This window comes from Ovis canadensis, chromosome 12, assembly GCF_042477335.2.
Source record: "Ovis canadensis isolate MfBH-ARS-UI-01 breed Bighorn chromosome 12, ARS-UI_OviCan_v2, whole genome shotgun sequence".
Classification (NCBI taxonomy): domain Eukaryota; kingdom Metazoa; phylum Chordata; class Mammalia; order Artiodactyla; family Bovidae; genus Ovis; species Ovis canadensis.
In genome coordinates, this window is record NC_091256.1 from 36001839 (window position 1) to 36146017 (window position 144179).

Here is a 144179-nt window from a genome sequence, read left to right on the forward strand (position 1 = left end):
GGGGACGACCGAGGATGAGATGGCTGGATGGCATCACAACAGCAAACTGCTTCCCCAGCAGTGGAAGCACAGAGCAACCACTGGACCACCAGGGAAGTCCTGATGATTCAATATTTTAATTAGAATTTCTCTGAATTTAGTTTCTAAATGTTTTTCATATGTTTATAGAACTCTCAACTTATAATCTTTGCCCATTTTGCTGTTGCGTTATTCTTATTTATTCTATGAGCTATTTGTATCAGCTTTATATGAGCTATATATTTATGTATGCATGCATGCTCAGTCGCTTCCTTGGTGTCCAACTCTTTGCAACCCCATGGACTGTAGCTCACCAGGCTCCTCTGTGCAAGGGATTCTCTAGGCAAGAATGCTGGCGTGACTTGCCATGCCCTCCACCAGGGGATATCCCCGACCCAGAAATCGAACTGGTGTCTCCAGCGTCTCCTGCATTGCAGGCAGATTTTTTGCCTTTGAGCCACTGGGGAAGCCCTATGTTTATGATAAGTACATACATATGTGTATTAAGTTTTACTACCTACGCTGCAAATATTTTTCCTCATTTAATTTTTTTTTTAATTTTGTTCATGATTTTAATATTAATTTTTTAATTTAATTATAATCAAATTTCTGCTTTTACTTTATTATTTCCTCCACATTTTACAATTTCATCTTCACTGTAAAAAGACTAGAGAACATTTATCCTTGTTTTCTATTTTTAATTATTTGGTTTTTAGTAATTATTTTGTTTTTTATATTTAACTTTATAATCCATCTTGCGTTTATTTTGCATATAGTATGAGGTGAAAATTTTACTGGAGATCATTCTCCAAACTATTTGCTGACTAATCCATCTGTTTGTGAGGTTTCCATTATCACATGTTAAATTCTCATGCATGCAGTAATGCTGATGAATCACTCAGACTCCCCTATGGGAATAAAGGATTGGTTCTTCAGTTTCAGAAAGACAGCCCTCAGTTGCCAGACTTCTTTTGGGGATTGTCTCAACAGTAAAAAATGAAACAAAACTGTCTTGCCCTGGGTCATATCTTCCAGAGGCAACCCTCATCCAGCAATGGACTGTTACCAGAGTATAAAGGTCCAGGCTTCTCCCCCAAGTCCAGGACAACTCTAAGGGCTGTCCCAGCCCCACAGCTCCCTGTAATGCCAAAGCCCTTCTTGGGACTGATTCACACGTAAGCTCTTCCCTTTGCCCAATTTCGCTTCCATCTTCTTCCATTCTGGCAGATCTGAATAGCACTCCCTAACCAGTAGGCTGCAACCGAATCTCCATTTCAGAATCAGCTCCAGGCATACATACATACAGCCTTTGACATACATACAGTCCCACAGTCTGTAACCCACAATTCCAAAAGTTCAGGAAACAGAGGTTTTTGTTTATAATATTTATTTCGACTGCACTGGATCTTAGTTGCAGCTCCCAGGATCTTTTTAGTTGCAGCATGTGCGTTTCATAGTTGGGGTATATGGGAATCTAGCTCCCCGACCAGGGATGAAACCCAGCCCCCTGCATTTGGGAGCAGAGTTTTACCCACTGGACCTCCAGGGAAGTTCCCCCGATCCCACCAAATTTTTTAATCATGAGTTTGATGCAAACATTCATTCGGGAGCAAAGCATGAGCTGAATCAGTAAGAGACTATTTACCACTTCCATTGCAGAAGATTCTTGTCTAGACCGACTGGAAGAATTAAGTATTTTTTAGGATATAACCAAATTGCCTTACTAAAATTCAATTTTTATTTGTTTTTATTTAAGTATAGTTGATATACAATAGTATATGTTTCAAGTATGTAACAGTGATTCACAATTTTTGAAGGTTTAAACTCCAGATTTTAAATTCCAAAACACACCTAGCCCAAAGAGTCTCAGATGAGTCACCAAGGACCTATGCTTGAGTATGTTTTGAAACTTACCTTGAGGCATATGTTGTTTTAATGGCAATATCATCCTGAAGCATATTGAAACCTAATAGATTAAAGTCTCTCCTTCAGCACTCCTGGGCTTTGTTGGTGGCTCAGACAGTAAAGAATCTGCCTGCAATGCCAGGGACCCAGGTTTGATCCCTGGGTGGGGAAGACCCCTGGGAGAAGGGGATGGCTATCCACTCCAGTATTCTTACCTGGGAAATCCCATGGACAGAGGAGCCTGGCAGGTTACAGTCCATGGGGTCACAAATAGTCAGACACAACTTAGCAACTAACACTTCAGCACTACTATTCCTTTACAATATAAATTTTGCTATTCCTATCGGTTTATTCTTGGCGATAAACTCCAGAACTCTTTTATTAAATTACAGCCCAAATTGAGATTTTCACTGAAATAATATTGATAAAAATTAATCTGAGAAGAGTTAACGTCTTTAAAGTATTTAACCCTCCCATCTAAGAACATGACAAGCCTATTCTTATGTTCATATTTACTTTTATATAATTAACTGAGCTTTGACGTTTCTTTGGAAAAGCTCCACGTATATTGCAATAACTTTGCTTTGGATTATTATTCTGAGAGAAGCTAAGAAACTCTTTTTCCCCATTAATTAAGCTTTACTTTTAGCTGCTTCTCTCTATAGACTGAATGTTTGTGCCCTCACCCCTCAATTCATATGTTGAAACCTGGCCCCCAGTGTAATGGTATTTGGAGGTAAGGCCTTTGGGAAGTATTTAGGTCTTGAGGGTGGAGCCCTCTTGAATAGAATTAGTGTTCTTGTAAAAGAAAGCCCAGAGAGCTCTCTGGCCCCTTTTGACCATGTGAGGTCACAGAGAGAAAACAGCTATCTATAACCAGAAAATGGGACTCAACAGACATTGTATCTGCCGACACCTTGACCTTGAACTTCCCAGCCTTCAGAACTGGGAGAAATAAATGTTTATTAAGTCTCTTGGTCTATGACATTTTGTTACAGCAACCGCAACAGACTGAGACATTATTACAAATTTTTTTGTAAAAATTTTTCCAAATTTACACTGTCTAATAGTTTTTCAGTTGGATTTCCTTGAATTTCCCTTGTATTTATTTACGTCTTCTGCAATTAACAATTTTGTTCTCTCATAAAATATTCATGCATTTTTCTTTTCATTTTCTACCACGTTGTGCTGGACAATACATTTATAACAATACGAAGTAATGATGGCAGCAGCAGGAACCCTGGCCAGCTTTCTGAATTTAATTGTAATTGTCCCCAGTGCTTCACTATGCTGGCTAGCATTTTATTACACTTATACTTAATCTTCTACAGAGGTATTATGTTCTTAGTTTTCTAAGAGTTTCCTTTTTATCTGCAAAGAAATGTTTTGTAGCATATATATGTACATATATATATATATAATATCTGTTGAAATTATCATATTTTGTGTCTTGAAATACTGATGTGTTGTAATGTACTAGGGTTTCCCTTGTGGCTCAGACTGTAAAGAATCTGTTTTCGATACAGGAGACCTAAGTCCGATCCCTGGGTTGGGAAGATCCCCTGGAGAAGGGAATACCCACTCCAGTATTCTTGCCTGAAGAATTCCATGAAGGAGCCTGGCAGCTGCAGTCTATGGGTATCAAAGAATTGGACTTGACTGTGTGACTAACACTGCATTAATGGATTCCCTTTTAATAAATCATTCTCAAAGTTTAGGATAGACTATTTCATTGTAGTGGGTAAGTTGAAAAAATATCCCAATAGTGGGATTGTTTACAAAAATATAGATTTTCACACACGTTTGTAATTGAGATCAGTCTATAGTAAAAAATCTCACATGTGAGAAAGCAGAAGTATCACTTCAGGAACAATTTTTTAAAATGAAGATTACATAATCCAGAAGCTGTGGCAGAAGAGAAAGATACATTTGAGTATCAAACAATTTTAATTCCCTAATAGAAAAAAAATGCTTCATGGCCAAAAGACAAATGGAAATTTGTTATAAAAAATATGAATTGACAGATCAATTCCATATTTTACAAAGTGCTCAAGCAATCAATTACCAAAAGAAGAAATCCAGTGGTAAAGTAAGCAACATTTACAAGTAAGTAGTTTATGAGAGGAAAAAAAATCTATAAATGAACAACATAATTTGAAGTCATGCCCAACCTCTATGATAATTCGGTTCAGTTCAGTCACTCAGTCATGTCCGACTCTTTGCGACCCCATGAATTGCAGCACGCCAGGCCTCCCTGTCCATCACCAACTCCCGGAGTTCACTCAAACTCACGTCCATTGAGTCGGTGATGCCATCCAGCCATCTCATCCTCTGTCGTCCCCTTCTCCTCCTGCCCCCAATCCCTCCCAGCATCAGAGTCTTTTCCAATGAGTCAGCTCTCCGCATGAGGTAGCCAAAGTACTGGAGTTTCAGCTTCAGCATCAGTCCTTCCAAAGAACACCCAGGACTAATCTCCTTTAGAATAGACTGGTTGGATCTCCTTGCAGTCCAAGGGACTCTCAAGAGTCTTCTCCAACACCACAGTTCAAAAGCATCAATTCTTCAGGGCTTAGCTTTCTTTACAGTCCAACTCTCACATCCATATATGACTACTGGAAAAACCATAGCCTTGACTAGACGGATCTTTGTTGGCAAAGAAATGTCTCTGCTTTTCAATATGCCATCTAGGTTGGTCATAAGTTTCCCTCCAAGGAGTAAGCATCTTTTAATTTCATGGCTGCAGTCACCATCTGCAGTGATTTTGGAGCCCCCCAAAATAAAGTCTGACATTGTTTCCACTGTTTCCCCATCTATTTCCCATGAAGTGATGGGACCAGATGACATGATCTTTGATAATTAAAGAAATACAATTCAGATTTATGATTTAAGCCTATTAACACCCTGTCCTGGCAAAGATATGGCAAAATAAGCACTTAATATCCCTTATTGTTTCTAGAGAAGGACTTGGCAATGGTTATGAAATTAAAAGTCCATGCATATTAGATCCAGCAATTCTGCTGCTAAGGATTTACCATATGGCTCTATTCACAAAATATATGTAGAAAACGCAAAACTAAACCAAAGCAGCCAATGTATTAGCCAACAGAAGACTAGCTAAACAAATTATATTCATTGTTAAATTGAAAAATAGTTGATTTACAATGTTGTATTAGTTTCAGATGTATAACAAAGTGATATATGTATAGAAAATATTCCCTTTAAGATTCTTTCTCTTTATAGGTTATTACAGAATATAAGTACAGTGCCCTGTGCTATACCATAGGTCCTAGTTGGTTATCTATTTTATGTCTAGTACTGGGTATATGTGCTTTCGATAGAATAATATATTGCCATTTAAAAAAATAGATTGATCTGTATGTGCTGATACAGAAAATTTTCAATATAAATTATTAAATGAAAGAAAGCAAGTTCCAAAGAAGTGAACATAGTCGGGACACTCTTATGGATATGTTGAAAGATAGATAAAGATAGATACTGGTGTGTACATAATTTTCATTTTTCATACTAGAATGTTACCTTTGGGGACTGAATTTAAACAAGATGGTACAGAGGGATAGTGTCAAGGACACTTTTCGTTATACTCTCTGTACTGTTTGAATCTGTTTGAATGCCACTTCTATTAAAATGTAATATATGCAAAGATTTTCTAAGAGTTTCAAAATTTATTTTCTGCTATATACTATACTTTTCTATATTAAATTAATAATCAAAAATATTTTTAAAAAACTATATTCCTGGACCCCATACTTAATGAATCTGATCTGCGAATAGTGGGGCCTCGGAATCTGAAATTTTTACAAACATTCCCAATAATTTATGAAGGTAGCCAAGAAACACATTAAAAAAATCTCAGTTCTATACTTGTGCTGCTTTGTTTTACCTTATTTGGATATTACAGCAAGGTTAAGCTAGCCCAATAAATTATTTGCATACTATGGTTTTCTATTTCTGAAAGAAATCTATGATCTGTGATTTCTATAATTTTCTATGTAGTGTCAGAATTATCAATATCTTGACAATTTGTGGAAAAAAATACAAGTAAAACAAGTCTTTGTGGAAATAATTCTTTATACTGCATTTACTTTCTTCCAAAGCTATTTTTCTATTTAGTCTTCCATCCTTTTTTGAAATCATATTGAGTCAATTACATTTTTAATCTAGATAATCCAGATTTTCAAACTTATTGCCATAGAGTTGTACAAAGAAAATTCTAACAAATTTCTTCTCTATCTTATACAGAAGGTCTATTTTATAGCCTATTTCTTATTTCTCAGTTTTATTTTTGAGTACCCTCTCATTTTCGCTTTATTATTCTTGATCTGTTTTATAAGTATTTTTGAATAGATTGACCCTCAAACTTTTTAACCAATACCAGTTATTATGCTTCTGTTCATCAACTTTTTAGTATCTGCTTTTATTTTTATTATTCCTCCCTACTTTACTTAAATTTGTATTTTTGTTTTGAAATGCAAAAATCACTGTCTTCCTTTTCTGCTTAATCATAAAAGCACATAACATACTGAATTTGACCATAAGTATAACCTAGCCTCATATCACAATTTAATATTTTCTCAGTATTATTTCATGACCTATAGAAATAATTTAATTTTTTTCTTTAGTTCAGTAGTTAAGAAATTATCATGCAATTGAATATTTTTGTTTGTTTTAATTATTTGATCAAAAGTCAAAGGTGTCAGAAAATGTAATTATTCTATATCTGTATTTTGAAATCCACTGAGGTTTTCATTATATTCTTCAATTGTATATGCTTTGTGAATGTTTTAAATGTGTATTCTACTGTTAATATTCATTAATTCATTCTTGTTAAATAATCTTATTATTTAACTCTGTTAAACTATATTATCTGTCTCTGTCCTTAATATTAGGTTCTCTAATCTTTCAAAATATGAGAAGGGTGTGGAAAATTTTCCTATAACAATTTTACTTCTATTTATGTCTTTGTCCTTTTATTTTAGATGTACTTTTATTTTTCAGCTCATTTTAACAGTCTTTAACTTATTAAAATATATGCTTGTCCTAACCTCAGATACTACGTTTTATTCATTTAGACATTTAGCAAATATTTATTTAACACTTGCTGTGCATGAGTAAAAGTTCAGCAAGCCATTCGAGTTCTGGCCAATGAGATATAGGCAGAAGCCTATTAGAGTGACTGACTTTCCCTTTCTCCTTCCTCCTACATGGATGCGGTCAGCAGGCCGCTGTCGCAGCAGTCATCTTGTGAGCATGAGGGAAGGCCCAAGACTTGTAGATATATCTCCCAACATTATTTACTTACTGAAAGAACACGAAAACTACCTCTGTAAGTCTTGATATTAGAAAAAATTTTTTAATAACAGTAATTGAAGCTACTATTAGTTGGCTAGTGTGTACTTGCAACTGAATATATTCCTAATTAATATGGCTTTCCATATACTTCAAATTTTTCAAAGGTGTATTCGAAATTGTAATTTTTAGTTATAAATTAAGTACCCTGCAATGACTTTCTATATGATAAAAGAAATTAAAATACTTTTAATTCTCATTTTCCAATCCTTGTAAGTATAATTTGTAAAATCAAAATTTTATTTTTATTGAATTTTTATATCATGTTACATTTGTGTTTAATTTTATAATTATAACAATTATTTATAGTTAACATTTTGTGCTCTATTTTGAACTCTGTAGTTCTTTAATGAGTAAATGTGTTCATTCTCAGGTAAAACTGATTCATCTTTTGGGCAGCTGTCATATGTCTTCAGGCACAGTTTCTAGAAGTTACAAAAGTGCTCTTTTTCTTTTAAATCTTTCCATAATTAAAAATGCCTATCTTTTTGCCTTTAAGCATAAACAACATGTTAGAAAGCAATCTCTTGTCTACTGCAGAATTCTTGGATTAAAATTTTTCATTAAAACTCTACATTTTTAAAACCGTCATGAATTTTTTAATAAGGTACTATGAAGAATAATCTAAGGGCACAATGAGTTTTTTTCCCTTGTTGAACTACATTTTTTAATTCTCTAAAATAAAATGTTGCAACAATGTAATACTTTATGAATCATTCACCCTGAAAAATGTGAAGTTCCTTGGATCACAGCTCACGTGATTGTCATGATGATGCTGGTAGGTAGTGATGATGATGAGGCTGAGGTTGAAGATGAGGATGATGGGGACGATTTTAGCTCAGGAAAGGGTTTTACTTTGTATATTCTTTTATCCCTTCCTTTGTTTGGGTCTCTTCTGAAAGTTGTGTATGTAAAATTAGTTTCTGTTCTCCATATCAACTTCCTCTCCCTCATTAAAAAAAAATATATTACTTCAGCATTCATAAAGAGATATAGTCCATCTTCTATATCATTGACTTGAATTTCTGCAGTGTCAATTCTATTTATCTTCAAAGCATATTTTACTTCTGCTATTGCATTTTTACGCTCCCAGAATTCTCTTCTCACTTCTGTCAGATCTTTTCTCATGTCTGCTGGCACTCCATAAGAACACTTTTATCTCGTTTCTCAACCCTGTTTCACAAGCCCATGCTTTCTCGTATTTATCGAGACTATAAAGAGAACATCTAGCTAATTTTTCTTCTTTTTTTCTACCTATGTTTTTTCTCACACAGCCTTTTTCTCATGTAGTATAGACTTTTGAACTATTAGACTGTTTCTCATTAATTTCATTGTATCTTTCTGTTTGTTCATCCTTGAATATTAGAAGCTGAGGATTTATTCTGTCACTGAATATTTCTTTTTTAAAAACAAGTTTTGGCCACACTGGGAAGTATGCAGGATCTTAGTTCCCTATCAGAAATCAAACCCATGCCCTCTGCAGTAGAAGCACGGAGTCTTAAACACTGTATCACCAGGGAAGCCCCCTGTCACTGAGTATTTCTTAACAGGTTATTCTTTCCAGAGATTAGCACATATTTGGCAAATAGCCTTAGTTTCTGAGTGTTGAACTTGACATCTGAATTATCATAGCTGGTTCAATGGGAAGTAGACTGAGTGAGTCAGGTATCTTCCCATCCTACCAAAAATCTTTCCTTTTATGAGAAAGGGAAAGCCCATGTTACATGTTTTATGAATGACAGACCATAAATTTTTTTTCACTTGAAAAAATAAGCTAATAAAGTTTGATTACTAACACCCAATACTCTATAGAAAAGTGATACTGGAGAGTGGTTAAAAGTACAGATTTGGGGACAACTTGTGTTTCTGCCTCTTATAACTCCTTAAATAGTGACATCAGGAGATTCATCTGATAAAAATAAAATCAAATAATGGATATATTTTAGTCTTTCTTAGTCTGCAGGTTTTCTCATATGTAAAATGGTGCTCAATGATATCTATCTCACAGAGCTACTGGGAGAATTAAATAGTGTATTTAGGATAAATGCATCCTATTATTAAAGTATGCCAGGCACTGTTAATACAGAAATTAATACATGGCATGCATTTAATATATAGTAACAACTATAGATATTTTGTTAGTTGCACAGTATTTTGTAAGACCTGATAGCTCTCCCTTTTTTGTTTTTATTAAACCATCTGTATTCATTTATTTGGAGTACCTAGTAATCAAATTCCTAAATAAATAAAATGACACTTGAAAAAAATTTATTATTTTATTCACATAAAATTTCACATAAAAATACATGATTACTGGGCCATAACTAGCCACTGATCAAGTTAGCCCAACTACAAATCATTCCAAGAACTGTAGGAGGTATTCAATCAGAATATAATTCAATTTTCACCCAGTTTTCTGTACTGATGTTAAGTAGACCAAGAATTTCATGATTAAGTCTTTTCACGGACTAAGAAAGACTAAAATATATCCACTATTTGATTTCATTTTTATCAGGTGAAAATACTTTCACTGATGACATTTTTTGCCAACTTGAGTTCACAGAAAGTACACTGTCGGTTGTTTGGTCGCTAAGTCTTGTCCGACTTTTTGCGACCCCATGGAATACAGCCAGCAGGCTTCTCTGTTCATGAGATTTGCCAGGTAAGAATACTGGAGTGGGTTGCCATTTCCTTCTCCAGGGAATCTTCCTGATCCAGGGATTGAACCCATATCTCCTGCTTGGTAGGCAGATTCTTTGGGACTGAGCCACCTGGGAAGCCCTCTCAGTTGTTCACAAATATCAAAATAGATTGGTCATACTGAGAGAAGTAAGTCAGATGGAGAAAGACAAATATATGTGATATTTCTTATATGTGGAATCTTATTTTAAAAAATGATAAAATTAAAATTATTTACAAAACAGAAACAGACTTACAGACTTAGAGATTGAATTTATTGCTGCCAGAGGGGAAGTGTGGGAGGAGAGATAGTCAGGGAGTCTGGGACTGACATGTACACACTGCTATATTTTAAATGGATAACCCACAAGGACCAGCTGGGGACTCTGCTCCATATTACATAACATGGAAAAGACTCTGCTCCATATTACATAAATGGAAAAAGAATTTGAGAAAGAGCAGATAGGTGTATATGTATAACTGAATCACTTTGCTGTACTCCTGAAACTGACACGACATTGCTAATCAACTATACCCCAATGTAAAACTAAAAGTTTAAAAAAATGGATTGAGAGGGAGGACACTGGAAAACTTGAGGGGCTAACAAGTTGAGAAAACACCGCCTCTTTTTATCTGGCTAGCCCGCAAACATAACCTTGATCCAAGATACAACCAAAGTTGAACATGCTTCTTCACATAGAAAAATTAGGAGCAACTTTAATAACTGCCTGCTATATACTTGAATTGATTCCTTTGAAACTTTATGGAAGGTTTCAAACTGAAGTTCCACATACGAGGGCTTTCCATAGTCACTGAGTTCTGAATCACTGCTAGACAGGACTGGAGGGGATGGAATGCTTTACACTATTCCCTTTGGTTAATCAGCCTCTAGGGACAGTCAGAGGTCCCCATGAGAAAACCACAGGTGTCATCTCGAACTCAGGAGCTACCGCAGCACAGTGGACTGAAGTTGTTTCACTCCTGCTCACGGGAGCCACCTACTGTGCTCCTCTTACTCTGTCCATGTGCAGCCTAGGTAAAACAGGACTTTGGCGGGGGAGAAATTACATTTTTAATCATTCAAAATTATTTTAGTGGCCTTTTTCAATTATAGAATATAAAATCTAATCTGTAACTTTGAGAATCTATCCATGACTTTCATTTATAGATTATAAAATCCATCTGTGACTTTCTATCTAAAGCGCAATAGTTCTTAAAAGTATTCATTTGACTAGATATGTAAAATGCTAGAGAGCACTAGTAATGAAAAATCTAGCCAAGATAAAAGTATCTTTCCAACAATGAAGTAAGTCAGTGGCTGGGGAGATGGGAGAGATGAAGGATATTTAAAATAGGCCACGCCCTTCTAGTTCACATTCAGAATCAGCTCTACCTAAAGATCCCTGTGTGCACATTTACTCTGATGTTTAGAAGATGGCATGGGATTGGAGACTCATTTCTAATCAACCAATCAAACTATATGATTTTGCACAAATCCATTTATCTCTCTGAACCTCAGTTTAAGCATCTTAAATGCAAGGACAATAGACTGGATCAGAGGCTTACAACTACATGTTTAAATAAATGTTGCCAGAACACAAGTAAGTGGAAAAAGATAAAATCAGAGTGACTTCAAAGCACTCCTAAGGAGCCTTAAGGCTGTGTGGAACTCAGTTTGCCAATGACTAGACCAAGTGATTTCTTAGACATTCTCGGAACTAACATTCTATTACTCTAAATGAAAACATGTTAAACAATGAAACCCAGAGTTCTATGTCTCCACCTATATAATATGTCCATGAGGTTCAGCACTGTGAAAACTGGTCCAAGTTGTGTCATTCCAAATGTGAGAAAGAGAAAATAACAAGGAGGAAAAATTGGTTGGCTCTGACAGAAGCAAACAGAAGGTGATTAGTATTTTTGGATTGTTGCCAGAGCTCTAGCCTCCCCTCGGAAGAATTGCACATGCAGGGCACCAAGCCCCTTCTAATGAAAAGAGATGGAATGCACAGAAGGACGTGCTGATACAAATGTTCTTGAACTTGAACTCAGCAGGACCAACTTGTACGGTGAGACATTTCTGACACTGGAGAGGAACAAAAAGTGCTTAGTATAAAACCTTTGTCCTCACAGCAGGCTTGTCCCTGTTTATTGCTTTGTGAGCTAATGTAAATTGAATAGAGCAACACACTCAAACCACACTGGACTTGATAGTATAATTGAGGAAAAGATGGGGAGTGAGAGTGCAGCTTCATTCATATTCCATGAAGTCAACACATTATAAAAGTGCTGTAATTCACATGACAAGTGTCCAGAGCTCTCCTCACACTTTCTCCTCTAACCTCAGCCTCCTAGCTTCTTACCGTTTTCATCACACATCCAGTCCTGGGTGATGCCAGAAATTGTAACATAGTTAATGGCTTATGATTATTAAGGGAAATGGACTTTTTACTGAAGTCTTATCTTCAACAATTCTGGTTCCACTCCTTTGCTTTCTTTAATCTTGACATACAGCTCTTTGCATATTCATCCTTGACATGCCCAGTTTCCTTAAATATTTTGGGGTATTGTCAATCCTCAGTGGATATGCCTTTGATAAAACAGATATATTTCCTGTGTTAGTTGTCTACTCTTGCATAACAAATCACTCCAAAATTTAGTGGCTTAAACAGTACATATATATTATTTCGCAGAGTATCTTTGGGTCAAGAATTCAGGAGCTGGATGATTTTCACTTGACGTCCCTCATGAGGCTGCAGTCAAGATGTTGGCCAAGGTTACAGTCATCTGAAGGCGTGTCTGGGGCTGGAGGATCCACTTACAAAATGGCTCACACAGTTGTTGGCAGGACATTCCTCATTGCTCTTGATAGGTGGTCTTAGTTCCTCACCATATGAATCTTTCAATAGGGCTGCTTGAGTGTCTTTACAACATGGTAGCTGCTTTGCCCTAGAGTGAATTACCAAAAGACAGACAGCAAGGAGACCACAATGCTTCTTATAATCTAGTCCCAGGGGCATACTCCATTGCTTCTAGAATATTCTGTTCATTATAAATGAATCACTAAAGCTGAACCCATGGGGGTGAAGGGGAAAGATCAGGCTCCATCTGTTTAAGGCAGGATTATCAAGCTATGTGTGGACATATTTTGAAACCTCCAGCCTCCCTTCAGGCTAACCTAGAATATGAAAATGGAAACTTTGAAAACAAATTACTGCAAGAACGGCAATACAAATGACCAAAGACTTTTATGCAGGATTTTGTTAGTCCACAGTGACACACTCCACATTAAGTATTGGTTTCAGTTCAGTTCAATTCAGTTCAGTTGCTCAATCATGCCTGATTCTTTGCAACCCCATGAACCACAGCATGCCAGGCCTCCCTGTCCATCACCAACTCCCAGAGTCCACCCAAACCCATGTCCATCGAGTAGGTGATGCCATCCAACCATCTCATCCTCTGTCATCCCCTCCTCCTCCTGCCTTCAGTCTTTCCCAGCATCAGGGTCTTTTATAATGAATCAGCTCTTCGCATCAGGTGGCCAAAGTATCAGAGTTTCAGCCTCAACATCAGCCCTTCCAATGAACACCCAGGACTGATCTCCTTTAGGATGGACTGGCTGGATCTCCTTGCAGTCCAGGGGACTCCCAAGAGTCTTCTCCAACACCACAGTTCAAAAGCATTGGTTTATAGGTCATTAATTATTAATACTTGACAACAAGATTGAGTTTGGGAAACAGAAGATCTGTAACATAAACATTAAGAAGTAGAAATAATTGCAGGTTTCTCTGTAATGATGCTGTAAAAGAATAGGGAAATTATTTAATTCATAGAACACACCTGAAGTCTACAGGAATATGCCTTAGAACTTCTCTGCTAGCACAATGCAGGGAAGTCAAAACAGAGACATTAATAATCATCTAAGATGGCTGGAGGGCATCATTGACTCGATGGATGTGAATCTGAGTGAACTCCGGGAGTTGGTGATGGACAGGGAGGCCTGGCGTGCTGCAATTCATGGGGTCACAAAGAATCAGACATGACTGAGCGACTGAACTGAACTGAACTGAAGATGCTAACAATAATGTTAAGCTGGTAATGAAGAAGAAGAAGAAATTGACGTGAGTGCTTAGTGAGTGCAGTCATTTCTTCTTTGAAACTGCTTTCATGATTTTCCCAAATTTTATGATAGCTGATGGAAGAAAAGAAGTAGCAAAAACTGTGCCATTGTAATTGCATGTTGGGTTGGGAGGAAGAGACCAAAGCTTAACATTAGCATTAAAAGCCAAAATTAGGTTTTGCCAAAAGTAAGTAAATAAAAAGCAGTCAAATTAGGTTTTCTCTCATAGAGACAATCAACTTGTTTGTGTTATTTTATTTATTCATTTTCCAACTGGTTGTTTCAGCAACACACAAATATAGCATCTCCTCTCCCTTCCCAGGGCTTCCCAGGTGGGTGCTAGTGATTAAGAACCTGCCTGTCAATGCAGGAGATATAAGAGATGTGCGTTTGATCCCTGGGTCAGGAAGATATCCTGGAGGGGGCCATAGGAACCCACTCCAGCATTCTCACCTGGAGAATCCCTTGGATAGAGGATCCTGGAGACACATGCACTCCCTTTTCCAGCAATAAATAAATAAATAAAACTATTTTCTTGGTAGAGCCAAAGACATTTATACTCATGAAAAAAACTCTTTTTAAGTTTCACTGATAAAGAAAGATGTCTACATATTTCTTAAATAAATACTGCTCCTTCTTAGCAAGTAACTAGCTGTGGTGGATTAAATAAATAATAGACAAGAAATGGTAAGGAGTTTCCATGCTTCCTGACATTTATCTCTTGATATGCTCAGTCACTAAGTTGTGCCTGAGTCTTCTGTGACCCCATGAACAGTAGCCCAGCAAACTCCTCCATCCCTGGGACTTCCCAGGCAAGAATACTGGAGTGGATTCCATTTCCTCCATATGTCTTGATGGGGACCATTCATTTACCCCCTCCTGAGCTGTCCAGCTAAGAACCCTGTATTTCCTCAATGAATAACACTTCTCCCATCTGTACCTATTTGCCTCCTATTCAAATGTCTCCCAGACACCAATGTATCTTTTGCTTCAGACAGATTTTAGTTTATTCAGAACCTACCATCCAAGAGAAAGTCTGCAGCGTCTCAAGTTGAATGATTGTATGATTGCAGAGAATGTTGTGAATGGAAGATGCTCTTTCAAAAAACCAATTCTCTCTTGTTGTCTAAATAGCCTTGCTTTTCCAAGAGAGGCCCAAGAACTAGAGACTGTTAGTCATGTAGAAATCTCAGGCACCACTGCAGACCTACAGGATCAGAATCAAGGTTTGTTATAAATCAAGTCCTCACTTGACTCCCATGTGTGTTGAAGTTGGGGAAGCTGTGGAATTTGAACCAAAAACATTTACATACTGGATAAACAACACACTGTTCACAGGGGTTAAACCACTGGCTGTTTCCCCCTTATCAGGTTGTACAAAGAATCTCAGCCTAGACTCAACCTAGAGTGCGGAACAAAGATTGCTGGATGCCAAAGAAATGTTCACATCCTTGTGACTTACCTCCTTGTGTGGTGGGGACTTGGGCTATCTGACCAGGCCATCAAGACCAGACAGACCAGTGTTTCAGCTAAGAGCTCCTAGTAGAGGTTTACAAATAAAATCCTTCCAACAGAATAATCCTGGCTGGAGGGAAAGGCACAAAGCCATAGCATTTATCCGGGTTATGGGAAAGGGAGAATCAATTCAGATCTTTTTAGTTCTGTTAGCTTTCCTGGGCTCACTCAGCTTCCTGTCTCTCTGTTGAATTGTACAGAAAAAGGCTGGCAACTTGTAAGTGTGTATACAAAGGACCAGTGCTGCACTATTAAAGGCAAAAAGGCATAGATACTCCATCTATAAACCAAAATGCTCTATTTGGGACTGACACAGAGTTACTTTATAGGTTCACATTTGAAAGTAACACTCATAAAATAAATGATTGAAAGTGATCATAATTTAAAAGTTAGTAAGAGGGTACCAGGCCCAGGCAGGGGAGGAGATTTTATGATCTGTGCCAGGACTGACAAACACAGAAAACCGGACAGCATTCCCATTCCTTTGGCCAGTGCAGATTTTATTGTTATACATTACCACAGCCCTCTCTCCTCCCCTCACAGTCCTCAACCAAGACGTAATCTAGAATCCTTATCAGTAGTGTTTCTTTGAGCACTCCCAGGCCACCCAGAATGATACACAAGGTCATTGCCATCTGGCCTTGATACAGAACATTTTTGTGCATCTGTGCTAAGTCGCTTCAGTTGTGTCTGACTTTTTGCAATCCTATGGACTGTGGCGCACCAGGCTTCTTTCTCCATGGGATTCTCCAGGCAAGAATACTGGAATAGGTTGCCATGCCCTCCTTCAGGATGATCTTCCCAACCCAGAGATTGAATCTCTGTTTCCTGCATTGCAGGTGGATTCTTTACTGCTAGACTAGTGGGAAAATCACAAAAAAGCATCTTCACATATCCTTATTTTGAGCAAACCTATCAAATTGATTTCTTTCAATAATATTCCAAGACAGCTTGAATGTGCCAAAGTTCAGAGAAAAACTTCTCCATTTTTTTATTGTTTCCTTCCAAGTGGAGGGAGCTCCACTCCTGTGAAACTTTTAGTCAGTTTTATTTATTCCACCCCAGTAATGGAGGACTAAATTATGTGATTGTCACATTTGCAAAGAAAAACTAGATGACATCCATAGCTCATTTCTTCCCATTTTACTTTTGGGAGGAGGAGTTCTCAGCATCTCTATTCCATGTGTTTTTCTCTGTGCAAATTTTTTTTCTTGGTAAAGCCTGTCCCACTCAAGTTGAACATCAATCAATGGGACTCCTTGGTCTTTACCTTAAATTTTCCTTCAGGAAAATGAACAAAGGAAATGAAGTTGCATATTAGATTATATGTAATACTGGAAAAGATCAGTTTTCATTCCAATCACAAAGAAAGGCAATGCCAAAGAATGCTCAAACTACCGCACAATTGTACGCATCTCACATGCTAGTAATCTTCAAAATTCTCCAAGCCAGACTTCAGCAATACATGAACCGTGAACTTCCAGATGTTCATGCTGGTTTTAGAAAAGGCAGAGGAACCAGAGATCAAATTGCCAACATCCGCTGGATCATGGAAAAAGCAAGAGAGTTCCAGAAAAACATATATTTCTGCTTTATTGACTATGCCAAAGCCTTTGACTGTGTGGATCACAATAAACTGTGGAAAATTCTGAGAGAGATGGGAATACCAGACCACCTGACCTGCCTCTTGAGAAATCTGTATGCAGGTCAGGAAGCAACAGTTAGAACTGGACATGGAACAACAGACTGGTTCCAAATAGGAAAAGGAGTATGTCAAGGCTGTGTATTGTCACCCTGCTTATTTAACTTCTATGCAGAGTACATCATGAGAAACGCTGGGCTGGAAGAAACACAAGCTGGAATCAAGATTGCCGGGAGAAATATCAATAACCTCAGATATGCAGATGACACCACCCTTATGGCAGAAAGGGAAGAGGAACTAAAATGCCTCTTGATGAAAGTGAAAGAGGAGAGTGAAAAAGTTGGCTTAAAGCTCAACATTCAGAAAATGAAGATCATGGCATCCGGTCCCATCACTTTTGGGAAATAGATGGGGAAACAGTGGAAACAGTGTCAGACTTTATTTGGGGGGGGCTCCAAAATCACTGCAGATGGTGATTGCATCCATGAAATTAAAAGATGCTTACTCCTTGGAAGAAAAGATATGACCAACCTAGATAGCATATTGAAAAGCAGAGACATTACAAAGCAGAACAAAGTTCTGTCTAGTCAAGGCTATGGTTTTTCCAGTGGTCATGTATGGATGTGAGAATTGGACTGTGAAGAAAGCTGAGTGCCAAAGAACTGATGCTTTTGAACTGTGGTGTTGGAGAAGACTCTTGAGAGTCCCTTGGACTGCAAGGAGATTCAACCAGTCCATCCTAAAGGAGATCAGTCCTGGGTGTTCTTTGGAAGGACTGATGCTAAAGCTGAAACTCCAATACTTGGCCACCTCACGTGAAGAGTTGACTCCTTGGAAAAGCCTCTGATGCTGGGAGGGATTGGGGGCAGAAGGAGAAGGGGACAACAGAGGATGGGATGGCTGGATGGCATCACCAGCTTGATGGACATGACTTTGACTGAACTCTGGGAGTTGGTGATGGACAGGGAGGCAGGGCGTGCTGCAATTTATGGGGTCACAAAGAGTCGGACATGATTGAGAAACTGAACTGAACTAAACTGAATATAGAAATAAAAGAAAAGTTACTGGGAAAATAAGAAAGAGCTCCTTTATACATTTCAGTGTCATGTACCTTCACACCAAAAAGCGGTATGAAACTGGTTTGTTTTTTTAACTCCAAGAACGATGAGTGGGACTCAGCATAAACCTGAAAGAATCACAAATCTTTAAGGAAAAATCCATCCATCACTCAATTCAGAGCAACAGTGTTTGGCAGAAAGAATAGAGATAACACACCTTGAAGGTTAGCTACTGCTTAAGGCTGAATCCAACCTTCTTGGCTGGGGTCACTCGGCTGACATTTTCTACTGTGAGAATGTCATAATAGGCACAGAAATTTTCCCAGCTTCATGAAGTGAAAATAGTGAAGTCGCTCAGTCGTGTCCGACCCTTTGCGACCCCTTGGACTGTAGCCTACCAGGCTTCTCCGCCCATGGGATTCTCCAGGCAAGAATCCCGGAGTGGGTTGCCATTTCTTTCTCCATACCTGGGGGTAAAATGTGTGGATTGTTGTAATAATGGTTCCAAATACGTCCTGTCTCCCCATGTCCATTATGAGTCTGTCACTCCTTCCATCAAGAGACAGAGTCATTTTCTTACCCTTTGCACCTGACCTCACGACTTGCTTTGACCAATAAAATGCTCCAGAAGTGAAACTGCATGACTTTGTCCAATAAGACTTAAGGGGACTTGCACCTTCCATTTTACCCTCTTGGATTTCTCATGGCTATGTAAGGAAGCCCAAGATAAACTATTGCATGGTGAGGATCATCAAGAAAAGGAATGAGCCTGACAACTAGCATCAAGGTTATCATAAATGCTTCAGACCCAGTTAAGTTGCTAGGTGATTGCAGCCACATGAGTGACCACAGATAAGACCAGCAGAATAACAACCAAGCTGAGTTCAACAACCCCCAAAATCATGAGAAATAATAAATCTGTTATTACTAACTATTTTATTTAATTTTAAAATTTATTATTTTTTATGGGCTTTCCCCGGTGGCACTAGTGGTCAAGGACTTGCCTGCCAATGCAAGAGACACAAGAGATGCAGATTCTATCCCTAGGTTGGGAAGTCCCTTGGAAGAGGGCACGACAACTCACTCCAGTATTTTTGCCTGGAGACTCCTGTGAACAGAGGAGCCTGGTGGGCTACAGTCCACAGGGTCACAAAGAGTCAGACATGAATGAACTGACTGAGCATTACTTTTATATAATCTTTAAAGGCTACTTTCCATTTACAGTTATTTTAAAAATTGGCTATATTTCCCACATTGTACAATATATTCTTGAGTCTTATATAAATCATTGTTTAAGTCTTTATTGGGGGTGTTTTGTAATACTACAAAGGCTAACTGGTGTAAGGGGTGTGTTTCTCTGTGGACATGAAGGTTTTCTCCAGAATCTGTCTCACTACTAACCATGAAAGTCCTGTATCTTTGCCTTTAAACCTGTACAAGCACCAAAGACTTCCTCTTTCATCAGACACTGCATTTTCCTTCCCCCTCTCCCTTAGGCTCCTTTACCGGGAACCTACTTAATTTTGCATCAAGAATTTTTAGGAGAAGCTACAGTTGACTAAGTTCATTTCCCATTTTTATTGTCTTCTTAATTAAAAACATACCCCCTTTCTCGGATTCATAGTTCCACCATCTAAAATATCTTCTTTTCCTCCCATATTCTCCAAAGTAATTGAACAGCAAAGTGAGGGAAAGTGGGGACACACATTTCTTGTGAGAGCAAATGAATTTTTTTTTTTTCTGGACAAGTCCTTATCTTGTCAATGGCACAAGCCACTCTGGCTGTTTCTAACTATGCACAGGGGTGAAACACAGCTAATTAGAGACAGGCCAGCCTCAAAGGGATTTCACTTGGGTTCCAACTTGAAAATGGGGTTTGTGTGTTTGGATTTAGATTTAGAGTGAATCAAAGCTTTCCTCTGCACATTGACTTGAAGTTCCTTTCTTAAATCCAGCCAAAATGGAGTACTCTCTCTTATGTGTCAGAACACACACATAGCAAAGATGACAAACTCTTTTAAAGTCTAGATAAAGGGTTTGAGTTGATATCTTCCAGCTGAAGGAGAATTGGAGGCTCATATTTGCCATTTCTCTGCCTTCCTCGAGCCTATTAGCACCAAATCTGTGTACTTTTTTGAGGGAGTGAAAAACAACTGGGTGAAAAGTCAAAGAAGTATTCAAAGCAATGTGTTCTTTGATCTATGTAATGGCTAACAGTCCATGCATATTTTCATAGATTCATAGGATCATTTTAGAAATCTTATACACTGATATCTGTTGACTATTTACTGTGTAAATTTGCTCTTAATTCTTAAAGCAATCATAAGATGTGAAGTGAAGTGAAAGTCATAAGAGGTGAAATGAAGTGAAAATTGCACAGTCATGTCCCACTCTTTGTGACACCCATGGACTATATAGCCCATGGAATTCTCCAGGCCAGAATACTGGAGTGGGTAGCCTTTCCCTTCTCCAGTGGATTTTCCCAATTCAGGGATCAAACCCAGGTTTCCCGCATTGCAGGCTGATTCTTTACCAGCTAAGCCACCAGGGAAGCCCAAGAATACTGGAGTGGGTAGTCTATCCCTTCTCCAGTGGATCTTCCAGACTCAGGAATTGAATCATGGCCTCCTGCTTTGCAGGTGGATTCTTTAGTAGAACTATTATCTCTATTTTGCAGATCAGATATATGAGAAGGAGGTTAAGAAACTAACCATGTCATGCTGCCGTGTATGCTTGATCTCTGTCCCATAAAGAGCAGATCATGGAAGGACAGTTTTTCATGAAAAGTTCTTCTACCATAAATACTTACATATTAACTGTGGCATTCTGAAAGAAACTGCAAAGAATTAGACCTACATTATATAAATCACAGTTGAGGCATAAACCCTAGAATCTTAGAACATTACTTTGCCAACAAAGGTTCATATAGTCAAAGTTATGGTCATTCCAGTAGTCTTGTATAGGTGTGAGAGTTGGACTGTAAAGAAGGCTGAGCATCGAAGAACTGATGCTTTCAAACTGTGGTGTTGGAGAAGACTCTTGAGAATTCCTTGGGCTGCAAGGAAATCAAACCAGTGAATCCTAAAGGAAATCAACCCTGAATATTCATTGGAAGGACTAATGCTGAAGTTGAAGCTCCAACACTTTGGCCCCCTGATGTGAAGAGCTGACTCATTAGAAAAGACCCTGCTGCTGGGAAAGATTGAAGGCAGGAAGAGAAGGGGACAACAGGGGACAAGATGGTTAGTTAGATCACTAACCCCATGGACATGAGTTTGAGCAAGCTCTGGGAGATGGTAAAGGACAAGGAAACCTGGCATGCTGCAGTCCATGGGGTCACAAAGAGTCAGACATGACTGAGCGACTGAACAACAAGAGATCATTTGGTCCAGTTCCTTTATTTTGCTCATAATGAGATGAAAGCTTAAGAGGAAAATAGTGATTATGTAAAGGTCACACCAGGGTCACTGGTAAACTGGTTTAGAACCAGTTGCAATTTATATATTAAAGCACATGGTACACAGTCATAAAGGAGGTTTGCTTGGAGAGTGTTGGCTTGATCCCCAACAAGTTTCACACTCAGGATGGCACCCATTTTGCTGAATTTATCATCATCAGGGACATGGACATCAGCCTTACACTTTCTGAAATTTGCATTTATTTTTACCATATGCTAGGAGATATATGTCTAAGAGGTCAAATCAAACTAATGAAACTCACAGATTGAAGTACCATAAACCAGGTACTCGAGTGAAGATTCTTTCACTCTGAAGAATATGTTATCCTTCCTCTGCCAAACACACAGTATAGTAGTTAAAATATTGAAATGTCTATTATAAACAGTGCTGCGATGAACATTGGGGTACATGTGTCTCTTTCAATTCTGGTTTCCTCGGTGTGTATGCCCAGAAGTGGGATTGCTGGGTCATAAGGTAGTTCTATTTGCAATTTTTTAAGGAATCTCCACACTGTTCTCCATAGTGGCTGTACTAGTTTGCATTCCCACCAACAGTGTAGAAGGGTTCCCTTTGCTCCACACCTCTCCAGCATTTATTGCTTGCAGATTTTTGGATCGCAGCCATTCTGACTGGTGTGAAGTGTATAGCCAGGACATGGAAACAACCTAGATGTCCATCAGCAGATGAATGGATAAGAAAGCTGTGGTACATATACACAATGGAGTATTACTCAGCTGTTAAAAAGAATTCATTTGAATCAGTTCTGATGAGATGGATGAAACTGGAGCCGATTATACAGAGTGAAGTAAGCCAGAAAGAAAAACACCAATACAGTATACTAACACATATATATGGAATTTAGGAAGATGTCAATGACGACCCTGTATGCAAGACAGGGAAAGAGACACAGATGTGTATAACGGACTTTTGGACTCAGAGGGAGAGGGAGAGGGTGGGATGATTTGGGAGAATGACATTCTAACATGTATACTATCATGTGAATTGAATCACCAGTCTATGTCTGACGCAGGATGCAGCATGCTTGGGGCTGGTGCATGGGGATGACCCAGAAAGATGTTATGGGGAGGGAGGTGGGAGGGGGATTCATGTTTGGGAATGCATGTAAGAATTAAAGATTTTAAAATTTAAAAAATAAAAAACTAAAAATAAAAAAAATAAAATAAAATAAAATTTAAAAAAATAAATAAATAAAATAAAATAAAAATATATAAAAAAAGTTTGCAAATAAAAAAAAAAATATTGAAATGTCTTCCTGAAAAACATAGTTGTGCTTTAAAATAAGACAAGCATATCCACAGACCAAAAGCAGAAGAGAAAACCCAGGAATAATTAGAAGTAGAATCCACCTACAGATCTCCAGAACCAGAGACAAGAAGAGGCAGCTGGGAGTTCACCACTTCCAGTGTAAAATAGAGTTTCTCAACCTCAGCATCAGGGATATTTGGGGCTTAATAATTCTCAGTAGGAGTCATTCTGTACATTGGTGGATATTTAGAAGCACCCCTGCTCTCTACCCCTCTCTCTCTCTGTCCTCTACCAATCACCATAACCAAAAATATCTCCAGAAATCACCAAAATCACCCCCAGGTGAGAACCATGAAGGTCATCTTAAACATACATTACAAATGGTGGGGCTCTAGAGCAGACTCAGTTTGTAAAACCAAGGGTTCAGGTAGCATATATTAACTTACAAACAGAAGCATCCAAACCACCATCACTATCTAGGTAAGGCCAGCTGTTGTCACACCATGCTTGGGGGATAGTCAGAACAAAGAGAGCCACCCTGCCAAAGTCCTGGCCAAGTCTTCAAGTGGCACAAAGGACTAGATCAGTGATTTCCTGGTATCCCCATGAGTGGCCATGTCTCCAGTTTTTGTGAGGTCATTTCAATCTCTCATGAACCAACATCAATAACCTTCTGTCAAACCCCCAATCCAATCTTCTCTGCATCATAGCATACTACCTGAAACCCACTTAGACTGTTATTTTAACATATAAACTATGCTTTAGTCATTATTATATTATTAGTTCATATGAGAGTCTAGCACAAACTAGGATAAAATGGGTGTGAAATGAATACATGAACAACAGGGTGAATGAACTGGTCTGAAGTGAACACCTATTACGTACTAGGTTCTGAGCAGGGTTTGTTACAACATGAACTTCGACATCACACAGACCTGGGCTTTGATCCTCAATATGCTTCTCACTAACTATGGGACCTTGGGACTGTTACTTTACTTCTCTGGGCTTCATTTTCATTCATAGGAAACAGAGATAACAATGAAACTTTTAGCATATTGCCTTACATACAGTATGGTTTTCATTTTGTTCCTATTTTCCAGTAGAACACTTAGTGATCATTTAATTCTGACAACCCATAAAATGAAGGGCTTCCCTGGTAGGTCAGTGGTAAAGAATCTGCCTGCAATGCCAGTGACATGAGTTCGATCCCTGGGTTGGGAAGATCCTCTGAAGAAGGAAATGGCAATTCACTCCAGTATTCGTGCCTTGGGAAATCCCATGTACAGAGGAGCCTGAAGGACTACAGTCCAAAGGTCTGCAAAGAGTCAGACATGACATAGGGACTGAGCACGCAGGAGAACAACTTACCCTAACCCCTAGTGTGATGGTATTTGGAGGTGGGGTCTCTGGGAGACAATAGGTTTAGATGATGTCATGAGGATGGGACTCCCATGTTGGGATTAGCGCCCTCATAAGAAGAGGAAGAGATGCCAGAGCACCCTGCCCCTGTTGCCCTCACTATATGAGGACGAAATGAGAGAATAGCTGCCTACAAGTCAGGAAGGCACCTCACCAGAACCCTGCCAGGCTGGTTCCTTGATTTTGGATGTCTAGTCTCCAGAACTGTGAGAAATAGATTTCTGTTGAAACTATCCAGTCTATGGCATTTTGTTACAACAGCCCAAGCAGACTAAGGGAGATCAAATAGAAATCACTGTTTCATGGAAGTGTAGCCTCAATTTTCTAATCATAAAGTTTCTTCAAAAAATCAGGGGGTAGATGGCAGAAGATAAAAGGAAGGCTGAGTACACTGACTTCTTTTGGGCCACCTATTAGGCTCCAACACATTGGGCACCCAGGAAACCCTGCCCATCTGGAGAACTGTACTCAGACAGGGTTCAGGGAAACTGATTTGGAAGGTAGCATTTCAATTCCTTGTCTAGGCTCTGGAGAAAGTTAACCTTTTAAATGTAAAGAAAAGCAAACATAATAAGAAAGCTAACATATTAAAGGCTTATCTATCAGTAGAAAGTACTTGTGTTTGTTTCCAGGAATAATTTTCCTACCGTGGAGTGTTTGCTCCCTCCAGCACCAAAACTGGTTTTATCTGTAGGCATTCATGGGTCTCTTTTGTTGCCAGAAATAAAGAGCTGCATAGGCCACCTTGGGTCATGGAATTGACCATACGGCACAAAGGAAATTAATGAAGGCAAGGAACAGACTGAAAAAGGAGAATGGACCCCACCCCCTTGACCATAGTTCTTGTTCCTAGTATAGTCAGCTTGTTTGTTTGTTTGTTTGTTTTGTCTGATCTCTTGGCGGAGGAGAAGGCAAGATCTTGTGCTTCAGAACTTGTCTACATTACACTATCCCCTACTAAGGTGTCAAAATCTAGCAAATAAAAATGCAGGATGCAATATTTGGGACTTCAGTTCAGTTCAGTCGCTCAGTCGCGTCCGACTCTTTGCGACCACATGAATCGCAGCACGCCAGGCCTCCCTGTCCATCACCAACTCCTGGAGTTCACTCAGACTCACGTCCATCCAGTCAGTGATGCCATCCAGCCATCTCATCCTCTGTCGTCCCCTTCTCCTCCTGTCCCCAAACCCTCCCAGCATCAGAGTCTTTTCCAATGAGTCAACTCTTCGCATGAGGTGGCCAAAGTACTGGAGTTTCAGCTTTAGCATCATTCCTTCCAAAGAAACCCCAGGGCTGATCTCCTTCAGAATGGACTGGTTGGATCTCCTTGCAGTCCAAGGGACTCGCAAGAGTCTTCTCCAACACCACAGTTCAAAAGCATCAATTCTTCGGCACTCAGCTTTCTTCACAGTCCATACATGACTACTGGAAAAACCATAGCCTTGACTTACTTATACTAAAAATACTTATCATATATCTGAAATACAAATATATCCAGGTGTCCTATATTTTGGGTTTCCCAGGTGGTGCTAGTGGTAAAGAACCTGCCTGTCAATGCAGGAGACCTAAGAGACCTGGGTTTGATCTCTCAGTTGGGAAGATCCCCTGGAAGAGGGTATGGCAACCCATTCCAGTATTCTTGCCTGGAGAATCCCGTTGACAGAGGAGCCTGGCAGGCTACAATCCATTGGGTCACGAAGAGTCAAACACATCTGAAGCAATTTGGCATGCATGCATGTCCTATATTTTATCTGGCAACAGTTCTCCCCACTCAAGCAGACTGAGTGAAGCAGCTTCACAAAGATGAGATGACCAGGTACCCTCAGTGATGGGCCCAGCCCAGTCTCTAATGGACATCTGTCTGAAATACACATGTGATCACTGTTTTAACAGACAAAGACATGAAGCACAATTAACCATGTCTTGATCATACAGTGTCACCATTGTCAATTTCAGTTCTGTGTTCAAAGCTTATCACTACAAGCAGCTCCTAGCCCCTGCACTGGAATTTCCATTTCTTGGCTGCTTTTTCCAGCTAACTCCCCATCACATCTTGCTGCTGGCCATATGCTTGCCTCTTCCTTTCAAATGTATAGTTATATTGGTAACAACCATCAGCTAGAACAAGAGTAAATAGAGACTCCAAGGAAGGGCATTAAGGAATTTCATGAGACTCCACTTGAACATAGCATCTCACAGTTTCAAAACTTGGATTTTTATGGCATTGGCTGTTCAGAGATATTGTTGTGTTTAGAGAGGGGAGACAATGCAGTTATTTATTATCACTGAGTAGTGTTCCAGATTCTCTGCTGTATGTGACATGTAAACTACCAGTGTGCTTCAGACACAGGACATTGAAAAATGGCTAAATTCCTTTAGAAAAATTATTTTTGAAGTATAGTTGATTGACAATATTATGTTAGTTTCAGGTATACAGAAAAGTGATTCAAATTTGCCTGCCAATGCAGAATACGCAGGAGATGTGTGTTTGATCCCTGGGTATAGAAGATCCCCTGGAGGAGGAAATGGCAACCCACTCCAGTATTCTTGCCTGAAAAATTTCATGGACAGAGGAGCCTGGCAGGCTACAGTCCAAAGGAGCTGGACGTGACTGAGCACACGTGTGTGTGTGTGTGTGTGTGTGTGTGTGTGTGTGTGTGTATTCCTCTTGAGATTTTTTTTACCTTGTAGGTTATTACAAAATAACCAGTAGAATGTGCTGGGCTATACAGTAGGACCTTGTTAGTTATCCATTTTATATATGATGGGATGGCTAAATTCCTAATAGGAGAGCTCTATTACTCTATTTTTTAAAATCTTATAACATTATGTAATCCTTAATTTCCCTGGCTCTTCTGGAGTGGGAAAAGATGACCAGGGTTAAAGGTACCAATTAAAACCATAATTCAAAAAAAAAAATTCTGAGCTTCCACCAGTGTAATTGGTGACACCTTAAAGCTGCACCTTAGCAAGCTTACTGCAGCTCATTTCTCCTCCTGTAACCACTCCCGGTTTGATCAGTGACACTACCATCATGGAGCTGTCCAACCCAGTAACCTGTGCGTCCCACTTAACCTCTTCTTCTCCCTTAAAATGAATAATTATGAGTCTGGTCAATTTTGCCTACTGATTACACTATCTTTTCCTTCTTTCTATCAATTACCCTTTTCCTGATTGGGTCTTTTTAAATCTGCTGGGACTATGCAAATAGCTTTCTATTTATCTCCTACCTTCAATCCTATGTCCTCTGCCCCCACAAATCAATAGCATGTGCCATCATCAGAATATCCTATATGAAATACAAATCCATCCATGTCACTGACCCCAGGATAGCCAGATTCTCCTAATCTTGTGAGCCTACTTTCCCATGGGTCTTCTTCAACTGACCTTGAACTTTACACTCTGCAGAAGCAGTTTTTATTTCATCTCCCGTGCAGCACTATTTCACACCTCAATAGCTTTGCTAATACTGTGTCCTCTGCGAGAAACACTCTTAGCAACTCTATGCTTCTCCAGCTTCTGCAAATGTCTTTCAAAACTCTGTTCAGTCATTCTCAGCTCTATCCCCTCTTGACCTAAACCTCAAACCGGATTAAGTGCTTCTTTTTTGTGTCCCTCTGGGTTCTCTCCTTCTTACAACACTTACTGCATAACATCAAAATGATCTGGGTGAACTTTCCTTGAACTAGACTCCCAGCCTCTTGAGGGTAAGGATTGTGTTGCTCATTCTATGTCTTAAGTATTTAGGACAGTGCCTTTTACATGAGAGATGCTGAGTGTCACTGGATCTGCCTGAGGAAACTGGGGCATGCTCTTGAAAGTCCTTGAGTTCCTCTCCTCCATTCTCCACGTGGACCTTTGCTCAACTTCAGGCAGCCCTATTCTGTAGAAGCTGCTGTCATGGCTGATATAGATAATGATGAATCATGGCAATTTAAGCTAAAGGTGATGCTGTAAGGGTGCTTCTGCTCAGATAGATGAAAGCTTCATTCCTCCCTGGTATCCCATCTTTTACAAGACACCCTACCTACCACACAAGCTTTACATTTCTGTTCCTCCTCAGTTCAGTTCAGTTCAGTCGCTCAGTCGTGTCTGACTTTTTGCGACCCCATGAATCGCAGCACGCCAGGCCTCCCTGTCCATCACTGTCTCCCAGAGTTCACTCAGACTCATGTCCATCGTGTCAGTGATGCCATCCAGCCATCTCATCCTCTGTTGTCCCCTTCTCTTCCTGCCCTCAATCCCTCCCAGCATCAGTCTTTTCCAATGAGTCAACTCTTCGCTTGAGGTGGCCAAAGTACTGGAGTTTCTGTTGCTCCTAGTACCTACTTATCATATAATCAAATTTATTTTGTTATACTTATCATCCCAGCTCCCTATCGTACAAACTTGGGAGTGCTCCCTGAAGAGTACTTGAAGAACCATGTAAATGGCATCCTCTAGTGCCTACAGAAAGCCCTGCTCACCACAGACCAATCTTGTCTCTCACAGAGTCCAGGAATCACTCCTTCATTGTCCAGGTTGGTGCCTGTCCTGCCCATCAGGAGCAGTATTAAGATGATAGAGTTTGTTTTTATCATCTTAACTTCTGGCAAAACTTATATACTGTGCATAAAGTTTAAACCTCATTGTTCTGGGTCCTTCAATACGAGGATCCTTAAAAAGCCAGTCCAAGTTTTTGTCTCAGAGCTCCACTAATTTTTATGCAGATGAGATTCATCTAGACTTCTCTCTTGGAGAAGGCAGTGGCACCCCACTCCAGTACTCTTGCCTGGAAACTCCCATGGACGGAGGAGCCTGGTAGGCTGCAGTCCATGGGGTCGCTAAGAGTCGGACATGACTGAGCGACTTCACTTTCACTTTTCACTTTTATGCATTGGAGAAGGAAATGACAACCCACTCCAGTGTTCTTGCCTGGAGAATCCCAGGGACGGAGGAGCCTGGTAGACTGCCATTTTGGGGGTCACACAGAGTCGGATATGACTGAAGCGACTTAGCAGCAGCAGCAGCAGCAGACTTCTCTCTTGGGCATCCCATGCTTTATAGGAAATGTGTTGCACTCCAAACCTCTCATACTTTTTCCTGGAAATGAAGCAGCTGCCCCTCTCAGAGGAGATCAGAATCTCTCCTGCACTGTGAGGCTTTTAAAGCATTATTCCAGCTCTGCTGCCATCAGTATTCTTGATTGATGACAGCTAGGTTATAGAATGGCTTTAGCCCTATTGTACAAAATCTGCACTTTCGTCACTTACTGATCATGTATGTATCTGAATCCCTTATATTTCCTCGCAAAGTGTAGCTGTTAACCATGTTCCCTGATTACCCTAGAGAGCAGAATTTTAAAATTCACTAAGTAACCCACTGCAGAGAAGGCAATGGCAACCCACTCCAGTACTCTTGCCTGGAAAATCCCATGGATGGGGGAGCCTGGTGGGCAGCTGTCTATGGTGTCACACAGAGTCGGACATGACTGAAGTGACTTAGCAGCAGTAGCAGCAGCAAGTAACCCACAGAGGAGCCTGGCAGGCTATAGTCAGTGGGGCTGCAAAGAATCAAACATGACTGAGGGACTGAGCACACACATACAAACAACCCACAAACCCTTAAATATATTCTTCATGGTCAGTACAGCAATGATTAGTACAGCAATCCTATATACGATTTGGGCTTTGGTTTCTCAACCTAGTCTCAAAGATACTATTCTTTGGTGATTGTTCCCTTCTTACACATTTGTCCAGGCCTCTTTTCCCTGGAGATAATATATATATTTATAAGAAATCTTCTAATCCACAAGGACCTACCCTATAGCACAGGGAACTCTACTCAATATTCTGTGATAATATATATGAGAAAAGAATTGGAAAAAGAATGAATATATGTATATACATAGCAGAATCACTTTGCTGTATACCTAAAACTAACACAACATGGTTAATCAACTATAATCCAATAAAAATTTTAAAAAGATATCATCTGTCTCCTCCTTGAAAGCAACCACAAGGAAGCCCACAGCAGGTAAGGATTTACGGTTGGATTAATTAGAAACTAAATTAAGAAGTTTAGAGTTTTTAACTATTTATTAATGCATAACACATACCTCAACACTTAGTGGCTTAATACAGCAATCATTTTATTATATCTCACAATTTTGAGGGTCAGGAATTCACACAGGCTCAGTTGCATAAACCCTGTATTCCTTGTAGTATAAAGTACACAGTCTTAAAGGAAATCAGACCTGATATTCATTGTGAGAGAGTCAATTCCTAGGAAGGTTGGTAAGAAGTCCAGGGTCACTGAGGAGGAGAAAGGGATCCAGGGCTCTTGAGAAGAAGAAAGGGGTCTGAGGCTCTCAAGGAGGAGAAAAAGATAAAAAAAATTTTTCTACATTGCTTTGTTTTAGTCAGTATAACAATGTATCTTGCTCATGCTTCTCCTTAACAAGAAGGTTTTCTGACTAATCTTGTTATCTTAAGACATATGTTGTGGGAGTGGGTGTGGTAAGACCTTTCTATTGTTAGCTCTAATCTTGTTGATTTAAGATATATGTTGTGGGAGTGGGTCTGGTAAAAGATAAGGCCTAGATAAGACTCTCCATTCCCCTTCTGACATCTATGTCAGAAGCTTTCTCTGTCCTCTTTAATAAAACTCAGATACACAAAATCTCTTGAGTGATCAAGACTGGTCCCTGGTCCCTAAGCTAAATCTTCTCCGGAGATCATGAATCCAACACCATTCACGGTAAGCTATCAATTGGAAGGACTGACGGTGAAGCTAAAACTCCAATACTTAGGCCACCTTATGCAAAGAGTCAACTCATTGGAAAAGACCTTGATGCTGGGAAAGATTAAGGGCGGGAGGAGAAGGAGGTGACCGAGGATGAGATGGTTGGGTGGCATCACTGATTCAATCGACATAAGTTTGAGAAAACTCCAGGAGACAGTGAAGGACAGGGAAACCTGGCATGCTGCAGTCCATGGGGTTGCGAAGAGTCGGACATAGCGACTGAACAGTAACAACAAAGTACACTTACTGCAGGGGGGTTTTCTCCTTTGGTAGACGGGCTGGTCAGGGGGTTGAAGGCAGCATCAACCATATGGCTGGTGCCATGGCAAGGATGTCTGCTAAGCTCAGCTGGGATGGCCAATTAGAGCATCTTCACATGGTCTTTCCAGGATGGCCAACTCAGAGAAGTCAGATGCTTTCTAGGCTGGCTTCCATCAGAGCAAGTGCTCCAAAAGACAGGAAGCGGAAGTTGATGGTTTCCAAGGGCAGTACAGGGTCACTTCTACCACTGTCGATTGATCCAGCAGCCCCAGAACTCCCCTGGTATTAATAGGAGGAGGGAATGGAGACCTGACCTCTCGAAGGAAAGAACAGAGAAGAGTCTGCAGCCGATGTTTCATGTCGCTCTCAGAGCGTCTCCTCAGATATTGTCAGAGAAAATAACACATCATGTCATTCTTCACCTGAGCAAATATCTCCTGGATGTTCACTTCTGAGGGCAGGACACCATGCTGGCTTCTGGGTTGAGACTGCAAACTAGTGTGTCACACATTAGGGCAGCTTCCAGACATGGTCGGTGGTTCTGGAGGGTTTATTCATAAGTATTTGAATCAATTGTCAAGGTTTAAAAGTTGGAGGGTTTCACATAAAATGTGAGTTTTCGACTTTACTGGAAAAAAAGCTAATTTTGTCAGCAGGTGACTGGAATGGCCTGAGGAACCACACTCAGCTTGAGGTGCCAACATCTCCTCAGGCAGAGAGGGGACCTGCCATTCAGATATCCCCATCCTTGCCCCTCCTCGTCCCTAAGTGATGGTTTTGGCCCCTTGGGGATTTCAGCCTGCCACTCACACTCTATAGACAGAAATATGAATCAAACCTTAAAATCGTGTCCATGTTTTTCACTGTCAACAAAGCCACAGCTTTTGGGATGATGGCTGAAAAGCCAAAATGGTCATGTCAGTTTGCAGGCTTATTTATAATTCCTTACACCCTTCTCTGGGCTTTCCCTGTGGCTTAGCAGTAAAGACTCTGCCTGCAATGCAGGAGGTTGGGTTCAGTTTCTGGGTGGAGAAGATCCCCCAGAGGAGAGCATGGCAACCCACTCCAGTATTCTTGCCTGGAGAATCCCATGCACAGAGGAGCCTTGTGGGTTATAGTTCATGGGGTCACAAGGAGTCGGACACAACTGAGCGACTGACACAGAGCCCATGCACACAATGTAAGGTCTAAAGAATAATACAGTAAAACATGCACACACCCACCACACAACATTGAAACAGAATATTGTGAATAGCCAGCTTTTCCCCTGTCTGTCTCTCCCTTAACTCTTCAGAAATAACCAAGTCTGGGAGGTTTTGTAACTGTCCTTCCATCGTTTTTCCTATAACTCATCTCTGTGCATCTTGAAACAACATGGTTAGTCTTGCAAATTTCAGAATTTACATAAATAGAAATATTCCATATGTATCTGTGACTTACTTTCTCTGTTTAGTGTTATAGTTGTGAAGTCCACCCATTTTTGAAGCCTACAGATACCATTCACTCATTCATTCTTTACTGTCTCAAGCAGTCTGTGGTATAATATATTACAACTTATATAGTCAGCTCACATAGAAGGAAACAGATTTTTTTTTTGTAATTTGGGATTATAAGGAACAATATTATTATAAATAGTCTCCTACATGTGCATAAGTACAGTGGTTTCTTTGGAACACATGCCTAAAATAGAAATATTTGGATCTTTAGAGGATGCTCATCTTCAAATATTTCAAGTATTACTAAATTGCTTTGCAAAGCAGTTAGCACCCCAGCAGCAGTGACTGTAACCACCTACTTCTGTAGTGTTGATCAACACTTAGTATTATTAGACATTTTAGTATGTACCTCTCTGGAGGTATAAAGCAATATTACATTGAAGTTTTTTAATTTGTATTTCTTTGATTACCGATAAGGTTGAGCATTTTTTTCCTCTATATTAATTCTAAATTATGCTTCTTAGTGAAATTCCTATTCACATATTTTTTAGAAGTTATTTTTACTTGGAGAATAATTGCTTTACAGTGTTATGTTACTTTCAGCTGTACAGCAAAGTGAATTAGCCGTGAAGTGAAGTGAAGTGAAGTGAAGTCGTTCAGTCGTGTCTGACTCTTTGCAACCCCATGGACTGTAGCCTACCAGGCTCAGTCCATGGAATTTTCCAGGCAAGAGTACTGGAGTGGGCTGCCGTTTCTTTCTCCAGGGGATCGTCCCAACCCAGGGATTGAACTCGGGTCTCCCACACTGTAGGCAGACGCTTTACCTTCTGAACCACCAGGGAATTAGCCATGTGTATACATATATCTCCTCTCTCTTGAGCCTCCCTCCCACCCCACTCCCTCACATATTTTTTACCGGGATGCTTTTCTTCATCTTCTTGACTTGCAGAAATTCTTTATGTATAAAATACACTATGCATTTGCAGGTTTTGGGGGTTTTTTTACTTTATGAATAATGTGTTTTACTGGAAAATTTTCTCTTTATTTCGCTGGAGTCATCACATTTTTTATTCACGTTTTGTAATTTTTATTTAGTTTAATGGTCTCCTTACCCTGAATCTATAAATATATAGGAGAAAATTTTCCTCGAAATATTTAAGACTTGGCTTCTCACATTCAAATCATTAGTGTTCCTTGAAGTTATTTTTATGTATGATATAATGTAGGTATATAATTTTATTTTTTTCATATGCATAATAAATTTTCTCAGCACCATATTCCCTTTGTCCCACAGTATGTAAGCTCAATCTGATGCTAACTTTTCATATGTGCAAAGATAGGTTTCCCAGCTCTTGAGACAGTTCTAGAGGTCTATTCTTCCAGTGCTGTGCTGCGGGTACACAGTCTTTATTAATATAGCTTCTAAAACATCACATAAGTTCTTCATGAGTGTTTTGGCTATTCTTAGTCATCTACTCTTGATTGTGAATGGTATTTTTTAATTGCATTTTCAAAATGCTTATTGCAGGTATATAGAGTTCAATTTTTAAAATAGTGAGGTTAAGTCCAGCAATTCTGCTAAACTCCTTTATGAATTCTAGCAATTCATCTTTAGATTATCTGAGTTTTGTTGTTTTTTTTTCATACAGGACAAAATGTTGTCTTCAACTAATGTTGATTAGGCTCCTTAAGTATCCCTATGTTGTTTCTGATTTTATGGAGAATACTTTAATCTTTAACCATTATATATATTGGCTGAAATTTTCTGGACTACCTCTTATGAGGTTACAGAATTTTCTTTTTTTTTTATTTTTATTTTTACTTTACAATACTATATTGGTTTTGCCATACATTGACAAGAATTTCTTTCCATGAATGTTATTGAAGTTTATTGAATGACTTTTTTTTTCTTCATCTAATAAGTTCATCATGTAGTTTTAGCATTAGAACAAATTTGCTTTCCTTGGATGATTCAATATGACTGTGACATTATGATATTGGTAGAATTATAGTTTTTATACATTGTTTGCTGAAATAATTTGCCATAGATCTCTGCATCTGTATGTATGATGTAAGTTAAACAGTAATTTTTTTTTACTTTTTTGTACAGTCATTGTCTAGTTTGGGAATTATAAAATAAACCAGAGAATTTTCAGATTTGCTATTATCTGGAAGATAATTTGAATAATTGAATAATGAATTTGAATAACATTGAAATTTGAATAATATTGATGTTCCTTTGACTGTTACTAAAACTACTCTGAAAAATCATTAAGGTTTGTATTTTATTGCAAGAAATATTTTTAATAGTAATGCATTAATAATTTTTAAAGGGTATAGGACTACTCTGGAGTTTTGTGTCTTCCTGTGGTAATTTTAGAGATTTATATTTTATATGAATTTGTCTATCAAGGAAGAGATCTGGCGTGAAGATACATCTATCTTTGTATCTCCCACATCAAGAGCCAACACCAATTGAATAAACATGCTAAACTAAAATGGAATGAATCAGAGATACAAAACAATAAATCACCTGTTATTTTCACAGATATGCTAACCCATGGGCTTCTTGAAGGCCATGCCAGTGAATGTTGAAGAGGGCATGGTGAGGTCTAAGGCCTGCCTTGGTCAGTGGCTCCTTATACATCTTAACTCAGCTCTCAAATTTTTAACTGGAAATTGAGGCTAATAGTCCTGATAATCTGCCTGCTTCATGGTGTCAGGATGATGATGTAAGTTGATAATACACACATAAAATTATGGAAAATTACTAAATGCTTGTGTGAATGAATGTGTGAATCAAATTTCCTTTCATTCTATCTTAGGATTTATGGCTCACAGTCAAAAGAGGTCACACACTCCATCAATGTCCCACAAATGTAACCACTGGCATGATGACCACCTTAGCTTTCCTCTATGGATCACGGCTCTTTTTCCAGTATATAGTGTACTTCAAACAACCAGACACTGATGCAAGTTCAGACATGCTGCCCACTGGTGATTCACAATGCTGAAGGCATATTCCTTGTGGTCTTGGGTTTACCAGGCAGCAGTGCTAGAGGAGAAAGAGTTTGGAATGTCTAGTTAGGAGACCTACCAGATATAACTCCAAATCTGTTAGTTTCTAGTCATGAGACTGTGACTAGGCTCACATAACTCCTTGAGCCTCCTCCACTGTAAAGGAGGATGAAACCACGTCCCTCAAAATAGTGTTAGTGCTAAGTCACTTTAGTCATGTCTGACTCTGCGACCCTATGGACCATAGCCTGCCAGGCTCCTCTGTTCAAGGGATTTCCAGGCAAGAATATTGGAGTGGGTTACCATTTCCTCCTCCAGGAGATCTTCCTCATCCAGGGATCGAACCTCAGTTTTCTGCATTGTAGGCAGATACTTTACCATGTGAGCTACCAGGGATGAAAGATTCTCATGTCCTTTGCAGTGTAATACAAAGACTAAGGGAGATAATGTTTGTATACGCATGTTTAAAACTGTGATGCACAATATAAAATAACTGTTTTTTTCTAAGATAATCCAATAAAATGGAGGAAAAGCAGGACGGTGTAATGGGAAAAGATTGAAACTTGTAAAGAGAAATGGAGGTTTGATACTTGGGGTTGCCTCTTTTAAAATGTGTGATCTTGTTCAAGGTAACCTTTCTGATCCTCAGCTTTCCTACATAAAAATAGAGGGATTTTTCCCCTTTTCCTATTGATGAGAAACATATGCTTGATAAGTAAATTAGCATACATAAAGCTCTGGCAGACAGTAAGCACTAAACAAATGTCATTTTGTCCTCCCTCCCCCATCACTGGTGGTGGTGGTTTAGTCGCTAAGCCTGACTCTTGCGACCCCATGGACTGTAGCCTGCCAGACTCCTCTGTCCGTGGGATTCTCCAGGCAAGAATACTGGAGTCATTATTGACTATGAATTTGGTTAAAGTAAAATAAACATTTATTTATTTTTTAACTTGTTCTATACCATTGGTTTCAAACTGATTCACTTTTGAAAAATCTGAGGCTGATGAAAGGAAAAAAGATATATGCCTCTGAAGTTCTATGTGAAAAATGTTTGAGTGAGAAAAGTCGATTTCTAGATTAATGGTTGAACTATACATGTTATATCTTTGCTTTATCTCTGAGCCAATTTTAGCAGCTTCAGTTCAGTTCAGTCACTCATTCATGTCTGACACTTTGCGACCGCATGAATCGCAGCATGCCCGGCCTCCCTGTCCATCACCATCTCCGGAGTCCACTCAAACTCACGTTCATCGAGTCGGTGATGCCATCCAGCCATCTCATCCTCTGTTGTCCCCTTCTCCTCCTGCCCCCAATCCCTCCCAGCATCAGAGTCTTTCCCAATGAGTCAACACTTCCCATGAGGTGGCCAAAGTACTGGAGATTCAGCTTTAGCATCATTCCTTCTAAAGAAATCACAGGGCTGATCTCCTTCAGAATGGACTGGCTGGATCTCTGTGCAGTCCAAGGGACTCTCAAGAGTCTTCTCCAACACCACAGTTCAAAAGCATCAATTCTTCGGTGCTCACCTTTCTTTATAGTCCAACTCCCACATTCAAACATGACCACTGGAAAAACCATAGCCTTGACTAGACGGACCTTAGTCAGCAAAGTAATATCTCTGCTTTTGAATATGCTATCTAGGTTGGTCATAACTTTCCTTCCAAGGAGTAAGTGTCTTTTAATTTTATGATTGCAATCACCATCTGCAGTGATTTTGGAGCCCCCAAAAATAAAGTCTGACACTGTTTCCATTGTTTGCCCATCTATTTCCCGTGAAGTGATGGGACCAGATGCCATGATCTTCGTTTACTGAATGCTGAACTTCAAGCCAACTTTTTTACTCTCCTCTTTCATTTTCATCAAGAGGCTTTTTAGTTCCTCTTCACTTTATGCCATAAGGGTGGTGTCATCTGCATATCTGAGGTTTTTGATATTTCTCCCGGCAATCTTGAGTCCAGCTTGTGCTTCCTCCAGTCCAGCGTTTCTCATGATGTACTCTGCATATAAGTTAAATAAGCAGGGTGACAATATACAGCCTTGACGTACTCCTTTTCCTATTTGGAACCAGTCTGTTGTTCCATGTCCAATTCTAACTGTTGCTTTCTGACCTGCATATAGGTTTCTCAAGAGGCAAGTCAGGTCGTCTAATATTCCTATCTCTTTCAGAATTGTCCACAGTTTATTGTGATCAACACAGTCAAAGATGATGCTGTGAAAGTGCTGCACTCAATATGCCAGCAAATTTGGAAAACTCAGCAGTGGCCACAGGACTGGAAAAGGGCAGTTTTCATTCCAATCACAAAGAAAGGCAATGCCAAAGAATGCTCAAACTACCACACAATTGCAGTCATCTCACATGCTAGTAAAGTAATGCTCAAAATTCTCCAAGTCAGGCTTCAGCAATAAGTGAACCATGAACCTCCTGATGTTCAAGCTGGTTTTAGAAAAGGCAGAAGAACCAGAGATCAAATTGCCAACATCCACTGGATCATGGAAAAAGCAAGAGAATTCCAGAAAAACATCTATTTCTGCTTTATTGACTATGCCAAAGCCTTTGACTGTGTGGATCACAATAAACTGTGGAAAATTCTGAGAGAGATGGGAATAGCAGACCACCTGACCTGCCTCTTGAGAAATATGTATGCAGGTCAGGAAGCAACAGTTAGAACTGGACATGGAACAACAGACTGGTTCCAAATAGGAAAAGGAGTACGTCAAGGCTGTATATCGTCAAGCTGCTTATTTAACTTATGTGCAGAGTACATCATGAGAAATGCTGGACTGGAAGAAACACAAGCTGGAATCAAGATTGCCGGGAGAAACATCAATAACTTCAGATATGCAGATGACACCACCCTTATGGCAGAAAGGGAAGAGGAACTAAAATGCCTCTTGATGAAAGTGAAAGTGGAGAGTGAGAAAGTTGGCATAAAGCTCAACATTCAGAAATCGAAGATCATGGCATCCGGTCCCATCACTTTTGGGAAATAGATGGGGAAACAGTGGAAACAGTGTCAGACTTTATTTTGGGGGGCTCCAAAATCACTGCAGATGGTGATTGCATCCATGAAATTAAAAGACACTTACTCCTTGGAAGAAAATTTATGACCAACCTAAATAACATATTCAAAAGCAGAAACATTACTTTGCCAACTAAGGTCCGTCTAGTCAAGGCTATGGTTTTTCCTGTGGTCATGTATGGATGTGAGAGTTGGACTGTGAAGAAAGCTGAGCGCCAAACAATTGATGCTATTTTTTTTTTTTTAGTTTTTAGTTTTTTTATTTTTTTACTTTTAAAATCTTTAATTCTTACAGGCGTTCCCAAACATGAACCCCCCTCCCACCTCCCTCCCCATAACATCTCTCTGGGTCATCCCCATGCACCAGCCCCAAGCATGCTGTATCCTGCGTCAGACATAGACTGGCGATTCAATTCTTACATGATAGTATACATGTTAGAATGCCATTCTCCCAAATCATCCCACCCTCTCCCTCTCCCTCTGAGTCCAAAAGTCCGTTATACACATCTGTGTCTTTTTTCCTGTCTTGCATACAGGGTCGTCATTGCCATCTTTCTAAATTCCATATATATGTGTTAGTATACTGTATTGGTGTTTTTCTTTCTGGCTTACTTCACTCTGTATAATCAGCTCCAGTTTCATCCATCTCATCAGAACTGATTCAAATGAATTCCTTTTAACGGCTGAGTAATACTCCATTGTGTATATGTACCATAGCTTTCTTATCCATTCATCTGCTGATGGACATCTAGGTTGTTTCCATGTCCTGGTTATTATAAACAGTGCTGCAATGAACATTGGGGTACATGTGTCTCTTTCAATTCTGGTTTCCTCGGTGTGTATGCCCAGCAGTGGGATTGCTGGGTCATACGGTAGTTCTATTTGTAATTTTTTAAGGAATCTCCACACTGTTCTCCACAGTGGCTGTACTAACATCACTCATTATTTGAGAAATGCAAATCAAAACCACAATTGATGCTTTTGAACTGTGGTGTTGGAGGAGGCTCTTGAGCGTCCGTTGGACTGCAAGGAGATCCAACCATTCCATTCTGAAGGAGATCAGCCCTGGGATTTCTTTGGAAGGAATGATGCTAAAGCTGAAACTCCAGTACTTTGGCCACCTTAAGCGAAGAGTTGACTCATTGGAAAAGACTCTGATGCTGGGAGGGATTGGGGGCAGGAGGAGAAGGGGACGACAGATGATGAGATGGCTGGATGGCATCACAGACTCAATGGACATGAGTCTGAGTGAACTCCGGGAGTTGGTGATGGACAGGGAGGCCTGGTGTGCTGCGATTCATGGGGTCACAAAGAGTCGGACATGACTGTGCGACTGAACTGAACTGAACACAGTCAAAGGCTTTGGCATAGTCAATAAAGCAGAAATAGATGTTTTCTGGAACTCTCTTGCTTTTTTCATGACCCAGCAGTTGCTGGCAATTTGATCTCTGGTTCCTCTGCCCTTTCTAAAACCAGCTTGAACATCTGGAAGTACACAGTTCATGTATTGCTGAAGCCTAGCTTGGAGAATTTTGAGCATTACTTTACTAGTGTGTGAGATGAGTGCAACTGTGGGGTAGTTTGAGCATTCTTTGGCATTGCCTTTCTTTGGGATTGGAATTAAAATTGATCTTTTCCAGTCCTGTGGCCACTGCTGAGTTTTCCAAATTTGCTGGCATATTGAGTGAAGCACTTTCACAGCATCATGTTTCAGGATTTGAAATAAATCAACTGGAATTCCATCACCCCCACTAGCTTTGTTCATAGTGATGGTTTCTAAGGCCCACTTGACATCGCATTCCAGGATGTCTGGCTCTAGGTGAATGATCATACCATCGTGGTTATCTTGGTCATGGAGCTCTTTTTTGTACAGTTCTTCTGTGTATTCTTGCCGCCTGTTCTGAATTCTTGTTCTTATGCTTGCCATCTTCTGCTTCTGTTAAGTCCATACCATTTCTGTCCTTTATTGAGCCCTTCTTTGCATGAAATGTTCCCTTAGTATAAGTTTATCTCACCCATGATTAGACGCACCAGGGATCTAACACCTGAATGGAGATATCCTATCACCGGGCCCATGCCCCAGGAGCAGTGTCCAGGCAGCCATTATGGAAACTGCATCCAAAACTAAAGCCAAAATACCTTTCTATGTCAACTTTCAAGTTCACTTAATGTGACTGTTAGATATAGACTAACTTTTGTAGTCACCCTCTTGCTATTAGCTATCCACATTGAAGAAGGAAAAACCTGCAACCACATGGACAGACTTTGGGGGCATTAGGCTCAATGAAATAAATCAGACAGAGAAAGACAAACACTGTATATAATCTCACCTGTATGTGGAATTGAGAATAAAATAAAGAAAAAGAAAAGCAAACTAATACAAAAGAGATCAGATTCCTGCTTACCAGCGGCAGACAGTATAGGGAGAAGTAATTGGAGGCAGATGGTCAAAAGGTACAGACATCTAGTCATAAGATAAACAAGTACTAGGGGAGTGATATTAATATAAACAAAATGACAGTAGCTAGCACTGTTATATGATATACAACAACATGGATGAAAATGGAGGGAATTATGCTAAGTAAAATAAGCCAGAGATACACAAATACCACATGGTATTGAAACAGAGTGGGGCCCTGTGGGGCTCCCTGACATGGAGGCTTCTTATGGGCAAGCCTCCAACCTTTTTTGAGTCCCAAAGGGCAGATTCCAACAGTTGTTAATCAAGGGAGAACACCCAAGAAAGCAGCTGAGGCAAGATTAAACGGACCAGAGAAACTCATCAAGATCAGGATACAGACCATCTGAGATTAAGGGAACGCAGGCCCTCAGTTCAGTTCAGTTCAGTTCAATCACTCAGTTGTGTCCAACTCTTTGCAACCCCATGGACTGCACACGTGAGGCCTCCCTGTCCATCACCAACTACCGGAGTTTACTCAAACTCATGCCCATTGAGTCAGTGATGCTATCCAACCATCTCATCGTCTGTTGTCCCCTTCTCCTCCCACCTTCAATCTTTCCCAGCATCAAGGTCTTTTCAAATGAGTCAGCTCTTTGTAGCAGGTGGCCAAAGTATTGGAGTTTCAGCTTCAACATCAGCCCTTCCAATGAATATTCAGGACTGATTTCCTTTAGGATGGATTGGTTGGATCTTCTTGCAGTCCAAGGGACTCTCAAAAGTGCTCACACCTTAATGTTGTCAGAGACTCCACCCTTGAATCATTGTTATAAACCCTTCATCATTCCTCTGGTTTGGAACACAATCTTTCAAGGGAGAAGGCTGCTGTGTCCTCCTTTGCCTGGCAAAGCAATAAAACTCTCCTTTTCTGCTTCACCCAAAATCTCTGAGATTTGATCCAGCGCTGGTCCAGAGAAGCCAAGCTTTTGGCATTGGTATCACTTACTTGTGAAATCTTAAATTGAACCAAAAGAGAAAACAAAAAAAAGGCAAACTCTCATAGGAGCAAAGTAGAATGGTGGTTGCCAGGGGCGGGGAAGTGGGGGAAATTAAGAGAGCTTGGTAAAGTTATAAGATGACTAAGATCTGAGGCTATAATGCATAACATGGAAACTATAATTGATTATACTGATTAGTATACTTGAAATTTGCTCAGAGAGTAGAACTTGTGTTCTCACCAAATAAATCCATGTGGTGAAGAATTTTTTAAAAAGAAGAAGAAATCTACATCAAAACCTTGGTGCTGAGGTGACCAACTCAGAAACAGGTCTTTAAGGAACTGAAGTGAGTAACTTGGAGATGTAGGTTGGCTGGAGCAATTTTAATCAGTTTCTGACATTTTAGTTAAATCGCCTATTAAAAAAATGTGGAGGTTCAAGTTTCTTAGCAATAATTCCCTGCATTATACTATCAGCAATTCAAGGATGGGACGAAATCACCTCGTTCACTTATAATCCCAGGGGTGTTGCTGACAAAGTTGAAGCTCAATAAACATTTCTCGAATGTTATTCTTCTCTCTGAACTCAATTTGCATTGTGTGTTCTTTGGCATCTGCCTCTCATCTAACCTCCCATTTGCTTTTCTTTCAGTAAAAGATGACCAAGGAGTCCTTCCAAGACCTGACTCAAACCCATTTCCAGCAGAAAGCCCTCTTAGATTTGGCATATCCTCTGTTCCCCTCCTCTCACCTATATTTTGCATTTCTTCAGCCCCTCAGTGTACACAGCCCCTTGCTTTACACATGTCCTTAAATGGCTTTTTTTTTTCTTTTTTGGTAATATCTGTTTCTTTCCAGTTAAAGAGGGAAGAATGTTTGGAACTATGCTAGGTATTTTAATATTTGCATAACAACTATGTATTAAAATAGAATACACAGAAGGAGAAAGAGCAAAGAAAGTAAGGAAAAGGTATAAAGACCCTGATGCTGGGAAAGACTGAAGGCAGGAAAAGAAGGGGATGACAAAGGATGAGATGGTTGGATGGCATCACCAACTCAATGGACATGAGTTTGAGCGAACTCCGGGAGTTGGTGATGGACAGGGAAGCCTGGCGTGCTGCACTCCATGGGGTTGCAAAGAGTCGGACATGACTGAGTGACTGAACTGATTCCATGTCTGACATACCCTGCTCCTGTAGATGTAACGTCATGACCAGATTAGATGAATAAAAAATGATACAAACAGAAATGGGAGAAATCCAGAGAAACTGTGAACCACAGAGAAGAAGAGAGTGTTGTTTGTCTCTTCATTAAGTCTAAACCTTAAGGAACTATAGGGACTTCACTAAGGTGTTTGCCTTCTATATATTTTTTTATATATATTTGGCAAGCTATCGCTTGTTTTTGTAAAGAAGATGTCAATACTTTATTACCCCCTGGTGTTTATCTGGGAGGACAGACTGGGTCAACAAGTAAGGGAGTTGCAGTTAAAACTCATTTTGATAGTGATCACAAGCTTAGCTCTGGAGGCTGAAAGTCCAGGGTGAATTTGCCATTCTCAGTGAGGGCCCTCTTCTTGGCTTGCAATGGCTGCCTCTTTACTGTATCCTCACATGCTGGAGAGAGAGGTCCAGCCTCTTTCTTCTTACACTGGGGATTAAGGCTTCAGCATATGAATCTATAACACCAGAAATGCTTGGTCAGTTGGGAAGCTACATGGGGGTGTTCTGACAATGGTGTCTGCCATGAGGGTTATCATTTGCATTAATTCATGATTCAGAGGATGATGGCTGGCTGGATGTAGGTTCTTCTTTCTTCATTAGAGTAAATTCTTCTTTTTAAAAAAAAATTAAATTTTTAAAAAATATTTCTTTATTTGGCTGTGCCATGTCCTAGTTGTAGCATGCAGGATCTTCAGTCTTCAGTATGGCATGCAAATTTTTAGCCCTGGCTAAAAATAGAACCCAGGCCCCCTACTTTGGGAGCTCAGAGTCTTAGCCACTGAGCCACCAGGAAAGTTCCAAGGTGAATTTTTCTTGAAGCTGAGCATTTCGTGAAAGAGATAATCTTCCTATTTGTTTGTTCTTCCTTTGAACAATTATTTGTTGAATACCTACTATCTGTCAGGAACTCTTCGAAGCACCAAGGATACAATACAGGAGCTTGTATTCCCTTCCCTCCAGGAGCTTATGTTCTAGTGGAAAAAGATGAGTAATAAAAAGAAAACAAATAGGCAAGATCATTTCAGGAGGATGTATATTGTGAAGGATAGCGTGACAGGTCATTATTCAACCCAACACATAAGACTGTCTTTTCTCCCTTTACTAAAATGTCCAAATAGGATCTCCAACTTTGCCCTCAAATAAATTGTATTTTTGTCAAAATCAAAGGAATATTTTATCTCTCTGTCACCCCCATCCTTTTCCTCCTAGCGCACATTTATTGAAACATAGGTTAAAGTCCCTTACAATGCATCATCTCATTCAATCCTGAAAACAGCACCATGAGTTTCAGTTCAGTTCATTTCAGTTCAGTTCAGTCCCAGTCATGTCCTACTCTTTGTGACCCCATGAATCACAGCACATCAGGCCTCCCTGTCCATCACCAACTCCCGGAGTTCACTCAAACTCACATTCATCGAGTCGGTGATGCCATCCAGCCATCTCATCTTCTGTTGTCCCTTTCTCCTCCTGCCCTCAATCCGTCCCAGCATCAGGGTATTTTCCATTGAGTCAACTCTTCACATGTGGTGGCCAAAGTACTGGAGTTTCACCTTCAGCATTAGTCCTTCCAATGAACACCCAGGACTGATCTCCTTTAGGATGGACTGGTTGGACTCCCAAGAGTCTTCTCCAACACCACAGTTCAAAAGCATCAATTCTTCAGCACTCAGCTTTCTTCACAGTCCAACTCTCACATCCATACATAACCACTGGAAAAATCATAGCCTTGACTAGACGGACCTTAGTTGGCAAAGTAATATCTCTGCTTTTCAATATGCTATCTAGGTTGGTCATAACGTTCCTTCCAAGGAGTAAGTGTCTTTAATTTCATGGCTGCAATCACCATCTGCAGTGATTTTGGAGCCCAAAAAATAAAGTCTGACACTGTTTCCGCTGTTTCCTCGTCTATTTCCCATGAAGTGATGGGACCGGATGCCATGATCTTCGATTTCTGAATGTTAAGCTTTAAGCCAACTTTTTCACTCTCCTCTTTCACTTTCATCAAGAGGCTTTTTAGTTCCTCTTCACTTTCTGTCATAAGGGTGTTGTCATCTGCATATCTGAGGTTATTGATATTTCTCCCAGCAATCTTGATTCCAGCTTGTGCTTCTTCCAGCCCAGCGTTTCTCATGATGTACTCTACATATAAGTTAAATAAGCAGGGTGACAATATACAGCCTCGACGTACTCTTTTTCCTATTTGGAACCAGTCTGTTGTTTCATGTCCAGTTCTAACTGTTGCTTCCCGACGTGCATACAGATTTCTCAAGAGGCAGGTCAGGTGGTCTGCTATTCCCATCTCTTTCAGAATTTTCCACAGTTTATTGTGATCCACACAGTCAAAGGCTTTGGCATAGTCAAGAAAGCAGAAATAGATGTTTTTCTGGAACTCTCTTGCTTTCTCCATGATCCAGCAGATGTTGGCAATTTGATCTCTGATTCCTCTGCCTTTTCTAAAACCAGCTTGAACATCTGGAAGTTCACGGTTCACGTACCGTTGAAGCCTGGCTTGGAGAATTTTGAGCATTACTTTACTAGCATGTGAGATGAGTGCAACTGTGCGGTAGTTTGAACATTTTTGGCACTGCCTTTCTTTGGTATTGGAATGAAAACTGCCCTTTTCCAGTCCTGTGGCCACTGCTGAGTTTTCCAAATTTGCTGGCATATTGATTGAAGCACTTTCATAGCATCATCTTTCAGGATTTGAAATAGCTCAACTAGAATTCCATCACCTTCACTAGCTTTGTTCATAGTGATGCTTTCTAAGGCCAACTTGACTTCACATTCCAGGATATCTGGCTCTAAGTGAGTGATCACACCATTGTGATTATCTGGGTCGTGAAGCTCTTTTTTGTACAGTTCTTCTGTGTATTCTTGCCACCTCTTCTTAATATCTTCTGCTTCTGTTAGGTCCGTACCATTTCTTTCCTTTATTGAGCCCATCTTTGCATGAAATGTTCCCTTTGTATCTCTAATTTTCTTGAAGAGATCTCTAGTCTTTCCCATTCTGTTCTTTTCCTCTATTTATTTGCGTTGATTGCTGAAGAAGGCTTTCTTATCTCTCCTTGCTATTCTTTGGAATTCTGCATTCAGATGCGTATATCTTTCCTTTTCCCTTTTGCTTTTCGCTTCTCTTCTTTTCACAGCTATTCGTAAGGCCTCCCCAGACAGCCATTTTGCTTTTTTGAATTTCTTTTCCATGGGGATGGTCTTGATCCCTGTCTCCTGTACAATGTCACAAACCTCATTCCATAGTTCATCAAGCACTCTATCAGATCTAGGCCCTTAAATCTATTTCTCACTTCCACTGTATAATCATAAGGGATTTGATTTAAGTCATACCTGAATGTTCTAGTGTTTTTCCCCACTTTCTTCAAGTCTGAATTTGACAACAAGGAGTTCATGATCTGAGCCACAGTCAGCTCCCGGTCTTGTTTTTGCTGACTGTATAGAGCTTCTCCATCTTTGGCTGCAAAGTATATAATCAATTTTATTTCAGTGTTGACCATCTGGTGATGTCCATGTGTAGAGTCTTCTCCTGTGTTGTTGGAAGAGGGTGTTTCCTATGACCAGTGCATTCTCTTGGCAAAACTCTATTAGTCTTTGCCCTGCTTCATTCCGTATTCCAAGGCCAAATTTGCCTGTTACTCCGGGTGTTTCTTGACTTCCTACTTTTGCATTCCAGTCCCTTATAATGAAAAGGACATCTTTTGGGGGTTTTAGTTCTAAAAGGTCTTGTAGGTCTTCAAAGAACTGTTCAACTTCAACTTCTTCAGCGTTCCTGGTTGGGGCATAGGCTTGGATTACTATGATATTGAATGGTTTCCTTTGGAAATGAACAGAGATCATTCTATCATTTTTGAGATTGCATCCAAGTACTGCATTTTGGACTCTTTTGTTGACCATGATGGCTACTCCATTTCTTCTAAGGGATTCCTGCCCACAGTAGTAGATATAATGGTCATCTGAGTTAAATTCACCCTTTCCATTCCATTTTAGTTTGCTGATTCCTAGAATGTCAACGTTCACTCTTGCCATCTCCTGTTTGACCACTTCCAATTTGCCTTGACTCATGGACCTGACATTCCAGGTTCCTATGCAATATTGCTCTTTACAGCATCAGACCTTGCTTCTATCACCAGTCACATCCACAACTGGGTATTGTTTTCACTTTGGCTCCAACCATGAGTTCAGCATCAGGAAAATAACCATTTCACAGATAGGAAATCCAAGGCAGAGAACAGTTTAGCAACTTGCATTTAGTCATACAGCAAGTAAGTAGTGAAGCCAGGATATGAATGCATAGCCTCTGAGTCCAGAGGTCCTGGCAAAGCTAATGTGTCAGCATTGTCCCTGTGGCAGAACTAGTCCTTCCACCAAACAGATGTTCTCTATCTCCCCAAAAACGAGAAGGAAGATTTGTGTTACAGCTGAGAGATATGAACTAGACACAGTAAAGAATCAGTTCTGTCCCTCAGTCGTGCCCGACTCTTTGTGATCCCATGGAGTGCAGCACGCCAGGATTCCCTGTCCATCACCAGCTCCCGGAGCTTGCTCAGAACTCATGTCCATCGAGTTGGTGATGCACCCAACCATCTCATCCTCTGTTGTCCTTTTCTCCTCCTGCCTTCAATCTTTAAAGCTAAAAACTTCCTAGAGAAGTTTAGCAATTTTTTTCTTCTACCAGAGATTAGAACAGAGGTCAGCAAATTACTGCCCATGGGTGAAATCCAGCTACTTGATTTCATAAAGTTTCCCTGGAACGTAGCCACATTTCTTCATTTATATACTGTCTATGGCTGTTTTCACATTATAGAATTGAGTAGTTGTGACAGAGACCATATGGCCGGCAAATCCTAAAAGATTCACTTTCTGGCCCTGTATAGAAAATGTTTACTGACATTTGACCTAGAATACCAAGATGGATTTTGCCTGGGTTGGCTTGAGTATGTTTCTCTCCAAATTCAAGGAAAACCTAACTGAAACTGTAAAGTCCTTCTCAGCTCTAGGAATAAAGAAGTGGTCCACCTTACTAGTAGAACTCTCCTCCCCACTTTACCCAGCTTTCTCCCAGCTCCAATTTAGCTAAGTCTCTCTACATTATCGGAGAAGGCAATGGCACCCCACTCCAGTACTCTTGCCTGGAAAATCCCATGGAAGGAAGAGCCTGGTAGGCTGCAGTCCATGGGGTCGCTAAGAGTCAGGCACGACTGAGCGACTTTACTTTCACTTTTCACTTTAATGCATTGTAGAAGGAAACGGCAACCCACTCCAGTGTTCTTGCCTGGAGAATCCCAGGGACGGGGGAGCCTGGTGGGCTGCCGTCTGTGGGGTTGCACAGAGTTGGACACAACTGAAGCAGCAGCAACAGCAGCTCTACATTATGGGCTTCCTAGGTGGCCCTGGTGGTAAAGAATCTGCCTGCCAGTGCAGAGATTCAAGAGATGTGGGTTCAATCCCTAGGTCAGGAAGATCCCCTGGAGGATGAAATGACATGCCACTCTAGTGTTTTTGCCTGGAAAATTCCATGGGCAGAGGAGCCTGGTGGTCTATAGTCCATCGGGTCGCAAAAAGTAGGACATGACTGAGCACACATATTACATTACATTATTCTACATTATATTTGAAAGGTGCGTGGCTGACCAAAGTCTTCCAGATTATATTTCAGACTACCAGTAAGCACAGTTCAGCAGTGGTGGGGATTAAGGGGGCAGCAGTAATAAACTCTACCTACCAGGATATTTAGAGTGGTACCTGCCTTGACGTTAATTCTGCTGCAGTCACCATTTAGACTGAGCATGAAGGGACAGCAGATTTCTGCTGTTCCAGTGATTAATATCATTGCCATGATCTCTATCACCAGTGATCAGGACTTGCTGTGCTGTGCTGTACTTAGTCGTGCAGCTGTGTCCAACTCTTTGAGACTCCACGGACTGTAGCCCAACAGGCTCCTCTGTCTATGATGATTCTCCAGGCAAGAATACTAGAGTGGGTTGCCATGCCCTCCTCCACGGGATCTTCCCAGCTCAGGTCTCCAAAATTGGAGGCGGATTCTTTAACATCTGAGCCACCAGGGAAGCCCAGTAATAAGGATATATCTTATTTAATTTTACTTTGGGTAAAAGAAAAATGGTTTGTTAGAGCATGAAGGGTTAATTTCTAAAGCATTTTTGTGGATCAAACAGAGAGGTAAAACTGAGCCACTTATGAATATATATATATATATATACATTTTTTTAAGATACTATACACACGCACACACACACACACATCCTGGGGGGGAATATGTACTAACTGTAAACATTTTTCATCCTTAAGAAATTCATGAGGGAACTTCCCTGACAGTCCAATGGTTAAGACTCTGAGCTTCCACTGCAAAGGGCATGGGCTTGATCCCTGGTCAGGAAACTAAGATCCTGCATGTCACAAGGTGCAGGAAAAAAATAGTTAAGAAGTCATGAGTATTTTCCCAATTCAGTTTGATGTAAAATGACACTTCCTTTTGCTTTTTTATACCACCCCTAACAAACTGAACTATGACAGCTGGCCTCTTACAAGGTGTGTGATCTTGAACAAGTGACTTTGTCTCTCTGAGCCCTACTTTCTTTAGTGAAATGTGGCTATAGAATGGATATTCTTTTCCTAGCCAAACAAGAAGCAGCATGCCTGTGGGCCTTAAGAGTCCTCCATCCGACCCCAGGCACCACCCTCTACCTGATGTCCAAACCATGTCTCAGCCTGGTATAATGAACAGATGTGAACTGGAGTCAGCCAGCCAGACTTGGGTCCAACCTTGAAAACCACAGTTTTATTTACAGTTCAAGCCACATACCCGCCTCTGACGGAATGACAGGCTGTCAAGCTATGGCACACATCCTTCCCTCCTCCTAGAACACCCTTCCACAATCGGATCAGAACATTAATGTTCCCGGTCACTCTCCTCCCCTTCAAGGAAGAAGTGTGTGTCCGCTGATACCCTGGGCAGTTTTCACTGTTAATTGTGCAGGTGGACACTCCCCACAGACAATGACTTTCTCAAGATCAAGCGCTGTGCCTTGGGTCAAGCATGGTGGGGATGTCCACATGAAAAGAACTCCCTGCTTAAGACTATCTACAGCTTTTCATCTCACTCCAGCTCAAACCCAAAGCTCTTATCCTGGCTTCAAGGATATCCTGGCACAAACTGACCTTTGCCAGCTTTTCCAGTCTCATCATAGGCTATTTGACCCCTTTTCTTAGGTTCTCTAAGCCAAGTCCCATCCCCTCATTTTCTTTATATACTTATAGTCCCCTCTGCAGAAATTTTCTATACACAGCTCCCCCACAGCCCTTTACTGGGCCTTTTCTAGATCTTAGGTTCAGTTTATTCATTCATTCATTTACTTAAAAATATTTCTTGAGCACTGTTCTAGGCATTGGACAAAAATCCCTGCCTAGCTAGTGTCTCCATGATAGTTGGAGGCAACAAACAAATTTAGCAATAAAAGCAAACTGTGTCTGATGGTAATATGTGCTTGGGAGAAGAATAAAGGAAGATGAAAGGCTGGGGCAGGTATGATTCCATATGAGGAGGTCAGAAAGGTCCCATAAAGGATAATGGATGAGCAAGACCTGGCGGGAGAGGGAGATAAAGTGCAGGTGTATTTGTGGAAGGAGCAGTAAGCATAAAGGCCTTGAGTCTAGGTGGACCTGAGAGGATTGAGGAAGAGCAAGACAGTCAGTGAGAGGGAGAGAGGGGTGGGTAACGGTACAGAGATAGCAGGGCTCCAGGTAGCACAGGGCCTTAAGGCCACTGGAGTACTTTGACTTTTCTTCTGCATGAGATGAGCAAATTAAGCAAAATGACCAAACTTCTATTTGGAAAGGACCACTTGGGTTGGCATACTGAGATTACATGGCCGGGGACAAGTTCAGACAAAGACTAGTTAGGTTTTTCCAATAATCCAGATAAGAAATAAACTTAGCTGAGATCAGGATGATTGAGATTATAATGTGGTTAACAAATGATTGGGTTCTGAATAGGGTTGGAAGGTAAAATCTATAGGATTTATATGTGTGTTGGAAATGGAGGATAAGAGAAAGAAAATAATTCAAAGATGATGCCAAGGCTTTGATCTGAACCTTGAGAAGGATGCATTTGTTGTTTACTAAGATGGGCAGGCTGAGGGAGGAAGTTTAGGGGATGAGGTTAGGAGATGAATTTGGTTTCAGATACATTCAGTTACAGATGTCTGTTAGACAGCCATATGGAGAAATCAAGTGCACAGATGAATTAGGAGTTCAGAGGAGAAGACATGGGTGGCTGCAGGGGCACTTCAATCTTTAGAAGACACAGATGTGAGAACAAAATGTTAGTTGCTCAGTCATGTTTGATTCTTTGTGACCCCAGTGACTATAGCCCACCAGGCTCCTCTGTCCTTAGAATTCTCCAGGCAAGAATACTGGTTGCCATTTCCTTTTCCAGGGGATCTTCCAGCCCTAGGAATTGAACCTGGGTCTCCTGAAACAGCTAAGGAAAAGAAGAAGTCTGTTATGCAGAGGGGGAAGCCAAAAGAGAGTGTGTGTTCTAGAGGCTAAATGAAGAGAGTGTTTCAAGAGGGAGGGACAGGTCAACTGTCAAATGTTGGTGATAAACCCAGCAAGACAGGACTGAAAACTGACCATTGAGCTTAGCCAACTGGAGGTCATTGGCAGCCATGTAAATGGTATTTCCTTGGAGCACTGACCTGAATGAACTTCTCCTTCCTCTTCCATCTTACACAAATAGTAAACCTTTCAGTCAAGTCACTCCCATTTCAAGATACTGTAAATCCTAGAGGCCCATCTCTGCTGTCATTAACTAGCTCCTTGAGCTTGGCCAAAGCTGATGTTTTCTCCTCTAGATTTCAGTTTCTTATCTTTAGCAAAGTGTGTGAATTAATGGCCCTGCCAGCTCTATTAGCCCACTGTTCCATAACAGGCCTAGGTCAGGCTCCCTCATTTCCAGACTATGGTATCACTTCAATCCTTGCCTCCCCACAAATGTCTCTCACTGGCCTGAATTCTACCACTAGATTTTAACACTTTTTTTTTTTTTTGGTAAAAAATGAGGAAGCTTTTTTTATTTATAATTTTTATTTTAAATTGGACTATACTTGATTACCAATATTGTGATAGTTTCAGGTGTTCAGCAAAGTGATCTTGTTATACATTTTCTCTTTTAAGTTTTTACATAACATTAAGCAGAGTTTCCTGTGCTATACAGTAAGTCCTTACCGATTAGTCATTTTAAATACAGCAGTGTGTACATGTCCACCCAAACTCCCTAAGTATCCCTTTCCCCACTCCTTACCCCACTCTGTAACCATACATTCACTCTCTAAGTCTGTGAGTCTGCTTTTGTTTTGTAAATAAGTTCATTTATATCATTTCTTTAGATTCCACATGTAAGCAATATCATATAGTTGTCTTTCTCTGTCTGACTTACTTCACTCAGTATGACAATCTCTAGGTCTATCCATGTTGCTACAAAAGGCATTATTTCATTTTTTTCATGGCTAATATTCCATTGTATATACATACCACATCTTCTTTAACCATGCCTTTGTTGATGGACATTTAGGTCACCTCCATGTTTTGGCTATTGTAAATGGTGCTGCAATGAACATTGGGCTACATGCATCATTTTGGACCATGTTTTTCTCTGGATATGGATTTTTCCACTTTTGAATTCAGTCTGAGCTCTACAAGATACACAAATGAGGAAGCAGCTACTATCGGCCACTTTTGCTGAACACTTCCCTCATCCTTTCCTGATGACAGTTTTAGATAAGAACTTGAGAAAGCATGAGAAGAGTGTGTGTTCAGGAAGTGTATTGCTGCTGAAATAGGAAAGGGGTTCCAGAAGGAACCGAACTGAGAAACAGATGAACTCCCTGAAAATCTATGTATGGCAGGTCACGCTTTATAGACCTGAACAGTAAAGTTTCAGTAAAGGTTAATTTATGTCTCTAAGCAACTCTAGCTCCTAAGTGAAAGCCCAGTGATGTTGGCTAAATTGTTTCTCCAACCTGTATTTTGATATCAGTGAGAACAGCAGAGCTGCACTTAACCTGAAAATTCCGTGCTCCCTTTAAAGGCAGAGTGTCTCTGACTAGGGAAGACTTCTCTGACTAGGTAGAGCAAGGAAGATAATCCATTTCCACCTTACATTTCCACCTTACAATGAGAGATCAAGCAAGTAGTTCCACATTTGCAAATACATGGTTGGTCAGTCATGTCAGCCCCAGGAAATGCTATCCAAGCATCTTAGCAGAACAACAACAAGAATTCCTTAAGTTCATTCAGGTTCTGACAAAAAATTTTAAATCGCCCTTGCCTGCCTCTGGCCATACCCTATAAGCTTGGTCATATGTGCTGTATGTGTCAAGAAGGTTACAGAATCCTGTGTCAAGAAAGTCACAGAATCCACTCTTAGCATTGCCTTTGGCTGAGACTATGTATATACAGCTAGGGTTAATTTAGTCCCCGTGGTGTTGACCTCCCTTTAATGAGCCTGTCAGCATCAACAATAAGGACTGGGCTATGGGCAAATTTTCCAGTAGTGTATTGGCTTGTTCTGGGCTATGTCTGTCTACATGTACAATATCTATAACAAGATATTTGTAAGCCAGTGGTTAGGGTGGAGTCTATGACCTCATCCCAAATCTATATCTGGTGAAGGGTGAGTATAAATAAACAGATCAACAGGCAAGCAAATCACATTTCTGACCATTTCTTTTTCAGAGAGTGAAGTCAACGGGATTGTCAATAGAATCCAGCCTGTAACTTCAGCTTCCTTAGCACAGCCCCAAGGACAGGATAAACGATGTTTCTGGATAACCAGGGTGAGATAAGAAATTTGAGAATCACCATCTGCTGCTGTCAGATCTACCTTAAGTCAGGGAGCGGAAGCCTTGGCACAGGGCACATGTGGATGTGTTTCGGATGGTGTGAGCGTCTGCTGGTGTGTGCGTTCAAAGTTCTTGTGGGTGGTACACTTAATACAGTGCTTTTCTGTTCAGGAAAACTATATCCCTTCCAAAGCCCTGAATTATTAAAATCTTGAAGTTTCTCACATCTGTTGCGAACTCCTTATCGCGATTTCTGGACGCTGTTGGGTGCCATTTTCTGGCTCTGAAGTTACGGGCATGCTTGAACTCTCCCACTGCCAAGCCAGGAGACAGTTTGTTACAACTGCAGCCAAAAGACCCAGGGAGCATGATTCTGAGATGAGTCAGCAGGCAGCAGAGCAGGGAGCCAGCCGAGCTGTGGGGTGGTCTCAGCACTCACTATTCCAGTCTCTTGCCTGAGTGTAACCAGAGCCCCTCAGAGACAAACCAGCCTGAGGTGCTTCAGCAGCTGTAAAATTCCTCTAATAGCCTATATTCTAAGTTCCTCTTGCGCAGACCACCACCACGTAAATGGAAACTGAGTTAGGTCCAAATAGGATGAACCAAACTTCTGTTCAAGCAAAAAAGTTGGCCCAGGACTGCACAGCTTTAAATGGACCATGAATAACGTTTTATTGCCTCAGCACTGGGGTGAACTCGGCCCCTACACTTAGCCTCACCTTTCACAGTGTTATTTTTAGAGATCTCATTACATCCCAGCTTAAACTAAAAATATGTTCCCCAGGAATAGCAGCACCTAGTTTGAATTGTGTGGAGTGACCCAAGGGCTCCTGGACTCTGATTACATATGATGTTTCATGCATGTGATATCTGCTTTAGGATCAAGGAGGGAATTGCTAAATTTCATTTTTCAAGAGCAGCAACAAGACTGGCTTTGGGGCTGTTGGACTCCATGGGCTCCTTCAGGCATGTCCGCACAGAGTCGGACACGACTGACGTGACTTAGCAGCAGCAGCATACTACTCAAAGCAGGAGGGACATTTATTGAGCCCTGACTAAGGTCAGATCCTGACAAAGATGGGGGCAAGATGGCCCAGAGCAAAGCAGCATGGAACGTCACATTGGACTTGAGGCACCATTCTGGACTGTGAGGCCACTAGCCAGGGAGCAGTTCAAGTTGGGGGCAGAAAGTCTCCTGAATTCAAAATGTTCTTTGAAAGTTTCCTCTCTCTACTGGCCCACTTAAGGGTTAAGGTCATAGCCTGCCCCACATGGAACCCCTGTTTTGACTGCCAGCGCAACCTTGTATAAGTTCCTTGAATTTTTATGCCTTTAGTTTCCAAAGCTGTAAGATGGAGATTGATAACACCTGTTTCATAATGTGCTTATGAGGATTAGATGAGCTACATAAGATGATGCACACGCCTTTAGCACATTGTCAGAAAGGAATCACTCAAGAGACACTGGCTGTTAAGGGTCCTGTGAAAAGTACTTTCTCAGAAGAGGTACCACTTTGAACAAAGAGAAGAAAGTGCAGAACCATTAAAGGAGTATCTTGTGTTCCAGTTTGACTGACTCATAATGTATGTTAGGAGAGAAAGGCAGGAACTCAAGTGTTCTCAGAGTTGATCTTTGCATTCACCTGTGATGTCTTCCAGTATCTGATGTATCGTCAGATACTGATGTATCGTCAGTATGCATTCCATCTTTCTGCCCAGTTAATGCATCTTCGCGTGGCAGGAAGTTCCATTGTAACCAAATGAGAGAGCCTCACAGCTTTCTATTCTCGAGTGGAATCATTTTCCCTTCCTGTCTCCCTATTCCTCTTTTTGGTGCCGTTCTTCAGGATCAGTGGACAACTCTTGACCTTATGACAAAACTCACAGTTTCATGACATCAGTGTGATCACGCAGTCTGGTTAGCAAGAAAAGCATGTTTGTAAAATTCGTCTTTGCAGAGATATGGGGCCTTTGCAGAGGCCCCATCTCATTTGTGTAATCCCTCAAACCTCAATGACCAGCCTAGAAGGGGGCTTGTTCATCTTGGACCTGACAGCTTTGTTCTACAGCATGAGGGCAGAGACGGGGTGGAGGGATGCTAAGTGACAGGCCGACCACAGAAATCCTGAAGGGGGCCACACACTTTAAAAATCAGGTCACTGTGAATACTCTTTATATATGATCCATTGCTGTAAAGTCCTCACTAATCCTAATCCTAGCATTATTGGGGATCTTGGTGGGGTATACACTGGTACCCAATACCAGAAGACTTTTACATTCCTTTTTTTTCCACAGAGTTCTTACCATATTTGCACACAGAAATGAGTCCCATATCATTGACTTTAGGAGGAAGAATAATTATTTTGTACACCAAGGTGAGCAATTCTTTTGCACACTGGTGTGAATGATGAACAGAAAGTTGGAAAATGAGAGGAAGAGGAGACGTACTGGCCCCCCTCCCAGAGGGTAGTACTGTCACTTTGCATACCTCAGACCCCTCGACTGTTGCTTTCAGATCACAGTCTCCTTCTAGCCCCCAGTATCTCGAAGCAGAGGACCTGAGCTCAAGCAAAGTCAGCAAAACCTCCTGGGAGTTGACTCTCACTGGTGGGTCTCCTTAGACCCCAGGTTCTGCCCCAGGCCGCTCACCCTGAGGGGCAGTGAAGCTGGCCCCAGGACCACATCACACACCGACTCCTTGGCAATTCCAAGGCTCTCATGTCCCGGCATCCTGGGAGAGACCCAGAGCATCTGAGAAGGGCAGAGAGGGCCCCGCACAGCAGCTGGACAGCAGAGGTGCCACAGGGCCCCTCTCCACCCTGAGGAGGCCCGCCTCCCAGGAGCGAGCCTGACTGGACAGCTGATCCTCTCTAATCCCCACTGGGAGGGCCAGCCTGGTCGCCTTTCATATAGCTATGACTTGCGTGTTCTTTACATCGCCTGCTTTATTTTCAAACCTGTCAACAGGTTTCTGAAAAGGTTGCACATATGAGCAGAGGTCTGGGCGGCTCAGAGAAGGAGCCGCAGGCGAGGTGGGGAAAGCGGCCACCCCAGACCTGGGAGACCTGGTCAGGAAACCATGGGCTTCCCATTTTCTTGGATTTTCTCTAATCAAAGCAAAAATGAGGCAAACCTTTTGACACCGTGACCCCTTCTGGTCAGGCTAGAAACTGGCTACAAATTCGAGATGGACCACACACTTGCTGAACTATATTTATCAAGTTTCTTAATAAAGCCAAAAGCTCAGGGGCCTCAGGGAGTAAACTTTTTTTCTTTTTGACAGAGACAGAAGCCAGCAACAATCGGTTTACTGTTGTTGTCCTGTTGCCAAGTGGGTGATTCAGTTAAAATAGGCACTGCCTCACATCTGTTTACAGGAACTCGCGGGGTTGCTATTTGTACAGGGGCCCAACTTGTCTGACCTTGGGTGTTGCTAAACTTTCTTTTCCCCAAGACTGTTCCAAGGATCTAAAAGAAGACGCACTGCCCTACCACCAGTGGTGCCATTTGCTGGCACATCTTGTCCCTCCCAGAACCATCACGTTGCTGTGACAAATGCTGGGAGAGCAGACTGAGGCCCTCTTTGAGGCTGGATGTCATGCTAACTCCTTTTTCTAAGCTGACTAGCGAATTAAACTAACAATGGAGTTCAAGATCATAAAAATCAGAATATTTTAATGGGAGGGGATCCTGGGAGAGTACATAGTACAACTCCCTCATTTTCAGCTGAAGAAACAGAAGACTAAAGAGATTGTTGGATGGAGCTGGGACATGAAGGCAGAATTATGGGGCTCTTGCTAATTTGTCCTGCTCCCCAGGAAGTGTGGCATCTTGAGATATAGCCTGGATCAGACCAGGCTATAACTTCACGCCTAACCATATGAATGTGTAACCTGACAGTGTGGGAGAGGAAAATCTTGATGCTACCCATGAGGAGAGCAGCATTTTGGATCCTCATATCTGCAGGGTTCCTCTCAAAGCTAGGAAGGAGCTTCCAGACTTTCTTTCACCCATAAACCACAGGGAGAATTCAAAGTCTCTGATGGGCCCCAGAGGAAAACTACAGAGAAAAAAAAATACCAGGATAGCCCAGGGATGATGAGTAATATAATAATGTATGGGAAAAGGACCCTTTCTGTAAACCCTAAAGCAGTCTTCAAATATTTGAGTGTCATAGCATGTTAAATTGGAAGTTTTAATTGAGATATCAAAATATAAGTATCAGATATAAAAATATCAACACGCCCACTCAGTAACAATTTCATATTTCTATAACCCTCTCTGGAGAAGGCTGCATGTGAATACCACTCAAAATCTCAAAGGCTCTTAGAGAATTTGTCCCATGTCCCCTCAATAAATTAAGGGGATAAAGTAGATTAATACTTTATCCTCAGCCACCAACCCTTAAAATGTAAGGATTGGGGAGTAAAGGGGAGGTGACAGCTCTAACTCTAGGAGTTTGCACAGCAAAATACCCTGAGTTTCCAAGGACAAAACATGGGCAATGTGATGGAGCTGGTGTGGGAGACCTACAGAGAAGTTGGTAGAGGATTATCTGATTTCCAAGGGCTAATGACAGTAGCTGGGATGGAGAGCACCAGCAGGGTGAGAGGGTCTGCAGGCAAAAGACCACCAGCGAGCGGAGAAGAGAAGGTATCAGCCTTCAACTTTTCCCAGGCTTGGAGAGCTAGGAGCCAGCTGCCTTTGGTTGGGCTGCCTTGGAGCAGGGCCTAATATAAGGATTCTTGTGGTTTACAGAGGGGGTGTTCTCAGGGGAAGGAGTTAGGGAATCAGGATAGAACAGGGTTGGGGGAGGACAAAGCAAGAATGAGGTCTCTGTGAGTGGCTCACTTCTGACTGGCCCCACAGGTTCTGCCGTCCCGTGGAAAAGGGGACCAGGCTTTCAACAGCAGGCCAGTTGGTCATTGGCTCCTGCTTGTAATGTGGGGGAAGGGGGACACTTGGGGAGGTTGGGGCATGTCTGGGTCATCACCCAGCAGATGTGGCTTGTATCTGGTCAATTACAAATTTTCCTAAAAGGGGGAAACTGTGGGCCATTAGCAGCACCTGTGGATGGGGCTCTGGGAGGAGCATGAGAAAGAGTCACTCTGACAGCTTCTGGCCCACCAGCTAAGAGCTTGTTAGTTCTCCTTCTGTGTCCTCCCCCCTCACAGCTGGCAACCCCCACCCCAGGGGTCAGGAACAGGGGGTGAGAGATGAGTGAGGAAGAGGGCGAGGAGGTGATCTTCTCCACACACACCACTCAGACACTACGTACACTACACACACACATCACACCACACCACACACACGCCACACACACACTACACAGACATATACCACACACACACACCACACCACACCACACACACACACCCCACACACACCATACACACAGTACACACACATACACCACACCACACCACACACATGCCACACACACACTACACAGACATACACCACACATACACACACATACACCACACCACACCACACATAGACACACACACATCACACCACACACACACACATACACACACACACCACACATAGACACACACACATCACACCATACCACACGCACTCTACACACACATACACACCATACTGTACCATACCACACACACACCATACACACACCACACACGCACCACACACACACTACACATACATACACCACACACACACACCACACCACACACACATACACACAGTACACACATATGCACCACACACACACCCCACACACACACCATACACACAGTACACACACATGCACCACACACACACCATACCATACATGCACCATACACACACTACACAGACATACACCACACACACACACACACACACCACACACACCATACACACAGTACACACACATGCACCACACACACACCATACCATACATGCACCATACACACACTACACAGACATACACCACATACACACTACACACACATATACCACACACACACACCACACACACCATACACACAGTACACACACATGCACCACACACACCACACCACACCATACACACATGCACCATATACACAGTACACACACATACACACCATATTGTACCATAACACACACACCATACACGCACAACACACACACTACACATACATACACACACCACACACACACACACACCACACCACACCACACATGCACCATGCACACGCTACACACACATACACACCCTACACACACATACACACCATACTGTGCCATAACACACACACACCATACACACACACACCATACACACACCACACACGCACCACACACACTACACATACATACACCACACACACACACACACCACACCATGCATGCACCATACACACACCATGCCAGACATGCACCATACGCACACCACACACACACACACACCACACGCACACACACACCACACCACACACACAACCACACACACACACACACACCCCATACACACCATACATGCACCATACACACACTATACACACATACACCACACACACACACACACCACACATGCACCACACACACACTACACATACATGCACCACACACACACACACCACACCATGCATGCACCATACACACACCATGCCAGACATGCACCATACGCACACCATACACACACACACACACCACATGCACACACACCACACCACCCACACACACACACACCATACATGCACCATACACACTACACACACATACACCACACACACATACACACACACCATACACACACCACACATGCACCACACACACACTACACATACATACACCACACACACACACACACACACACACCACACCATACACACACCACACATGCACCACATACGCACCATACACACACCACACACACACCACACACACACTACACAGACATACACCACACACACACACACACCCCACACACACCATACACACACTACACATACATACACACCATACTGTACCATACCACACACACACCATACACACACCACACATGCACCACACACACACTACACATACATACACCACACACACACTACACATACATACACCACACACAGACACACACACACCCCACACACACCATACACACAGTACACACACATACACCACACACACCATACACACACCACACATGCACCACACACACACCATACCATACATGCACCATACACACACTACACAGACACACACCACATACACACTACACGCACATACACCACACACACACACACACACACCACACCATACACACAGTACACACACATACACCACACACACATACCACCACACCATACTATACCACACCACATACACACTACACACACCACACATGCACCACACACACACTACACAGACATACACCACACACACCACACCACACCACACACACAGTACACACACACACATCACACACATCATACTACACCACACCACATACACACTATACCACACACACACTGTACCACACACACTATACCCACATACACCATACCAGGCACACACACACTATACATACCACATACACACTACATCACACACACTATATATACCACATACACACTACATCACACACACTATACCACGCACACTACACACACACACACCACACAACACATACACACTATGCACCACATCACACACATATACACACTTCCTTTCCGAAAGGCAAAAGACCCTGTAATAGGGCCTCCCTAGAGGTGGGGGAGAAATCGTAACTTTGAGTGAAACTGAAAGTTTTGATTACTGCATAGAACTGAACAAAATTTCATAGAAATAAAACATCCATATAGAAAAGGCTCCTATCAGAAGCCTACAGCTCAATGAGTTTTCACAGAACACACCTGTGTAACAATCCCCAAAATTTTAGACACAAAAGCACCAGCCACCCAGCGGCTCCCTTTCGGTCACTTCCCTCCTGTGTCCATCACAAGGGAAACACTACAGCATTCTTCCAACAACACGGATTCATTTAACCATGTTGATGAAACCTGGGATTTTGACCTAGCTGGAGTTTGAGGTTTATAACAAATGTCATCAATCTCCAACTGATCTCACACATCCAGCTTCAATTCTCATTACCATAGGGTGAAGGAGGGTAGGTTTTCATAATAAAACTAGATAAGAACCAGATTTTTATCTCCTTGATTATCGTGGGGAAAGAGGAAAAAGAAAAACAGGATTTTTTTTTTCTAGGTTTCTTCCCACCCCATTCCACCTACCCTCCCAGCTTCCCAAGGGAACACACAAAATAATCTGATTCCCCCACTCAGAGACCAGCCTGGGCCAGAAGGCATCCCCTCGGGGCACGTGTGTGTGTCCTCGTGTGTATGTGGGGCATACAAGCCATTGCTGAACTATGCGGGACTTGAGCTCTTAGGTCCCTGGATGGGCCTCTGGAAAGCAAGCCCAGCTTTTGTTGTTCCTTCCCATATTTTTGTCCAGTCAGTTGTTTCCCTGAGAGAGCGAGGGATGTTAGGAAATCAAGTTGCTGCAAAAGTCCTTTGTTTGGGGGAATTTTCACCCAACGTGTTATTTTCTAATTGGTGCTATTTGCTGTGGTCCTCCTGCCTGACTGTCTGCATTGAGACAAGATTATAATTATAAACAGAGGAGCAGCATTTCCATTGAAACTCATCATGTGGTTTCCCTGACTCATCCTAATGAACTATGCACCCCTCAAAGGGAAGGGATTTTTTTCCCCTGAAGAAAGTACTATGATAATGACCTTAGTTGACATCAGAATGACCAGATGCACTTGTTATTCAATTTTTTTTAATATTGTATTAAAAGACAGAAGAGGTGATGCCAAATGGTGTTTGTCTATATGCTGTGGATATACCTGTGTACTTTACATGAGACCTTTATTTTTTTAGTAATAGTATTTTAAATTAATTAATTCATTTTATTTTTGGCTATGCTGAGTCTTCATTGCTGCACACAGGCCTTCTCTAACTGAGGCAAGTGGAGGCTAATATTTGCTTCAGTGTGTGGGCTCCTCATTGTGCTCACTTCTCCATGGACACTAAGGTGCTTGGGCTTCAGTAGTTGTGGCACACAGGCTTAGCTGCTCCACAGCATGTGGAATCTTTCTGGACCAGGGATTGAACCCATGTCCCCTGCATTGGCAGGCAGATTCCTATCCACTGTACCACTGGAGATGTCGAGACCTTTATTTTGTAAATTGTACCAATATTGTATGACCATGCAGCCTTACCAAAATGACTCAAATGTTTTCTTCAGAGGAGACTACTTTTTATGCCAATGGAATATGACCACTGGACAAGTTAAGCAGAATAAAAATGAATTAAATAAGAGAATCCTTGAAAATCTCGCTTTCATGATATGGGAAAGCGGCTGAAAAAGCTATGACTTGGGGAGGAAGCAGTTTACCCTGCGCAGCTCAAGTGAAAGTGAAGGATCCCCAAAGTTTGGGAAGGACCCCACAGCCTTTGGGTTCTTATAGTACAACTCATGGGGGCCATTCATGACAAGGTGAGTTTCCACTTAAAGGCCCTGCTGGCTGCCTTCCACTCATTAAAGAGTCCACTGCATCCTGTTGTGGGGAGAGAAACACATCTCCTGCTTCGCATGCCCTGGTGACATTCTGAGAAGTCAGAGACTCCTGGAAGGTCAGACTGAGGAAGGACCTTGAGAGAGATAAACCTGGACACATTGCAGAGGGAAGTAGGGTGCTCTTCAGAGATGGCACCAAGACCATCATAAACCTGGATGAGCCAGGCCGATCAGTGGGGATCATTCTAGAGATATTCGCTCCAGTGTCTGGTCCCAGACCTATTGAATCAGATACTGCGGATGGGTGAGTGGGGCAGAGGACAGCAGGCCCCTGTGATTCCGATGTGTACTCATATTTGGAAATCAGTGATTCTCATGAAAAGCCTTTATTTCAGAGTTTAGGATAATAGGATTCAGGAAAATGAGTTCCTTGCTGGGGATCACCAAATGGTTAGTGACAAGTGTGTCCACGTGGTGTGTTCAGTGTTCTTCCCATGCTGTGTCCCAAACACTGGCTTGCCTTCTGGATGCTTCTCTTGCCTTGGTCTCTCACTTTCAAAAGGCTGCCAGCTCTGCCATGGGAACAGGGAATTCTGCTTCTCTGAACCTCATTGTCCTCATCTATAAAAGAAGGGTGTGTGTGTGTGTGTGTGTGTGTGTGTGTGTGTGTGCGTGCGCACCCAGTCACTCAGCCATGTCCAACTCGTTGTAACCCCATGGATTGTAGTCTGCCAGGCTTCTCTGTCCATGGGATTTTCCATGCAAGAATACTGGAGTGGGTTGTCAGTTCAACTTCAGATCTTCCTAACCCAAGGACTGGACCTGCGTCTCTTATATCTCCTCCATTGGAAGATGGATTCTTTACCATTGCACCCCCTGGAATACCGCTGCTGCTAAGTCACGTCAGTCGTGTCTGACTGTGCAACCCCATTGACGGCAGCCCACCAGGCTCTGCCATCCCTTGGATTCTCCAGGCAAGAACACTGGAGTGGGCTGCCATTTCCTTCTCCAATGCATCAAAGTGAAAAGTGAAAATGAAGTTGCTCAGTAGTGTCCGACTCTTAGCGATCCCATGGACTGCAGCCTACCAGGCTCCTCCGTCCATGGGAGTTTCCAGGCAAGAGTACTGGAATACTACTCAGCCATAAAAAGAACAAAATAATGACATTTTGCAACAATGTGAATGCACCTAGAAGTTATGATACTAAGTGAATTCAGGCAGAGAAAAATACCATAGGATATCACTAAAATGTAGAATCTAAAATACAACACAAAGTTAACTGTGAAACAGAAAGAGACTCACAGACACAGAGAATAGAGTTGTAGTTGCCAAAGTGGGGCAGATGGATGGATTAGGAGCTTGAGATTAGCAGATGCAAACTATTACGTATAAAATGGATAAACAACAAGGTCCTATTATATAGCACAGGGAACTATATTCAATATAAGAACTGCCAAATGCTAATTTTAAAAAATCATTAGGAAGAGTTTTGAAACTGTAAAAAGCAGAATACCTAGTAGGTAGGACTCATTATTATTTATACTGTGAAACTAACTTGTTCAAACTATATAGGAATCTAAGAAAGAAAAGAGAAAAAAAAATCTGTGTATTAGTGGGCAAGAGCCTTTAAAATATTCAACCTTCTCAAAATGTGATGAAAGCAGGCCTTTTGGTGATTATTAAAATAAGCTTTGGATGAAACTGGGCCTTGGACCCACTGAATTTGCCATTTAGCTGATCATCATTTTCTTTTTCCCTCTCTCACACCTACCTTCAGGCTGCTTTGCTTAGCTGTGACATCGTTGAAAGTTTTCATGATGGTTGAGGCTTGCTATAATGGTACATCCACCCAAGACTTTCCCACTCATGCTGTGAACCCCCTGAAATGAAGACCACTTTCTCAATTCATGAGAAAACTACCAGCCCCTCACGTATTGAATAGTATTCCATGAGAGATTGATAATAGGTGATCCTAGAAACATAGGACTGGAAGAAACCTCAGCGGTCCATTCATTCAACCATTGAACAATATTTATTGAGCACCCATGATATGCCAGTCACTGTTCTAAGCTCTAAGGTTATAAGCAGTGAGCAAAAAATAGTCATCCCTCCCCTCTAATGCTCAGTTTCTATTAGGTAAGAGTAAATCTATAAATAAGCATCTTAGTCAGTTCAGGCTGCTATAACGAAATGCCACAGACCAGATGGTTTCAACAACAGACTGAATTCTCACAGCTCTGGAGGCTGGAAGTCCAAGATCAAAATGCCTCAGACATGGTTCCTGCTGAGAGCTCCTTCCTGGCTTGTTTTGTCCTCACATGGCCTCTCCTTGGTCAGAGGGGGTGGGGAGGGGTGGGTGGAAGAAGAATGAGGGGCAAGGAAGAGAGGGAAAGGAAAGTGAAGGAGGGAGGGGGAAAGAGAGGGAAGAAGTAAGAGGAAAAGGGGAGGCTGTTAAAGACACCCACTTTGGTCTCTCTTCCTCTTCTTATAAGGGCACTAATCCCTACAGGAGGGCCCCACCCTCATGACCTCATCTAAACCTCTGTGTGTGTCTGTGTTTTAGTCACTCAGTTGTGTCTGACTCTTGCAATCCCATGGACCGTAACCCTCCAGGCTCCTCTGTCCATGGAATTCTCCAGACAAGAATACTAGAGTGGGTAGCCATTCCCTTCTCCAGGGGATCTTCCTGACCCAGCAATGGAAACTGGGTCTCCTGCATTGCAGGCAGATTCTTTACCATCTGAGCCACCACGGGAAACCCCATCTAAACCTGCTGCTGCTGCTGCTGCTGCTACTAAGTCATGTCCAACTCTGTGCGACCCCATAGATGGCAGCCTACCAGGCTCCTCTTTCCATGGGATCTCCCAGGCAAGAGTACTGGACTGGGGTACCATTGCCTTCTGCTCATCTAAACCTAGTTAGTTCAGTCACTCAGTCGTGTCCAACTCTTTGTGACCCCATGAATCGCAGCATGCCAGGCCTCCCTGTCCATCACCAACTCCTGGAGTTCATTCAGACTCACGTCCATTGAGTCAGTGATGCCATCCAGGCATCTCATCCTCTGTCGTCCCCTTCTCCTCCTGCCCCCAGTCCCTCCCAGCATCAGAGTCTTTTCCAATGAGTCAACTCTTCGCATGAGGTGGCCAAAAGACTGGAGCTTCAGCTTTAGCATCATTCCTTCCCAAAGAAATCCCAGGGCTGATCTCCTTCAGAATGGACTGGTTGGATCTCCTTGCAGTCCAAGGGACTCTCAAGAGTCTTCTCCAACACCACAATTCAAATGCATCAATTCTTCGGTGCCTAGCCTTCTTCACAGTCCAACTCTCACATCCATACATGACCACAGGAAAAACCATAGCCTTGACTAGACAGACCTTAGTCGGCAAAGTAATATCTCTGCTTTGGAATATGCTATCTAGGTTGGTCATAACTTTCCTTCCAAGGACTAAGCGTCTTTTAATTTCATGGCTGCAGTCACCATCTGCAGTGATTTTGGAGCCCAAAAAAATAAAGCCTGACACTGTTTCCACTGTTTCCCCATCTATTTCCCATGAAGTGATAGGACCGGATGCCATGATGTTCGTTTTCTGAATGTTGAGCTTTAAGCCAACTTTTTCGCTCTTCTCTTTCACTTTTATCAAGAGGCTTTTTAGCTCCTCTTCACTTTCTGCCATAAGGGTGGTGTCATCTGCATATCTGAGGTTATTGATATTTCTCCAAGCAATCTTGATTCCAGCTTGTGTTTCTTCCAGTCCAGCGTTTCTCATGACGTACTCTGCATATAAGTTAAATAAGCAGGGTGACAATATACAGCCTTGACGTACTCCTTTTCCTATTTGGAACCGGTCCATTGTTCCATGTCCAGTTCTAACTGTTGCTTTCTGACCTGCATACAGATTTCTCAAGAGGCAGGTTAGGTGGTCTGGTATTCTCATCTCTCTCAGAATTTTCCACAGTTGATTGTGATCCACACAGTCAAAGGCTTTGGCATAGTCAATAAAGCAGAAATAGATGTTTTTCCACCTCCAAATACCATCACCTTGGGGATTAGGGCTTCAACATATAAATTTGGGGGCAATAAGAATATTCAGCCCCAAACAGTAAGTAAACAAACAAGTCCATACTTAAGTGAGGCATCAGGTAATGCTAAGTGCTGTGAAGTAAAGTGCAGCAGGTCGGGGGTCAGAGAGTGGGAGAAGGGCAAGCACACTCAGGGAACCTCTGAGGAGGGAACATTTGAGTGGAATCTGAGGAGTGACTCACATGTGGGGTGAGGAGCGAGGCCCACTGCAATTTCACAGGCCCAGGTGAAGAGCAGGAGTTGGAGTCAATTCTTCAAACCAGAGAATGTCCCTGGGGGATTCTGATGCAGGAGGTGTCCCAGGTCTGACTCATAGTTAACAGTATTCCTTTAGCCCTTGGCCAGAAAAGTATGGTAGAGAAGCAGTGTGGAAGCAGAAAATCAGTTGGGAGACTAAGGGGGTGATGGGTTATGGTGGCTTGGATGTGGGCAGAGGCCATGGGGATGACACACTCAGATATAGTCACTTGCAGTTTGAAGGAAGCACTGAGTTAATCTGCAGAGAGCCTCCAGTGACGCTCACCTGTGTTCCTGAAACCTGGGGCTCCTAGGAAGAGCTGGAGGCTGCGAAGGAGGCAGGCAGGGGAGTTAAGCATCTCCAGCACCCCCTGCTGGTTTCCACCGCAACTGCTGAGCTTTACCTGTTTAACACGCGTCAGTTCAGTTCAGTGCACTCGCTTAGTCCTGTCCGACTCTTTGCGACCCACTGGACTGCAGCACGCCAGGCTTCCCTGTCCATCACCAACTCCTGGAGCTTACTCAAACTCTTGTCCATCAAGTCGGTGATGCCATCCAACCATCTCCGCCTTTGTCATCCCCTTTTCCTCCCACCTTCAACCTTTCTCAAGCATCAAGGTCTTTTCAAATGAGTCAGTTCTTCGCATCAGGCGGCCAAAGTATTAGACTTCCAGCTTCAGCATCAGTCCTTCCAATGAATATTCAGGACTGATTTGCTTTAGGATGGACTAGTTTGATATCCTTGCAGTCCAAGTGACTCTCAAGAGTCTTCTCCAACACCACAGTTCAAAAGCATCAGATTTTTGGCAATGAGCTTTCTTTGTAGTTCAACTCTCACATCCATACATGACACATGGGGGAGGTCAATTGAAACTACCCCCTTCTCCTGTATCACAACGTCATTTGCAGTAATAATCATGAATGAAAAGAACACCAATTATGACCAGAAAAGAAATACAGTGTAAATTTGCTTTCATTAAATTTCATATGCCTATATAACCATACCATTAAACAGAAAAATAAATGAAAAATATGAGAGAAAATAAATATTATGGTACAAAAAGGGGAGGAAAGAACAATTGTTTATTCAATAGCTTGATACTTACCTAACAGTTTTGAAATGTGATTCTCTGGTTATAGTGTTATAATAATATTTTATCTCAATGACTCCCCATTAACTAATAAGCAATCTGTAATAAAACTGAAGTGTCTCAAAGGGTGCAATTTAGACAACTATGAAATCATAATGCTGATGAATGTTATTTCCCTGCTTTGTTCTTCAGTTTTAACTCGGTTTTGACTTTGGTTTTAACAGAAGAACTATCCCCCAAAAAAATTTACAACAGCAGTACATTAATTTCAGTAAAACAACTAACAGTTGTTTTAGAAAGGAATACGTTTAAATCTTACAGATATTCCATTTCAGACTATTTCATGTCTGAACTAAATTTGTATTTCTATAAACACAAAGAAATAAGCACATTTATACATATTACACTTTTATAGTTTATACTGTTTCATCATTTTAAATGCTTAAGTAAGTACAAACTCCAAGTGATTACAAAAAAAGAATCAAAGCAATTTTGATTCCTTTTTCCTTCTCTGTGCTCACTCTGCTGTCATTGTTTAGTTTGAAATTTCTGTTTAAAAGCAGGAAAATGCGGCACATCTCATGGGACTGGTGACAGAAAATGCATCCAGAGCCCTCAAAGGATGTCAAACAATGACGAATTCACCCTCCAAACAGTCAGCTGAGTCTCCAGTTGTGAGCAGTGAGTGTATAACCATGAGCGTTTAGAATAAACTACCATGTAAATTACAATGTTTATAACAGGGTAATTAATGAGCTATCCTATTTAAGTTTACATATTATGAAAACTCACCAGCAACTGCAAAGTTTCTTGGAACTTAGACCAACAAAACATTTTTTTTGTGAAGGAGTATTTTATCACTGACTGGTAAAAAAAATAATTTTAGTTGGTTTTATTGGAGTTTTATATTTTCTACAGACGATGCATCATCTTATTGCCTGAATCTAAGGTGCAAGTCTCCCATTGTTTGTTTAGCCCTGAATATGCCACCAGTGCCAATAAGGTTGCATTTGTGTTTCCCCAGGCATAGAGGGTCAGGAAACATCCACGTATCCTGGTACCCTCATTGTCCAGGTGTGGAAGCTGAGGTCAGGTGGGCACGTGTGACTTCTGCAGGTAAGAGACACAGGTAAGGCAGAAGGAAATGAGAGGGAGAGTCTCCAGGCTTCTCTTGTCAGGCTGTAAGCTAAAGAGGCTCACAGGGACACAATTTGAAGTGCAGTACATCCTGTTCAAGTGAACAGACATCTCAGAAGTTCCCCTGGAGCAAGGCAATGATGGAAAAGGAGGATCTGGGCATGGAGGGGTGTCAGTGGACAAGTGGGCAACACAGCTCCCACCTGAAGGCAGGTGGGAACTGAGCTCTGGCCAGAAGTTGCCATGCAGGAACATGAGCAAGCAATGCCAAGCCTCCTTTGCCTAGAGAGGCCAGAGAATGTCCTCAGCTCCTTGGGCACGAAATCTTTTTTAAAAAAAAATTTTTTTTTATCTTATGATTAATTGGAGGATAATTACTCTACAATATTGTGATGGCTTTGGCCACATATCAGCATAACTCAGCCATAGCTATACATACACTGCCCCCTTCTAAACCACCCTCCCCCTTCGCTCCCCATCCCACCTCTGTTTTTCTTTTGGCCACACCATGAGGCACGTGAGATCTTAGTTCCCCAACAAGGAAGAACTTAGTTTGTTGTAGCCACACACTCCGGGAAACAAACTCACTCAGAAGGACAATGCAGATGGTGGAATGCAGTTTATTACACCAGCGGGCCCAAGGCAGAGTCTCATCTTAGCCAAGGACCCCGACCGACTTTTATGAAAACCTTTTATACCTTAAGTGTACTGCTCAAGCCCACATCCCCAAATTCCTTAAACCTAGCCTGGGAAACGTTAAAGGGAGATACAATCGGGTTACAGCCATGATTCATAATCAGAAGGGTCAGCAGGTTATAAACTGTAGCCTACACCTCTGGGTGCCGTAAAGATTACAAAGGTGATTGACTACATAGGGGATTATTACATTCTTTTTGGCGACGGAAAAACTTGGTATGGAATCTGGTGTTTATCAGTCCAGGAGGCCAGTTCAGCCATAGGTATGTTATCCCCATGGCTACCAGGCACGTAGTCCAGAGCTCACTGAAGGTGCAAGATAGAATTTCCTTCTTTTTCAAGGTGGAGTCAGCTCGGCCTGTTCCTTTCCTCCCTCCAAGTTCACCCCCTGCACTGGAAAGGTGGATTCCTAACCACTGGGCTGCCAGGGAGGTCCCTGAAACCTCTCACAATTTATATTTTGGCAACTAATCCAAATTACTTAAAGGAAAATAAAAAGGAAGGAAGAAAGAGAGGAAGGATGGGAGGGAGGAAGCACAGAAGGGAAACAAGGAACCAAGGAGAAGAGGAAGGGAAGAGAGAGAAAGCCAGACTCTGAAGCCTGCCACCTCTCCCTCAGGGCTGGCCAGTTACTGCCTGCTCTTGGCCTCTGTGCTGTTGCTTTGGCCAATAGAGCCTCATCCTCAGCACCCGTGTTAAAGAGTTCCAGATTGGCATTTTCTCTTAGAGGTAGTTATATTAGCCTTTACTTTCTGTGAAACCCCTTGGGTAGTGGAGGGGTAAGGCCTCTGTCCCCCACCGCTGCTAATATTTGGAGCCCCTGGACTTCCCTGGTGGCTCAGACAGTAAAGCATCTGCAATCTGAGAGACCCAGGTTCGATCCCTGGGTCAGGAAGACCCCCTGGAGAAGGAAATGGCAGCCCACTCCAGTACTCTTTCCTGGAAAATCCCATGGACAGAGGAGCCTGGTGGGCTACAGTCCATGGGGTCGCAGAGTCGGACACAACTGAGCGACTTCATTTCACTTCAGGCCAAGGGTCCCCAGCCCCCAGGCCACAGACTATTGGCAGTCTGTTAGCAACTGTGCTGCACAGCAGGACGTGAGCAGAGGGCAAGCAAGTGAAGCTTCATCTGCATTTACAGCCGCTCCCCATTACCTCCTGAGCAGGAAAACAAGCTCAAGGCTCCCACTGATTCTGCGTTATGATGAGCTATATAATTATTTCATTATATATCACAATGTAATAATAAAGTGTACAATAAATGTAATGTGCTTGAGTCATCCCGAAACCATCCCCTCCACCCCTCGTCTGAGAAAAAATTTTCTTCCAGGAAACCAGTCCCTGGTGCCAAAAAGGTTAGGGCTTTAGGTCAATGCTGGCCCTTTGGCTCCACATGTAGGAACAAGACGGATCCCCTTCCTGTCCAGGGAGAGGCTTGCCATCCTGGGCAGCACTGTGCTTTCTGCCCCTGCTCCTGCCCTCTACCCCTGCTGCAGATGGAGCTCACATCACAGCCTGGCCAGGGAGCTAAGAGGCCAGGTTCAAGGGCCACTGTGGGCTGCCAAAAGAAATTTCCCTTCCTTAACTGGTCAGGAGCAGACAAGCGGCACAGAGCTCATGTAACATTTTCACCATGTGCGATTTTGAAAGAACCCTGTTCCACAGAGAAAACCTTTCAAAGACTTTTCTTTGTAAACAGACCTGATGATAAAGACATGCTAAGTCCTAGAGCCCAGAGGCTGTCAAGGGTTTTACATAATACCAATTTCGTCTTATCTCCTGGGCACTGTGAACTTGAACATAAGCTAAAGCTAAGTGCTAAATTTATTAGACATATGTCAGCATCTGTCTGTCACAAACGGGAGAAACTCCCTACCAACTGAGGCCACTCTCTGGTAAAAAGATTGAAAATCATCTGGAACATTTTCTGAGAATATTTTTTTAAAAAAATGGCTTGGGTTACACAGGTTTTGGTTTCTCTGCTTTTACCCAGCAGAAGAAAAATGCAGAAGTGTAGCTATTGATCATCTAAAATTTGCTTTAAAAAATAAACTCACACACACACACACACACACACACACACACACACACACACACACACACATACCCCACACGTCCAAAGAAAAAGACCAGGTGAATAAATATCCAAATGTTTTGCAACAGTTATCTTCAAGTGATGGAATAAAGCATAATTTATTTTTCGTTTTGTATAATTCAATTTTGTATACCTGAGAAGTGCTGTGATGAATATTTATCATTTTGGTCATAAGGAAAAATCAAGTTTGCCAAGATTGCTATAACAGAGTACTACAAACCAGATGATTTAAAATAGCAGAAATGTATTCTTTCACAGTCCTGGAAGCCATGTTTCAAACCAAGGTATTAATGAGACTGGTTCCTCCTGGAGCATCTGAGCCATTCTATGTATCTCTCCCAGCTACTGCTGGTTGCAGGCAATCCGTGTTGTTTTTTGACATATAGAGATATCACTCCAATCTCTGACACATTCACATTCTCAGGCATTCTCCCTGTGTGCACATCTGTGTCTTCCCATGCCCTTACTATGAGTGAACCAATCTTTGGGTTTAGGGCCCACCTTCATCTACTCTAGTCTAAATTCATCTGCAAAGATCTATTTGAACTCTGAGGTTCTGGGTGGACATCAATTTTAGGGGGACACTATTCAACCCAGTATACATAGCAACAAAGTGGATTAATCCCCCCTGAAGAGACTCAGGTCCCCATTGATCCTTGGGCATGGATGCAAGCTCAGTCATGTCCAATTCTGTGCAACCCCATGGATGGACTGTAGCCCGTCAGGCTCCTCTGTCCATGGGATTCTCCAGGCAAGAATACTGGAGTGGATTGCCATTTACTTCTCCAGGAGATCTTTCCAACCCAAGGACCAAACCCACATCTCCTTCATCTCCTGCCTCGGCAGGAGGATTCTTTACCCACTACCACCACCTGGGAAGTCATTCCCCACCATTGACCCTATTAAGATTTAATTCTTGAGAAGTGGGGCTTTGGCTACACAAATTGCACAGCCTCTCTCTCAGTCAGTCTCTGAGCTGAGAAGTAGGGCCATAGCCAGAGCAAAAGGTGTCACTCACAACACAGTCCAGCAGGACAAATCTGGGACCAGTCCCACCCCTGGGCCACTGAGCCCTGACAGGGCAGCTAGCGATGGTGAGAAGCCTGACAATCACACGTGCCCGCAATGCATCTCACTCAGATGACGCAGTATAGTGTCATAAGTGTGTATAGGTGTCATTGGGCTTCCCAAGTGGCGCAGTAGTAAAGAATCCTCCTGCAATGCAGGAGATGTGGGTTCAGTCCCTGGATTGGGAAGATCCCCTGGAGAAGGAAATGGCAACACACTCCAGTATTCTTGCCTGGAAAATCCCGTGGACAAAGAAGCCTGGCAGGCTACAGTCCATGGGGTCACAAAAAAGTCAGACCCAACTGAACATTCATGGGCATGTAGGTGTTATGAAGGATTAGAAATTGCAAACCTGTTTTAAAGTATTACTATCAACATATATTTTCTTCATCAGTGGGTCTTAAAAGTAGAACTACTGTTATATATGAGTCTGTGAAATATCTAATGATAAAAATATTCTTTGTACTCCAAAAGGTTTAGAATCACCATCCTACACTTTTTTCTATAGCAGGTGAAGAGAAGTTATTGCCATAGTGTATTATATATTATGTAATGAGTACTGTGCACAATCCTTTAAAACTGTTATTTTTCTAGTCTTCAAAATAAAACCATGAGGCAATCATCTCATTTTTCAGGTGAGGAAACTGAGGCTGAGAGCGGCTAGACAGTTACATAGAGGTTGAAACTACCTAACTAGGTAAGGGTAGAGGTGGGATTTGAACTTGAAGGTAAATGTTTCTAAGGCTATGAGTGGTGTAAATCTTTCAGGGGCTCTGTTGATATGAGTCATTAGGTACTCTTTTTAGCTCTGGATGGAACATCAGAAACCTCCATCCTAGAGCCACGTTGCCATGGTTCTGAACAGAGTAACTCTCCCTGAGAGATACATTAGGGGTAGTCTCCAGGAGGGACCCTCTAACAGCTTCAGTTAACACATTCCTTTTTAATGATCAGACACACAGAGAACACAGTCCACTGTACCTCTTTGGGCCCAGGCCTCAGTGACGCATTCCTGCAGAGCTAAGGAACAGGAAAAGAGCAGCTTCTGCTAAAGAACCAACACATTAATATTTTCTCGTTAGAGACAAAAGGAACTGGATTTGCCTGGATTTCCATCATCTCTACTCACGTCTGTCAGCTCAATTACAGTAACGATGGCTTGATGTCCTTATGCTCTGTGATCCTGTCCGCCAGCTCCTGCCCCTGGACTTGACCCATTTTTCTTATTTACATCTTTTCTGTCTCAATTTTTATTTGAATTCATAATTTTCTCTTGTGTTGGCCTTTTTTCTGGAAATCCACCCTTTCTCCAAAGTTTGTTTCATTAGTGTGGCTCTTGCACAGGAAATGGAAGGGGATCCAGTGTGGAGTTAGCAGCCTGTTCCATCTGCTCCCGCCAGCTCTGGCTTCTTTACCATGGTCTCCCCAATTGGCCAAATTTCACATGAACCTTCGGTCCACCTGGAACTTCATGCAGCAGACTCAGTCTGCTGACTCCTTGCCTTACTCAGTGCTCCCATCTTGAAGATTCCTCTGACCCAAGTCCTGTGTTAGATCTCTGTCTTCGAGTGAGTTAATTAACCAGGCAAAAAGATTTAATTGCCAAATGAGTTTATGAATATCCCCCTCAGGTAACCTCAATCTAAAAGAGAAGAACTACTAGTTTCAACAAAGGTTCAAGGTTTATCTAAAACTACATTTAATTTATGTAAGGAAAAGTAGAGTCAGACTACCGATTTTGTCAGTTTAACAATTCGAAGCTGAGGGCTGAAGCCCACTCAGTTGTATGCTTTCTCAAACCTAAAGCCAGACCCCAAAACACATGTTAATATACACTTCAGATCCTTTATTCAGTCAAAATGAAGATATTGGGACTTCCCTGGTGGGCCAATGGTTAAGAACCCACCTTGCCGTCCAGGAAACACAGGTTCAATCCCTGATCAGGGAACTAAGATCCCACATGTCCCAGAGCAACTAAGCCCATGCACTGCAACTACTGAGCTCACACACCACAACTAGAGAGTCCTTGCACCACAACCAAAGACCCTGCATGACTCAAGGAAGATCCCATGTGTCACATCCCATGTGACCCAACACAGCCAAATAAAATTGTTTTTTAATGTTCTAAAATGCAAGACCATATAAAGCTGTAGAAGACCGTAAGACCCTGACTCCAATCCCAATTCAACAAGTGTATTGCCCGCAAGTGTATTCCAATTTGACTACAACTATATTCCCTGTGTGCCACGTGCTCAGACATTTTATTTTAATTAATCTTCCAGCCCAGAACCATCTGGAGTGGAAACAAGCTAACAGCTTCTGCTCTGCTCCAGGCCTGTGACCTTCTGTCCCGGAACCAGAAGGAAGAGGAGTTGGTGACATCTAAGAAAACACCCAAGACAGTCCACCATGTTGGCTGATAGCCTGGCCTCCCTTATTCGTCAAAACCTGGCCTGGCAAGGTTAGGATGGCCTGGCATTGAAAGAAGCTCCTCAGAAGACCACTTGCTATGAATGGAGGTCAAGGAGAGTAACAAGGCTCCCTGGGCACCAGAGTAGACACACTGCACCAACCTGAACAGGTTTGCACTGTGCCTGGAACCATCAGATGAGATAAAGGCTTCTCTGGTGGCTCAGATGGTAAAGCGTCTACCTGCAATGTGGAAGACCAGGGTTCGATCCCTGGGTTGGGAAGATCCCCTGGAGAAGGAAATGGCAACCCACTCCAGTATTCTTGTCTGGAAAATTCCATGGGCTGAGGAGCCTGGTAGGCTACAGTTTATGGGTTTGCAAAAAGTCGGACACAACTGAGCAACTTCACTTGGAACCATTAGATGAGATGAAGGCACTGCAACATGGGAATTAGGAAACGGAAAGTCTGTCTGTATCTGATGGGGCTCTAAACCAAGCCAGGGCAGCCATCCATGTGGTCCCTATTTTCATGGACATTATTCTCACCAACTGGTTCCATCAGTGTTTACCCTTCCTAAGAAGGAATAGAGTCATCGGCTCTCCTGCACCCAATAAGAACATGCAAGACAGTTGCAAAGTCCCTGGTATTTATCCCCTAGGGTCACTGAGGTCCTTAGCCCACTGTATTAGACAGAATCACTTGCACACAAGTCTAATCAGTGGTTGCACACCACTGATTTGCATGGACATGGCAAAACTATGCAATATGTTATCTTGCTACTCTCTGACTCAAAATTCACTGCTTTACAAGGCAAGATTTACAGTACTATTAGAAAGTTACAATGCTTCACTGTGTGTCTTCATTTCTGTGAAAATATTAGGAAATGGAAGCAAACAGCCGTTGAAATAGATTTTGCAAGATGTATGAACATGGAAATACATTTAATTTTGTATCATTTGGTTGTCTAACTCAGGGGAAATAAAAAAAACCATTAGATTTGTTTTTCCTAAGAAAATGTATTTGTTCTTGATCCCAGAATTAACAGAAACTTTGGCAATAATTTTTAAAAATCCTTAGATTTTTTTTCCTAAGAAAATGTATTTGTTCTTGATCCCAGAATTAACAGAAACTTTTGCAATAATTTAACCAGAGTTTCTAACCCCGGACTCCGGGAATGCTTGAAATTATATACATGTGTGTATGTGATTTGTTAAAGGGAGAGAAGCCATGTATTTGACCAGAATCTGAAAGGGGTTTACCATTGATCTAGTGTTCCATGCCTTGAGTTTATGGATGAAAACACTGACACACAGAAAGTGAATTTACAATAGAATGTGGCAGAGTTTTGACTAAACTCTGGTATCTTGCTTTCTATGTATCATTGTTTTTAGGAAGAGTTTGAGATCTCTGTGAAAGGCTAACCACACTTCTGTATCTGACACTGTCCAGTAAGAACCCAGATAAACCTGCCTCAGTCTGGGAGCATAGAGGGACCCAGAGAAAACAGGTCTGCTTAACAGAAATGGGCTGAACCATGCAACCAAATTATTCATTATGTAAGACTTTAAGTCTAATTTCTCAGCCTCTTAACACTTGGGAAATTCTTCAAAGAGGCTAGAAAATTGGCAGAGCATCATTTATCCTCATGGGCATTTTTATTAAATTAAAAGTGGATGCATATTCACACACTGAAACCAGCAAAAGAAAGCTTCACCGTACTCTTTTGGCTGTCTGTGAAAAGTTTGCTTTCAATTTCCTGGATCCATGGTGAATTGTCCCACCTCCCTTCAGCATCTGTTACAGCTTCTAAAGGCATCAGGCACAAAAAGCAAGGGCAATTACTACACCATCACCCAGAGCATAAATAAACAGTAACAAATGATCCAGCATTCTTAAGTTGTTGATCTTGGCCCTTGTCTAGAACACATGAAGTCAAACTTGTTTTTCTTCCTTTATTAAATCATTGCACATAAACCATTTGTGTAATTAAGTCAAGAACATGAGTCTTCATTCACACCTGCCAGCCTGTGCTGCTGCTGCTAAGTCGCTTCAGTCGTGTCCTACTCTGTGCGACCCCATAGACGGCAGCCCATTAGGCTCCCCCGTCCCTGGGATTCTCCAGGCAAGAACACTGGAGAGGGTTGCCATTTCCTTCTCCAGTGCATGGAAGTGAAAAGTGAAAGTGAAGTCGCTCAGTCGTATCCGACTCTGTGCGACCCCATGGACTGCAGCCTACCAGGGTCCTCTGCCCATGGGATTTTCCAGGCAAGAGTACTGGAGTGGGTTGCCATTGCCAGCGTGTACCATTCCCAAGTTCTCAGGGTGGGAGGATCTCCGTGGATCCTTTTTCCAGTGCTCTCCTTTCAGCCAGGCTGACCTCTGAACATGTGTATCACATCAGACTACTAAAAATCCATGAAAATAATGCTTTAAAAAAATTACTAACATTCATTGTACCAAGCTACATATCAAGAAATGCACTGAGCACATTCATAAAAATTTCCGTGAATCCTAACAGTTTATGAGAGAGGTGATTTTTTATTCCCATTTTACATGGGAGAAAATAGAAATTTAGAAATTCAGAGATCATAAGCTTGCAGTTGCAGAGCTGGAATCTGAGCCAAACTTCAGAGGGACTTCTCTTTCTCATCCTGCTGCTTCGCAACACAAATAACATGAACTCCTAGGCTAGTAGTTTTCCTCAGATATGGTCTTCATTGGTAATGGTTTTCTAATTGAGAGAAAAGACAATGATACACTATAAATTAGCAGAATATATAAGAATGTAGCCATGAACTTCTAGGAAACTTTTCTGTTACAAGTCCACATTTAAAGGTCACAAATTTGGAATTCCCTGGTGGTCCAATAGTTAAGAATCTACACTTCCAGTGCAGGAGTGCAGGTCCAATCCCTGGTCAAGGGAATAAAGATCCCACACACCCCACGGCAGAGCCAAAAAAAAAATGTTTTAATAAATATATGAAATTAAATAAAGGTCACAATTTACTGAGCATTTACCATGTGTTTAATAAAACCACTGTGCTAGGTATTTTTTTCATTCATGCACTATCTCCAGCCCTTTACTTCAAGATGAGTTCACATTTTAGATGAAAGGAAACAGAGGTATATACAGGTTAAGTGACTTTCCCAAAGCCATCTAACTAGTGATGCAGGTCAGGATTTGAATCCGAGCTAGTTCCCACACTTCTCATTCTATCTATCTATGACTCATATACACTTACGAGGTCTGTTGTTTTATGTACACGATGTGAGAAGTACTAACTGCCCACCAGCTTCCTTTAGTAGAGTGCAAGGTGGGGGTGTGCCCATAGGCACTTCATCCCCTTCATGGGCAGCATACCTGTGTGGAGCCAGAGAGGATGTGAAAAGACAGACAGTACCAAGGTTTTTCTCTTTAAGGTAGTTGGTTATGGTACCAAACCTAGCTACCCAGCGTGCTCTAGGGCAAACCCCAGTCTTAAAATGGTATGTGTGATTCAAATGAGCCAACCTGTAGAAAACCCACTTTTTCAGGAACACAGTGTTGCCAATTATAAAGAACCATGGAACAGTGAAAAGAATATGGATTTTGAAGCCACATAGACTGTGTAAGTCACAACTGCTGGTAAATGCTTCATAACCAGCTCTATAGTGGCAGGGGGAAGCTCCAGTTTAGAGCATTTGTCCATTTCCATGCTACAAACACTCACAGGATGGTTCATTTCAAGATATCAAAATGAAGTTCCTGAACACACAGCTGGTATGAGACAACAGTAATTGACCCTCAAGAGCTGGTTCAGCCAGCTCTAGCACACCACTGTCAGGGGACCTTATTGTCACCCCAGTTCATAACTTCCCAGTGTAAGATTTGAAGCAAGCCCCCTAGCCTTTCTGAGGATTAATTTCCACTTCTATAAAGTAGGGGAGATAATGCTATTAATACTAGAAATGATGGTATGACTCAAGGGCTATGATCAACAGGACAAGATCATCTCTCCCCATTTCTGAGGGTGGTTGCTCACACAAAGCATCTGACACATGGAAGCCAAGGAATACTTTATTGGAAGTGAAACCTCTGCCTCTCAGCTCAGTTAGGATAGATCTGATCAGATGAGTACTATCATGCAGTCAAGGTCTGTGTCCTGTCCTATCCTATCCTCCTAGCCTAAGCCAAAAGCCACATCCCAGGATCTGCTCACCCTCTTCGCTGTTGTTTAGTCACTCAGCTGTGTCTGACTCTGTGACTCCATGGACCATAGCCTGTCAGGATCCTCTGTCCATGGGATTTTCCAGGCATGAATACTAGAGTGGGCTGCCATTTCCTTCTCCAACTCACCACTACCAATCCCATGGAGTAGAGAGACTAAAGAGAGGTGAATGACCCCCAGAGGCTTGCCCTGTGGTAAACAAGGCATAGGCTAGACCAGTGGCATGAGTTCAAGAGAGAAGCAACAACAAAGCAAGGTAAACGGGCTTCCTCACCCATCCTCTTGCCCTTGCTGCCATCCAGAAGGCGATGCAGAGGAGGAGCATCACACTGAATAACATTAAACGTGCAGCGACTCATTGTGCAGCACCCTGGCCTGATCAGCCCCCAACTCATGAGATTAGCACATGGGGGAGCGATGTCTCATTCTACCTGGGCACTTGTGCTGTGTGGCTGCTGCGAAGATAAAGTGATATTAAGCAAAGAATCAGATTTTGACCCAAGTTGTACTGCCCAGTTTTATCATCTGGCTTTCCTTTACCTGAGAAACTCTGGGTGAATTCTCACTGTTCAAAAAAAAAAAGGAAGGAAAAAGCTAAATCTACTTGTGATTACCTGCTACTCCTCCACTTCCAGCCCAATACCACATAATGAGGCTGATTTCTTACCTTGAAGAATATTCAAAAGGATGTGCTTACTGTGTGCTCAGAAGATAGAGGTAAAAATTCATTGAACATGGGCAGTATCAAGCCACTTCCCTCCAGATCTGAGTTTCAATGTTTTGGTTCTTATGTGGTTGTATAAAAGTCAGTTCCATTACTTTGTAGTAATAACTTTTATTTTTCAATATGAGTCACAATAGTTCAAAGCAGATGAACCATATTACATCAGACATGCTAAATGACATTCATTCTCCGTAAGCCAATGAGGAGTAAGAGGTTTCCTACTTTGATTTTGCCTTTAACCTTATCCTCCAGCACCTGCAGTTCCTTAAGTCTTTGATTTCCCTGTTGTGGCTTCCACAATGCAAATGTACCCAAAGATCCATCAGCTGGAAAGGAGTTTTCTGGATTTGCATATGCTAAGCTCTAATTCACTGAGGACTAGAAAGTACCAAGTCCCAGTCCTGTTCAGTGGAGCTTTAAGGGTATGGTGTATTGAGAAGCAAATGCAGAATCTGACTGACCTTCCATGTTTCTTAACTCTTCATGGCTTTCATTTCCACCAAGTGTGACAAGAGGGAAAAGACAATCTGTCTGCCTAAAATACATCTGTTAGGTAGCTAGAACAGAGATAGGAGTCCAAAATGGCAGTGGCTAAAAGACAGAAAAAGAAAGGGAAAAGCTCGAAAAAAGAGGACAAAGGGAAAATCTGTGGACCTGAGTGAGAACCTCAGGTGAAGCAAACACGCCCCTTGCCTGGCTAGCCCTAATTTGCATAGGGCAGACTCAGGGGATAGGAAACAAAACATAAAAAGAGGGAGCCAAAACAGACTGAGACTTCTCCTGTGGGACTGGCCCTCCTTAATACCTCGGGAATGGACTTTCTTTACTGAATAAAACTCCGAGCTGTAACAGAGCTGTAACACTGTTCCACCATTTTAAATCTGTTTCAGGGAGACAGCACCAAGGAAATTACACACTCTCTGGCTTATCCAAAATATCTAAGCAAGAAACCTAAAGAGAATATATCTCCCTTTTGTTATTGTTGTTTAACTACTGGGTCATGTCTGATTCTTCAGTGACCCCAGGGACTGTAGCCCATCAGACTCCCCTGTCCATGGGACTTCCCAGGGAAGAATACTGAAGTAGATTGCCATTTCCTTATCCTGAGAATCTTCCTGACCCAGAGATATAACTCACATCTCCTGCTTTGGAAGGTTGATTCTTTACCACGGAGCCACGTGGGAAGACTTATATCTCCCTTGGCACATAGAACTAATGTCACAGCCAAAGGAAACCAGGCTGTGACCTGGCCAAGGAGAGGAGAGGAAGTGAGCAGAGCCTAAGGGGAAGCCAGCCTTCTGAGATCTAGGATCTCTCCCAGGGATTATTCTCCTGTCTGTGATAGTCCCACACTGAGGTAGGTGGTCCCAGGGCTCAGAAAATTTTAGGAGTCTGAGGAATTCTAAGTGAATTGTCAACTGAAATGAACCAACTGAAGTAAATTTGAAAAGCTGCCCACCTTTTCCTGAACTTGGCATCCTGCGGGTATGCAGATGCTAAAGAAGCAGGATGGGGTGAAGTCTACACAGCAGGCAGACAAACTACCCCAAAGCCAGGGCAGAAAGCAAAGTTTCTAGGCTGTCAGATCACTCTGGTTCTGGGTCATGTTTCTAAACATGCACTGCCCAATATGGTGGTCACTAGTCATTTGTGGCCATTTACATTTACACTTAAATAAGTTAGAAGAAAATGAAAAATTCAGTTCCTCTGTTGTGCGGACACCTTTCAAGTGCTCAGTAACCACCTTAAGCTGGCAGCTACCATCTTGGAGAGTGCAAATACAGATATTCCCATCATCACAAAAGTTTTGTTGGACCGTGCTGGTCTAAAGCACAAAAATACACATGAAAGTCCAGGAACCCTCTGATCCTTTATAGAATGCTATTTCCAGACTGAAACTAAACAATTAATCAAAGCAATTAAAGATAAACAGGATTTGCTCTTCCTCTGTGGATGACCTAGAAGTATTTCAAGATATACGGGGGAAAATCCCTTAATTTCTTTTGTACATGCAGTTTCCTTTTTTATGGGGAAAAGTAAGGAAACCCACACATCATTTGACACTCAAGCATGTAACAAAACTTAGACTAGCAAATCTTTTCTTTATAAGTAGTGGAAATTTACACATAAATTAGCTCAAGGAGGCAAATTTTAAAAATCTGATCTCAACTACCTGAAAAGGAAAATTTTTAAGAAAACACAAGCAGTGTGCTAACTGCCTGCTACTGTCACAGATACCTCAAGGGCCTTGTTGGACTACTTAGGCCAATTTGAGTTCAGAAGGTACTCAAAAATATTGTTTTAGAACCTCTTCGTATATATGCACATGTAGGTTTGTGTGTTTATGTGTGCACATCAAAAGTATATTCTGTCCCTGGATCAAACCAAACTGTCAGTTGGATCAAACCAATTTTCAGTGGGAGTTAATTTCATTCATTCTAATCACACGATATTTTTTAAGAGTGAGAAGTCTCTGAGCAGGGTTTCCCTTAGATTTTCCCTTAGAAGGTGGACAGGGCAAGGCAGCCTTCCTTCTCCAGGGCTCTGCTTCCTACACCTCTGCTCTGGGCTTCTTTTTTCATTGTTTCATTTACTTTCTTTTTAATTTTGACTGTACTGGTTCTTCCTTGTAGCACAAGGGCTCATCACTGTGGTGCACCAACTTTCTCTAGTTGCATCAAGAGTTCAGCTGCCAGACAGCATGCAAGATCTTAGTTCCCAAGTTCAGTTCAGTTCAGTCACTCAGTCGTGTCCAACTCTGCAGTCCACCCAAACCCATGTCCATTGAGTCAGTGATGCCATCCAGTCATCTCATCCTCTGTCATCCCCTCCTCCTCCTCCCCACAATCCCTCACAGCATCAGTCTTTTCCAGTGAGTCAACTCTTCCCATCATGTGGTCAAAGTATTGGAGTGTCAGCTTTAGCATCAGTCCTTCCAATGAACACCCAGGACTGATCTCCTTGACGTACTCCTTTTCCTATTTGGAACCAATCTGTTGTTCCATGTCCAGTTTGAACTATTGCTTCCTGACCTGCATATAGGTTTCTCAAGAGGCAGGTCAGGTGGTCTGGTGTTCCCATCTCTTTCAGAATTTTCCACAGTTTATTATGATCCACACAGTCAAAGGCTTTGGCATAGTCGAGAAAGCAGAAATAGATGTTTTTCTGGAACTCTCTTGCTTTTTTGATGATCCAAAGGATGTCGGCCATTTGATCTCTGGTTCCTCTGCCTTTTCTAAAACCAGCTTGAACATCTGGAAGTTCATGGTTCATGTATTGCTGAAGCCTAGCTTAGAGAATTTTGAGCATTACTTTGCTAGCATGTGAGATGAGTGCAATTGTGCAGTAGTTTGAGCATTCTTTGGCATTGCCTTTCTTTGTGATTGGAATGAAAACCACTTCACACCAGTCAGAATGGCTGCGATCCAAAAATCTGCAAGCAATAAATGCTGGAGAGGGTGTGGAGAAAAGGGAACCCTCCTACACTGTTGGTGGGAATGCAAACTAGTACAGCCACTATGGAGAACAGTGTGGAGATTCCTTAAAAAATTGCAAATAGAACTACCTTATGACCCAGCAATCCCACTTCTGGGCATACACACCGAGGAAACCAGAATTGAAAGAGACACATGTACCCCAATGTTCATCGCAGCACTGTTTATAATAGCCAGGACATGGAAACAACCTAGATGTCCATCAGCAGATGAATGGATAAGAAAGCTGTGGTACATATACACAATGGAGTATTACTCAGCCGTTAAAAAGAATTCATTTGAATCAGTTCTGATGAGATGGATGAAACTGGAGCCGATTATACAGAGTGAAGTAAGCCAGAAAGAAAAACACCAATACAGTATACTAACACATATATATGGAATTTAGGAAGATGGCAATGATGACCCTGTATGCAAGACAGGGAAAGAGACACAGATGTGTATAATGGACTTTTGGACTCAGAGGGAGAGGGAGAGGGTGGGATGATTTGGGAGAATGACATTCTAACATGTATACTATCATGTGAATTGAATCGCCAGTCTATGTCTGACGCAGGATGCAGCATGCTTGGGGCTGGTGCATGGGGATGACCCAGAAAGATGTTCTGGGGAGGGAGGTGGGAGGGGGGTTCATGTTTGGGAATGCATGTAAGAATTAAAGATTTTAAAATTTAAAAAATAAAAAACTAAAAATTAAAAAAAAAAAAAAAGAAAACTGTCCTGTGGCCACTGCTGAGTTTTCCAAATTTGTTGGCATATTGAGTGCAGCACTTTCATAGCATCATCTTTCAGGATTTGAAATAGATCAACTGGGATTCCATCACATCTGCTAGCTTTGTTCATAGTGATGCTTTCTAAGGCCCACTTGACTTCACCTTCCAGGATGTCTGGCTCTAGGTGAGTGATCACACCATCGTGATTATCTTGGTCATGAAGATCTTTTTTGTACAGTTCTGTGTTTTCTTGCCACCTCTTCTTAATATCTTCTGCTTCTGTTAGGTAGTTCCCAAACCAGGGACTAAACCTGCATCCCCTGTATTACCAGGCAGATTCTTAACCACTAGACCACAAAGGTGGTCTCCCACTCTGAGCTTCTTAATGATCCCAGGGTGCTGGAGTCCGAAACTACGTCTGTAAATATAACTATTCTCATGAGCATGTGACTGATCTCTCAGTGAAAAGGGGAAACGCTAAAGGTCTACCACATCTGGCTTTATAGTAATGGATGGTAGTCTTGGAGCTCTTCACCAAATGTTTTCAGCTCTCTGTCTTCAACCACATGATTACACTTGGGTCTCTTATGATCTGGAGGGACCATGTGACTACTTTCAACCAATGACTTATGAAGAGAAGTGTCACATGACCACTCGGAGCTAGAGCAGTTAATTGATGATGTGAGGCCATTCAAAGGTCACTTTCCCCTGATATGGAGATTAGGTATATTTTAGTCACCTTTCTGAAAAGCTGAGCCCTGAAAGGAGACAAGGCAGAAAAAAATGTCCAGCTCAATATCAGCAAATACATGAATCAGAAATAAACCTTTGCTGATTCAAAATGGACTTTGAGTTGTTATCAATGGATAATCCAGCCCAACCACACTGATACGTGAGATCAGTAAGAGAAAGTGTGAGGGGTGGAGAGGGAACCTATTTCTTATAGGAAGTTGTTGCAAAGAGTGATCCTACTCGGCCAACAGGAATGTGTCCATTGCTGAGCAAATATTACTAGGTTAGGATACAGAAGAAGTATTCTTCACCCTCCAGGAGCTGCTAATCCAGTGTAGTGATAGAAGTTTGAAATAAACTTGATTTTAATGGGATAAATCTTATTCTACCCATATAAACAAACCCTCTAGCATCTCTATTAAGAAAAGATCTTAATAACTCACCTTATAAAATTCAAGGAAGGCTGCCATTACAAACCGGGTTCCCTGAGAAGGCCTGCATGAAGAACTTTACCAGGGAGCGCTTTTGGGGTCAACACCTGTGTGGGAGTGGAAGATTGGGTTAACTATGTTGTAGAGAAGAGTCAGCAAAGAAGATGAAGAAGCCACTTACTACAGAGTCACAGCAACCACAGGAGGGGCAAAGGTCAAGAACATTCATGTTGCAGATAATGAAAAATTTGTGAAGGGTGAAGTCTGAAATGATCCCTTGGATTCCATCATAAGGATGACATTCCAGAGGACTTTCAAGAGGGTATGAAATGGGCTTAAGAAACACCTGAGCAGTGGGGAAGGATTCAGATATGTTTCCCAAACTTTCCCACATCACGGCACACATAAGACATTTTGGTTTTGTATATATACTGGGGTACATATATATATTAGAGGACTTCACTGGTGGTTCAGATGGTAAAGCATTTGGCTACAATGTGGGAGACCCGAGTTCAATCCCTGGGTTGGGACAATCTCCTGGAGAATGCAATGGCAACCCACTCCAGTATTCTTGCCTGGAAAATCCCATGGATAGAGGAACCTGATAGGCTACAGTCCATGGGGTCGCAAAGAGTCAGACATGACTGAGCGACTGAGCGACTTCACTTTCACTTTTCACTTTTTGGGGTACATAGACACAGGTCGTTTGTGGCCAGGTGAGATGAACCCAGGAGACCTCTGGCCACCTCAAGGGCTGAGGGCACCAGGATTTGGGGTTCCTGAAATTCTGCTTGATAAAATACTAGGGTGCCAAGGCACACGAGGTGGGAAGTGTGCACATACGTGCAGATAACTCATTTGAGATGACAGATGTGGATGAAAAACCAAAAGATAAGGGATTTAGGGACACAAACAATGAGGGATCCTTTTCTTCCCCAAGATTAAGGAGATTGTGTACCTACTTGGCAACAGAAAAAGCCGATAGGAGCAAACCATCAGAAAGCAAATAAATAGCTGGAAAAATAAATCTTTCAAAGTTGAAGGAAAGGACAAGAGTCTTAGGTGGGTGGCCATCTTAAAGAGAAAGTCTGATAACTCTTTCTATAAAATTGGATAAAAATATGGGACAACCAATGATTTAGGGGGAAAAGAGCTTTGTTATGGAACTGAAAGCAAATTGGGAAATGATAAGTATTTTGTTTGAGAGGATAGTATTGGGAGATTAAACTTGAGACACAGGTAGTTATCTGTTCATGATGCCTCTTGCATGCAGAACTGAACTATCTGGGATCTAAGAGCAGGAGGGGAAGACTCAGAAGTGTTCCAAGGAGGATTTGTGGTTTGAAGTGTCTTAGTCAGTCCAGGCTGCTGTAACAAAATACCATAAACAGATTGGCTTATAAACAACAGAACTGTGTTTCTTACAGTTCTGGAAGCTGAGAGTTCAAGACCAGGGTGCCAGTAGGAGCCCTCTGCCAAGTTGCAGACTGCTGACTTCTTATCATACCCTCACATGGCAGAAAGAAGGCTCAAGAGCTCTCTAAGCCCCTTTTATTAGGACACTAATCCATCCTGAGGACTCCACCCTCATGCCTTAATTACCTCTCTAAGGCCCCATCTCCAAATACTATCACACTGGGAATTAGGATTTCAATATACAAGTTTTGAGGGGGACACACATGTTCAGTCCACAGCAATTAGTCTGGCATGATGAGGAGATTCAAGCCAAGGCAAAAGAGATAAGGAGAAAGTGGCTATGAGGCTGCAATTTTAAGCCAAGTGAGAAATGAGAGCCTCATCACAAGGCTTTGGGTGATAGGAATTAAAAGGGCAAGAACAGATTCAGAAGTTATTTGCCAGTTAGAAAAGACAACAAGCAGAGAGAAAACTGAATTGCACCATAAACACCACAAACTGAGCATGTTGACCCAGATAACAAATACACTAATTAACCTAACAATATGTTACAAGAAAAGACATATTATCAAGTTTAAATATATGCAACCACTGAGAATTCTCATACTCAGGTGAGATAACAAATAAACAGGGCAAGACTCTGTGTCTCATCAAACAGTCACTATCTCTTACATTCAAACTATTCCTTCATTTTCATATCCTCATGGAGACCCTGGCTTTTTAAATTTGACTGTTAAAATTGGCCCATTTCCTACACATTCTCTTTCATGACTAGAAGAAAGGATGTGCAATTTCGTTTGGTTGTTTGTGTGTTTGTTTGTTTTTTAACCAAAGGATGTTTTTCAACCTGCAGTTATTAGCAATAAGGCTAAAATCCCAATTTTTTTAAGCAACTGGAAATAATCAATATGCATTTGCAACCTGTTTCTAAATGTTCTCAGAGCACTCTGTTTGGAAATGTCCTGCTGTGACCCTGCGACCTTAATAGAAGTAGTGGTTTTGGAAGGATGCCTAATATGAACTTACCAGAGAGCAAATGAGCAAATGAATAGGCAGTTGTTTGCAGCTCCTTTGAAACAGTCAGCTGTGATCCTTGAGGGATAAGTGAGCAGAAGTAGAGACCAAAAATTTCCAGGCTGCTCTGATCTTTACATTTTAAGTGGAAGCTGATTTGCAAGCTCAGCCCTGCATGCTGTGAGAGTGTGTTTGGCAGGGCTATTCCCTTTAACACTGCATTGATCTTTAGACTAAATTAGAGGCCATACATTTCTGTTTCTTTTTCTCCGTGGGGTGCATAAACTTCAATCATAATACCTCATCTCCTCTTCCCAGTTTTCAAGAAAATTAGTTGATTAAGTACCATGTCACTCAAAAAAGGAGGGGTATTGAACTGCCCTTGCAAGATGGTAGACAAACTCAATGTGAAAGTGCAAGAAGACAATCTAACAGAAACTGCCGTCACTCAATGGAATACCCAGCTCTGCTCAGAAAGACAGCTTCTTTCTTCCAGTGAGATTCTAACTATATTCTGGGACCAGCCAGGCATTTGTCCAGTGTCTGGGAGTTCACAGGGGTCACTTGAATGCTTGAAATTTACTCAACACCATTCCTGGCACAGAGAAGACCCTTAAATTTATTTTATGGGTCTTATGACTTTCCCTTTTATGGAAGCAGGATTAGCCATCAGTAGCCAAGGTCTGTCCCCAAAAAAACCTATCACCTAAAGCTCCTTAGCACCAGGAACCTGAGAGAGACCAGGTTCCAATCATACACCGCTGGATTAGCACAAGCAAGATCTTAAATTTCTTCTGTCTCAAAGTCCATAGTAATTGTTAATACTCAACAACATCATCATCGTCATCCAAAGGATCTCTGTTTTGATTCTTTTGTTTCTATAGCTCTGTGGGGAGGTTTTGTGTCTTTTTTTTAATGATTTCAGGCCCTATCTCTTACAGTTTGAGCATGGAGCCTGAGAAGATGAGATATGATTTTTAAAAGCTCACATGGGGTGAATGTGATGCAAAGCCAAGTTCAAGAGCTCAGTTCTTACGTTCAAGGAAGGTTATTTTTGTAACCGTCTTAAATTCTGCAAGGCATTTTCACACATGTTGTCCATTTGATCCTCACCAAAATCCTTTGAGATGTACAGAGCACAAAATATACTAATCCCATTTTGCAGACAAGGGAATTAAAAAACTCTTTGCCCAAATTCATAGAACCCCAGCTAGAACTCAGATCTGCAGCCCTGCCCAGCTTCTTTCTGGTGTATCAGGCAGGAAGGACAGAAATAGAGACATAGAGGGGCCCCACTTCCCTTGATAAATCCAGTTCTGCAGCCCTCAGTTTGTACAGTGTGACTGTTCCTGAAGCATCCCCTCATCATTCCCAGCCCCCACAACTTTCCATTGCCCTTCCTCCTAGAACACGAGAGGTCTCAACAGGAGAAATATTCCAGTTCCTTTTTTTCCAGCCTCCCAATTCAGTCTTGTCATCCTCTGTTTCAAAGGATTCTTTGCAATAAGGCCATCCAAAATCTTTTTATTAGACTGTTCTAAAGCCTCTCTTTACATCTCTTTCCTTTCATATTTTCTTAAATGAGAAATTCACTGAGGACTGAATCCTGGGTCATCAAAGGTTAGGAACGAAAGGGAAGGGCTATGATCATGCCCAAATCCCAGCCCACAATACACTGATCATGTTATCCTTATAATCAGAATGGCCTCTCCATTTAATTAAGGATGGGCTATGGTGTCCCTAAACACCCATAGGAACACAGTCCCGTGCTATTGTTGAAAAGCAAAAATAATTATTTGGACGAAGAAATGAATTCCTTACATCTATCTGAACCCCTGCTGATTTACAACCATAAGGTAATTTGCTTCAACTAACTTAATTCCTGTCCTGCTCAATTCCCTTGTGCCTTTTAACTAATGTTTTTATTCTCTTTTGATCGCTCTGTGCCACCAAATCAAAGCAAAATTTATCTTTCATTTGCCAAAGCCAAGCAAATTTGGAAGGGGAAAAATTACTAATAAAGGACAAAGGATTTTAAAGGAAATGTATTGTTTCATTTCAGTGAGTTGGAACAGAGTACAAAGAAGCTTAATCATTATATTAAATCAAAGGAATGTAAATCACATTATTCATATTCATAAATTGCTGACAACATGTGGCCTTTGTAAAGCCTGGGATGAGAAAACCTCTTGGTGGAACGGGTAGAGGGAAGGAGGGACGTGCTCTGGGAGTGAGGAACCCTGTAGTCAGGATTAGGATTTTTTCAGTATAGTGGTTTCTTTTTCTTACAAGGCAGCCATTTTATAACTAAATTTCAGACCATCTCTCATGGTATTGGCATTTCAGGGATCAAAGACCAAGAGAGGGTATGAGTCTTGAGCATCTGGCTGGTCTGGATGATTCTAATTGTGATGACGATATTGTATCATCTCAGTGACTAGGCTGGATAGACCCTCACGGCTACTCTTCATTCCTCAAAGATTCTTTCTAATGCCAGTTCATATGAGATGAACTGGCCATCCCTAAACTAATAACAGTACTGATAAATCATGTTTAATAAAACATTGTTGTTGCTGTTGTTCAGTCGCTAAGTCACATCTAACTCTTTGTAACCCCATGGATTGCAACATGCCAGGCCTCCCTGTCCCTCACTATTAATAAAACATTATATATACATATATATATATGTATATATATATATATATATATATATATATTTTAAAGGCTTTCACAGACAAACTGTCCAGTACTGAATCCAGCCCTGGGTCCTCCTGCTCTGCTGTGTGACATGAGAACAGTTGTTTAATGTCTTTGTATGTCAGTTTTCTGCCCACTGTAAAATGGGACTAATGATGTACCTACCTCATTGTTTCTTTGTTTCTGTAGTTGAGTGACAAAATCTGTAAAGTTCTCAGTACAGTGCTCAAAAAGATTGGATGTGTATTTTTTCTTCTCTTTTTCTTTTAGCATCCTGGGACAAATAACTTTTTTTAATTGAGTAGAGTTAATTTACAATGTTCTGTTAGTTTCAGGTATACAGTAAAGTGATTCAGTTATATATATATATATATATATATATATATATATATGGTCATTTTCAGATTCTTTTCCATTTTAGGTTATTGCAGAATATTGAGCAGAGTTCCCTGTGCTATACAGTGCTATACAATAGGTCCTTGTTATTTATATTATATATAATTATTATTTTATGTATAATAAAGTGTATATGTTAATCACAAACTCCAAATTCCCCTCTCGCCTTCCTCCCAAGTATACAGTGGATTCTTGCTATTCACAGAGGCTATGTTCTAGGAAGTTGCCACAGAAAATGGATTAACGAATAATTGAACCATTGCTTTTAGGTGGGTTCCTGCCTTTTGGTGACGTTTTCACAATACATGTTGTTATTGTTTAGTTGCTGAGTCATGTCCAACTCTTTTTGCAACCCCATGGACTGTAGACTGCCAGGAGTTTTCCAGGCAAGAGTACTGGAATGGGTAGCCATTTCCTTCTCCAGGAGATCTTCCCAGATCAGCTATCGAACCCATGTCTCCTGCATTGGCGGGCAGGTTCTTTACAACTGAGCCACCTGGGACACTCAATCAATACATAGCCATATTTTATCAGAGTTCCCATTTAAAGATTCCATATTTAATACACTGATGATTCACTGACATTGAACTCATGGCTACCAGTGCTGTGACTCCTGCCAGAATGAAGCTTAAAAAGACATCTATTTTCTCCACAGGCATCACAGCCTTCTTGCACTTGGGATCACCACACGGCACTTCAGCACTCCATTTGAGGGCCATTGCCAAAGTGGCATCACCAACAAGCAGCAAAACAATGAGGAAAATGTGACGCCACGTAGATGGCAGGAAAGGCACCTGTTTACAGTATCAGAGTTGGAACAAGAAGGTAGAGTCACCTTGTCCCAGTGCAGTGAGAACATGGACATCAGGGCTTTAAACCTCTCATTAATTGCTCTGCACAATCTGAGGATGATGAAGAAAGCACAGGGTGTACTGACTTAGGGGCTGCAAATACATTTTAGCAAGGAGACACATTGGTAAATATGGAATCAAGTGTAAGGAGGATTACACTATGATTAATCACCCAATGAAGTAAACAAAGTAGTTATCATCACTCCCAGTTGACAGGTGATAAATAGGCTCAGTCAGTTACTAGGTGACAAGGTGAGAGAGATCTAGCTGGAACCCCTGAGTTGCATCACACAGGAGGCAGCTCTCCCATCACTATCTACATAGGTGGTATCCCTCAGAGTTGAGGTACAGACCTCCATCTCAAAGTCACATTTCTGACTACTCATTTATCAGTATTTTTTCTGCAAACCACAGAATCTCAGTATGTTGAAAAAGTTCCACCAGTTGTTATTTGTGATGCATGTTCTCACCCTACTCCCTAAAATGACTATTTACAGGCACTCAAGATTTATAAAAGGATTCCCTGGTGGCTTAATCGGTTAAGAATCCACCTGCACTGCAGGAGACTGCCTGCAATACTGGAGACCCAGGTTCAATCCCTGGGTAGGGAAGATCCCCTGGAGAAGGAAATGGCAACCCACTCCAGTATTCTTGCCTGGCAAATCCCATGGTCAGAGGAGCTTGGCTGGCTACAGTCCATGGGGTTGCAAAAGTCAGACATAACTTAGCAACAAAATCACCACCAACAACCAAACTTAAAAAAAAGGACAGGTCTCCAGCCTTAAAGAATTAGTAATCCCAGTTTCTATGAAGCAGATAATTCCACTGACATCTTAAAAAATTAGATGGAAAAAAGTATGTTTTTACATCTTGGAAAGGAAACTAACATTTACCCAGTGCTTAATTTATTCAGCCCTTTGCTACAGGAAAAGGTAAATAGTATTCTGAAATGAGTCCGCCAAGAACAAAGCACTGCACTAGATATTGTACATCCTTTATCTAATTTATCCCTCTTAATTATCTTATAAGTGAAATATTATTTTTCTTCTACATGTAACAGACTGGCATACAGAGAGGTTAAGCGATTTGCTCAAAGTCATATAGCAATTAAGTGGCAGAGTTGGAATTGCAGCAAGAAATACGAAGCTCTAAAAATCATTATTCTTTCTGTGATGTAGTGATGCTGAAATTCCCTTGGATTATATCTGATCTAGCATCAGCCCTTCAGAGAAGCCCTTTATCATATTAGCATCAATCCCTTGAGTGATTTTGTGCACGTTCAAGTCCTCTCTACCTCATTTTGGATCTGACAACATAGAGTCTTAATTGCTGTTTCTCTACCTAGTGGCACCTAAAAAGAAATTACTTTTAATTCTTTGGAAAGTATGAAAGCTCTGAAAAAGGCATGAGCTCTATAAATGCATAGCAATATAATGGTTGAAAACCCACTGGATTCTGGGTAGAAGTCATCATTGAAATACAGAAAGACATAGACCCCATATATCTTTTAGCAACCTCCTTGTAGTTAAGCAATAACAATATTTTGACTGCTTTAGTCTAGTAACTGCTACTAATTCTAGCTACTCATGAACTTCGAGGTAAATTTAAACAGCTAATTTCCAAGGTTCCCTATGTCTATATATGATACTCCCACAATCCCAGGTATTTCATCTGTGAACCTTGACACCATCTTGGATCCCAGCCACTCACATCCAACAGATTGTCAAATCCTATCCATTCCTCTCTATCAAATAGTAGAGGTCTATTTTCTTTTCTTTCCCATCCCCATCTCTCTGTACTTCAGGCTTCCATCATCTCATGTCTGAAGCTTTCTAACCAGCATTGTTACTAACTGGCTCTGCTTCTCCCTGACCACTTTCAACATAAATCATGCCCTCTTCACAATATTGGTTGATTCATCTTCCCAAAGGACAATTTCAGTTATGTCACTGCTCCCCATAAAAGGGATCAGCAGCTCCTTGTTGCCTTAGTCAAAACTTTTAAATTTCCAATTTAAATTCCTGGTTCTTTTTCATTTTGGCTGTACCGAGTGCCAATCCAAACTTCCCTCAATAGGAATTCAACCTGTGCCCCCTGCTTTGGAAGCGTGGAGTCTTAACCACTGGATCACAATATGACCTAGCATTGATTTCTAATTTTTTCACCACCCTTCCTTCCACATTTCTCTCTCTCTCTCTCTCTCTCTCTCTCTCTCTCTCTCTCTCTCTCTCTCTGAACATACACAGCATTTTTACTGTGACTATCTACCTTTACTGTGGCTCTTGTCACAGTCATCTCTATGTTCTGGCTGACTGTGTGTATTTTTTCTCTCCCCTATTAAATTATAAGTACCTAAAGATAGGATTTTTGTCTGATTAACTTAATAACTATGGAAGATTGCAGCATTTTTTCCAACTATTTATTCTCTACCCTGTACTATAAGAAGAATTTATAGCTCATCCATGACCACAAAACATGTAATGTCTCCTGGAAGAAGGAGCAATGTATTTTCCCATTCCATTGATGGTGAGCTTGGTCAAGCAATTCCTTTAGGAAATGGAATATAAGCAAATATGATATATGCCCCACCAAAGCAGAAGCTTTAAGAGCATGGTGAATTTTTCCCAGTTCTTTTGATCATTTCTTCTACCTAAAGGATGCCCAAAAAACCCTGCTTCTTTGCCCTGCATCCTGGAATGAAGAGGTATATGGCAAGAATATTAATGGAAAAAAGACAGTCTCTTTAACAAGTGGTGCTGGGAAAACTGGTAAACCACTTGTAAAACACTGGATGCTTGGGGCTGGTGCACTGAGACGACCCAGAGGGATGGTACAGGGAGGGAGGTGGGAGGGGGATTCAGGATGGGGAACACGTGTAAACCTATGGCGGATTCATGTTGATGTATGGCAAAACCAATACAATATTGTAAAGTAATTAACCTCCAATTAAAATAAATAAATTTATATTTTAAAAAATAAAAATGAAAAAAAAGAATGAAACCAGAACACTTTCTAACACCATACTCAAAAGTAAACTCAAAATGGATTAAATATCTAAATGTAAGACCAGAAACTATAAAACTCCTAGAGGGAAACATAGGCAAAACACTCTCTGACGTAAATCATAGGAGGATTCTCTATAACCCACCTCCCAGAATAATGGAAATAAAAGGAAAAATAAACAAATGGGGTCTAATTAAAAGCTTTTGCACAATGAAGGAAACCATAAGCAACGTGAAGAGACAGCCTTCAGAATGGGAGAAAATAATAGCAAATGAAGCAACTGACAAAGAATTAATCTCAAAAATATACAAGGAACTCCTGCAGCTCAATTCCAGAAAAATAAATGACTCAATCAAAAAATGGGCCAAAGAACTAAACAGACTTTTCTCCAAAGAAGACATACAGATGGCTAACAAACACAGGAAAAGATGCTCAACATCACTCATTATCAGAGAAATGCAAATCAAAACCACAATGAGGTACCATTTCACGCCAGTCGGAATGGCTGCGATCCAAAAGTCTACAAGCAATAAATGCTGGAGAGGGTGTGGAGAAAAGGGAACCCTCTTACACTGTTGGTGGGAATGCAAACTAGTACAGCCACTATGGAGAACAGTGTGGAGATTCCTTAAAAAACTGGAAATAGAACTACACATGGACAACAGTGTGTTTGAATCAGTTCTAATGAGGTGGATGAAACTGGAGCCTATTATACAGAGCAAAGTAAGTCAGAAAGAAAAACACCAATAGAGTGTATTAATGCATATATATGGAATTTAGAAAGATGGTAACAATAACATGTAAGACAGCAAAAGAGACACAGATGTATAGAACAGTCCAAAAGACTGTTCTTTGGGAGACTGTGGGAGAAGGCGAGGGTGGAATGATTTGAGAGAATAGCACTGAAACATGTACATTATCGTATGTGAAATGGATCACCAGTCTAGGGTCGATGCATGAGGCAGGGTGCTCAGGGGTGGTGCACTGGGATGACCCTGAGGGACGGGATGGGGAGGGAGGTGGGAAGATGGGTCAGGATGGGGAACACATGTACACCCATGGCTGATTCATGTGAATGTATGGCAAAAACCACCACAATATTGTAAAGTAATTAGCCACCAATTAAAATTTTAAAAAATTAAAAAACTGCATACCGGGGAGGGAGATGGTCAGGGGTTTCAAAAAGGAGGGGATATGTGTATACATATGGCTGATTCATGTTGAGGTTTGACAGAAAACAACAAAATTCTGTAAAGTGATTATCCTTCAGTAAAGAAATAAAAAAATAATTTAAAAAGAAAAAAAAAAGTTATTTGGAGTGTAAGCACAACAGCCAGCCAGCTGCTGCTGACATATAATATGAGTGAGAAATAAATGTTTATTGTCACAAACCACTGAGATTTGTACTAAAGCTTACTAATTAAATCCCAACATAGCACCTAGCCCAGGGTCCATCACAGGAAGAATTTCAAGAATTCTATGTTTAATAAAAAAAAGATTATGATTTGTTGATATTTCTTTATTAAAAGTTCCTGCCAACCACTACCATTGCAACAATTTGATAGCTTAGAAAAAATAATGGAACTGTAAGTGAGATTATATATATATATATACACATATATATATGTATATGTGAAATACACTGGCATCATATCTATATTCCTATCTCCCATATTTCTAACAATAAAAGATTCCAAAATATGTGTTTAAAACCAAAACAGAATCAGACTAGTATTTCCCTGAGTAGTTCTCTAATCAGATCCATGTCTAAGCTCATAAACTGACTCAGAAATACTTGAGTAGACAAGACCCAAAAACTCAGTTAGCACGAGGGCTGGCCCAATACTATTCCAAGGACATGGGACAAAGAACAGCATCAGACCTCATTAGAACTGATTCACTTTCAACAAATATATATGCACATATACATCAAATCATTTCTGCTTACATCTGTTTTGGTTGTTGGATTTCTAAAAAGGGTTAATTTGAAGAAAGGTTTCCTTGTCCAGAACATATCTGAGAAAGGGGAGACCAAGAGTGTTGAAACAAATTATCCAAATGTAGATCGCCAAGTGGGCTTCCCTGGTGGCTCAGATGGTAAAGAATCTGCCTGCACTTCAGGAGAACTGGGTTCAATCCTCGGGTTGGAAAGATCCTCTGATGAAGGAAATGGCTAGCTAACCCGGTATTCTTGCCTGGGATATTCCATGGATAGAGGAGCCTGGTGGTCTACAGTCCATGAGTCGGACATGAGTCCCAAAGAGTCGGACATGAGTCCCAAAGGGTCAGACATGACCGAACAGCTAACACACACACATATAGTGAAGTAGCGGAGAACCAGAGCTAGAATCCAAGATCAATCCAATCTGGTATTTCTCTACTACTGACAGTCAGAGAGAAGGGGAAGACAGAGAAGGAGAGGGGGAGATTGAGAGACACACAGTGAGAGAAATCAAAGGTAGGCCACTACATATGCCCAGTGTCTCTGGTCCTGAAATTTGGGGGCTTATATTGACTCTTTCCCATTTTATTTTATACCAGTCTTCATAAGGTCCTCCAAAGGAAAAGAAAAAGTTATAGAAAACTAGTAAGTGAGCAAAGAAAGTTCTATAATGCACATAGACTTTTTATTTCAGACTGACAAATCAGTCATGAGCTTCCTGGGAAATGCAATCTGATTTTTGTTGTAATTCATGTGCTTTGGTGTGGACAAACAATAGACAGTGTATATAATAAGAAACATGGAGGAAATGAAGAAACTTTTCTTTTTTATCATCCAAAAGAAGAGTGGAGGTGGGTGAAGCAGGATTTTTCCATCCCAGAGAGAAAATGAAAAGCAGATAAAAGATAATATTGAAAGCCCAAGGAGAAATACTTGATGCTATTTTTAGTCTCCATTTTGATAACATATTTTCAAAGATCAACTGTGATATGGAATATTCATCATTTATGATGTGAAGGTGAAAAACTAAATTGGGCTGAGGAAGGAAATAGTTCAAGATTGTTTCTTAAAATGGTACGTTCAAATCAGCAAAGAGCGATGACATGCATTTGGGAGTGGACGATTTTCTTCAAAACAGGCAGTGAAAGGCACTTTTTTTAAAGAAGAGGTCAAGATGAATATACAACTGAAAAATAAAGTCAGTTACTGATATTAATGACAAAATACTACTTGGAAAAAACGGCAGAAAAATAGAAAACATAATTAGCATGTTTTTGTCAGGAATAAATTATCAGACACATATCATTCCCTTCTAGAAAGAATGGCAGAAATTTTATGTGGGAGTGGAGCCACAGATGGATTGTACATGGACTTTGAAAACTTTTTTAAATTGAAACTAGGACTCAGAAATAGAAAAGCACAGAAAACAACGGTAGCACTCAAGGAAGTCTTGTAAGGTAGACACCATTGTCTCTACCACCAAAGTCAAGAATAGAAATTTTCAGCCTCTGGATAAGGTTTCCATGTGCCTTATTCTAATCCCCACCTCCTCACTGTCCAAGGAAATAATTCTGACATGTGTGGTCATCATCTCTTTTTATTTCTTGATATGCCCATGTCTGTTAGTTTCCTACAGCTGCCATAATTTGTTATGGTACCTTACGCAACAGAAGTTTGCCCTCTCACAGTTTTAGAGTCCAGAAGCTTAAAATCAAAATGTTGGCAGGGTTGGTTTCTTCCCAAAGCTCCAAGGGAGAATTCACTCTACCCTCTCTCCTTGCCTCTGGTGGCTGCTGGCAATCATTGGAATTCCTTGGCCTGGAGCTGCCCTCCCATCCCTGCCTCTGCGTTCACATGGCCTTTCCTTCTTTGTCTATGTGTCTAAAATCTCCCTCTCCTCTTATTAGAACACTAGTCATTGACTTAGGACCCCCTCCAAGCCCAAGATGATCTTATGCCAACATTTTTAACTTAATTATACCTGTAAAGATCTTATATTCAAATCATGTCACTACCACAGATACTAAGGGGTAAGAATTTAGATATATCCTTTTCAGTTCAGTTCAGTCACTCAGTCGTGTCTGACTCTTTGCAACCGCATGAACTGCAGCACACCAGGCCTCCCTACCATCACCAACTCCCAGAGTTTACCAAAACTCACGTCCATTGAGTCAGTGATGCCATCCAACCATCCCATCCTCCATCGTCCCCTTCTCTTCCTGCCCTCTATCTTTCCCAGCATCAGGGTCTTTTCCAATGAGTCAGCTCTTCACATCAGGTGGCCAAAGTATTGGAATTTCAGTTTCAGCATCAGTCCTTCCAATGAACACCCAGGACTGATCTCCTTTAGGATGGACTGGTTGGATCTCCTTGCAGTCCAAGGGACTCTCAAGAGTCTTCTCCAACACCACAGTTCAAAAGCATCAGTTCTTTGGTGCTCAGCTTTCTTTATAGTCCAACTCTCACATCCATACATGACTACTGGAAAAACCATAGCCTTGACTAGATGGGCCTTTGTTGACAGAGCAATGTCTCTACTTTTGAATATGCTGTCTAGGTTGGTCATAACTTTCCTTCCAAGGAGTAAGCGTCTTTTAATTTCATGGCTGCAATCTGCAGTGATTTTGGAGCCCCAAAAAATAAAGTCTGACACTGTTTCCCCATCTATTTCCCGTGAAGTGATGGGACCAGATGCCATGATCTTCGTTTTCTGAATGTTGAGTTTTAAGCCAACTTTTTCACTCTTCTCTTTCATTTTCATCAACAGGCTCTTTAGTTTCTCTTCACTTTCTGCCATAAGGGTGGTGTCATCTGCATATCTGAGGTTATTGATATTTCTCCTGGCAATCTTGAGTCCAGCTTGTGCTTCCTCCAGCCCAGCATTTCTCATGATGTACTCTGCATATAAGTTAAATAAGCAAGGTGACAATATACAGCCTTGACATACTCCTTTTCCTATTTGGAACCAGTCTGTTGTTCCATGTCCAGTTCTAACTGTTGCTTCCTGACCTGCATACAGGTTTCTCAAGAGGTAGGTCAGGTGGTCTGGTATTCCCATCTCTTGAAGCATTTTCCAGAGTTTGTTGTGATCCACACAGTCAAAGGCTTTGGCATAGTCAATAAAGCAGAAATAGATGTTTTTCTGGAACTCTCTTTCTTTTTCAATAATCCAGGTGAAGCAACTTAGCAGCAACAGTAGCAGCAGATGGTGGCAATTTGATCTCTGGTTCTTCTGCCTTTTCTAAAACCAGCTTGAACATCTGGAAGTTCATGGTTGATGTATTGCTGAATCCTCACTTGGAGAATTTTGAGCGTTACTTTGCTAGCATGTGAGATGAGTGCAATTGTGTGGTAGTTTGAGCATTCTTTGCCATTGCCTTTCTTTGGGATTAGAATGAAAACTGACCTTTTCCAGTCCTGTGGCCACTGCTGAGTTTTCCAAATTTGCTGACATATTGAGTACAGCACTTAGACAGCATGATCATTTAGCATTTCAAATAGCTCAACTGGAATTCCATCACCTCCACTAGTTTTGTTCATAGTGATGCTTCCTAAGGCCCTCTTGACTTCACATTCCAGGATTCTATCCTTGTAGGAACTACTAATCAACCATTGGCACCCCACTCCAGTACTCTTGCCTGGAAAATCCATGGGCAGAGGAGCCTGGTAGGCTGCAGTCCATGGGGTCACGAAGAGTCAGACACAACTGTGCAACTTCATTTTCACTTTTCACTTTCATGCAATGGAGAAGGAAATGGTAACCCACTCCAGTGTTCTTGCCTGGAGAATCCCAGGGATAGGAGCTCGGTGGGCTGCCATCTATGGGTCGCACAGAGTTGGACACGACTGAAGCAACTTAGCAGCAGCAGCAGCAGCAGCAGCAGCAGCAGCAGCAGCAGCAGCAGCAGCAGCAGCAGCAGCAGCAACAGCAATCAACCATTATACCTTGTGTACACTCAATCTCAATAGTTTGGTATTGCTATTTATTACTTTTAATTTGTGGTCATTAATCTCCCTCCATCCCATTCTTTCCCTTACAATTTACATGTTAAGAGCCAAGGCCATTTAATCTGTAGTTTCATGCAGTCTAGATACAGTTAACTACACACCTTGAAAAAGACTCTCTTCTTTACAAAAGAAACTAAACTTTACAAAAATAATTGTTTTTTGTTTATTTTTGTTTTGCTTTGTTTTGGCCATACTGTGTGGCATGTGGAACTTCCCTGACCAGGGATGGAACTTGCACCCCCTGCAGTGAAAGTGTGGAATCTTAACCATTGAACCACCGGGGAAGTCCTTGACCAAATTCTAGATGGACTTCTCTGGACCTTCTATGTCTCTGGGCTCTGTCTTTGGCTTGCCCCAAAGAATTCCCCTACCCTTGATATGCACTCAGCCTGGTCAATCTTCAGCAAGAATTATATTAAGTGATTTTAGCATGAATCCCTTCACTCTTGTCTCTTCTTAATTTTCCATCCACCACACCCTTCACCCTGTTCCTTCGCTATAAATCCCCAGTTGTTGTTTTCAGAATTGAGTTTAGTTCTATACTAAAGTATTTTTTCCCTTATTGTGCTTAGTCCATCAGTTGTGTCAGACTCTTTACAACCCCATGGACTGTAGCCCACCAGGCTCTTCTGTCCATGGAATTCTCCAGGCCAGACTCTTGGAGTGGATAGCCATTCCCTTCTGCAGATGATCTTCCCAACCCAGGAATCCAACCCAGGTCTCCTGCATTGCGGTGAATTCTTTACTCTCCAAGCCACTAAGGAAGCCCTCTTTTCCCATATTGTAATAGATTTTAATAAAATCTGATTTTACTGCTTATATGACATAATAGCAATAAAACAAACAATCCAATCAAAATATGAGCTGAAGATGTAGACATTTCTCCAAAGAAGACATACAGATGGCCAACTGGCACATGAAAAAAATGCTCAACATAGCAAATTCATAAAGAAATGAAAATTGAAACTGTAGTAAGGTATGATCTCACATCATTAAGTTCAGTTCAGTCACTCAGTCATGTCTGACTCTTTGCAACCCATGAACCGCGGCACGCCAGGCCTCTCTGTCCATCACCAACTCCCAGAGTCCTCCCAAATCCATGTCCATCAAGTCGATGATGGCCATCCAACCATCTCATCCTCTGTCATCCCCTTCTCCTCCTGCCCTCAATCTTTCCCAGCATCAGGGTCTTTTCCAATGAGTCAACTCTTTGCATCAGGTGGCCAAAGTATTGGAGTTTTGGCTTCAGCATCAGTCCTTCCAATGAACACCCAGGACTGATCTCCTTTTGGATGGACTGGTTGGATCTCCTTGCAGTCCAAGGGACTCTCAAGAGTCTTCTCCAACACCACAGCTCAAAAGCATCAGTTCTTTTGCACTCAGCTTTCTTCACAGTCCAACTCTCACATCAATACATGCCCACTGGAAAAACCATAGCCTTGACTAGACAGACCTTTTTTGGCAAAGTAATGTCTATGCTTTTTTAATATGCTGTCTAGGTTGGTCATAACTTTCCTTCCAAAAAGTAAGCGTCTTTTAATTTTATGGCTACAGTCACCATCTGCAGTCATTTTGGAGCCCAAAAAAATAAAGTTGGCCACCGTTTCCACTGTTTCCCCACCTATCTGCCATGAAGTGATGGGACCGGATGCCATGATCTTTGTTTTCTGAATGTTGAGCCTTAAGCCAACTTTTTCACTCTCCACTTTCACTTTCATCAAGAGGCTCTGTAGTTCTTCACTTTCTGCCATAAGGGTGGTATCATCTGCATATCTGAGGTTATTGACATTTCTCCTGGCAATCTTGAGTCCAGCTTGTGCTTCATCCAGCCCAGCGTTTCTCATGATGTACTCTGCATATAAGTTAAATAAGCAGGGTGACAATATACAACCTTGAAGTATTCCTTTTCCTATTTGGAACCAGTCTGTTGTTCCATGTCCAGTTCAAACTGTTGCTTCCTGACTTGCGTACAGGTTTCTCAAGAGGCAGGTCATGTGGTCTGGTATTCCCATCTCTTTCTTTTATTGTGATCCACACAGTCAGCGGATGTTGACTGTGATCCAGCAGATATTGGCATTTGATCTCTGGTTCTTCTGCCTTTTCTAAAACCAGCTTGAACATCTGGAAGTACAAGTTTCATGTATTCTGAAGCCTGGCTTGGAGAATTTTGAGTATTACTTTACTAGCGTGTGAGACAAGTGCAATTGTGCGGTAGTTTGAACATTTTTTGGCATTGCCTTTTTTTAGGATTGGAATGAAAACTGACCTTTTCCAGTCCTGTGGCCACTGCTGAGTTTTCCATATTTGCTGGCATATTGAGTGCAGCACTTTCATAGCATCATCTTTTAGGATTTGAAATAGCTCAACTGGAATTCCATCACCTCCACTGCTGCTGCTGCTGCTGCTAAGTCACTTCAGTCGTGTCCGACTCTGTGCGACCTCATAGATGGCAGCCTACCAGGCTCCTCCGTCCCTGGGATTCTCCAGGCAAGAACACTGGAGTGGGTTGCCATTTCCTTCTCCAATCACCTCCACTAGCTTTGTTCATAGTGATGCTTTCTAAGGCCCACTTGACTTTACATTCCAGGATGTCTGGCTCTAAGTGAGTGATCACACCATCGTGATTATCTGGGTCGTAAAGATCTTTTTTATACCATTCTGCTGTGTATTCTTGCCACCTCTTCTTAATATCTTCTGCTTCTCTTAGGTCCATACCATTTCTGCCCTTTATCGAGCCCATCTTTGCATGAAATGTTCCCTTGGTATCTCTAATTTTCTTGAATAGATCTCTAGTCTTTCCCATTCTATTGTTTTCCTCTGTTTCTTTGCATTGATCGCTGAGGAAGGCTTTATCTCTCCTTGCTATTCTTTGGAACTCTGCATTCAAATGGATATATCTTTCCTTTTATCCTATGCTCTTCACTTCCCATCTTTTCACAGCTATTTGCAAGGCCTCCTCAGACAGCCATTTTGCTTTTTTGCATTTCTTTTTTTGGGGATCATCTTGATTCCTATCTCCTGTACAATGTCACGAACCTCCATCCATAGTTCATCAGGCACTCTGACTATCAGATCTAGTCCCTTAAATCTATTTCTCACTTCCACTGTATAGTCATAAGAGATTTGATTTAGGTCATACCTGAATGGTCTAGTGGTTTTCTCCATTTTCTTCAATTTCCATCTGAATATGGCAATAAGGGGTTCATGGTCTGAGCCACAGTCAGCTCCCGGTCTTGTTTTTGCTGAGTGTATAGAGCTTCTCCATCTTTGGCTGCAAAGAATATAATCAATCTGATTTCAGTGTTGACCATCTGATGATGTCCATATGTAGAGTTTTCTCTTGTGTTGTTAGAAGTGGGTGTTTTCTATAACCAGTGCATTCTCTTGGCAGAACTCCATTAGTCTTTGCCCTGCTTCATTCTGTACTCCAAGGCCAAAGTTGCCTGTTACTCCTGGTGTTTCTTGACTTCCTACTTTTGCATTCCAGTCCCATATAATGGACATCATTTAAAAAGTTCACAAATAACAAATGCTGGGAAGAGTGTTGAGAGGGAACACTCCTACACTGTTGGTGAGAATATAAATTGGAATATCCATTATGGAGAACAGTATGGAGGTCCCTTTAAAAACTGAAAATAGAGTTACCAAATATTTCATCCACATTTTGGGTATATATCTAGAGAAAAATATAATTTGAAAAAGATATATGCACTGCTATGTTCATAGCAGCACTATTTACAATAGCCAGGACATGGAAGCCACCTAAATGCCCATCACCAGAGGAATGAAAAAAGAAGATGTGGTGTATATACACAATAGAATATTATTCAGCCATGTCATTGACAGCAACACAGATGGACTTAGGGCTTCCCTTGTAGCTCAGTAGGTAAAGAATCTGCCTGCAGTGCAGGAGACCCGGGTTCAATCCCTGGGTTGGGAAGATCCCCCGGAGAAGGAAATGGCAACCCACTCCAGTATCCCTGCCTGGAAAATCTCAGGGACAGAGGAGCCTGATGGGCTACAGTCCATGGGATCGCAAAGAGTCAGATACGACTGAGCGACTAACACTTACTTACAGACAGATTTAGAGGTCTTATCATATTAAGTGAAATAGGTGAGAGAAAGAGAAATATCATATGATATCACTTACATGTGGAATCTAAAAAATTGGTACAAATGAACTTATTTACAAGACAGAAACAGACAGATGTAGAAAACAAAGGGGAAGTGAGGGAGGGATAAATTAGAAGTTTGTGATTAACAAACTTGTTTTTGCTGATTGTATAGAGCTTTATACATATTACTATATATAAAATATATAAACAAGGGCCTATTGTATAGCATGCTGCTGCTGCTGCTAAGTGGCTTCAGTCGTGTCCGACTCTGTGCAACCCCATAGATGGCAGCCCACCAGGCTCCCCGTCCCTGGGATTCTCCAGGCAAGAACACTGGAGTGGGTTGCCATTTCCTTCTCCAATGAAAGTGAAAAGTGAAAGTGAAGTCGCTCAGTCGTGTCTGACTCTTCATGATCCCATGGACTGCAGCCTACCAGGCTCCTCCATCCATGGGATTTTCCAGGCAAGAGTACTGGAGTGGGGTCCCATTGCCTTCTCCGATTGTATAGCATAGGGAACTATATTCAATATCTTGTAATAGCCTATAAAGGAAAGGAACCTGAAGAGAAAAAACACATATAACTGAATCACTTTGCTGTACACCCAAAACTAACACAACATTACAAATCAAGTATATTTCAGTTTTATAAAAACTGCTACAGCAAAACAAGATTTAAAAATGTATTTCTAGAAACACTCAAACGAAACTGATGTGGAGACAAATTCAGGACCCAGGTTCTGAGACCCACTCAGTGTCAGCACTTACACGAGACAAAATGGAAGGAAGGTAACTGGGCTTTAGGCAGCCCTGAAAACAGAATTCAAAACCACTTAGGGTGCTCCCTGGAAAGCAGAAACCATAACGAGCCAATCTGAACAGCTGTCAAACTAGAAGTGATTTCTGTGGAATCCAATTCATTACGGAATCTCTTCAGCAAAAGCAGACAGTTTCTTAATACCGACCAGAAGGAAAAAAGGAAATGGAGAGGAAATATATAAAGTAAATGAGACAAAGAGATAAATCAACCTATGGCATAGCTGGAAACTTTTTGGAATCCAATTCAAATCAACACACTAAAATTTAAAAAGAAAAAATACAGCCAATGAAATATGAACTATAAATGGATACTTAATTGCATTAAATAATTACTATAGATCTGTGGTAATAATACTGTGGCTATGCTTTCTAAAGTAGCCCTCATTTTCTAGAGATACATATGAAATCTTTAGAGGTAAGTTGCTACAATATTTGGAATTTACTTCAAAATAATCCCCTTTACAGGAGTACAGATAGAGGAAGAGTATCCATGTAATGATCATTTTTGAAGGTGGGTATGTTGGCTTCCTTTTGATATTCTCTGTACTTTTCTATATGTTTGAAATTTTTCCATAATGAAAAAATTTTTTATATTTAATTTTAAAATATTTTAAAACAATATGTATGATATTAGGTATTGGCAAAGTGCTACAGCAACTGAGGGAGGTGCAGGTCTTCGAGGTAACAGAAGATAAGCACCTGGAAAATCACGTGGACCATTCAGAGTCCCTTGGGATGCTAACTAGTGTCTGGATCTTTTAGAGACCAAGTCTAAAGAGAAGGAAAACTGGATGAAGATTATATTCAAGGAGTCAATTAATTAAACAGTTGTAAGCACTGTTCAATGCTGTACAGAGACCCAAAGAAAAATAGAAGAATACACACCAGTCACTCTCAGGATTTTTTAAAGGAAAAAATATGCATTTATTAGCGACATACAAAGTAAAGCAGTTCAAACTGACCCTATCCATGCTGAAGAACTCAATTCAAAAGAAGTATCAGAAAGCACCAGAAAAAGGAAAAAAAAAAAGAATTTTGTGGACAAAAATGAGATAGGAAAAGTTTTGTGGTATGATGAACTCTGTGCATCCCTCGTGATAGAGCTTAAGGAGTAAAGCTAACCCTTAGGCACTGAGCCAAATATCTTCACTTAAGTCTTTCTTGTCCACTTTCTGAGTCGAGATTTTCAGTTTTCTGAGCCCTAGTTTCCTGTTCTCCCGCTGAGTTGGATCCAGGATTCAGTGCGGGGATTTATGTAAGCAAGTGTGCTTTGTCAACTGTAAAGCCAGCATTTTCCATCAAAGCAAAGGACTGCGGTACCTGGCACATAATGGGCAATTAATAAATCTGACTCCAGTGCTAGAGTTCTGGGCCATTAGAATTTAAAGGCAAACATGAGACAACTCTGGCATCAGGATTTTCTCCTGTATTGAACTTCAAATGCTCCTTCCACACTAAAGACTCAGCAATTTTCACTAGCCAGTTCCAAGGCCAAGAAGAAATCAGGTTGTAAATCGGCCTTTAGACTTTTCTGGTTTCATTTCAACTTTTGTTTGAAATATTGGCTTTAAAGAAGAAAAATTGCTTCCAGTACTTTTAATGTAAAAGCAGATTAAAATCTCAGGTTCATCATTTTCAAAGTCGACCACGGGCAAATTACCTTAGCTGTCTACACCTTGGTGTCTTCATCTGAATAACAGGCATGACAATACCTCCTTCTTTGGATGGTTGTAAGGATTAAATGAACTTAAATTTTGTATACAAATTTACACACATTTGGTATATGAATACAACTTCATATAAACAGGAATGATTAATACAGAATTAAAACCTTCATAATTATTTAAAGGGATTTAGTAATCCAGGTGTTTATGTCACTGTGGAATGCCCTGTCAATCAGAGAGTCACTCACTTCTGCTAAAGGTCTGACCCATTTCCTCAAGACAACAGACTTACATTTCCCACCTTCCCTCCACCCACCACCTACCAGTAAAACAAAAACACAGAACAATCTACAATTGAGATGAAATTTTAGAACATTAAATTTGTATAAGTGATGAGAGAAATCTGTCACTTTCTCGCACCTGTGTACTTCAGAGAGATTTCCAAACCTGAGAGCATTTTCATTGTTGTTTTTTAATTTGGAATTATGAGAAAAGCTTCCCAGGTGGTACTATTGGTAAAGAATCCACCTGCCAATGCAGGAGACATAAAAGACATGGGTTTGATTCCTGGGTTGGGAAGATCCCCTGGAGGAGGGCATGGCAACCCACTCCAGTAATTCTTGCCTGGAGAATCCCATGGACAGAGGAGCCTGGCAGGCTGCAGTCCATAGGGTCAGACATGACTGAAGCGACTTAGCATATGCTGTCCATCAGATGACCTTGCAAATGGTTGAATAAACAATTGCAATAATAATAATGATAAAGTTACTATTAGTACTGTTTTTATTGTTAATAATCGTGCTGGGTAATTTCACTGAGCTCTTTTCTCAAACGTGTTGTGGTCTGGATTGGACTAGTCAATGCTTTAGGCTGAGGATAGGAAATACACATTATATACATGAGAGAAAAGGAATATCATTAGTGCTCCTTTGGGGGCAATATCTTAGAATGCTGCATCTTCCCCAATCCTTCCCCCCATCAGGTATGGTCTTAGGTGATCACCATAAGGAGGAAAATAGATTGGGATTAGAAACGCTGCCTTAAATTCTTTAGCCACTGAAAACTCATGACTGTAGTAGTAAATATCACAAATAGTTTGCAAATATTTACAGCATAGTTTCATTTACATTAATTATTTGGCCATTTATAACATACCTCTTCCCAGTAGTCTTAGTATCTCATTTGGCCACAATTCTCAAGTCTGAGAATTGTGTTTCAGCTTTCTGCAGAAAAAAAAAAAAGGCTATTTATGAATAGCAACATAGAGATCATTGCTTCCCCCTTTTCAGGCTTAGAATAGAGCAATAAGCCACAGGATATTTCTCACACCCTTAAAGACAGCAGGTTATTTCAGTATTGGTCATCACTTCCCTTTTAATGTTTCACTGATTTTCCCTGTTCCATTTCTGCTTACAGCCAAGAAGCAAGCCATCTCATAGACTCCAGCTTTTCACAAGCTAACCTACATTGAGACCCCCATTATGCACAGGCATTTTCATCCACACATCATGGAAAAATCAGGTGAGAGCCATAAAACCAAGATTCTGCCACAGTGCACACAGCCTGGGATTCTCAAACTACAGGGCCAGAGCTGGGCTGCAAGAAGGGGGTTGGTTCCCTGGGCTCCTCGGAGAAGATAGTTAAATTCTGAGGATGCTGAGGGCAAGCTGGAGGCTGATCACTTCATTTCTGATCTCTGCAAAGCTCTAATGAGCCTGATCGTCTTCCCTAGAACACAGCTTATTCCAATCTGCAGCCTGGTGTCTCACACTTCTTCCAGGAGGGAACCTATGAAGCAGAACGATTATCAAATAAACAGTATCCTAGAAATTTAATATGCTTGGTTCATTTATTCATCACACACCAGAGGAGGAGGACAAAAGATAGCTACTTTCTCTTCTGATCATTATTTTCTTTGTTGTCATTTGCAAGCAAACCTACAATACTCAAAACAAAAGTTATCTCCTAATAAATATTATCTCTCTGAAATCAGTTTTTTTTTAATTATTCTTCAGGGTATAGTTGTTTTATAATATTGTGCTCGCTTCTGTTATACAATGAAGTGAATCAGCTATGTGTATACCTATATCCCCTTCCTTTTGGATATCCTCCCTACCATCACAACCATCTAAGTCACTGGAGAGCACCAAGCTGGGCTCCCTGTGTTATACGCAGCTTCCCACTAGCCATCAGCTTTACACGGGGTAGTGTATAAACGTCAATGCCCATCTCCCAATTCATCCCACTCCCTTGTCCCCATCTTCGTGTCATGCATCCATTCTCTACATCTGCATCTCTGTTCCTGCCTTGCACATAGGTTCATCTGTACCATTTTTCTAGATCCCATATACATGTGTTAATATATGATATTTGTTTTACCCTTTCTGACTTATCACTCTGTATGACAGGCTAGGTCCATCCACATCTCTAACCAATGAGCCAACTGTGCAACCAAAATATCCACTGATGAATGGATAAAGAAGATGTGGTACTTATATTCGATGGAATATTATTCAGCTATAAAATGAAATCAGCTTTTGATGAGTGGTCCTAACCCTGCTCAGTTTAGTGGATGAAGTGGGTCAGGTGATCCAGTCCTGCCCCTTGCTTAGATCGGGGTTAGATCTACATGACTCACGCTTCATCTAGTTTTACATCACCCATTCCCATAGCTCTGGATAGTCAGGAAGCATACTCACTGGAGAGGGTCATGGAAAATAATAGCAATTGTCTGGTCTCCACTATCCACAATGACTGGTGAGCCATTAGGTAAGATTTGTTTTCATAAGCCAGGCTCTTGGAACACTAAAACTGCATTGCTTCTATGCAGTCACAAACACTCTTAAGTTGCACCAGACACCAGCGAGTATGTCTGGACGGGTGGATCAGTGAGTATGAACCCCCTGTATTCTCCATATTCCCCATGCAATCCATCCTCACCCCCATCACAGAGAAGACAATTCATAGCGCTTGCCCTGGTCACAGCTGGGATGCAGAAACAGATTCCACAATCCCGCCTTACAGACATAATGTAACTGGCAAAATATGTACCCCTTCTAAACAGACAAGGCTGTGGGTGAGAAGAGCTGTCTTCTATGGAAGCGAGCACTTCATCATGACTCCTGCAGAGCTCGATGAAGTCAGAGGAATGGAGGATGAGTTTTCACTGCAGGCCAGTTCCCATCCAAGAGCAAATTCCTCCTTAAGAGAGCTAATGCCCCGTTCATTACCCTTGTAACCTGAGAGAAAACCAACACCCCAACAGCCTACGATCTTACTAGCAAATCTACTGATTCATTAGTAGGATATGGACCACTTCTTATACCAAACGCCTTACCTCTCTGTAGCCATTTTCACTGAAACAATCATGATTCACTTGGCTGGACCTTTCCTTTTCCCTTAATGAAATGAATCCTTTCTTAACTTAATCAGGATATTCCTGACCTTTATCTTTTAAGCCTACCATTCTGAGGGTGTCAAAGAAGTTAGTAGAAATTAGACGGGGCAGCAGAGGATGAGGTGGGCATAACTGACTCTATGGACATGAATTTGAGCAAACTCTAGGAGACTGTGTAAGACAGAGAAGTTTGGCGTACTGCAGTTCATGAGGTTGTAGAGTCAGACACAACTTAGTGAGTGAACAACAACAGTCAAGAGAGTTGTGATATTGTCATTTTAAAACAGCATATCCCAGACTTCCCTGGCAGTCCAGTGGTTAAGACTCTGTGTTCCAATGCAGGGGCTGGAAGTTTCAATCCCTGGCTGGGAAGCTAAGATCCCGCACGCCTTGAGGCCAAAAAAAAACCAAAACATAAAACAGAAACAATATTGTACAAATTCAATAAAGACTTTAAAAGTGGCCCACATCAGAAACAAAAACAAAAAAACTTTTAAACAGCATATCCAAAAGGGAACATCTCCAAGCTCTGTTCAGAATTAAGAGTATAGTAGAAGTTCTCTTTACCAGTTCACGAGAATAATAAGCCAGGCGCATCTTGTGCTCTGTTCAATATACTGACTGAGGCCATGGCACCTAAACACATAAGGTTCAGGTGTCTTTGTGTTAGTCACTCAGTTGTGTCCAACTCTTTGCGACCCAGTGGACTGTAGCTGACCAGATTCCTCAGTCCATGGAATTTTCCAGGCAAAAATACTGGAGTGGGTAACCATTCCCTTCTCCAGGGGATCTTCCCAACCCAGGGATTGAACCCTTGTCTCCTGCATTGCAGGCAGAGTCTTTATCATCTGAGCCACCAGGGAAGCCCAAAACACATAAGCACGTGACTTTAAATTGTTCATGGATTTCTCCTCCTACAAACTGGAAACAGAGCATGCCAAAAATTAGCAATACTTGCTCCCAAACCTGATACATTTAAGAAACTTGAGGGCTTCCCAAGTAGCTCAGATGGTAAAGAATCTGCCTACAGTGCAAGAAACCTAGGTTTGATCTCTGGGTCCAAAACCAAAGAGTCATGTTTCTAGGAAAGCAACACTGAGTGTTTTATAATGAATCAATAAATATGACTCTCTAAAGCAGTGCTGACCAATAGAAATATCGTACAAACCACATACGTAAGTTTACATTTTCTTACAGTCACATCTTAAAAGAATGAGTAAAATTCATTTTAATATGTTTTATTTAACCCAATATATCCAAACCACTTTCATTTCACCTATAATCGTATAAAATTATTGTTGTCATTTTTCAGTCATTAAGCCATGTCCCACTCTGTGATCCCAGGGACTGCAGCATTCCAGGCTTTCCTGTCCTTCATTATCTCCTGGAGTTTGCTCAAACTCATGTCCACTGAGTCGACGATGCTATCCAACCATATCATCCTCTGTCACCCCCTTCTCCTTCTGCCCTCAATCTTTCCCAGTATCAGGGTCTTTTCCAATGAGTCGGCTCTTCACATCAAGTGACCAAAGGATTGGAGTTTCTGCTTCAGCATCAGTCTTTCCAATGAATATTCAGAGTTGATTTCCTTTAGGAGGGACTAGAGCATTGACCAAAACCATCCCAAGGAAAAAATAAAATTATTAATAAGTTATTTTATGCTCTTTTTTGGTACTAAGTCTTGGAACTTCTAGCATATCTTCCTTCTAATTAACCACAGTTCAAGTGCTCTGTGGCTGCCTGTGTCAAGAATCTGGTCTACTGGACCAGATTTGGAAAAATCCCAATTCAATGACTGGAGACAACTATTACAGACTGGGGAGGATTCTTCATAGTTACTGAACTCAGATTGTACAGCAAGTGTCTGTAAGCTCTCCCTCCATACTAAAACACCCAACATTGGAAATTTGAAATTTTTCATTATGAGTGGGATGAATGCAAGAAAGAAAACCGGGGAGTCAAATCAGTGAAAACATATTCAAAGAAGCGTCTTTGGTGCCACATCAAAAAACTTGGCAAATGAGTTTGAGTAAAATGGTGAATGGTGTACAAACAGGATTTTTAAAATTATTGTTCATGCTAACCCACATTTTAAAAATTGACTTTTATTAACAGTTGCTTGCAGTTTGCTGATTTCTCTTGATCAAGTTGTAAACTTTTATTACAGATTTAAAATGAGGTTCTTAAAAATCTTAACTTGATATGAAACAATTTAAAAACCTTTAAAAGTGGATGGTGAAAAACCCTTTTAATAAATAAAAATATAATAATAAATACTATGTTGTGTAAGTAATGAAGAAGATTCTAGTTATCTGTTCTAATGGGCAAAAAAGTAAGCACTTGGGGTCTTCAGCTCCAATCTTCTGTACCTTTCTTATTTCTGGAATTTCATATTCATTTCTTCTTGCTAGATGGCTAGACAGGAAGATGGTAGAAATGAGAAACTGGTATTTTTTCAGCGTTACCCTGCTGAGCCTCACACGGAGGAATTCTCAGCTGCTTTTGTCTCCTTGCCATGTCGTGCTTTGGGCTTTCCCAGCATCCGCATCTGTAATTGAAAATGCGGGGGTACCACGCTTGAGGTGCCCCTGGGTCTCCTCTCCTTCACTGCCCTTACCTTGTTCCTTATGGTCCTCTCTGCCTGCCCTGGGTGAGGAGGGCTCCTAGGGAGCCTGATCTGTCTCACGGGTCCACCTTGCCCTCCAGCACCTGGAGGTCAGCACCCTCTCTCCTCTCCCTGTCAGGAGGGCTGAAACCCTTTGGGAGCCTCTCCCATCCCTCACTCTTCTCCCCATTCTGCTCTCACGGTTGTAGTCCTTCTGCGGGTAATCATAAGAAGGACCCTGCCATGTGGGTGGCTCTATGATGGTTCCAGCCTGCTACTTACTTACTGCCCAGACCAGAACCACGGGGGGAACATTTGCTACCTCCACACTCTCTGCCCCTTTACCATCCGATTCCAAGACCTCTCCATTTCCTGCACTGTGAAGGTCCTTCCTGGGGATATTCTCTTCAGGGCAGTTTGGTGTACAAAAATGTATCATCCTGGGGATATTCTCTTCAGAACCATTTGGTATACAAAAATGTATCATCCTTAATGTCATTCCTGTTGATAAAACCATGACCATTTCTTCCTGTTGTTTAGTGGGGTCCATTCTTTGGGACCTCATGCACTGTAACCCACCAGGCTCTTCTATCCATGGGATTTCCCAGGCAGGAATACTGGAGTGGGTTGCCATTTCTTTCTCCAGGGGATTTTCCCCACCCAGGGATCCAACCCCTGGTCTCCTGAGTTGGCAGGTGGATTCTTTACCACTTAGCCACCAGGGAAGCCTGTAACACTGAACCATTTTACTATTTCCAAGACATCTGTTGTGATAATCTCTTGGTTCCCACTGGCAGGTACCACCAGTATGAGGTCACCTGCTGCTGTAATTTCTTCCAAGGGTGTGATGGTAACCAGACCAGTGGGGCTGCTCAAAACCCTCTGGGGTCTACTCCTACCTTTTTCTGATTAACCAAATAACTGGTTAGCAATCACATTGGATAAAAGGGCTTCTGTTATACTTGGAGTGCCTTCAAACTAATTCATTTTGATTGAATTCAACACTATAATTCAACACATATTTACTAAGCATCTCCTATTTGTGAAACTCTCGTTGTTACTGACCCCAAGGATTACCAGGCTTAGGAGAAAGCATGAGACAAATAATAAAAATAATTACATAGAGCAAGAAACAAAAGATAGATCATGTTTGATTAAAGAAGCAGAAAAATGTTTCATGAAAAAAATGACATTCGAAATAAGCCTTGAAGGATGTGTCAGTTTCCATCACAAAGGAGGACGGATGTACACGATAGAGGTTACAGTATTTTTCTGATTGGCAATTTTCCTCTCAATATTGTCAGTAACAGCAACTTCCACTGGGGGTTAGATATTATCTTTTTCTCTCCCCCTAAGCTTCCCTGGTGGCTCAGAAGGTAAAGAATCTGCCTACAATGCAGGAGACCTGGGTTCAATCCCTGGGTTGGGAAGATTCCCTGGAGGAGGGCACAGCAACTCACTCCAGTATTCTTGCCTGGAGAATCCCCATGGATCCTGGAATCCCCAGAAGATCCTGGTGGGCTACTGTCAATGGGGTCGCAAAGAGTTGAACACAACTGAGCAACCTAGCATAGCACAGCACAACCTGAAACTGAGCTATGGGACAGAGATAAGCGTGTGCTTTGGTGGAGTGAAAGTTATTGTCATTTATCAACTTCTGCTTTCAAGGGCAGAAATGACAGATGGGATGCTGAGCCACTCTTTCTTGTCCAGATAAAATATGCTCTAGAAATTGACAAGATGCACACCCCCCATTGTCCTCTTTGCTGCCCATCGATACATCAGCTCTCACCAAGTGATAAAAGCCCACAACCGCCAGTGTCAAGATAGTGATTTCTCTTGTAGCCAGCAGTAGTTGATATTGTGTGCACGTGTGTGTGTACACACACACACACCCCAGAATACACTTTAAAGCTTTATGTCCACGTGAATTAAATATGTTCCTTTTGGAAAAAGTATTTTCATTTTCCAGGACAAGAGATTTTTCATCCTCTGATTAGAAATAACTCAAGTAAAACTTTATCAAATTGCTTATAAGGAGGCACAACCACCCCAGCTCCACAATTACAAAAAAGTTTTGATTAGTACTATTCATGCAACTTTTCTCAACTCTCTATACTTGCCATGAAAAGGTTAAGTTCCTTTTCTCCAAGAAGGAGAATGGGTAAGCCATTCACAGTATATAGTACAGATACTAAGAAACAAGCATTATATTCTCTGCAAATCCAATTGTATATACCTTTCAAGGTTGTCCATTGTTTTGAGTTATGTTGTCCAACTCTCCTCCATTAGGGTGGATAATGGAGCATGAACTATATTTGGCAAGATCTATGATCTAGGAGTAGACCAAGTCCTAAGCAAAATTATGAAGCAGGAAAAAATATGTCTTTAATATCCTTGGATCCCTTTTTTGAACCATTTCCTTACCTGGCTGCCAAATCTTCCTTCTCCGTGGCCTCTTTCAGATTTTCTGTCTTGAATAATGTCCTACAATCAAGATCTTTCTTATCTTATTCTGTGCTATCAACAGTTATTAATATGTATATGTATCCTGTATTCTATTCCTTAAAAGACTCTGTTCATGAATAGTAAAACAAAGAGAGTTTCCTTGATGATAATTTAAGGCGTATGGCTGGCCAAAGAGATTGTTCCTATCCTTCAAATCACATCCTCTCATATCACACTCAAGGTATTCTGCAACTAAGGAAAAATACATCAAAATGCCTGGTGAACCACAAGCAGCTCCATAAATGAAAGGATTATTACTATAGGTGTCTCAACAAGTAGAGGTTTGCTATGAAACCTTCCGTAAAAGCTGAAATGATGTATAGCAAAGAAGCGATTACCTTAGGACACATCTTGCAAGATAAAGCACAAGATTCTCACAGACATGGGTCAAAACTCTGGCGGCTTGATCTTGAGATACTGAGTGAAGTTGCCAAGAAAGAACTTGGCGGCGCCGCTCTCATGGCTGGGGTGGGAGTGCACGCATGCGCCGTCGTGTGGGCAGGAATAATGACACAGGTTGCCGTTTCCCACTCCAGGGCCTCTTCCCCACCCAGGGATCGAACCTGCATCTCCTGCATCTCTCTTTCATTGCAGGCAGACTTTATGGCTGAGCCACCTGGGAAGTCACATCTATAACCGTTCAGTGCAAAACAAAAATTGAATGCTGCTTTCGTTTTCTGCCTTTTTAACAAAAGCGAAAACACTTTAGATTTCTTTCGGATACCAAAAACAAGTACTAACGTAGGTCTTACCTAACAGCAAAGTAGTATAAAGCAAACTTTTCAAAAAATAGGAGATACTTATATCATTATAATTTCTCTGTCTGCGTAAAGGGTCAGTACAATACTGGAGCAGACTGGTAGCGGCTTGCAGGGGCAAACTATGTATATTTCTTGCCCCAGCTCCACAATCAGTGATATCAGGTTGGTAGTTTGAAATCAACTATTATTTACATGGTATGATAGTTACACCATGATAACTGGCAAATACTATTTACCAGAGTTTCCTCCTGCAACCCCCAGAGAACCAATTTACTAGTGTACCCCTGCATGAGGTCAAATTTTTGATCTTATGGCCCATTGAATTATGCTGTCTTCCTGATGAGTCCTCTTAATTGTGCCTCCTTCTTTGCCAATATGACACCAAAGAATTTGATGGCACAGATATATATCTCAACTAACTGTAACAACTAGCCTTGCCATGTCTTTCCTGCTTACTGGTATATTCCAGCACCTACATTGCCTGAAATATACCATACAAAATATCTTCATTGGTTAAATAGACACTTCCCACATCTATACATGTACTGTTGCTATGAATACTCCTGCACACACTCACACATGCATACATCTGAATATAAGTTAACATGAGAGATATTTATTTTAAAAATACTTGGTAATAAAGGACAATTTTATTTTTTATGCCTCTTTTTAACAAACTTTATTAGGGCATAGTTGATTTACAATGATGTATGAGTTTCTGCAGGACAGCAAAATGTATCAATTATACACATAGATATATGCACTCTTTTTCAGATTACTTTCCCGTAAAAGTCATTACAGAGTACTGAGAAGAATTCCCTATGCTATATAGGAGGTTCTTTTTAGTTATCTATTTCATATATACTAGCATGTACCTGTTAATCTCAAATTCCCAATTTACCTCTTCCCCACCAGCTTTCCCCACTGGTAACTGTAAGTTTGTTTTCTACATCCATGACTCTAGTTCTGCTTTGTAAATAAGTTAATCTTACTTTTTTTTTTTAGATTCCACTTATAAGCGGTATCATGTGACACTTGTCTCCCTCTGTTTGGCTTACTTCACCCAATATGACAATCTCTAGGCCCATCCACGCTGCTGTAAGTGGGATTGTTTTGCTCTTTTTTATGGCTGAGGAATATTCCATTGTATGTATGTATCACAACTTTTTTATCCATTCCTCTGCTGATGGACATCTAGGTTGCTCCCATATCCTGGCTATTGTAAACAGTGCTGCAATGAACGCTGTGGTTCATGTGTCATTTCAAATTATGTTTTTCTCTGGATATATGCCCAGAAGTGAGATTACAGGGTCATATGGTAGGTCTATTTTTAGTGTTTTACAGAACCTCCTTACTGTTTTCCATAGTGGCTGTACCAATTTACATTCCCACGAACAGTGTAGGAGGATTCCCTTTCCTCCACATCCTCTCCAGCAGGTCTTGTTTGCAGAGTTTTTTGATGATGGCCATTCTGACCCATGTGAGAGGATACTTCATTGTAGTCTTGAGCTGCATTTCTCTAGGAATTAGTGAGGCTGAGCATCTTTTCATGTGCTTTTTGGGATCCAAAGGACAGTTTTATTTTCTATGTTAGAATATTTACTTGGTATATTGCCAAAGACTTAAAACTCCTGGAAAAGAAGCATTAATAACTGACAGGCTAAGAATCTATTTCAACATGTAGAAAAGCCTAGTATGATGCTTTTAAGTTTTAATATGCCCTTAGGAGAAAGACTAACTTTTGAAAGGCAAACCATCAAAAACAAATCTTTTTAAGTCTTCCAGTTGTACCAATAAGCTTCATGGACAAAATTGCCTAATCGTATCTTATCCTGCTTCCTACTCGAAAATCCTTCCTCTTTCCTTCTTTCCTTATATCCATTTACTCTTCAGGCAGGCTTCAGTGAAAACACCAGTGACCTTCCTCCCAAATGTCAATCTCTAAGCCACTCCGCAGTCTTTCTCCTCTCTCTGCGGCGTACGTCACTGCTGTGTTCTGCTGTTAGTCTCATTCTGACCACGTTGAGTCCCATCCAGACTGGCAGTGCGGAACAGCATCCCTCCTCTGGAATTCCTCCAGGCCACTGCCTGCTCTGCAGCCCTTGGCTCTCACCCTCCTTGCTCTCTGACTCTTGACCCCCAGGTATGCTCCACATTTTGGCTGCCATTCCTCCGTCTTGTGCGTGGAATTTTCAGATGTTGGCACATAGAAGGCTCCTGTTAGATAGATGTACATGGCATAAATGAACACAGGTTTCTTAGCCACACACACACACACACACGTGCACACTTACACACACAAGTCAACACCCCCCCTTGTCTCACCCAGCCCTTAGCACACAGCCGTGTGGATGCCTGCCTCGCTGCCTTCCAGTACCACCCCAAGCTCTCTTTACTGCAATGCTCCTCTTCGCCTCCAGGGGGAGAACTATGCCTCAGTCCTAGGATGACGCTGAAAGAGCCCTGCATAAAAATCCTCCACTCTCCTGAGTTCTGTGAGCCTCTACTTGCCTGATTTACAGTCTTGGTTATAGGGCTCCCCTTCTCTGCCTTTCTCTCAAAGGCATCATATATTAACACATATATGTGCAATCTGGGGGGGGGGGGGGGAGGTATAGATGAACTTATTTTCAAACAATGAATAGAGACAGAGATGAGAAAAAAAACATATGGATACCAAATGGAGGAAGCGGGGTATGATGACTTGGGAGACTGAGTTGACATATATACACTATTATGTATAAAATACGTAACTAATGAGAACCCACTATATAGCACAGGGAACTCTACTCAGTACTCTGTGGTGACCCGAGTGGGAAGGAAATCCAAGAAAGAGAGGATATATGTATACATGTGGCCGATTCACTTTGCCATACAGCAGAAACTAACACAGCATCATAAAGCAACAATACTCCAAAAAAAAGTAAATAAAAACAAAGCAAAAGTAAACACACACACAAAAAAAATTTTTTTAAATAAATGTATGTCTTTGGCATACTCTAGTCTTGCTCCAGAGTTCTCTCTTAAAATCCCATCTCTACATACTTATAATTCCCAAATTCAGATTGGGAGAGCTGAATTAAACCTCTGTTTGTAGATTCTACAGACACTGAAAACTTCACTCCCACACCAAACATTTTTTTCTGGGTCAAGCGCATTTTACTTTCTGTTAGTGGCACTACTAGATACTAATTAATCCTGTGAGATATCCTCAGGCACCTGTGATTCCTCCCTCTCCCCAGTTTCCATTTTTTACAAATCGTATTTGTTTATTTATTTTGGGCTGCTCTGGGTCTTTGCTGTTGTTCAGGCTTTCCCTAGTTACAGAGGGCAGGGACTACTCTCTAGGTGTGATGGGTGGGCCTCTCATTGTGGTGGCTTCTCTTGCTGCAGAGGGTGGACTCTAGGGCACATGGCTTTGGAAGTTGCGGCACATGGGGTCAGTAATTTCAGCTCCCAGGCCCTCAGCACAGTCTCAGTAGTTGTGGCACAAGGGTTGAGCTGCTCTACAGCATGTGGGTGGGATCATCCCAGATCAGGGACTGAACTCATGTCTCCAGCACTGGCAAGTGAATTGTTTACCACTGAGCCACCAGGGAAGCCCTCTAATTTCCATTTGTTCACTAAATCCTGTCTGGGGTCTCTGCATCACCAATACCAGCTGCCATAGGTCAGGCCTCAGATGCTTTTCATGCAAACCTTCACAATAAAATGCTGCTTCTTCAATCTACCTACCATACTTTGTTAGACTTATTATCCTAAAACCCCAATATGATGATGTTACACTTTGGTATTTCCTACTGCCAAGTTCAAAACAGCAATATTTGCATAAGATGATTAACAGATTCCCTCCATCAGAATATTAAAAGTCAGCCTTCTAATATAGATTTTTGAACCTCACTTCAAGCCAGCTGAATCAAAGTATGTCCCAGAAGTCAGTATGTCCCAGAAGCCAGCTCCATGGATGAGCCTTCAACCTAGTAAAATTTGAGAGTCTCTGGCCTACAGACTCCTCCATGGGTCAGGCAGACCTTTTACCATCTGGCCTCTGACCTTCTTAATCTTATTTTTACCAGTCCCTTCACCCCATGCCTTAAACAGCCTGTTCCTTGTGTATGGAATGTCCCCTGTCTTTTTGCTGCCAATCTTCACTAGAGCATAGCCCTAAATCCACTTCCTCTGTGATATTTTTCATGATGCCACTGATTATACCCAGTCCCCAGTTCCTCAGAACCTTCTATGATACCTCCATGACAATACTATCTAGCTGCATTATAGTCACTGGGCACTGATTTCCTTTATTAAGTCAGGCACTTCTAAAGGATAAGAATCAGGTTTTACAGATCTATTTACACTCATTTTCCAAAAATAAGTGCTCAATAAAATGATATTTGAATGAATGACTGAATAAACAGATTGCCCCATCTCCCACCATGATACCAGGAGCACACACACACACAGCAACATTGAGAACACACTTCAAAATCCACATAATGGTGCTGATAGCTCCCTGATGAATCTGAAGGTGTCATTCCATCAGACCAAGAGGACCCAAACTTCATTCCTGGAATCCAGAAACCACCAGTTATTATTATATCCAGATATATATATCCAATATATAATCCATAATATAATATACCACAATTATATCCAGATCATTCTTCATAGCCAACAGCATAGGCAGAGTCAGCTAGTTTATGTTAACAGAGTCAACTGTAGAAAAGCCAAAAGCTAAGACCTAACTCTCACATCAGTGTGTAATTATTCTCACACCAGTGTATAACTGTGTGTATGTGTGTGTGTGTGTGTGTGTATGCCCAGTCATGTCTGACTCTTTGCAACCCCGTGGATTGTAACCCTCCAGGCACCTCTGCCCATGGAATTTTTCAGGCAGTAATACTGGAGCAGGTTGCCATTTCCTTTTTCAGGTGGTCCTCCCGACCCAGGGATTGAGCCTGAGTCCTGTGCATCTCCTGCATTGGCAGGCAGGTTCCTTACCAGCTCAGCCAAATGTATAACTATATATATATATATATGTTTTTAAAAACTTGTGTGGCAAGAACACACACAAAAAAAAACAAGGTTCAGACAAGACTTGTCATCTGTCTTCAGTCTGACAGTTGATAGTATTGTTTGAATAACCCCTGAGTTCATCAATTTGTCCTGTGGCCCAGAGATAGAATGGAAGGGAATGAGGAGGAGGAGGAGGTCACAGGGTCCCTCCTTTCCAAGAGTTTACAGTATCGGTTGAACCACCTAAATGGCACATGTGGCAAATATCCAAGGATAAAAACAAAGTAAAACGGTGGAAACTGCAAACCAATCTTATATGAAAACAAAGTCCACAGCTGCTAAGGGAACAGAGGGGAGAGGAAGAGATCAGGTTTGTTTGTAGTCACAGGACCTTGGCACTGGAAACCGCTGGGGAGACTGTCTAACGCAATACTTTCATTTGACAAATGAAAACCAAGTACAAAGGGGACTTTCCAAAGTCATTCCAATAGTTTATTTAATCAAGAAAGCTCTCAGGTAATTGTGAGATAAGCCTGGAAAAAGAGAAGGTGAGTTTTGCACAGGGATACTGTGGAGAAGGAAAAAGCATAGGAGGGCAGAGGAAAAGAAAGAGGCTTTGAGGGAGGGATAAGAGAAGAATGTGGCTTCCCAGGTGGCTCATTGGTAAAAAATCTGCCTGCCAATGCAGAATATGTGGGTTTGATTCCTGTGTCAAAGAAGATCCAAGGAAGAAGGGAATGGCAACCCACTCCAGTATTCTTGCCTGGAGAATCCCATGGACAGAGGAGCCTGGCGGGCTACAATCCATAGTATCGCGATGAGTCAGACACAACTAAGCACACATTCACGCAGGAAATAAATGAGCGAATCGTGGGAGACAAAAGCAAAAAGTACTGGGACAAAGGAGAAAGAAATGATGGGAGGTGAGGGGGAGATGCTAAGTGGGAATTCGGGGATCAGCTTTTATGGCTGGAAAGTCTGGGTCAGAGGAAGGGGTGGGATTCGCTATGCATACAGTAGAGGTGCAGTGCTGTGCAGGCCTTCTTGCCCTAGGAGAATCCAGCTCCACTCAGTTGTAAATCATTGGATCTGGAAGCACTCAAGAAAAAGCAGTGAACTCATCCTACAGAGTAACAAGCCCAGGCCAAGAAGGAGGTGCTGCAAATGTGTGACCTTTGGAAACACACTGATTCTGGTTTAAAAACTGAGTTCTGCCCTTGATCAGTTACATGTCTTTGAGTCACTTAGTGAAGCTCTCTGAACCTCTATTCCTTTCCTATCAGAATGGGAAAATACTCAGCTCAGAGTTGTTCTAGGGATTAGGTTCTTCTGACCCAGTGCTGAGGCCGTGAAAAGGGCTCAGTGAATGCTTCTTCCACACTTTCCACGCAATGCTCCCTTTGCATGAAGAAGGGAAGTGACTTGCCCAAGGTCACACAGCTGATGGAAAGCAGTGCTGCAGCACAAACCCTATTGTCAGACTTGAAGCCCTGAGCTCCAGTCATAAGAAGCCTGCTCCCCTTGGGGCCTCCCAGTCAGGCTTCTATCCATCATACTAGCATCTTCTGAAAGAGGGTCATTCTGAAATTGTCTCAAAAGACTAGGGGAACTCACAGCCAGAACTTCACCTACCCTTTTTCCTGAAGTTCATCTCTAGTGGTCTTCCAGCCTTGATGAGGGAACAAACCCAACCCAAACAAACCAAAAATAATAAAGACACCAGAGCAAAAATGAGTCCTCCATGAAACTATGCATGTCAGTTGGGACAGAGGATGAAGCTGTTTTGTGTTTTTTTCCCTGAATACAAAGCCAAGTTTGGCTTCATGATTTCCTAGGGATTATAATAATTATGGTCCAGATTACCAATACAGTTCACATCTGAATATGCCTAATATTTTTCACAACTTGAGTATTGGAAACAAAACTGATGAAAGCCAATCAGTCTTGGCCAGACAGAGATGCCAAGTAGACTCAGAGGCTCTGAAACAGTAGGATAGTGTTGATGGTAAGTATCAGTATTCTAGAAAAAGCTGACTTTCATTAGATACCATTTGGGGAATGGGCTAGAGGAATGTGGGCATGTAAATTTTGGACAGCGTGTGAACACTGAGACTTTACAATACAAATTTTAATATGTAGAACTCGTGCTTTTATTGACGACCTGGGATAGCACCATATTTTTTTCTCGTTTATTTTTCATAATGTACTACAATTTTGTTCAAATTGATGAAGCATTTACCATGTCCCAGGGAAAGTGTTGGCACTAGCAAATCAGAGGTAAATAAGAGAGGGTCTCTATTTTCTATTGTGGAGATGTGGATGGACCTAGAGTCTGGTAGTACAGAGTATGTCAGAAAGAGAAGTAATGTCAGAAAAGTAAGTCAGAAAGAGAAAAACAAATATCAAATATTAGCACATGTATGTAGAGTCTAGAAAAATGGTACAGATGAACCTATTTTCAGAGCAGGAATAGAGATGCAGATGCGGAGCTCAGACATGTGGACACAGCATATTGGTGGACGAATTGAGAGATTAGGATGGACGTGTATACACTGTGCAAAATAGACAGCTAGTGGGAAGCTGCTGTACAGCACAGGGAGCTCAGCTCAGTGCTTGGTGATGACCTAGATGGGTGGGATGGGGGTGGAAGAGGTCCAAACATGGGGAGGTAAGTATACATATAATTGATTCACTTAATCGTGCAGCAGAAACTAACACAATATTTTAAAACAATCATACTCCAATTTTAAGAAATCAAAATAAAAAATAATTTTTAAAAGTTGTTTCAGTCCTGGGTCAAATCATGACAGTCCTCTGCTCTAATCTCTGCACTGTCTCCAGATCACCCATACAGAAGCCTAAGTCTCTGCAGCATCGTGCTCTGAGCTCCCCAGCTTTTGCCCATTGACTTTGTCACCTACCACCCTGTCTGACTCAGGTCCTTCCAATTCTCCTGTTATCTTGCTGACACTGAATGCTTCAGGCATCCTTCTGCTTTTGTTGAGTGAATGGGCTTCCAGGAGGGACAATTGGGAGATCAGAATTGACAGGTACACATGTCAATTCAGTTGTGGAGAAGGAAAACTTGGAATTTGACCTAGCAAGCTGCCAATCGGAAGCTTCCTCTGAGTGTTCATGAGGTGAATAGCCCAGGTAGTGTATCATGAGCTGGCTTCACCATCAGAGGTGAAGCACCTGCTTTGGTGTCTCGATTCCCTGGAGGCAAAGCCTGGTCATGCTCGTGGCAGTGTGAGTTGCCACTGAAGGGCACTGTCCCTTCTATGCCCCCACTATGCACTTTCATCCTGCATGATGCCAGCAGGTTTCAGCCTGTCTCTGATGTGCAGAAGCTGGTGATGGTGCAGGGGAACCCAGGCCTGCAACCAAGAAATGCTTTGATTAATTAAAAATCTGGAGTCATTAGGACAGAGCATAATCACTCTATTACACCTATGAAAAGAAAGTGAAATGTTAATCACTCAATCTTGTCCAACTCTGTGAGACCCCATGGACTGTAACCCATCAGGCTCCTCTGCCTATGGAATTCTCCAGGCAAGAATACTGGAGTGGATAGCCATTCCCTTCTCCAGGGGATATTCCTGACCCAGGGATCGAACCCAGGTCTTCAGTATTGCAGGCAGATTCTTTACCATCTGAGCCACTGTTATAACTGCCTCTAAGTCAATGTGGAAACTAGCTTCCAAAACATGGGAAGTAACTTCAAGTTAAATGATGACACATTCAAGACCCCTGGACAATTGCATGATCTGAATCCTGGGATAGCAGACATAAGAATACTCGTCCAGTATCTATCACATGTTCCACTCAGTCATGCTTCATCCAGTTGGCCTGATCCCATGCCCATGAACCCTCTTGAAAATAAGGGAGAAGGAGCTCTAGGACTCTGGAAAGACAGTTCCAGTCTCCCAAAAACAGAGTGGCAGGGGGGTGGGGACAGTTTCAGGATCCAGGTGGGAGACAGGAGACCAGGCAACCCACTTAGAAACCACCATGATGCATGTCAGCCTCAAAAGGGTTGTACCTCGCCCCACAGCAAAAACACAAGAAAATCCCAGTATGCGATGCCAAGCAGGGGTTTAGGTGAGGGAGCGGAATATCTTGAGGAGATGGCGTTTACCCTGGAGAAACATTTCTAAGGGGTCACCCCTGCCTGAGCAATATACCCAAAGCTGTGCACAGAAATTGCATCTCCCACACATCAGTATGGATTGATATCTTACCCACATCCCCTGTTTTCTCTTCCATCCTCCTGTACTGTGAATGCAACATTCAGTCCCTAGATTCTAGGTCTATTTGTTGCTCATACTGTCCAGATCTTGGGGGCAGATCCATGATCGAGGATCATGGAATCCCTAGCATACCTGATGAACACCTAACTTGCCATCAGTGTACATGTCCAGCCTTTCCTGGTGCCTCTCTCACCCCAGCCAGATGTGCTTATGTGGGTGGTAGGGGATCGAGGGTGGATGGTTAGGAGGTGATCTCAGAGGTGTGAGGCAATTGTGTTCCTTAATTCTTCACACATTATCATCCTCAATTTGGGTAAATCCTTTTTTTAAATTTTTTATTGAATTATATTTCAACTACAATGCGTTAATTATTACTACATAGCAAAATGATGCAATTATATACATATATATTATTTTTGATAATCTTTTCCATTATGGTTTATCACAGGATATTGAATATTGTTCCCTGTGCTATACACTAGGACCTTGTTGTTTATTCATCCTATATAGGATAGCTTGCATCTGCTAATCCCTAACTCCCAATCCCACCCTCTCCCACTTCCTTCCCCCTTGGCAATCACCAGTCTATTCCCTATGACACTGATTCTATTTCTGTTTCCTAGATAGGTTCATTTGCATCATATTTTAAATTCCACATAAAAGTGATGTCATATGTTTGTCTTTCTCTTTCTGACTTACTTCACTTAGCATAATAATCTCTAGCTGCTTCTGTGTTGCTACTAATGGCCTTTATGTCAGTCTTTTTCATAACTAAGTAGTATTCCATGCTATATATGTACCACTTCTTCTTTATCCTTGATTTACTCAGCTATTCCTTTTTATTTCCATTCTCCATTCCCAACCACCCAATAACGATAATAGCTATGTGTTTCAGTTCAGTCACTCAGTTGTGTCCAGTCCTTTCCTACCCCATGGACTGCAGCACACCAGGCTTCCTTGTCCATCACTAACTCCTGAACCTTGCTCAAACTCATTTCCATCAAGTTAGTGATGCCATCCAACCAGCTCATCCTCTGTGGTCCCCTTCTCCTCCTGCCTTTAATCTTTCCCAGCATCAGGGGCTTTTCCAATGAGTTAGTTCTTCAAATCAGGTGGCCAAAGTATTGGAGTTTCAGCTTCAACATCAGTACTTCCAGTGAATATTCAGGACTGATTTCCTTTAGGATTGACTGGTTGATCTCTTTGCAGTCCAAGGGACTCTCAAGAGTTTTCTCCAATGCCACAGTTCAAAAGCATCAGTTATTTGGCACTCAGCTATCTTTATGGTCCAACTCTCACATCCATACATGACTACTGGAAAAACCATAGCTTTGACTAGACAGACCTTTGTTGGCAAAGTAATGTCTCTACTTTCTAATATGCTGTCTAGGTTGGTCATAGCTTTTCTTCCAAGGAGAAATTGTCTTTTAATTTCATGGCTGCAGTCACCATCTACAGTGATTTTGGAGCCCAAGAAAAAAAAGTCTCTCACTGTTTCCTTTGTTTTCCCATCTATTTGCCATGAAGTGATGGGACCAGATGCCACGATCTTAGTCTTTTGAATATTGAGTTTTAAACCAGTTTTTTCACTTTCACCAAGAGGCTCTTTAGCTCCTCTTTGCTTCCTGCTGTAAGGGTGGTATCATCTGCATATCTGAGGTTATGATATTTCTCCTGGCAATCTTGATTTCAGCTATGTTTCATCCAGCCCAGCATTTTGCATGATGTACTCTGCATATAAGTTAAATAAGCAGGTGACAATAAACAGATTTGATGTACTCGTTTTCCAATTTGGAACTAGTCTGGTGTTCCATGTCCAGTTGTAACTGTTGCTTATTGACCTGCATACACATTTCTCAGGAAGCAGGTAAGGTGGCCTGGTATGCCCATCCCTTCAACAATTTTCCACAGTTTGTTGTGATCCACACAGACTTCAGCATAGTCAGTAAAGCAGAAGTAGATGTTTTTCTGGAATTCTCTTGCTTTTTCTATGAACCAACAGATATTTGCAATTTGATCTCTGGTTCCTCTGCATTTTCTAAATCCAAGGTGAACACCTGGAAGTTCTCGGTTCATGACGTACTATTGAAGCCTAGCTTAGAGAATTTTGAGCATTACTTTGTTAGCATGTGAGATGAGCACAATTGTGTGGTAGTTTAAACATTCTTTGGCATTGCCTTTCTTTGGGATTGGAATAAAAACTGACATTTTCCAGTTCTGTGGCCACTGCTGAGTTTTTCAAATTTGCTGGCATTTTGAGTGCAACACTTTCACAGCATCATCTTTTAGGATTTGTGATAGCTCAACTGGAATTCCATCACCTCCGCTAGCTTTGTTCGTAGTGATGTTTCCTAAGGCCCACTTGATTTCGCATTCCAGGATATCTGGCTCTAGGCAACTAATCACACCATTGTGGTTATCTAGGTCACATAACCTAGATAACCACACCGTTGTGGTTATCTAGGTCATATGAGATCTTTTTTGTATAGTTATTCTGTGTATTCTTGCCACCTCTTCTTAGTATCTTCTGCTTCTGTTAGGTCCAAAACATTTCTGTCCTTTATTGTGCCCATCTTTGCGTGAAATGTACCCTTGGTATCTGTAATTTTCTTGAAGTGATCGCTAGTCTTTCCCATTCTATTGTTTTCATCTATTTCTTTGCACTAATCACTGAGGAAGGCTTTCTTTTTTCTTTTTTTTATTTTTTTATTAGTTTTTTATTTTTTAAATTTTAATATCTTTAATTCTTACATGCATTCCCAAACATGAACCCCCCTCCCACCTCCCTCCCCATAACATCTCTCTGGGTCATCACCATGCACCAGCCCCAAGCATGCTGCAACCTGCGTCAGACATAGACTGGCGATTCAATTCTTACATGATAGTATACATGTTAGAATGTCATTCTCCCAAATCATCCCACCCTCTCCCTCTCCCTCTGAGTCCAAACGTCCGTTATACACATCTGTGTCTCTTTCCCTGTCTTGCATACAGGGTCGTCATTGCCATCTTCCTAAATTCCATATATATGTGTTAGTATACTGTATTGGTGTTTTTCTTTCTGGCTTACTTCACTCTGCATAATCGGCTCCAGTTTCATCCATCTCATCAGAACTGATTCAAATGAATTCTTTTTTACGGCTGAGTAATACTCCATTGTGTATATGTACCACAGCTTGCTTATCCATTCATCTGCTGATGGACATCTAGGTTGCTCCCATGTCCTGGCTATTATAAACAGTGCTGCGATGAACATTGGGGTACATGTGTCTCTTTCAATTCTGGTTTCCTCGGTGTGTATGCCCAGAAGTGGGATTGCTGGGTCATAAGGTAGTTCTATTTGCAATTTTTTAAGGAATCTCCACACTGTTCTCCATAGTGGCTGTACTAGTTTGCATTCCCACCAACAGTGTAGGAGGGTTCCCTTTTCTCCACACCCTCTCCAGCATTTATTGCTTGCAGATTTTTGGATCGCAGCCATTCTGACTGGTGTGAAGTGGTACCTCATTGTGGTTTTGATTTGCATTTCTCTCATAATGAGTGATGTTGAGCATCTTTTCATGTGTTTGTTAGCCATCCGTATGTCTTCTTTGGAGAAATGTCTATTTATTTCTTTGGCCCATTTTTTGATTGGGTCGTTTATTTTTCTGGAATTGAGCTTCAGGTGTTGCTTGTATATTTTTGAGATTAGTTGTTTGTCAGTTGCTTCATTTGCTATTATTTTCTCCCATTCAGAAGGCTGTCTTTTCACCTTGCTTATATTTTCCTTTGTTGTGCAGAAGCTTTTAATTTTAATTAGATCCCATTTGTTTATTTTTGCTTTTATTTCCAGAATTCTGGGAGGTGGATCATAGAGGATCCTGCTGTGATTTATGTCTGAGAGTGTTTTGCCTATGTTCTCCTCTAGGAGTTTTATAGTTTCTGATCTTACATTTAGATCTTTAATCCATTTTGAGTTTATTTTTGTGTGCGGTGTTAGAAAGTGATCTAGTTTCATTCTTTCACAAGTGGTTGACCAGTTTTCCCAGCACCACTTGTTAAAGAGATTGTCTTTACTCCATTGTATATTCTTGCCTCCTTTGTCAAAGATAAGGTGTCCATATGTGTGTGGATTTATCTCTGGGCTTTCTATTTTGTTCCATTGATCTATATGTCTGTCTTTGTGCCAGTACCATACTGTCTTGATGACTGTGGCTTTGTAATAGAGCCTGAAGTCAGGCAAGTTGATTCCTCCCGTTCCATTCTTCTTTCTCAAGATTGCTTTGGCTATTCGAGGTTTTTTGTATTTCCATACAAATCTTGAAATTATTTGTTCTAGTTCTGTGAAAAATGTGGCTGGTAGCTTGATAGGGATTGCATTGAATTTGTAAATTGCTTTGGGTAGTATACTCATTTTCACTATATTGATTCTTCCGATCCATGAACATGGTGTATTTCTCCATCCATTAGTGTCCTCTTTGATTTCTTTCATCAGTGTTTTATAGTTTTCTATATATGGGTCTTTAGTTTCTTTAGGTAGATATATTCCTAAGTATTTTATTCTTTTCGTGGCAATGGTGAATGGAATTGTTTCCTTAATTTCTTTTTCTACTTTCTCATTATTCGTGTATAGGAATGCAAGGGATTTCTGTGTGTTGATTTTATATCCTGCAACTTTACTATATTCATTGATTAGCTCTAGTAATTTTCTGGTGGAGTCTTTAGGGTTTTCCATGTAGAGGATCATGTCATCTGCAAACAGTGATAGTTTTACTTCTTCTTTTCCAATTTGGATTCCTTTTATTTCTTTTTCTGTTCGGATTGCTGTGGCCAAAACTTCCAGAACTATGTTGAATAGTAGCGGTGAAAGTGGACACCCTTGTCTTGTTCCTGACTTTAGGGGAAATGCTTTCAATTTTTCACCATTGAGGATAATGTTTGCTGTGGGTTTGTCATAGATAGCTTTTATTATGTTGAGGTATGTTCCTTCTATTCCTGCTTTCTGGAGAGTTTTTATCATAAATGGATGTTGAATTTTGTCAAAGGCCTTCTCTGCATCTATTGAGATAATCATATGGTTTTTATTTTTCAATTTGTTAATGTGGTGAATTACATTGATTGATTTGCGGATATTGAAGAATCCTTGCATCCCTGGGATAAAGCCCACTTGGTCATGGTGTATGATCTTCTTAATGTGTTGTTGGATTCTGATTGCTCGAATTTTGTTGAGGATTTTTGCATCTATGTTCATCAGTGATATTGGCCTGTAGTTTTCTTTTTTTGTGACATCTTTGTCAGGTTTTGGTATTAGGGTGATGGTGGCCTCATAGAATGAGTTTGGAAGTTTACCTTCCTCTGCAGTTTTCCAGAAGAGTTTGAGCAGGATAGGTGTTAGCTCTTCTCTAAATTTTTGGTAGAATTCAGCTGTGAAGCCGTCTGGGCCTGGGCTTTTGTTTGCTGGAAGATTTCTGATTACAGTTTCAATTTCCATGCTTGTGATGGGTCTGTTAAGATTTTCTGTTTCTTCCTGGTTCAGTTTTGGAAAATCGTACTTTTCTAAGAATTTGTCCATTTCTACCACGTTGTCCATTTTATTGGCATACAACTGCTGATAGTAGTCTCTTATGATCCTTTGTATTTCTGTGTTGTCTGTTGTGATCTCTCCATTTTCATTTCTAATTTTATTGATTTGATTTTTCTCCCTTTGCTTCTTGATGAGTCTGGCTAATGGTTTGTCAATTTTATTTATCCTTTCAAAGAACCAGCTTTTGGCTTTGTTGATTTTTGCTATGGTCTCTTTTGTTTCTTTTGCATTTATTTCTGCCCTAATTTTTAAGATTTCTTTCCTTCTACTAACTCTGGGGTTCTCCAACTCTTCCTTTTCTAGTTGCTTTAGTTGTAGAGTTAGGTTATTTATTTGACTTTTTTCTTGTTTCTTGAGGTATGCCTGTATTGCTATGAACTTTCCTCTTAGCACTGCTTTTATAGTGTCCCACAGGTTTTGGGTTGTTGTGTTTTCATTTTCATTTTCATTAGTTTCTATGCATATTTTGATTTCTTTTTTGATTTCTTCTGTGATTTGTTGGTTATTCAGAAGTGTGTTGTTCATCCTCCATATGTTGGAATTTTTAATAGTTTTTCTCCTGTAATTGAGATCTAATCTTAATGCATTATGGTCAGAAAAGATGCTTGGAATGATTTCGATTTTTTTGAATTTATCAAGTTTAGATTTATGGCCCAGGATGTGATCTATCCTGGAGAAGGTTCCATGAGCACTTGGAAAAAAGGTGAAATTCATTGTTTTGGGGTGAAATGTCCTATAGATATCAATTAGGTCTAACTGATCTAATGTATCATTTAAAGTTTGCGTTTCTTTGTTAATTTTCTGTTTAGTTGATCTGTCCATAGGTGTGAGTGGGGTATTAAAGTCTCCCACTATTATTGTGTTATTGTTGATTTCCCCTTTCATACTTGTTACCATTTGTCTTACATATTGCGGTGCTCCTATATTGGGTGCATATATATTTATAATTTATATCTTCTTCTTGGATTGTTCCTTTGATCATTATGTAGTGGCCTTCTTTGTCTCTTTTTACAGCCTTTGTTTTAAAGTCTATTTTATCAGATATGAGTATTGCCACTCCTGCTTTCTTTTGGTCTCTATTTGCGTGGTATATCTTTTTCCAGCCCTTCACTTTCAGTCTGTATGTGTCCCTTGTTTTGAGGTGGGTCTCTTGTAAGCAGCATATAGAGGGGTCTTGTTTTTGTATCCATTCAGCCAGTCTTTGCCTTTTGGTTGGGGCGTTCAACCCATTTACGTTTAAGGTAATTATTGATAAGTATGATCCCGTTACCATTTACTTTGTTTTGGGTTCGGGTTTATACACCCTTTTCGTGTTTCCTGTCTAGAGGATATCCTTTAGAATTTGTTGGAGAGCTGGTTTGGTGGTGCTGAATTCTCTCAGCTTTTGCTTGTCTGTAAAGCTTTTGATTTCTCCTTCGTATTTGAATGAGATCCTTGCTGGGTACAGTAATCTGGGCTGTAGGTTATTGTCTTTCATCACTTTAAGTATGTCTTGCCATTCCCTCCTGGCCTGAAGAGTTTCTATTGAAAGATCAGCTGTTATCCTTATGGGAATCCCCTTGTGTGTTATTTGTTGTTTTTCCCTTGCTGCTTTTAATATTTGTTCTTTGTGTTTGATCTTTGTTAATTTCATTAATATGTGTCTTGGGGTGTTTCGCCTTGGGTTTATCCTATTTGGAACTCTCTGGGTTTCTTGGACTTGGGTGATTATTTCCTTCCCCATTTTAGGGAAGTTTTCAACTATTATCTCCTCAAGGATTTTCTCATGATCTTTCTTTCTGTCTTCTTCTTCTGGGACTCCTATAATTCGAATGTTGGAGCGTTTCATATTATCCTGGAGGTCTCTGAGATTGTCCTCGTTTCTTTTAATTCGTTTTTCTTGTTTCCTCTCTGATTCATTTATTTCTACCATTCTATCTTCTATTTCACTAATCCCATCTTCTGCCTCCGTTATTCTACTATTTGTTGCCTCCAGAGTGTTTCTGATCTCATTTATTGTGTTATTCATTATATTTTGACTCTTTTTTATTTCTTCTAGGTCCTTGTTAAACCTTTCTTGCATCTTCTCAATCCTTGTCTCTAGGTTATTTATCTGTGTTTCCATTTTGATTTCAAGATTTTGGATCATTTTCACTATCAATATTCGGAATTCCTTCTCCGGTAGGTTCCTTACTTCTTCCTCTTTTGTTTGGTTTGGTGGGCAACTCTCCTGTTCCTTTGCCTGCTGAGTATTCCTCTGTCTCTTCATTTTGGTTATATTGCTGCGTTTGGGGTGGGCTTTTTATATTCTGGTAATTTGTGGAGTTCTCTTTATTATGGAGCTTCCTCACTTTGGGTGGGGTTCTATCAGTGGCTTGTCAAGGTTTCCTGGTTAGGGAGGCTTGTGTTGGAGTTCTGGTGGGTGGAGCTGGGTTTCTTCTCTCTGGAGTGCAGTGGAGTGACCCGTAATGGGTTATGAGACATCAAAGGCTTTGGGATAATTTTGAGCTGCCTGTATATTGAAGCTCAGGGGAGTGTGTTCCTGTGTTGCTGGAGAATTTGCATGGTATGTCTTGCTTTGGAACTTGTTGGCCCTTGGGTGGAGCTTGGTTTCGGTGTAGGTATGAAGGCATTTGATGAGCTCCTATTGCTTAATGTTCCCTGAATTCAAGAGTTCTCTAATGTTTTCAGGCTTTGGATTTAAGCTTCCTGTTTCTGGGTTTCAGTTTTATTTTTACAGTAGCCTCTAGACTTCTCCATCTATACAGCACCGATGATAAAACATCTAGGTTAAAGATGAAAAGTTTCTCCACATTGAGGGACACTCAGAGAGGTTCACTGAGTTACAAGGAGAAGAGAAGATGGAGGGGGTAGTTAGAGGTAACTGGAATGAGATGCGGTGAGATCAAAAGAGGAGAGAGCAAGCTAGCCAGGAGTCACTTTCTTATGTGCGCTCTATAGTCTGGACCGCTCAGAGGTATTTACAGAGTTATACGGGGAAGAGGAGAGGGAGGAAGTAGACAGAGGTGACCAGGAGGATAAGAGAGAGGAATGAGTAGGAGATAGACAAATCCTGCCAGTAACCAGTTCCTTGGGTGTTCTCTACCGTCTGGAACACACAGAGATTCACAGAGTTGGATAGAGAAGAGATGGGGGAGAAAAGAGACAGAGGCCACCTGGTGGAGAAAAAGGAGAGTCCAGAGGAGGAGAGAGTGGTCAAGCCAGTAATCTCGCTCTCAGGTAAACTTGGGTAGTGAAGTTTGGGTTTTTAAATGTACAAAATTGACAACAAAAACCTAAGAGCAAAGATTAAAAATCTAGAGTAGAGGTTGGATTTTCAAAGATACAATATTAAAGAAAAGCAGAAGGAAAAAGGAAGAAAGAAAAAAAAAAGAATTATTAAAAAAAAAAAACACACACCAACAACCATCCAAAGAGTATATATGGTGTTTGCCTAAAAAAAAAAAAAAAAAGTCTTTTTTTTTAAATAGTAATAATAGGTTATAGAAATAAAAATTAGAGGAGAAATAGAAGACTTAACAATTTAAAAAAAGCTAGAAAAAAAAACAAAAAAGCAAAAAAAAAAAGGAATGATTTTAAAAATATTAAAAATATATCTCGCCCTTCTCTGATGTTATGGGTCATGTGGGCTCACTTCCAAGGTGGTTCCCTCTGTTTAACTTCTTCTTTTTGCTGGTTTTTTAGGCTCACTAGTTCAGCCGCGCTGTGGGGAGGGGGGATGCTGCAAACAAATAGCACTGTCGTGTGCACACAGTATCTCTGCTCCGCTTGACCTGTCCTTTCTCGTGGCGCACAAACCGCTCCGGCTCTACGATGCTCATCCGGGAACCGTCTGGGGCCAGCCCTAGGCTGCGTGCACTTCCCCGGTCCAGGCCGCTCAGGTTCGGCGCTCAGGCAGCCCTCAGAGGCACAAATGCTGCTGGGACTGCGCTTTGTGCCCTTCCCAGGTCCGAGTAGCTCAGGAGTTTGGCGAGCGCGATCGCCGCGGCTTGTCACCTTTTCCGCCGCTGCCGCTCAGCTCTCTGGGTGGACCACTGGCGCACCCCGTGAGGCAGATTGTGACCGTCCAGCACCCCCAGAAGTCTTAGCAAAGGAGCCTGCTTGCAGTTAGGTACGTAAAGTCTCTCCAGGTCTGCAATTGCCCCTTTCCGGTCCTTACGGCTCTGGCTGCCTGTCCCCGGCGGGGAATGGTCTGCAGCCGGCTTTTTCCGTTCCGTCCTTTGTTCTGTGCTCGGTCCTGGCAGTGTCTTATGTTCGAGCTTTTCGCGTGGTAGCTATCCCACAGTCTGGTTTGCTAGCCCAAGTTAGATCGTTCTGGTTGCGCGTGGGGCGTTCCTGCCCAATTCTTGCAAAGCTCTGCAGCCCGCGCCTCCCGCGCGTCCCTGCCCTGCCCCCACTTCCCAATGGCGGATGCAGGCGTCTGTGCTGCTTTTCCGCTGGGGGAGTTACTGGTGGGCTTGTAATCTCTTGGTTTTAATTATTTATCTATTTTTCCTTCCTGTTATGTTGCCCTCTGTGTTTCCAAGGCTCGCCACAGACTCGGCAGGGAGAGTGTTTCCTGGTGTTTGGAAACCTCTCTTCTTAAAATTCCCTTCCCGGGACGGGCTTCCCTTCCTGGGACGGAGCTCCCTCCCCACCTCCTTTGTCTCCTTTTTCGTCTTTTATATTTTTTCCTACCTGTTTTTGAAGACAATGGTCTGCTTTTCTGGTTGCCTGATGTCCTCTGCCAGCCTACAGAAGTTGTTTTGTGGAGTTTGCTCGGCGTTGAAATGTTCTTTTGAGGAATTTGTGAGGGAGAACGTGATCTTCCCGTCCTATTCCTCCGCCATCTTTCCCTCCCCCCTCTTTTTTCTCCTTGCTATTCCTTGGAACTCTGCATTCAGATGAGTATATCTTTCCTTTTCTCCTTTGCCATTAGTGTCTCTTCTTTTCTCTTCTATTTGAAATGACTCCTCAAACAAGCATTTTGCCTTTTTGAGCTTCTTTTTCTTGTGGATGGTTTTGATTATCGCCTCCTATACAACGTCACGAGCCTCTATCCACAGTTCTTTGGGCACTCTGTCTATCAGATCTAATCCCTTGGGTCTGTCACTTCCACTGTATAAGCATAAGGGATTTCATTTGAGTCATGCCTGAATGGCCTAATGGTTTTCCCTACTTCCTTCAAGTCTGAATTTTGCAATAAGGACTTCATGATCTGAGCCACAGTCAGCTCCCGGTCTTGGTTTTGCTGACTGTATAGAGCTTCTCCATCTTCAGCTGCAAATAATATAGTCAGTCTGATTTCAGTATGAACCATCTGGTGACGGTGTAGAGTCATCTCTTGTGTTGTTGGAAGAGGGTATCTGCAATGACCAGTGCGTTCTCTTGGAAAAACTTTGTTAGCCTTTGCCCTGCTTCATTTTGTACTCCAAGGCCAAACTTGCTTGTTACTCCAGGTATCTCTTGACTTCCTACTTCTGCATTCCAGTCGCATATGATGAAAAGGACATCCTTTTTTTTTTTTTTTTTTTTTGGTGTTAGTTCTAGAAGGTCTTGTCAGTCATCATAAAACTGTTCAACTTCAGCTTCTTCAGCATTAGTGGTTGGGGCATAGACTTGGATTACTGTGATATTGAAAGGTTTGCCTTGGAAATGAACAGAGATCCTTCTGGTGTTTTTGAGATTGTTCAAAATACTGCATTTTGGACTCTTTTGTTGACTATGAGGGCTACTCCATTTCTTCTAAGGTATTCTTGCCCACAGTAGTAGATACAACAGTCATCTGAATTAAATTCCCCCATTCCAGTCCCTTTCAGTTCACTGATTCCTAAAATGTCAGTGCTCACTCTAACCATCTCCTATTTGACCACTTCCAATTTGCCTTTTTCATGTGTTTAATGTCTACCTTTTTATTTGTGTCTTGGTAAAAACATATTGTTATTTTGTACATCTATTTATAATTTACATAGACGGTATCTATGTAAAAAAAAAACTCTATAGACTTCTATGTTTCACTCTTTTTTTTTTTTTCACTCAGCACCATACCTTTAAGATATGTGCATCTTGGTATGTGTACTCCAAAATGTGGCCAGCTAGATGTCAAGGAACATCGGAGCCAGGCAAAGTTACAGTAGTGAAGTCAAATTCTATTCAAGAACTATTGTGATGGGGAAGAGAGACCTCAGAATAAAAATGGACTCCGTGGACTTTGCTGGTGATCCAGTGGTTAAGACTCCCACCGTAGGGGAGTTTCCACCATAGGGGGTGCAGGTTTGATCCCTGGTAAGGGAAGTTCTGTATGCCACACAGTGCGGCCAAAAAAAAAAAAAAAAAGGAAATGGACTCCATTGAAAATTCCAATTCCTTTATAGCCAAGGGGCAGGGTGAAGGGCTGGGATAATAATTCAAGAGGAGGAGACATAAGAGACAAGGGGATTCTGGTTAAACCAACTGGACAGGATTCTTGCTGAAGCTGTCAAGGTGATAAGATACTGTCATTGTTGTTCAGTTGCTAAGTTGTGCCCATGGACTGCAGCACACCAGGCTCCTCTGTCCTCCACTGTCTCCCAGAGTTGGCTCAAATTCATGTCCATTGAGTCAGTGATACCATCTATTCATCTCATCCCCAGCCACCTCTTTCTCCTTTGCCTTTAAGAAAGAAAAAAGAAAGTGAATTCGCTCAGTCATGTCCAACTCTTTGTGACCCCATGGACTGTAGCCCGACAGGCTCCTTCATCCATGGGATTTTTCCAGGCAAGAGTACTGGGGTAGGTTACCATTATCCTTCTCCAAGGGATCTTCCCAACCCGGGGATAGAACCCATATCCCCCGCATTGCAGGCAGACGCTTTTACCATCTGAGCCACCAGGGAAACCTTGTTTCCTTCAGTTGCCTTCAATCTTAGCTTCAATAAGATACTGAGGGTGGGGGATTCTTGCTAAACTAAGCCAGCAGGATTCTTATTAAAAGTGACAAGGCTAAGTGGGCCAAGGTCAGAGCCCAAGGTTGAGGCCTTGGAGGTTTAGAGGACCCTGACTGGGGTTAGGCTTGTCATCAGCGGAAATACGTATCCCTTGCCTCATGCCCCTCGGTCTTCTCACCCTGCATCTCCGCTCCATACACACAATGTTGTGGAAAACATCATGGTACATATTTCTTTATGGATCTGGGTGACGATATCTTTAGGGACATATTCCTAGGAGTGATAATAGTTTCTGTAAAACACAATAGATAGAGATGTGGAAGTATAGGTATATACAGATTGCAAAGATAAATACATATACATTTAATCTGTATACTTATTTAAGACTGCGCTGTGCCATACAGAACCTATCCCCCCTTCTCCTCAAAAACTTCTAGTATAGCACACTTACTACAGCACCTGGGATGGAAGAGGCCCCTTTCTAAGCACCACCCACATGCATATCTCATACTCAAATCATAACCAGACTCTCGTGTTAAAATAACCATTTTTCTGCAAAGTATTCTTTGATCCCCACAGATGAAAACCCTCTCTCTGCTGCTTGAACTCTATACCTTACATCTGTCGTGTGATAACCTAGTCTTAGTCATATACCATTTAATTCCCCCTCTGAAGCTCTAAAGCCTTGAATTCAGGATTACTGTATGAGTCATTTTGGTGACTTGCTGGTTGGAAATATGGGCTTTGAAGTCCGACAACTGAGGTTGATTCTTTCTGTCATTTACAAGCTATGTAGCTTTTAAGCCAGTTAATTAAAGCCTCTTCACCTTAGTTTCCCCATGTGGATCCTACTTATCATGGTTTATGGAAGAACTAAGTGAAAAGCGGAACAGCACCTGGTCCAGTGCCTACCACATAATCTAAGCTTATAAGTGGTAACTGCTGTTGAAACTGTCATCACCACCATCTGCACAGAACTTGGCACATTTCCTTAAATAATGGACATTCAGACATAGCTCGTGGGTGTTCACAGTGCATGGGCTTCCCTAATGGCTAAGAGGTAAAGAATGCAGGAAACGCAGATTCGATCCCTGGGTCAGGAAGATCCCCTGGAGGAGGGTATGGCAACCCACTCCAATATTTTTGCCTGGGAAATCCCATGGACAGAGGAGACTGGCCGGCTACAGTCATGGGATCTCAATAGAGTCAGACACAACTTAGCAACTAAACAATGACAACAGCAACAGTATGGGGTCACAAGTAGTCAGACACGATGGAAGCAACTTAGCATGCACCCATGCACGATGAATGAACAAGCCACAGAAATGCTAACTGCCTTGCCCTAGCTGGAAAGTGTCGAGGTTGGTATTTGAACCCAAGCCATCTCTGTGGTCTGTCTTCTCTAAAACTATGTTTTCTGGGACTTTTAGAAAAAATCGTTATTTATAAGGCTTAAACTGAGAGACATGAGGAACTGGGAGAGTTCCTTCACCACTCCAGTTATGAAATTTTGTCACTTGCAACAACGTGGATGAGCTTAGAAGGCATTATTCAAAGTGAAATAAGTCGGATAGACAAAGACATACCATATGATATCACTTATGTGCAGAATCTAAAAAATATGATGAACTAGTGAATATAACAAAAAAATATAAATAAATAAAACAGACTCACAGATATAGAGAAGAAACTAGTGGTTACCAGCTGGGAGTGGGAAGGGGAGAGGACCAAGGTAAGAGTAAGGTAAGGGTAGGGGGAATCAAGAAAAACAAATGTATGTATAAAATAAGCTACAAAGATGTATTTTACAATACAGGGAATATACCCACTATTTTGTAATAACTATAAATGAAGTATAATCTTTAAAAAGTGAAATAAGTCAAAGAGAAATACAGTATAGTAGCCAATACAGTATATTAGCACACATATATGGAATTTAGAAAGACAGTGACGATGATCCTCAGAGAAGGCAATGGCAACCCACCCCAGTACTCTTGCCTGGAAAAATCCCATGGATGGAGGAGCCTGGTAGGCTGCAGTCCATGGGGTCACTATGAGTCAGACATGACTGAGCGACTTCACTTTTACTTTTCACTTTCACGCATTGGAGAAGGAAATGGCAACCCACTCCAGTGTTCTTACCTGGAGAATCCCAGGGACGGGGAAGCCTGGTAGGCTGCCGTCTATGAGATCGCACAGAGTCGGACACAACTGAAGCGACTTAGCAGCAGCAGCAGCAGCAGCAGCGACAATCCTATACACAAGGCAGCAAAAGAAACACAAATGTAAAGGACAGACCTTTTGGACTATGTGAGAGAAGGTGAGAGCGGGATGCTATGAGAGAATAGCACTGAAACATGTGTATTACCATATGTAAAATAGATGATCATGCAAGTTCGATGCATGGAGCAGGGCAGGCAAAGCCCGTGTTCTGGGACAACACAGAGGGGTGGGGTACAGTGGAGAGGGAGGTGGGAGGAGGGTTCAGGATGGGGGGACACATGTGCACCCGAGGCTGATTCAGTTGATGTATGGCAAAACCCACCACCATGTTGTAAAGTAATTATCCTCCAATTAAAATAAATAAGTTAATTTTTAAAATTGTGAATCACTATACTGTACATCTGTAACTTATGCAATACTGTACATCAACTATAAATAAATAATATTCTCCAAGCTTCAAACTTTGAAAAAGAGAGAGAAAGAAGTAGGAATTGCACATGTGATAAGGGGTCAGTTCTCCATCTCCTAAAAGTTCTGTAAGATGATATACATGTAAAGTACTTAGAATAGTGCCAGGACATAGCAAGTATACACCATTCCATAATTAATACTACCCCATGGAAGGGGAAAAAGTGGAAGCAGTGACAGATTTTATTTTCTTGGGCTCCAAAATCATTGCGGATGGCGACTGCAGCCATGAAATTAAAAGACTCCTGCTCCTTGGTAAAAAGCTATGACAAAGCTAGAGAGCATATGAAAAACCAGAGACGTCAGTTTGTCAACAAAGGTCTGTATAGTCAAAGCTCTGATTTTTGCAGTAGTCATGTATGGATGTGAGAGATGGACCATAAGGAAGGCTGAATGCCAAAGACTTGATGCTTTCGAACTGTGGTGCTGGAGAAGATTCTTGAAAGTCCCTTGGACTGCAAGGAGATAAAACCAGCCAATCCTAAAAGAACTCAACCCTGAATATTCATTGGAAAGACTGGTGCTGAAGCTGAAGCTCCAATACTTTGGCCACTTGATGCAAAGAACCAACTCAAAATACCCTGATGCTGGAAAAGATTAAGGGCAGGAGGAAAAGGTGCAGCAGAAGACAAATGGCTAAATATTAAGAGCATCACACACTCAACGGACATGAATTTGAGCAAACTCCAGAAGATAGTGGAGGATAGAGGAGCTTGGCGTGGTGCAGGGCATGGGATCACAAAGAGTCAGACACAGCTTGGCAACTGAACAACAGCACCAAGGTACAGAGAGTTTTGATTCCTTCACACACAAGGCGATGGCCTCCCCAGCCTAAAGAAAACTTCAGTCTAAACAACCTCCCAACCTCTTTCAAATGAGGCTGTTCAGATTCAGCAAAACATAGTTTTTATGATCTAAAGAACTTTCAAAAGCTCATTAAAAAGTTCCAAAGTCTTCATGAACATCAAATGGTTTTTTTCAATCAATATCTTTATCCCCTGGAGTGAAACGTGGAATCATGAAGATTGAACACACCATTTCTTTAAAAAAGAAAAGAAAGAAATCTGTCTCACTGAATAGAAAGAGCTAAGGAGTCAAGAAACACATAGGGGTGACCAGCTTCCTCTTCCCTGGGAGGGTCCAACACACTGGTTAGTTCACCTCTGCAGGCCCTCGACTAAGGCAGGGATAACACCTGGGCACCTGGCAGGTCCAAGCAGATTATTCACCTGGAGTTGCCAACATATGGGTCCCAGTGAAGAGAAAAGGAAAATATAAAATGCAGAGGAAGTTTGAATGATATTGTGAATAAAAGTCTGCCTCCAGGTTCAAAATTCCAGATGAGTAGCTGCACTGACCTTGCAGAGGCTCAGCACAGGTCAAGAAGGGCAGTGTGGATGAAGGCCCAGAATGGAGCCAAGGACATGGGGCTGCCCTTGAGTGAAGAAAGCCTGAGAAGAAGCAGCAGGA